General features: G+C 37.9%; 12 protein-coding genes and 2 pseudogenes across 21 annotated transcripts; 7 read left to right on the forward strand and 7 right to left on the reverse strand.

Moving 5' to 3' along the window:
* Positions 1–223: 223 nt before the first annotated feature.
* Positions 224–15,335, reverse strand: LOC137746469 (protein SEMI-ROLLED LEAF 2). 2 transcript variants are annotated; one of them, XM_088680073.1, is made up of 19 exons: positions 14,793–15,335; positions 14,213–14,287; positions 13,425–13,540; positions 12,077–12,191; positions 11,800–11,928; positions 11,485–11,532; positions 10,972–11,132; positions 10,670–10,866; positions 10,252–10,544; positions 10,021–10,170; positions 9,372–9,899; positions 9,128–9,274; positions 8,948–9,020; positions 8,379–8,503; positions 8,038–8,238; positions 7,824–7,961; positions 7,612–7,740; positions 7,252–7,482; positions 224–565 (listed from the first exon to the last, which is right to left on the reverse strand). In XM_088680073.1, the coding sequence occupies exons 1-19, from the start codon at positions 14,925–14,927 to the stop codon at positions 413–415; spliced, it is 3,144 nt and encodes a 1,047-aa protein (XP_088536199.1). In that variant the 5' UTR covers positions 14,928–15,335; the 3' UTR covers positions 224–412. The 2 variants fall into 2 exon arrangements, with proteins under 2 accessions (XP_088536199.1, XP_068342588.1); XM_068486487.2 differs by lacking the exon at positions 224–565 and adding an exon at positions 6,490–7,099.
* Positions 15,336–18,119: 2,784 nt separating this feature from the next.
* Positions 18,120–21,932, forward strand: LOC137746674 (cation/H(+) antiporter 28-like). Its single transcript, XM_068486675.2, has 4 exons — positions 18,120–18,452; positions 19,053–20,057; positions 20,288–20,878; positions 21,102–21,932. Exons 1-4 carry the CDS (start codon positions 18,261–18,263, stop codon positions 21,714–21,716), a joined length of 2,403 nt encoding a protein of 800 aa, XP_068342776.1. The 5' UTR covers positions 18,120–18,260; the 3' UTR covers positions 21,717–21,932.
* A 691-nt stretch (positions 21,933–22,623) lies between these two features.
* Positions 22,624–30,476, forward strand: LOC137747369 (uncharacterized). The gene is made up of 13 exons (XM_068487468.2): positions 22,624–22,961; positions 23,049–23,403; positions 24,328–24,505; positions 24,578–24,627; positions 25,265–25,357; positions 25,444–25,532; positions 25,758–25,836; positions 25,963–26,045; positions 26,489–26,567; positions 26,737–27,478; positions 28,842–28,913; positions 29,048–29,672; positions 29,951–30,476. The coding sequence occupies exons 1-13, from the start codon at positions 22,930–22,932 to the stop codon at positions 30,090–30,092; spliced, it is 2,619 nt and encodes an 872-aa protein (XP_068343569.1). The 5' UTR covers positions 22,624–22,929; the 3' UTR covers positions 30,093–30,476.
* A 401-nt stretch (positions 30,477–30,877) lies between these two features.
* LOC137747370 (protein TAB2 homolog, chloroplastic) lies at positions 30,878–33,848 on the reverse strand. The gene is made up of 5 exons (XM_068487469.2): positions 33,149–33,848; positions 32,561–32,630; positions 31,837–32,008; positions 31,566–31,709; positions 30,878–31,312 (listed from the first exon to the last, which is right to left on the reverse strand). Exons 1-5 carry the CDS (start codon positions 33,646–33,648, stop codon positions 31,053–31,055), a joined length of 1,146 nt encoding a protein of 381 aa, XP_068343570.1. The 5' UTR covers positions 33,649–33,848; the 3' UTR covers positions 30,878–31,052.
* Positions 33,849–34,031: 183 nt separating this feature from the next.
* On the forward strand, positions 34,032–39,484 carry LOC137748468 (uncharacterized). The gene is made up of 12 exons (XM_068488622.2): positions 34,032–34,306; positions 34,421–34,547; positions 35,670–35,797; positions 35,885–35,954; positions 36,068–36,170; positions 36,574–36,691; positions 36,870–36,951; positions 37,387–37,448; positions 38,009–38,081; positions 38,169–38,249; positions 38,737–38,817; positions 39,043–39,484. The coding sequence occupies exons 1-12, from the start codon at positions 34,032–34,034 to the stop codon at positions 39,205–39,207; spliced, it is 1,365 nt and encodes a 454-aa protein (XP_068344723.1). The 3' UTR covers positions 39,208–39,484.
* Positions 39,485–39,709: 225 nt separating this feature from the next.
* On the forward strand, positions 39,710–48,246 carry LOC137748614 (peptidyl-prolyl cis-trans isomerase FKBP42). 4 transcript variants are annotated; one of them, XM_068488782.2, is made up of 8 exons: positions 39,710–40,080; positions 40,227–40,329; positions 40,979–41,161; positions 41,492–41,581; positions 41,817–42,001; positions 42,128–42,250; positions 42,360–42,512; positions 43,149–43,686. In XM_068488782.2, the coding sequence occupies exons 2-8, from the start codon at positions 40,272–40,274 to the stop codon at positions 43,473–43,475; spliced, it is 1,119 nt and encodes a 372-aa protein (XP_068344883.1). In that variant the 5' UTR covers positions 39,710–40,080; positions 40,227–40,271; the 3' UTR covers positions 43,476–43,686. The 4 variants fall into 4 exon arrangements, with proteins under 4 accessions (XP_068344883.1, XP_088536216.1, XP_088536213.1 ...); XM_088680090.1 differs by having other exon boundaries at positions 39,769–40,080; positions 40,239–40,329; XM_088680087.1 differs by lacking the exon at positions 43,149–43,686 and adding an exon at positions 47,899–48,246 and having other exon boundaries at positions 39,942–40,080; positions 40,239–40,329.
* A 3,977-nt stretch (positions 48,247–52,223) lies between these two features.
* Positions 52,224–57,407, reverse strand: LOC137747045 (protein OBERON 4). The gene is made up of 2 exons (XM_068487046.2): positions 53,780–57,407; positions 52,224–53,020 (listed from the first exon to the last, which is right to left on the reverse strand). Exons 1-2 carry the CDS (start codon positions 56,988–56,990, stop codon positions 52,461–52,463), a joined length of 3,771 nt encoding a protein of 1,256 aa, XP_068343147.1. The 5' UTR covers positions 56,991–57,407; the 3' UTR covers positions 52,224–52,460.
* Positions 57,408–60,409: 3,002 nt separating this feature from the next.
* Positions 60,410–67,172, reverse strand: LOC137747572 (DNA topoisomerase 2). Its single transcript, XM_068487702.2, has 19 exons — positions 66,535–67,172; positions 65,856–66,148; positions 65,694–65,760; positions 65,332–65,602; positions 65,050–65,249; positions 64,750–64,959; positions 64,512–64,625; positions 64,305–64,415; positions 64,036–64,200; positions 63,601–63,942; positions 63,363–63,496; positions 62,915–63,269; positions 62,636–62,822; positions 62,498–62,547; positions 61,974–62,402; positions 61,725–61,887; positions 61,561–61,622; positions 61,344–61,452; positions 60,410–61,214 (listed from the first exon to the last, which is right to left on the reverse strand). Exons 1-19 carry the CDS (start codon positions 67,114–67,116, stop codon positions 60,655–60,657), a joined length of 4,404 nt encoding a protein of 1,467 aa, XP_068343803.1. The 5' UTR covers positions 67,117–67,172; the 3' UTR covers positions 60,410–60,654.
* Positions 67,173–69,777: 2,605 nt separating this feature from the next.
* On the forward strand, positions 69,778–74,026 carry LOC137748285 (Pentatricopeptide repeat (PPR) superfamily protein). Of its 3 annotated transcripts, none has more exons than XM_068488414.2 (4): positions 69,778–70,016; positions 70,310–72,915; positions 73,329–73,438; positions 73,660–74,026. In XM_068488414.2, the coding sequence occupies exon 2, from the start codon at positions 70,450–70,452 to the stop codon at positions 72,646–72,648; it is 2,199 nt and encodes a 732-aa protein (XP_068344515.1). In that variant the 5' UTR covers positions 69,778–70,016; positions 70,310–70,449; the 3' UTR covers positions 72,649–72,915; positions 73,329–73,438; positions 73,660–74,026. The 3 variants fall into 3 exon arrangements, 2 of the variants coding, with proteins under 2 accessions (XP_068344515.1, XP_088536235.1); XR_011070043.2 differs by having other exon boundaries at positions 69,798–70,016; positions 70,310–70,387; XM_088680109.1 differs by having other exon boundaries at positions 69,798–70,016; positions 70,310–72,908.
* A 1,283-nt stretch (positions 74,027–75,309) lies between these two features.
* LOC137748632 (cytochrome b5 domain-containing protein RLF) lies at positions 75,310–83,435 on the forward strand. 4 transcript variants are annotated; one of them, XM_088680123.1, is made up of 7 exons: positions 75,310–75,513; positions 76,910–76,988; positions 77,157–77,517; positions 77,944–78,078; positions 78,734–78,784; positions 79,322–79,446; positions 83,155–83,435. In XM_088680123.1, exons 2-6 carry the CDS (start codon positions 76,956–76,958, stop codon positions 79,435–79,437), a joined length of 696 nt encoding a protein of 231 aa, XP_088536249.1. In that variant the 5' UTR covers positions 75,310–75,513; positions 76,910–76,955; the 3' UTR covers positions 79,438–79,446; positions 83,155–83,435. The 4 variants fall into 4 exon arrangements, with proteins under 4 accessions (XP_088536249.1, XP_068344898.1, XP_088536250.1 ...); XM_088680124.1 differs by having other exon boundaries at positions 75,374–75,513; positions 83,152–83,435; XM_068488797.2 differs by lacking the exon at positions 83,155–83,435 and having other exon boundaries at positions 79,322–79,701.
* On the reverse strand, positions 79,968–82,377 carry LOC137748630 (protein TEEBE-like). The gene is made up of 3 exons (XM_068488796.2): positions 81,787–82,377; positions 80,958–81,455; positions 79,968–80,678 (listed from the first exon to the last, which is right to left on the reverse strand). The coding sequence occupies exons 1-3, from the start codon at positions 81,875–81,877 to the stop codon at positions 80,164–80,166; spliced, it is 1,104 nt and encodes a 367-aa protein (XP_068344897.1). The 5' UTR covers positions 81,878–82,377; the 3' UTR covers positions 79,968–80,163.
* A 3,465-nt stretch (positions 83,436–86,900) lies between the features above and the next one.
* On the reverse strand, positions 86,901–91,551 carry LOC137746565 (putative disease resistance protein RGA3; annotated as a pseudogene).
* Positions 91,552–96,633: 5,082 nt separating this feature from the next.
* Positions 96,634–100,464, reverse strand: LOC137748097 (disease resistance protein RGA2-like). The gene is made up of 2 exons (XM_068488186.2): positions 96,967–100,464; positions 96,634–96,880 (listed from the first exon to the last, which is right to left on the reverse strand). Exon 1 carries the CDS (start codon positions 100,418–100,420, stop codon positions 96,992–96,994), a length of 3,429 nt encoding a protein of 1,142 aa, XP_068344287.1. The 5' UTR covers positions 100,421–100,464; the 3' UTR covers positions 96,634–96,880; positions 96,967–96,991.
* Positions 100,465–107,354: 6,890 nt separating this feature from the next.
* On the forward strand, positions 107,355–109,230 carry LOC137748096 (LEAF RUST 10 DISEASE-RESISTANCE LOCUS RECEPTOR-LIKE PROTEIN KINASE-like 2.2; annotated as a pseudogene).
* The last annotated feature ends 3,609 nt before the right edge of the window (positions 109,231–112,839 follow it).

A 112,839-nucleotide genomic window follows, 5' to 3' on the forward strand; every position in this document is an offset into this window, starting at 1 on the left:
AATTTTATACACAAATTAACATGCTTTCACTTCACAATAATGGTATGAAAGCCAGTGTTTATGAAATGAAAGTTACCTATTGACACTTTTAAGGTTACATTAAATTTTCTCTGCACTTTTTTTTTTCACAAGTGAACAATTGAGACAAAAAAATGTGTGGGTGAGCAAACTCGTACTTTGCAATATCAAAACATGTAAAGGGAGGGAGAGCCCAAAGATGCATAAAATGAGCCTCCCTACTCAACAATTGATGAATAAATAAATGGAAGCAGTCAGTAAATATATGAACAGAAAACAAGGGTGAATCGGGAACAACACAAGGTTGTTGCACATACAACTGCCGCTCGCACCAACGCTGCTAACACTCGATTTCTTACGTGCTACAAGGGCTACCAAACTTTCTCTACACAGATCAACAGCCAGCAGCCTTTAAAAAGTTATCGTAGGGGCTTGATGTTGGCAGCTGAAAGTGTGGATAGTGCTGATACTCAGTTGCGCAAAGCATCGAAGAGCCAACAGATTGGTTGAGTGAAGTAGCACTTGATTCAAGGAATGGATTTCCACTCTGCAGTCCCAGATGGTTTACGGAAACTCAAAATACGCAAAAGACACAATGTGCATACAGTGCAATAATATCTAAGAGAAGAAATGTGAAAACAGATGGTAAATTAGTGGAAAAATTCAAATGTTAGGTGTATGATTGAAGGAAAGGAAATACTGTAGGAGCGCCCAAAGGAAGAAGAGAGGGAGTTTCATTTTCCTGCAGGTTGCAATCATTAGAAAATCTAATCGAACTTTCTTGTCTCTGTTGAGCAACTATAAACGTCGACAACTTCTGCTGCTTCCCCATTTGAAGGGCCTCACACTGGCTCCATTTCCATGTAAGGATGTTTGTTGCAACTGACACTGATAATCGTCCAACTTTTTGTGTTGTCTCCGAAACTTCGAAACCTACACACAAATCACTTTCTTAATTAGCACTATTTTCAACTTGATGTAATGTCTATTTATTTACGTATTTTCTATCCGATTTCTACAAAAGCCAAAAACCAGAAACAGTATGAGTGACCTCACTTGCCGAATCCAAAAGCTCGTCGATGCTTATTAAGCTTAGACTTTCCACGACAACTTTTGTGTCAGGGTCAGTTTGATTTTCAGATGCATTGGCTAAGACATCATCTCCAATTGTGAATAATGGGGGCTCAGCCTGCACAATTGAATCATTTTGTACGCTTACTCTTAATTGTTTGAACCTGACAAAAAAAGAGGAAGTTGTTCGAGTAAATTACCTTATCAGGTTCTCCACTCTTGCTCACCTCCCACCTCCTCCCGAACCGAAGACATAGGTTCGTGGGAGCAATATGAGCTTGAAACAATTTTAGGGAGGATTACTAAGTATGAGGAAAATCATGTGAAGAACCCGCATCATTGAAGCGGAAATTGAAAAGAGCTCATCAACCTATGAAGATGATCGCGACAAAAGAGAATGAGAAGTTCATGTCATCCGATGTGTACATTGACGCAATGGGCGATCAATTTAACCAAGATCATTGGTTGGGACTTCGTGAGGGATTCAAGATATTTCGCCGCATGCAATGAAAGTGGATGTGAACGGGAAGTGGGTGACTGTTTACTACTACAAGGAACTTGCCGTTGGGGTCACTCACTAGATTGTTGTATGGTTCTTTTGTGTTATAGATAATTTGGACTCTTTTGTGCGTCCTTCAAATTTTCTTATATTTCGAAATCTCATGTGTGGTTTGCCATAAGAAGGACCTTAGGTACCATCTGGTACACAGACGGGATGGAATAGACGGAACGGAACAGAGGTTCCATGCTATGTTTTGTGTAAGTCAGGCCAGAATGGAGTGAAGGATTAAATGACAATCGTACCCTTCATAGATTAGCCATTACCAGTTTCCACCTCTTCCTCTTCTTCCTCCACTTCCTCTCATAACTCTCGTCCTTTCACCGGCTTTCCCCGGTACCCTTCTATTCTTCCTAAAATTTCCTCTCTTTGGCTTTCTCAGGAACCCTTTATTCGATATGGGTTTTCTTCATTTTGATGTTTTTCTTCTTTGAATATAGAAATCAAATGCAAATAAAATTGCTTTTTGTTGGGTTTTTGTCACTTAGTTTTCCGAAAAATTTGAAGTGTGATCAAAGAAGCTTGATATCCCCGAAAAACAGGAGAACTCAATTTTTGAGTTTATTTGTAACATCCCACATCAACCAACGGAGAAGGGGTGATGTGCCTTATATGCACATGCCCACCTCCATGTAACACAAGGCTTTTTGGGAGCTCATTGGCTTCGGAGTAAATTGGAACTCCAAAGTTAAGCGAGTTTAGGCTGGAGCAATTCCAGGATGGGTGACCCACTGGGAAGTTGCTCATGAGTTCTCAGAAACAAAACCGTGAGGGCGTGGTCGGGACCCAAAGTGGACAATATCATGCTACGGTGGAGCCGGTCTGGAATGTGACATTATTAGTTGAGGCAAATTTCGATTTTTAATGAATATTTTATGCTAATTGTGCATAAATGGAGATATCTTTGGAATTTTGATTAGTTTTGTTTAATTTTTGAAGTGAAATTAATGAAAAAGATGAGGGGTATTGTTGTCCAAAAAAGTTATAATTTTGTGTTCCATGGGTTGGAACAAGTTGTTCCCCGGGGGGGGAGCGGCACAAAAAATTGAATAAAATCCGTTCCACGGGACAACGCGTCCCAAGAAAATTGGCACACCAAGCGTGAGACGAGTGGATCCTGTCCCATCTCGCGTACCAAATGGTATCTTAATGTTTCATTAGTCAATGTTATCTATGTAATTCGTCATTGGAAAATGAGCCATTTTCTCAATCATGTGTAAAACATGCACAAAGGATGCACATGTCTGCACATGCATTAGTTCAGCCGGAGGATTTCCTCCCACAACCTAGGTTGAAGAGATTTCTGGAGGTAAACATAAACAAACATAGCTGCTTACTCTAAATCTTTAGATAATTCCTTAATCCTCACATGAATATAACTACAATATGACTCAAGCACCTTTCCAGTTGAATAAAAAATTACATTCCTCTTGGAGCATGCCACACGGATTGCCTCCAAAACTGCAAAAACTTCAGCTTCAACAGCTCTAGCAACATGTGCTTTTGCTGCAGAAGCCCCCAACCACAATATTAACCGCTCACTCGAGGCCTGCTACGTACATTACACAAAATCAAAGCTTCAGCTCTGCTTTTTTTTTTTTTTTTTTTTTTTTTTTTTTTTTTTTTTGGTGGCTTCGGAGTCCTGATCGATATCATTCTGCAGAGCCAAAATCTAATTAAGATTAGCAAAGACATGAAACAAACGCGCCAGTTTGGAAGACAAATAAAAAATTGTAACTGCAATAATACAACAGAGTAAGAGAGTAATCCGGCACACTAAAAGTTTCACAGCGATTACAAAATGTATTAAAAGCAGTGTATGACAGATAATGTACTGTCTAATCCCCTTGTAAGGCATGCAGAAGCACTCTAGAATGAATGTATGCCCCCGAGTATGAACCAAAGAACGAAACACATCGAATAATCAGCATGCGACCACAGCACATTTAAATCGAAATCCTAAAAGCTTCTATCCTAAAAGAAGCAAATTGTCCTGAAACTGCAGATATACATACGGAAGTCCAAAGTGAAGACCGCTATTGTTCTCCAAAAACATCTTATTCATCTCCATCTCTTCAAACCAAAAGCCGGATCTTACTACTTACGACTAGAAAACCGAAAGAGCACACAAAGCAAACGAAGGGACTAACCAAGCAACAACTACGTTGTTTGTGTAGGCGGAATCTAGTTTCCCAATCATGGCTAGCACGCAGGAGTTATATAAAAAGAAAAGGAACAATCATACATTCAAAAAGAACACTATGTGATAGTGACCCAATTACGTTCATATCCCATTCCAAACAGCTTCTATCCTAAAAATTTCCCGTGCGCTGGAGAGGGAGGTGGAGAAAGTAATCCCAGGGTTGAGTTGCATAGTGGCCTTGGTGGCTTTTTTTTTTTTGTGAAAAATATATTTTGTTAGATTAGGTGTTAAATTAGCCACCGACGGGGTTCAAACTCACACCGTCATGCAAGAGCTCAATACCTTTCAACCACTGTGGTTACCACTTGCCTGCCTTTTCTTTGGATTAATGTACTTAAAAAGATAATGTTAGGAAAAACAAATTTTTAAACTAGATTTGTAAAAAAATAAAAGAAAGAAAGATAGATTTGTAAATCAAATAATGTTTTCCTAATTGAAAATAAATACGTTAATCAATACTTAATTAATAATCTAAAAATCAACAACTACATCATTTGATTTGTAAATTTGATTTAAAAACTAAGTCTACCTAGCATTACTAAAAAAGAATCAGAACACACTTTGTCCATCAAACTACACATGAAATGAAAATATTTGTATTTGTTTTGATAAAAAAAGAAGAAGACAATATTTGTATTTGTTAGTGCTTAGTCAATCATATTTAAGCTAATCATGTTCATGAAATGACAATATTTGTATTTGCACATAACTGAAATTCAACTTAAACATGCTCATGCCATGGATAAATATGTAAAATAAAAACACGCACTACTTTGCATTTGGATGTAAACCTTATATTTGTATTTGTTAGTGCTTAGTCTTTCATATTTAAGCTAATTATATTGGCTAAAAGTGTGATACTATGCGCATGTCAAATTGCCGTTGTTCGATAAAAGTTTTACGTACTTGGTTTTTGTTTCATGCTTTTGTTATTAATCATTAGTTAATTGGGTGGTAAATTAATGTTTGGTTTTGCTTTATGGTGGAGCCTACCATACCGGACATGTCCATTGAGATTAAAAGACACGGGCCAATGAAGCAAAGAGAAGGGAATATCTCTTATTCAAGGGTCGGCGCAGTAAAGAATTTTGGGCGAAGAAATACGGCAACAATCAAAAGAGAAGGGAATATCTCTTATTCAAGGGTCGGCGCAGTAAAGAATTTTGGGCGAATATCTCTTATTCAAAGGTCGGCGCAGTAAAGAATTTTGGGCGAAGAAATACGGCAACAATCAAAAGAGAAGGGAATATCTCTTATTCAAAGGTCGGCGCAGTAAAGAATTTTGGGCGAAGAAATACGGCAACAATCAAGAAAGAAAGAGAGAGAAAAAAGATAATGCTAGAGAGATTTAAATAACTTATTATCAATAGAAATAAACATGTTTATCAACGTTTAAGGAATAAATTAATCATTAATTTTCATGTCTCTTAGTTTTTAAAATTTTATCTATACATTTATAGCTCGTTTGAATATGCTTTTAAAATGACTTGTTGAGATTTAAGTGTTTGTTTGTATTATCTTTCATAAAGAAACAACAATACAAGAATACAAGATATATAGGGCAAGGTGTGATCAACACATTGATCACCCTTGAATCACTCCTACACGGCAACTCCATAAAACAGGGAGCAGAAAGGAGGTAAGGCAAAAAGTTTCTAACCACCCTCGAAGAATGGGAAAGAAGATAAAAGATCTAACTAGAAGTAAGGTGACAACTGCACCCATATCGTCTACCTAACCAATAGCTCCGGATACCCACTCTTGACTTTTATTAGACGATATGGAGTGACAGATGTTGCATATGACTGATGCTGCATATGACTGATGTTGCATCTGGAATACCCACTCTTGACTTTCAATACTCCCCCTCAAGTTGGGTCTAGAATGTTGATGGAACCGAGCTTAGATAGAAGACGCTTAAACTGATTTGGAGTTCATGGTTTGGTGAAAATGGCAGCTAACTGATCAGCACTTCTTGTGTGGAGAGTTTGAATCACTTGAGTTTGCACTTGAGCACGAACGTAGTGGCAATCAACCTCAATATGTTTTGTTCATTCGTGAAACACTAGATTGGAAGCTATGTGCATTGCAGCTTGATTATCACAGTACATTAACATAAATTGCTTTGTTTGAAACCCCAAATCACTCAACAGACCCTTAAGCCATATTAATTCACATGTTGTGGATGCCATCGATCTATACTCAGCTTCTACACTCAATCTTGCAATGACACTTTGCTTCTTACTCTTCCATGTTACCATATTTCCTCCCACAAACGTGCAATAACCTGAGGTAAACTTTCGATCTATTTGGTTTCTTGTCCAATCAGCTCACAGTAACTAATAACTTGAGTGTTATCATTCCTCTTCACGAGAATTCCTCTTCCAATCAATCCTTTGAGATATCGAAGTACTCTTTTAACAAGGTTGAAGTGTTCTATTGTAGGTGCATGCATGAATTGACTAGCTAAGCTCACTGCAGATGTAATATTTGGTCTTGTGATAGTTAAATAAATTAACTTACCAACAAGCCGTTAGTAGTAACCAATATTAGGTAGAGGTTTGCCTTCCAACCTGAGCTTGAGCTTGATGTCATTGTTATTTGAGAGAGGTATGTCGTGAGACTAGAAGAAGGATGATACCATATAAGAATTGTGCCCGATACTGAGCTTGTATTAATTCAACATTTATATAGAGCTTTACAAGATAGAGTTTGAGTGAAGAACAAACTCTTCAAAACAAACTAAAAGATAATTACAGAAAATACAAAAGCACAATATTATCATACAATCTGTTTTGAAATCAAAATATTAAAACAGTTATAGATTTGGATGGACTGATTCCATTGTTATCACTTGTGGTTGTTAGGGCGGGAACTGAGGTTTTCAAAGTTGATTTATCAAAATTAACCTCCCTAATCAACAATTGATGAATAAATGAATGGAGGCAGTCAGTAAATATATGAACAGAAAACAAGGCTGAATCGGGAACAACACAAAGTTGTTGCATTTACAACTGCCGCTCGCTCCAATGCTGCTAACACTCGATTTCTTACGTGCTACAAGGGCTACCAAACTTTCTCTAAACAGATCAACAGCCAGCAGCCTTTAAAAAGTTATCGTATGGGCTTGATGCCGGTAGCTGAAAGTGTGGATAGTGCTGATACTCAGTTACGCAAAGCATCGAAGAGCCATTGCCAACAGATTGGTTGAGTGAAATAGCACTGGATTCAAGGAATGGATTTCCACTCTGCAGTCCCAGATGGTTTTCGGAAACTCAGAATATGCTAAAAACACAATGTGCATACGGTGCAATAATATCTACGAGAAGAAATGTGAAAACAGATGGTAAATTAGTGGAAAATTTAGATGTCAGGTGTATGATTGGAGAAAAGGAAATACCGTAGGAGCGCCCAATGGAAGAAGAGAGGGAGTTTCCTTTTCCTGCTGGTTGCAATCACGAGTAGAAAATTTAATCAAACTTTCTTGTCTCTGTTGAGCAACTATAAACGTCGACAACTTCTGCTGCTTCCCCATTTGAAGGGCCTCACACTGGCCAGCCATTTCTATGTAAGGCATGTTTGTCGCAACTGACACTGATAATCGTCCAACTTGATGTGTTGTCTCCGAAACCTACACACAAATCACTTTCTTAATTAGCACTATTTTCAACTTGATGTAATGTCCATTTATTTACGTATTTTCTGTCCGATTTCTACAAGGGCCAAAAACCAGAAACAGTGTATGAGTGACCTCACTTACCGAATGTAAAAGCTCGTCAATGCTTATTAAGCTTAGACTTTCCACGGCAACTTTTGTGTCAGGGTCGGTTTGATTTTCAGCTGCATCGGCTAATACATCATCTCCAATTGTGAATAATGGGGGCTCAGCCTGCACAATAGAATCATTTTGCACGCTGACGCTTAATTGTTTGGACCTTACAAAAAAAAAGGAAGTTTGTTCGAGTAAATTACCTTATCAGGTTCTCCGTCATCTTGTACGCCAACTTGGTCGACTTCTGTTGGTGTTTCCATGCTCAACGGAGCTCCCAAAGGACATGCATCATCAGGCATAAAATCATTAAGCAACTGCTGTTTTATAATTGATGAATCCTGTAATAAAAACACTGAAATAATCAGTATCACAGAGATATAGTTCCAATAATCAAAATGTGATAGGAAAACATACCGCTGGTGAATTTCTAAGCGTCTGCACTATCATGGTAGCAAATGATTCCTTAGATTGGTTCTCAGATTTTTCTATGGCAGAAAGTGACCTTAAAGCATTCTCATCATCTTCTTTTGATCCATAAACTTTCCTTACTTGGTCAGGTCCAGAATTGACAGCTTGCAACTTGTGATCGTCAACCAGTCGTAGAAATGGATCAACCTGACAGCACGTCATCAAAGCATATGCGTAAGTATTTAGCTAGGTTAACTTCAAATACCTCAAGTCAAAGTAGAAATAAGTTAAAAGGTTCGCAAATAACATTCAGTGGAAATGTCGTCTGGAAACTCTGTTGCACGTACTGTTTCATTTGTAAGTGCTGCTTTAGCACAAGGAGCAAGAGCAACCACGTTGTAGGCTTTAGCTGAGAAGATGATCATCGATGTTGCCAAGGTAAAGAGGGATCTGCGTCTTGATGGCTGTAATCCTGCAATAATGAAATCCCCTAGTTAAAGATGGCATCAGAAAAATTACAACCCAAAATGGTTTACAGCCGTCAATTACATTTCAGTGCAACGAATATATTCAAAATAGAATCACAAACTAAAGTTGAAAATTTCATACTTAAAAAGGAAATTAGACCGAGATTTAAAAATTGCTACAGTTATAGGAAGCCTGCAACTAATTTCCAGCTTATTCATCTGTTAATGTACCAGTAATTGAGCTGCTTTTATGAACCTTAAACATGAAATAACTTCTACACAATTCCTAAATCTTATAGTTGTTGAGCAAGCAAATTTTATACAATCTCAATCTTGACATTTCTCCACGACATGAGCAATGCATTTATGTGGTTAAAACCTTAAAAGAAACTGTATGCTGCAGTGCAGTGAAAAATTATTATGTAAATAAATTGGACTCGATGGCTTACCTCCCCCAAGAGAAATGCTCCTTAAGGAAAAGGCTAGCTGAAAACTTCGGATTAGGGTCTCGTCGGATGTGTTCTACATGACATAGTGAATCCAAACAAAGGAAGTGAAAATTGGGGACAAACAAGAATGGAAGTAGTAGACCTTAACGATTAACGTGCAAGAAAAAATGGAAGTTGTACCTTGGTCCGAGCATAAAGCAGCACAAGGCTGTAGGTATTAGCTATTGCTTCATAGTTCTCAGGTGTATTTAAAGGAGAGATGGATTGTGCCCAGATTGATGAAAGCAGAAGGGTAATCTGGCGAGTGCTTAACCTAAGGGACATTGTCTGCAAAAATTAGTCAGAAGAAAAATGATCAAGCAATATTATGGTGTTCAAAGTATATAGTTGCTATATGACAGGGTAGCAGAACCACAAACCATACCGATTCTTTATCTGAAGTACTCGTAGTTTTTTGATCAGCAGAAGGTGTATTTGATGGATTCCTTCTAATACTGTAGGCTCGGCTATAAGTTGACTTCAACCGGTTCATCACAGAATGATTACTGACTGAAGCATCCTCATTACCTACAGGGTCACTTGTAGCTGATGGGTGCCTTCTTGAACTGAATTTGGACTTCAATCTGTTCAGCATGGACTCATTAGGAACTTTTGCTTCTTCCTGAATTACAACTTTGTCCTTCAGCTCCTGACCAATGTTTTCTTGTGAGTGTGATCCCTTGTTTAGTTTTTCAAAGAGGGCAGCTGAAGAAGAAAATACTGATACAGTTCTCGAGAGAGTCCTTCCAATATTATTTTTCTCTGTAGTAATGGGAGTAGCAGCACAGGGACGAGGGCAAACAGATGAGGGAACAAGCACGACAGAAAATATACGGTGTGCGCCCACCCTGGTTTCATGGTCTACACAGACCATAGCTACGAGTAACTGATGAAATAATGCCTCAGGAAATGTCTACAGAAATTCGGACATTCAAACCACAGAAAGAAAAGAAAAAAAGTCAGATGGAAACTTGGTAAGTTTGTGCACTAATGACTGTAGATCGAAGGAAGTGATATAGCTGATGCATTCTTGCCTTGTTTTGATATGTCAAATTAGGTATTGTTGCCACAATTTGACCAGTACGGTAAACAGTAGAAATCAAGGTTCTAGCCATAACAGCAATGTTAGTCATGTTTTCTAACATCACGGCCATCATATCAAGAACAGGACCTGCATCTCCTACCTGCACAATGTAAGAGCAATAAAACCTTGTGAGACTACTTGTTCCATCTTTAAAAAAAAATGTAAAGGATGTTACAGTCACCTTATGTATCAACTGCACAAGGCACTCGTCCACTGCTGCTTGAAATTTTCGGTTCCATTCAATTACTTCGGCCCCCAAATTTGAATCATCAAGTGAGCAATGTATACTTTTTCGCAGGTGTCTCATCATATCACTCAGAGCACCAATTATAGCAACTGATGATTGAACCTTTGCTTCTCGAGTAAGAGAGGTGGCAACATCAACAATGTCCAGCTGCATATTTGGGTTTTTAAGAACATTCTTGTGATCAAGATGCTTAATTAAGATGGACAATATGAAGTGCCTGTTCTGCCCTGCGAGAAAAAGGTTCACAGGTCATCAAAATATCAGTTGGACGATTGCAACTAATTTCAGCACAAAAGAAGAGTAGTCAAGTTCCCATAGACAAATTCTAAGCAATTTGAAGAAATTTAAATACCATAATTTTCAATTATTATCTGCATATCCATCAAGACAGACAGTGCGAGCCCGTGTTTAGGAGACCAGAGATCTCCATTATCAAAATAGCGGAACAAAGATTCTAATACACGCCGTACAGTTGTAGCTTCCTTGGCTAACTTGGCAATGTTGTGCAGGCAAACCCTTGACCAAAATATGGGGTTATTCATGTCGTCCCTGCAAACAAAAACAAGAAGAAATGTAGACACTAGCTATAACATAATGAAATAGCAAGAATGATACATAATGATAGTTACGCAATACTGTGCCAAGAAAAACTACCCTGCCACAAGGATTTCGCCTCTTTCACTCACTAACAGCCTCCAGGACGAAATCCTTGTCACAAGTTCTAGTGAAGGTGAAACTTCTTCGGAACTCCCAGTCTGGGTGTCTTCTGACTTTTTCTTTGGACCTCCATGATTTTCCAAGACTACTGAAACAACCTGATTTACAAAAGAAAAATAGAAGATTGTTGGAAGCTAATGATTTGCAGCTTAAAGAAGAACGAAATTGGACTATTCCATAATTTGCCATTAGAAGTTTATGAAGAAGCAAGGCATGAAACAAATACGGAAAGAACAAGAATTTGTAAACAATAGTTGATATCAAAAGGTGGTTTGTATGCGTTTTTTTCCTTTCTTCCAACAGCTACAAGTTGAAATGATACTTAATTAAAATCTGTCTGACTCTATGAACTTAAATGAGCAAATTTTTCTAGTTAGATAAAATAGCAATGGAAAGAAGTGTGAAAATAAATTATATAAGAATTAGACATATAGTACCAAATAAACTTACGCTATCAAATTCTGATGAAATATGAGAGAATTCACCCATGAACCAAACCTGCACACAAAACACACTTGTGAGAGTGCATATGAGAGAATTTGTCACTCTTACAAGATTATAATTCCCCAGAAGATCCAGTGCCGCTCTTTGTGAGTCACTAGTTACCCTTCTCACTGACATATAACAATTCTAATAAAGCTTTTGCGTGTAAGTAACAATGTGAAAATTATGAATATCAGACTACATTATACTAAATTGAATATCCTATGAGAAACAAGTATCAGTGCATGAAGTAATAAACAAAGTGAAATGGGGAAGAATTACCATTGATGAAAGAACTTGAAGCCCAGCAGAACGCAAGCGCTTATCCGTCCCATCCTCCCTCGTTTCTTGAGCTAAGAGACAAACTTTTGGAATCATGCCATCTAAGTTAAACATATACGTACCATCCTTCTGCAATATCAAAACAGCTACATGAGATTAAAAACATTCATAGGCGAAAAGCCTGCAGCTTCAAAAGAAAGTTATGCACAATCACCAAAAACAAAAACAAACAAACAACAATCTGAAAGAGAAAGAAGATCCCGACGAGTACTCCCACCTGATTATTTACAAACTCAAAAAGAGTTTGGCATCCTAAAAGACGTATTTCATCATGTCGTGTTTGATCAAGTAGAATCTGTACAATGCTAAGCACGCTACTTGCAAATAATGGCCTGCCATATATAAACATATCACAACTTGTACATGAAAACCAATAATTTCCGAACAACTACGCATGAGCTAAATATAACTGTAGAGGATAGTCTTGTAATTTCATTTCATTTTCATCAAGTCATTCAATATCTTAATGGTCAAGCATTCAAGGAAACTTTACCATATAACATAGATGAAAAAACTACTAGATATAAAGTCGTCCATGACCAAACCCAAGAAATTTACTTCAAATAGGTGGCATGATGAGTCTGACAACAAAATGAGCTAACAGATAATCATTGCCGTTTACAATTCTATAGAGAAAATCGAAAGAATCTCATTGATATATGCCTCCATCCAGCTTGTACAGAATCACTTCTTTGATACCATACTTAGATAATTCTAACCAGTTCTGATAGTGTTTGAGTTTGTCTGTGCTCGTGTTAGACCCACACCTTCTTAGCCGAGAATAAAATATGTGTACCTATATGCCAAGATATGACTGTATCTATGATCTATGCCACATGAGAAAACTAATGGGATGAATCTCAAATTTTGGCATCAACGAATACAATATCATTAAATACACAAATAAGGGTTAGCTTGAATTTCATAGCTAGGTGAAAAAGTCCAGTCAATTCACCTCATGCAAAATCTCAATCGACCCATAAAAAGTATTGTTTGTGTTGTGAACATAAAGTCCTACATTGGACATTCAGCGCCTTGCACTCTATAATCATGTGCCTGTAACATGATGCCAGAGCAGGATGTTCGCACATCCGTTTGGCCTGATTTGGCCACAGATGCTCCATGTCATCCAACATAATTAATCCGTGTGTTTGGCAAAGTCAGCACACATAGGAAGATGAGTTGAGAAAGTAAAAATCCACAGATGCTCGAACATTAACAATTTGGAGACAATACAAGTGAACCGAGCTTCAAAAAACTTGTGCCTTCCTTTTGCTAATGTGGATTGACTTGTTGAATTTCTAAAGTTCACTCAAGTAACCGTGGAAGGTGCATTTTTCCTTAGTATAGAAGTGCCCCATAATTTTCATAGGTTAAGACTCAAATATGCACGTTATTCTGAGGGGAAAATTCACAAATTTCGTGTTAAGTACGTTGTCATCAGTCTAGGACTCCAGCCAATGGATCTAGCCTTTCTCAATAATGTTTCGGAATCTGAAGACAGAAACATACTAAGCAACAACCTCGATAATGTACTCACATGTATTATGAACTAAAGAACTCACATTTGCTCCTTACAAGAGACCAACAACTTCCGGTAGATGCACATGACAACTTTCACAGAGTGAAAGTTTTCAGTCCTCAAATCCTTGTAACACCGTTGCTCCAGAGTAGTTGTGATCTGAATTATAAATTTTAGAACTTCTATCAACATGACAGAAAAATACACAAATGAAAAGTAAAATAAAATCTATAACTTTGAAAGGTCAAGAAAATGAATAAACATTATTTACTAACGGGTGAAAAAACAACGATAGACTGGAAGAAAATTAAAAGGTCCACCATTTAAATTTAATGAATCCCTTCTGTTTAGCATGTTTCAAATTTAAATGTCATTACTTTCCATAATTAAGTACATGCACATAATTAACTATCATTCTTCATCATCTTAGCCAAAACATAAGAGGTATTGTGTTTCAATTAATCTTAGATTTTGGCACTACACATATGCCTCTTACAAATTGATCTATCTCCAGATACATTACCAGTTCAATTTGGTGTAGTACTGAATACAAACCGCCCTTATAAACAACGGTCCCTCCTCCTGAAGAGTCCTCCAAACCAAAAGACTTCCACATCAGTAGAACTGTGACTAAATTCCACAATGACCTTCAACTTTTCTGTTCAACTAGTTAAACTATTATATCATTCTAAGAAAATCATACCCTCACCCAAATTGACTTAAGTCAGCAGCTTCATATACAAGGATACATCACAATTTTGACATTAAATTATCGCTTAAGTTCATGGCAACAATGTGAACCATATTTTACATAATGAGAAGAGGTTGCACCTTTGGAATACGGAGAGGAGTTTTTGAAGCATATTCACATAGTTTACTAATCTTGCGATCGTTTGGTTCTTCGTCCTGCCAAAATGGGAAAGAAATGATCCAATAACACAACTGAAGGAACAAACATAAAATAAAAACTTTGCATACAAACCAGTTGTGCTCAAACCCTGATTAAACAAAAAGGCCGAATACAAAATTGTGAGGAATTCATATTAAGGGAGGAAAAAGAAGGGGAAATGTAAACACCAAATTGTGAACAATTTTTGGATAACACTATGGTAACGTGATAAGAACCGTAAATTTAACAATGTAACTTACAGAAGACTTCACCATATTATCCGAGCTCATTATATAGTGAATAATAAAGAGAAAATTGCTCGTTTCTTGCAACACAAGTTACCATTTTTTTCACAAGATCCCCCAATAACCAAAACGCCTCACATTGCTTCTGTATACAATTTACACGGTTTTTTTTTTTTTTTTTTTCACTTTGCAGCATAAAATTAATCTTCAATTAGACATTCACAATAATTTTAAAAATACCCAACAAGAATAAAAATGTGAATAAAAGAGATCACACCGGAGAGCGAGGAAATATCTCGGCGAGCATCTGCTTGTATCGTTTGACGGGATGCCGTGATCTCGCACGCAATGCCGGACAGAAGAAACACAGGCTTTCACAAACAGGGAACACTTGCCTTGAAATCACACCCATCTTTTTTTTTCTTCAGCCAAGCTCCTCAATGTTTTCAAATCATCTACAACATATACGTATACATGTACCTTCCGTATGTATCTATGTATATGTATATGTAAACGTTGTGCAAACAAAATTTCAATTCGGAAGAAATGGGAATGCGTGTGTTTCTTTTCCTTTTTATTTTGTTTGTGTTTTTGGTTCTGAGAGGAAGTGGGAATCGGATTGTATAATTGGAAGAAGGTGACGGTGGTGGTGGTTGTAGGGTATGCCTCCGGGGAACAGACGGTGGAGATGGATCGAGGGAGAAGAACGGATCACCGAAGTTCACCACCGGAGGAGGAAATGTGTTGAGAAGGAAAGGAGAAGGGAAAGGAGAATAAATAAGTAAATAAATAAATTATAGTCACTCACTCTCTCTCGTTTGTCGTAAAAATAGTTTTGGGCGTTTTATATACGAAATAGTTATTACTACTTCTGCTATTTTTGGCACGCTCTCTTTCTATTGTGTTTGTTTTTTTTTTTTAGTAATGATATTCATACCATATTTTTGTATCACAGGTTTATACTATTTTAGGTGACATTTAATATGAACATCCATATCATTTGAATTAATCAAAATTTTAAATTTAGTTCATTATTTAATAAACTAATAATTAAAAAAAACTAGTTAATTAAGTAATGATTGTGGTATACGAGTAGTCATTCTCCTTCATTTATTTGGGTTTTGCAAATTTTTCAAATAATGTGGTTGTACACATCAGATACCACCTAAGGTAGTATAAAAATGTGGTACAAAATTATGGTATAAGTAGCATTACTCTTTCTTTTTCGCTTGTTCGTAAGGCAGACGTGAGTGCAATTACATTGATTTTTATGCATTGAGTTTGAATTTCTCATTAATTTAAACTTTTAAAGAAAAATATCATTTGAGAAAGAGACCAAAAAGAAAGAATTATGATGGAAGCTTCTGTTTTTATTATTATTTTTTTTTAAGGAGGACAATTAGTAGGAAATCACGGTTCACTTAATAATTTTGAGAAATTTTGTAATTTTGAATTATACTTTGGTTATGGCGGAACATGTAGCCTTGGATTGTGTGACCCACATTAGTGATATGGCGTGTCAACTACATACCTGTACTATTAGACAAATGCTTATGTGTTTCTAAATTGTGAATTTGAATCAAACATTTTGAACAAAATCAACTTAATTTAGAGTGATATGATAAATAAGTGAAACTCGTGTTTATATATAGAATAATGTTAGGTACATGCGTTCAAGCTAAATAAATATTTTTTTTATCCTATTAAGAGAAGTCGATCGTTTGGGTTATGGATTTCCTCATATAACTAATTAATAATATGAGGAGTAACTTAATTAATTCTCAGCACATGCTCAGTTTTTATATAGATTCATACTCTAAATACGTCCTCTAACGTGTGACGAATTTTAAAACTTAACACGTGAAAAAACACAAATCAAATAGTGTAGAGCACATGCGGTTTACCTGTACGAGGTTTTATATGGTTCTTTATTATGTACTCTATTGACGTTTTGAAGATTAATTGTATTAAGATTTATATAGGCTTTTGCGGAGATTTTATTTTTTATTTTTTTCATGTGATAGACATTTATAGATTTCATAGACTTTTATTGACTATTGTTAACTCCATGAAACCTACCGACTTTTTAATGATAGAGTTATTTTTAGAGTTTACGATTAGGAAATGGAGTGTCAGCTCGACGTCTCCAGACGTGAAGGCTCATCGATCTGTCACTCTTGAATAGAAGAAGCAAAATTTCATTAATTTAATTGTCAACAATCACATATCATTTACAAAAAGCTTTTGAACCAAAATGGTTTAATGAGATTTTCATAATATATAATTTTGATTTCTGAGATTGAAAATTAATAGAAGTGATCCCTGAAATTATCCACCATCCATTATTTTGGTTCTTCCACTAAAAAACTATGTTAAGTGGTTCATGAGCTTTTTAATGGAAGGATCAAAATGATGGATGATGGACAATCTCAGAGACCAAAGTTACGTGTTATGCAAATCTCAAGGACCAAAATTATGTGTTATGCAAATCTCAGGGACCAAAGTTATGTGTTATTCCCTCAACTTAACGGAGTTTTTTAATGACATGACCAAAATAATTGATGCTAGATAATCTCATGGACCATTTTGACTAAAAAGCCTTTACAAAATAGTATTGAAATAGATAGTCTCCCAAACATAACTCTTGTTTTGTCAGTTCTTCCTCCAATCAACTGTCTGTTGCGGAAAAACCCTAACCCTAAACCCTCTCTCTTCTTTCCGTGCCCGTCTATTGGAACTATTCTCCACCACTGCCTATATATACACGAGATCATGGAGTGTCTAGAGAAGGAAGAGATATGCTCCTCCACGGCCATAGACGACGTAGAGAATCAACCACGAGCGCGCATATATCTTGTCGAACTTCAGCATATATGGCGATACCACTTTTGAAGGGGCTTTGCCTGAAATTCCCAAGACTATACATTATGGCACATTACTAATTTTCATGTGTTGATATTGTGGCTCTATATTTTAGTTATAACGTCGTTGACAAGTAAGATAGGTGGATAAAATAGCACCACTCATTATTTAGCAAGTAGGGTCAAGATCATGGACGTAGCCATAAACATTGTTTAGTGGGGTTAACTTTAAATGACGAAATTAAAAATTGAAAATTCGATACAATGTTATCAACTTATTGTCCAACTACATGATTTTGCGTAATTGGTGTTCAAAACGCTAATGAAAAAAGTTACATGAATAGAAAAGGTGAGAAGGTAGGAAAAATATAGAACGTGAGAGGATAACTTATATTTTTAGTCGTTGAAGCAACTTTTCATGGCGAAAGGAGTTTTCTGGGGGCAACTGCCTTGAGTAGGCACATGCTGCCGCCGTCCATGGTCAAGATCCTACTACAAATATTTTTACAATGTTTTCAAGCCTTGGATCTAGTTGCATTGCATCTAATAGCCTGCCTACCATTGTTTTTTTTTTTTTTGGCTTTCAAATTTTTTATTTATGAAATAATACCTGCCTACCATTGTAAATGTCTCTCTCTCCTAGCCGTTCTCCTTCAATTTCTCCTCAAAGAAAGCAACAGGCAATCGATCAGAACCACTAACTCATCCCTGCCAAATGCCAAGCTACAGAGAGAGAGAGAGAGAGAGAGAGAGAGAGAGAGAATTAACTGTGCCATGGATGCTCATTTGCAAACTTCCAGCCCAACAAAACAAAAACAAAAAATTCTCTTGCAATTGCAAACAAATACTCAAAAGACTGAGAGAAAAAGCAAGAGAAAGAAAAAATGGGCAGCAAGAAGGAGTTTCATACTTCTCAGAAGATTTCAATTGTTGGACCATGTTCTCTCAAGTTAAAAGAGCTTTTTGGAAAAGTAGCAAAATATGCACTGGGTTTCTTCTTAATGTATGCTCTCTGCAACGTGTCCCACTTCCTGTTAAAGCCGTATTCTCAGCCTCGTATTACCTCCAACACCGTTGTAAGTCCCTCTCTCTCTCTCTTTCTCGACATGTATTCACCTTGTTTTTTATTTCGTTCTCGTTATTTTGTTTTGGTTTTCCTCTTCACTTTTCATTTCAAAAGTTGGCAGTCAATTTATTTCATAGCGGAAAATGTTATTCGCACTCTCAGTTTGTGATTATGCACTCCTACGAGTATTTTAGAATTTCACGTGCTTTTAATAAAAGCGTTTCTTGCAAAACGGCTTGTCTGCAGAAGCATTTTCAAAGGGCCCTTGTGAGTGCATTCGAGTGTGAATAGCAGATGGGATCAAGCGTTTTTTTGTTGTTGTAGTATTTGATTAAACGAAAACTTGCTTCCTTATTCTAGTAAGGCCTATTTCATAATCGTGTATGCCTTGTGGCGGCTCTCATGTTCTTTAATTGTTTGGAATCTAAATGCTGCATTAGAGAGTAGCAGTTTAATGTAGAGTTGATCTGAATGCAGAAAAGAAACTGTACCTTTCATTTTTAACACGAAAGTACCATCTTTCGCGACCTTGGATGGTGTTTTCTTTTAGGTGCTACTCACTTGCCACTGTTATTGTGATTAAATTATTGTTATCTCTTATGGTACGCAGATAGGACTGCTGATCGGAAACTTAGGGTTCATACGCGACCTAGTAACGGATTCAGGCAGTAAAACGTTGAATTTCATTGTTGATTTTGGCATGATCGGCTATATGTTTGTGTTAGGCATAGAAATGGATCCATATATACTCTTTAAAGAACCAACCAAGGATGCTAAAGTGGCCTATGGTGGTATGCTCTCCACATTCATCCTAGCCTGCGCTATAACACCATTTCTGCAGTTTACAGATGGCGGTTTCAAGGTTGATTTCACTCTCTCCCTCTCCACAGTCCTCTCTAGCACCGCCTCCCCTGTACTGACACGTCTCATAACGAGTCTCAAAATAGGCAAGTCAGACATAGGCCAGCTTGTCATTTCTGCAGGAATGCACGCTGATTTCATAGCCACTCTTCTCCTCTCAATTGGTTATGTCTTTTGGCCTATTGAATCTGGAGAGAGAGTTTTACAGACTTCAGAACGCGTCCGAACATCCGTTGAGATGGGTTCTGCATTGGTGATCCAGACACTTTTTGCAGCCTTTGTTTCACCAATCTTCATGAACTGGGTCAACAATGAAAACCCTGAAGGCAAACCCATGAAAGGTTCACACCTAGTGCTTGCTCTTGCTTTCATGGCCTTGGTCATTGCCTGCTCGCCGATTTATGGATACAATCCTGCCTTGAGTGCATTTATGGCAGGAACCTTTTTACCAAAGGGGGGGAGGGTATCGAAATGGGTGATCGGCAAGATCAACTACTTGTTATCTACCATTTACTATCCCATTTTTTTCTTCTGGATGGGTTATGAAGCTGTGTTAAAGGAATTTCAACCCGACCAGTTCGGGACATGGGCAAGGTTATTTGTACTTTTTGGTATAGCAACAGTTGGAAAAGTTGCTGGAACTGTCATATGTGGAAAGTTGTTGGGATTTCAGTGGCCAGAATCTATTGCACTCGGCCTTCTTCTCACTACCAAAGGCCATTTTCACATATACTTGGCCATTGCTGCAAAACAAGTTAGTTTCTGACCTCTCTATTTTATTTTTCTCAAATTTGCTTTCCTTTTCCTTCTCAATTTTCTGTGGTACTTTTACTCCTAAAGTTATCAATGGTACTGTTTAATTTAGCATCATGCTCTTTTTCCTCCTTATCAGAGAACTTACGAGTGGCTCGTCACCATCAAATTGGTCATATTATTTGAACCATGCTGATCTTGTTGCGTTTTGCTTTTCTGATATGTATGCAGGCTGGGACAACATCTACTTCAACCAGCACTGTGATGGTAATAGCTATATTTTTCACGGTTGTCCATGCACCATCAGTTGTGGCGCAAATCATCAAGCGTGCAAGGAAACGAGCACCTACTCATCGAATGTCGCTGCAATTGCTTGACCCTTCAAACGAACTTCGCATATTGCTATGCCTTCATGGGCCTCAAAATGTTCGTACTATGATTAACTTCATTGAGATATCTAGAGGGACAGCTGACCCTGGAATTGTGGTATATGTAACAGACGTGATAGAACTCACAGACGAAATAACAGCCTCACTGGTAAAAGAAGAAGGGGTGGACACCATGACTGTGACTCACACAGGAGTGAAAGAAATGAGAGCTCAAGTCACCGCTGCAGTTCAAGCATATGTAGGGGAGAGCGGAGATGGTATGGCACTCAAACGGTTGCTTGCACTCTCGACTATCAATGGCATGCCCCAGGATATTTGCATTCTGGCAGAGGACTCAATGGTAGCCCTCATCATCTTGCCATTTCACAAGGTTCAACGTGCAGATGGAACCTTGGATGGCGGAAATTCTGCTTTCAGATATGTGAACCGTAAGGTAATGTATATCAGACAGCTGAGTATTATTCGAACAGCTACAAATTCTAGAAGAAAATAGTCAAGAATTCAAGCACCATGATCATAATTGTGACGATGATCTTTCTCTAGACTCTAAAGGAGTTAATATCTGCTCAATTTTCCAAGTTCTTCATTTCTCTAGACTTATCTGTTTTAGCATACTTCTCATGGTATCAGTTAATGATAAACTATGGTTTTAACAGGTCCTCAAGAATGCTCCATGCTCCGTCGGGATTCTTGTAGACAGAGGTCTTGGACTGATTGAAAAACTACCAAGAACTTACGATCATTCTGTCAGTGTGGCGGTCATTTTCATTGGTGGAAAAGACGACAGAGAAGCACTTGCCTACGCAGGTCGTGTAGCAAGCCATGCAGGTGTAAAGCTCACAGTCATTAGATTCTTGGTAGATGCTAACTCAGAGGCGGCAGCCAGACCTGGACATTACACAGTCAGCCGTTCTGAGCAAGAAGAGGAAATGGGGCTTGACGATGAGTGTTTCGCAAGCTTCTACGAGAGACATGTCGCATGCGGACAAGTTGCGTACATGGAGAAGCATATGGCCAATTCTGCCGAGACATATTCTACCTTGAGGGCATTGGACGGGCAGTACGCGCTCATTATAGTGGGACGAGGGGAAAGGGTGAATTCGGTTCTGACATTCGGGATGAATGACTGGCAGCAATGTCCGGAGTTGGGACCAATCGGAGATGTCCTTTCGGGTTCTGATTTCTCGGTGAGAACCTCGGTTTTGATCATCCAAGAAAACAGTCTAAAAGGACAACTAGATGGGCTGGAAGATGACTTTTCGATCATGTAAATGTGTCAAACATAGCAAAAGATAGCTTAGAATTTTAGATACAAATTGTAGCAAGGAATTACCACAGATGGTTTGTGAAAATTGTAGTTTGTATAGAAATTTAGGAGGAGCTATGTGAGGTAGTGAAAACTGTAAATTAACAAAGGCATTTCTGTCTGAAGGCTGCTACGTTTCAGCTTTTTATTTTCTACAAGTAAATTATTTAGACAACGCAAACGCAACATTTGGGCCATGCAAGTTAGCTAGGGTGCAATCTTCCTTCCTGAGGCCATTTCCAAAATAGCTAAACATAACCTTGTCTAGAATTGTCGTCTTGCAGAAAATTTATTTTTTTTGAATGAGCAATGTCAAGCCATATTCATATATCATCATCAATTGCAATGGTTAAACATAGCCCTCTCAATATTTTATTAGTTTTAAATTTATTGGTTAATTTAATTAAACTACAATTGGATGTTTTCAAATATAACTACTGAATTTGAATTAATTATTGCAATTGAGGAGTTGGCCCCAAAAATGGGGCTAAGAGGTGGGCTACATTAGGGTTTGACAATTTACGTGCATGCGTACATGATTGCTTTTGATAATTTACGTGCATAACCTAAAATATATCGAAATACGTTTTAGATAGTTACGTGTATAAACTAAAAATTACCAAAATAAGCAACATACAACCTATAAAATCCTTTTGAGTACAAAAACAGAAATCATACATAAATTTTTCTTGATTCCACCCCAATTTCTATCAACTGAGTCTCTCCTAATTCAATCAAATTAAAGAAAAAAAAATCATTGTTCTTCCCTTCCTTTGCAAAAAAAAGGGAAAAACATATGAAAGCCCGAAAAGACAAGTCCACACGCACGAGGCCCTCCGCCCCAATTATTACCATATAAACCCAAAATTAAAAGTCCAACACACAACAAATCCACAAAGACAAAAAATCATAAGCCCTTCTCCCTCTCTCTCTCTCCTCTCTCTCTCTTCTCGCGCTCGCTCGACAATCTTCGTCCTCGACTCATCGTATTGCCCACACACAGTAACAGCTACCCACCTTAAATTTATAATTCCTAAATTTTATTTTATTTTTATAAAACAATTTTAATTTTAATTTTTCCAACTAAAAATTTTGGGTTGGAGGGAGAAGGAGGGAAGGGGGGCGATCCCTAAAACCCATCATTTTTTTCGAATCTAAATCCTCCTCCTCACCGCAATATGGCATTTCATGTCGCCTGCCCAATTACATGGTACAACTCTCTCTCTCTCTCTCTCTCTCTCTCTCTCTCTTTCTCTTTCTCTCTCTCACTGAAACTTCTCTCTTTGTTTTGGTGAAGCCGGCGGATCTGCGACTGTGCGCTTGGGTTTCCGCCAACCCTCGCCACCGGGAATGCCAAGGCCTCGTTCCTCGAAGACGTGCTGCGGCTTCACGACTTTCTCATCGATCCCTCCGGAATTAGGGCCCGCGACGATGGAAAAACGGTCCAGGTCGCCGTTCCGAAGGTCTTGCCGCCGCCTCCCCAGCCGGTTATGCCTTCCGTCGTTGGAGATGTTGCCGCCGCCCTTGTTGAGGATGAGTCCGCCGCCGCCGCCTCCTCGCAGGCCAAGCGGGCTGCTCTCCAGCGCAAGGCTGCTGCGGATATGGTCGCGGCTGAGGACTTTGCTCGGCGATTCGAATCTGGTTATTTGTCGGTGAGGTTTTTGAAATTGACTGCCTTTTTATTGTTCGAATTGTTTCAAGTGTTAAGTGTGGTGTGATTTGGAGCTAATTCTTGGGGCTCTTATTGTATTAGTGTTTGTATCTGAATGCGTGTTATGTGATAGAGTGAGTATTTAGTTGTAAACTGAATTGGAAATTGCTTAATGCCGATAAGTTTTCGGTTAATTCTGCTTGACACTGACATTTTGAGGTTGCTCCCGAGTTAAAGTTTCCGCTTTGCCATGTCTGGGAATAAGAGGATTTGAATGAATATGTAATAATTGGGAGTTTCTCTAAATTGTAGTTTCTGTTTATTATTGTATTTTTATATTCCTCTATATTTGCTAAGTTTAATGGCATTGATACGAAGATACGGATGTATTTTGATTCAAAGACAGTTTTGGAACAAAATCTGTTAGAAGAAAATAGGTGGATTCTTGAGGTTTTACAGGGCATTTAATGTTTGAAAAACAGTAGGACTGACCGATAAGAAATTAAGAGAGATAAAGCAAAAGCCTTTCAATAGGGGAATTTTTTTAGGAACAGATGGAAATAACTCTATGATTGCGCACAAAGGAGAGTTTGTCTTCTCGTGGCATAACCGTTACTGTTGTGTGAACAGACAAGACTTCATATTTAGCGGACCTAATAGAATGTTCCATTATAGTACTTTGAACAGCCCATGGCTTCGATAACGTGCACCATTTTTTATGTTTTCTCTTCTTGGGACATGTGATTTCCCATTATGACTTTGCATTTTTGCTGAACATCGAATATTATTGACATATGTTTGCAATTGTAATACATTTGGCGTTGTTTGGGGTGTTGAAATCTGCTTGTTATTTTTCCGTTTATATATTTTGGTTCTTCCTGTATTTGTTGCACTGGAAAATATCAGTTCCTTTTGCATTTGACAGGACACCTCAAGAGGCGTTGTGGGTGAAGAGCAGGCTCAGTCCAATGTGAATGTTATGTGCCGGATATGCTTTTGTGGTGAAAATGAAGGAAGTGAGAGAGCAAGAAGGATGCTTCCATGCAAAACCTGTGGCAAGAAGTACCACAGGAACTGCGTAAAAGTTTGGTCTCAACACAGAGGTGAGTCACTCTTCCCTTTTTCTCCCGGGGCTACAGATTTTGCATGTGAGAATTAATTGGACTTCTTTGTAGATCTATTTGACTGGAGTTCATGGACATGCCCCTTGTGCCGAATTTGTGAGGTAATGGGTGCAATATTCATACATTGACTTGTTTTTATTCATGCTTGAAAGTCCAAATCCTCCATTTCCTTCAAAAGAATTTAAATGGTCCCTATTTTTTGCTCTGCAATTTTTATTTTTTATGTTTTATGTTTTATGTTTCTGTTCTCTAATGCACTCCTGATCATGTTTTCTCTCTTTTTCATTCTTTTGGTCTGGTCGATCATGTTTTCTAGTATTCTGCTGTTATGTCTAAAATAGTTTGAAATTCTTTTGGATCTTGGCATTTCTTCTCTTATCTTGAATCTAGCAGAAATCATCAAGCGTGCAAGTATTAAATGACATATAGAACTTACATGTATTATATTTGTCTAGAAAAGGAGTCAAATTGAATTGTAAGATTGTATGGGAAACTTGATGTGAATCAAGAGAAATATAAGAATATTTTGCAGCTACAGGCTGTCTAATAGCTCATGGTAAAAAAATTAACTTGCAAAAGGATACCTGCACTTATTATTGACACCATATAACTTTTATAAGGACTAGGAATTGTCTATAGGGTTTTTGTCTGTATGATGGTAATGTAATGTGGTCATTAATGGTAGAAAGTTGTTCATACTAAGTGCCGTTGACTGTATCATTTTATTTCTTTCTTCAGGTATGCCGAAGAACAGGGGATCCAAACAAGCTTATGTTTTGCAAAAGGTGTGATGGCGCTTACCATTGTTACTGCCAACATCCTTCACACAAGGTAGGGTGTGTACTGATTAGTTCTGAGTTGTATGCTGGGCTACAAAATGTGGAAAATATGCTTACTTTTGTTTATTCATGTTGCAGAATGTTTCTCCTGGACCTTATGTGTGCCCGAAACATACACAGTGTCACAGCTGTGGGTCAAAAGTTCCGGGAAATGGCTTAAGTGTGAGGTATTTATTATGAATATTGTATACTGTGGGTTTATTTTCTTCTTTCAACGGAGGTGATAAGATGATTGTTATTTTACTTGTGCAATTTGAAACATTGTAGTATCATAAAAATTTTGTTAGGCACCATGTTAGAATTTGTTAGGCACCATGTTAGTATCATAAAAATTTTGTACTTTTACTTTAGCATGTACTGGTGGACTCACTCCTTTCTTGTTACATTGACAGATGGTTTCTGGGATACACTTGCTGTGATGCATGTGGAAGATTATTTGTGAAGGGGAACTATTGTCCTGTGTGCTTGAAGGTATTAATTTATTGCTTGATTTTTGTTATATATGATGATGCCTGCCTTATATAATCCTGATATTCATACTATCTAGTTGCGATATATGCACACAGATAAAGATGGGTTTGTGATCCTATTTTGTAGGTTTATAGAGATTCGGAATCAACACCAATGGTTTGCTGTGATATTTGCCAGCGCTGGGTGCACTGCCATTGTGATGGAATCAGGTTCATACTTTTATAGACCCATTATAGTTTTGCTGTATTATCCTGCGGCCTGCCTTTACTTTTTCTTGGTCCCAAAGGGAGTAGTTTTGTACCATGGAACTTTGGGCCCCAATGTTTTGTGATAAAACATCTCCCCAGTAGACCTAGTAATTTAGCAAAGACTAATGGAACACATCTAGAGGAAACACTTCTATTTCCACCACCAGGTTTTTACTCTCTCAAATGTGTTTAGTTAGCCTTTATGGTCTGGGCTGTTTGTCTAGCAGTTCAATAAGCCTCTCTCTCTCCATATATAGTGAATTCTTCGTCGTAAATCTTCCTCCCTTTTGTTGATGTATTCTAAATGATCCAACTGAATCTTTTACTTTATAATTGGTGAATTGTTATTTTCATTTCCATGTGGGATTGCTTATTTCATTTAAAGGGTTTCTTTACTTTTTCAGTGACGAGAGATATCAGCTGTATCAATTAGATGGAAATCTCCAGTACAAATGTGCTACATGTCGTGGTGAATGCTACCAGGTTTGCTCAAATAATTTGGAATTTCTTAATTTTCCTTTTACTTGATTTACTTCTTGATTTTCTTAATTTGGAATTTCTTGATCTGTGCTGGAGATTTCCCTTTTACTTGCATTTTGTTTATCTTAATTTTCAACTTTGATTTACTTCTTACTTGGAATTTCTTTTACAGGTCAAGAATAATGAGGATGCTGTGGTAGAGCTTTGGAGGAGAAAAGACAAAGCTGAGCAAGATTTAATTTTTAGCTTGAGGGCTGCTGCAGGATTGCCAACTCAAGAAGAAATATTTTCTATTTCACCCTATTCCGATGATGAAGAAAATGGCCCTCAATTATTAAAGAATGAGTATGGGCGTCCGTTAAAATTATCTCTCAAGGGGTTAGTTGATAAGTCACCGAAAAAGACCAAGGACAGTGGAAAAAAATCTTCAAATAAAGTGTCTGCTAAGAAAAAGGAATATCAGGAGTTCTTCGTTGGTAAAACTGAAGTGATTCAGAGGTTTGGAGGACACGATGATCCTCAGTCTTTCGGATCTAGCTTGGGCTATGACAAGAATGATGAGGTGCCACCGTACAAAAATGCAGAACTTGACTTATATTCTTCTCCAATAGCTGGAAGTATTAGCCACACCGAAGAGATTTGCTCTGTCAATGAGCCAGGTGTTTTGAAGCACAAGTTTGTTGATGAGGTGATGGCAAGTGATGAAGATAGAACATCCAAAGCCATTCGTGTCAAGAGTAAGTCTCATGCTCTGGATAGTGGAGAGGATACTGGAAAGCATGCTGGCAAGTCAAAGCCTGTTAAAGGGAAGAAGTTAGTGATAAATTTTGGTGCACGGAAGATAAATTTGACCAAGTCTCCAACATCTGATGCTTCAACGTGTCAAAGAGAACAAGATTTGGTGACTGCCATTGGTATGTCTTTTATATGACGTGGTACTTGGCTTATTCTATTTCTTGCTTTTAGCATTGTCATTAGAAAATACGTTAAAAATCAGTTTAGTTTATTGAAGAGGATGAGTATCTCACTTATATATGTTTAGATAAAATTCTTTGAAATTGTAAGTTTACATATAACTCAAACTTTTTTCGATATACACAGCATCATAGTATTGTGATACGTGATTCTAAGCTTACATTATGATACCATCATTGAACATTAGGTAATAACAGATTACTGCTTTTTGCTCTGACTCTAGCTTGAGTTCGAGAGGATTACCAATGAATGTTCTTACAACCACCTATAACCAGCATTCATCAAATCTGCCCATTGCTGCCCTCTTTACAATCTCTCATTCAGTGTCCAGAAAGGTCGTGTGGGTTGTCAATTTGGGGTTTTAAAGCCACAAATAGTGATGTAGGAGTGGAAGGTAGATCCATCTGCCTTGTGAATATCTTGGCGATGTGTCGCTGAGATGGTGGACATTTGGGGTGTAAACCTTGGTTTCCTTCATGGACACCTGAAAATCTGCGTACATTTATGCTGACATTGACAAAAATGTATGTCAGACATACAGGGTTTTTCTTTTCTGAAGTGTTTTAGCCGTTAAAAGGGACCAACAAACATTATTCTCTTCCGAACTGCAATATTATTTGAAATACCGCTTGAATTTTGAGGCCCAGAACCATCGTTTCTAGTTTTGAGGGCCAAAAACCAATAATAGAAGTAGCTGCTTTATGGTGGATGTAGCCAGGTAACTTTAATTAATAAATAGAAATAGGCAAGTAAAAACTTCCTGAATAATGAAGAAGAATCAAATGAGTTGATAAGCAAATCGGTAGTGATGATGTGATATTCTGTTACGTTTACATTGTTCTATGTGTAGTTACTTATATATCTAGTTACCAGTAAGGGGGAAGATCTAAGATAATGCTTTATCTTTATCTCTCTAAATATATGTATGTATGTAGGGCTGTAGGGCTTTTTAGCCAAAATGGTCCCTGAGATTTGCATAACTCCTCACTTTGGTCCCTGAGATTTGAAATCAATAGAATTAGTCCTTGAGTTTGTCCATTATTTATTAAATTGAGGGTATATTTGTCATTTTGATCCTTATTTAACATAATTTTGCACGGAATGATCAAAATGATTGATGATGGACAATCTTAGGGACCACTTCTATTGATTTCAAATCTCAGGGACCAAAGTGATGTGTTATGCAAATCTTAGGGACCATTTTGGCTAAAAAGCCTATATATATTTTGTGTGTGTGTGTGTGTGTGTGTTTATATTGTATGTATATGTAGATATATGACTTGTGTTTCTATTCATGGGCAGGCGGTGAAGATGCCAGCCAGCAGAGAGGAACTGTTATGGTGGATAGACATGATGGTTCTGCTAATGCTAAAGGTATAAGGATTGCAACCCATTAGAATGGTGGAAAAGTTTGATCTTTTTTCACTTGATTAATAATTCGGTCAAAACTTGATGTTTTTTTTTTATGTTGTGTAATTGAAATCTTTGTTATGTTCTATAATGTGCAGATAAAAGCGATTATTCTGGCCCACTGAAAGTTCCAAAGGTTTCTGGGAGAGAAGGAAATTTTATAAAGTTGGGAAAAGTTAGGTCAGGAGCTTCAGATCAGAACCCCAAATTTGAAAGAGGGGATAAGGCTGATGGATATGAAGCCATTCAACCTGAGCAGACACCTGTTGCTTTTGGAAAAGGCATTGAAGGAGGCATGACTGCAGCTGTGCCTGTAGGTGAAGTCCCGACTTTAAGAAATGACAGGGTGTATTCCCGGAAGCATTCACATAGCAGGTCTAACATACGTAATGAAACCAATGATGCTTATGCTCAAACACCCGTGTCACATTCTTCGTCAAAAGATACCAAACCAACTTCGCTGAAGTTTAAGCTCAAGAAACCTAATATTGAAAATCAGAGTTCTTATCTTGAGGAAGAAAAAAATTGTGTCAAGGGCCAGCGGTCAAAAAGAAAGAGACCGTCATCTTTTGGGGAGAAGACATCATTTGTTGAGAATGATTCCAAGCCACAATCAGTTCATAATGTAATGGATGAGATTGATGTTAATTGGATATTGAAGAAACTGGGCAGAGATGCAATCGGAAAGCGAGTTGAAGTTCAGCAGCTATCTGACAATTCCTGGTGAGTTTGTTGTTTCTGTATAGTGTATTACTCAGTCTCATAGGACCCTAAATAAGATAAAACAAAATATTACAGTCCATACTAACATATAAAAGGATGTCTTGAGTTGTAAACTTGTAATGCCAACAATTTAGCCATGAAGGGGTTGTCGTTCATGTTTTCTGTTAAATGATTATTTTCCATGAAGACGTGGTTGTCAGTATCAAGTGTTACTTTAAGAGAACTTTTGGTGTGTTCATTTGTGCTGATTTCTTTCCTTTTTCCCTTTTTTTGTACAGGCATAAGGGAGTGGTTAGCGAAGTTATCGAAGGCACGTCAACGTTATCTGTTACTCTAGATGACGGCAAAGTCAAATCCCTGGAACTGGGGAAGCAAGGGGTTCGATTTGTATCTCAAAAGCAGAAAGGGTCAAGAACATGAGGACGTACAACTTGTCGGTGGTGATGATCAATCTCATCTGGAGACTTCCTTCCACATTAATATGGAATGGAAATCACTTGCCTCTAAAAGGGCGGAAGAGATAACGTGTTGTAGTATATCCGGTGGCTTGTATGTGCAGGGCTGTTTAGTTTCGTCGTCCTTGAAGAATTAGTTCTGGTCAAGTAGGGTAAATTATGAGGAAAGCAGGTTTTCTTTCGTTCTTTTGTTTTTTTTTTTTGTTCTATAGACAGCTAAGCTACCTTATTCTCGAAATGTATTTGTATACTCCGACTTGAACTTTGATATTTCAGAATTCGCTGTAACAGACAGGATAGGAATGAAAGTTGTTTTCGTATCGGGTCAGATGCGTTTACCATCTTTGAAGTTGATGGAATTGAATACAGTGGTGAAGTGAATGCTTCCGGCGTTAGTTTGTTGGCTGAAATTTGTCCGTCAATTAGAAAGCATCCCGTCCTTGAGTCATTGTTCATGCAGATTGTGGTGCCTCATTGCTGACTACACCCGAGTGGGAGTCGATTTTGGTGGAACCTGGAAGAGTGGTGGTGACGATGGTAAAACTCTTTCGGAGGAGAGGCCATACAAGTTGTAAATGTCTAATTGGATAACTTTGGGTCTGTAATCCCGAACCCAGGATGACAGACCCGGTACTAGAACTCGGGCACCCCGAGCCCTAGTTTGCATGAGAGACCTTGAACCCTGCAACCAACTTTGCCGGATAGCGAGTTTAGTTTCCTCTTTAGGCCATTCATAAAACTCATTAACAGTTAAAAACCCTCGAAAAGAAACTCCGTTCCGAAGCAGTTTTTGCAATCACTTCAAACATGAAGTAAACTCCGTCCCGAAGCAGTTCTTGCAATCACTTCTCAAATATGAAGTAATATAACTGAGAAACTAATGTGTAGGAGTTATTTCTTTCGTAAACCTTTTCAACCGATAGAACTATACAGGTGGAGGTGGCAAGTCTAGTAGAAGCCAAAATCCGACACAATCATCCCCGTCCAAGTCCCCCTGGATTGCAAGGAAGTGCAAGCCTCCGCAATCCTTCTTTGCTGCTTCCCAAGCTTCAGCTTCACTTGTTGTTTCAGGAGTCTTATTGTAGGTGGCGTAAATATATCGGCCAGAGATTCCAACGGAAAGAAGCAAGCGAGCCCGTGACAAATCAACTTCAATCGAGCAAACTTCCAACCCATTCATCCAAGCTGCACCAGCATATAGCAAGATGCGATCAGGATCCCTTATAGACTTATAGTTAGATGAACATAACAAAACTTTACAAGATGCAATAGGAATTAGGAAGCTGTTTATATTTGTCAATTTACTCAGACCAACGGTTCTTATTTAACAATCTAATGACATAACATGTCACGCTATCTGTATGAAGGACATCTGCGTATGGATATATGCAAGTAAATATGCATAAGAAAAAAGAAGATGATAGTCGAGAGTAAACACCTGCTAGCGGTTTTGCACGTGAAGATGCAACTGCCAATCCTGGAATCAAAGTCTTCTCATCAATTTCAATCCCTAACAAATCCAAATCTAGACTTGCGCCAAACACGAGGTTCGTGTCTAAGGATGAGATTTCCTCTTGAACAGCTGAAACCAGGAATTAGAATTAGTAAGGGCACATGAAATGTTTAGAAGAAATACCGGATGAATAAGGCAGGTCAGAGAATGTGACTTGTTATATTTGTCGAAATGTCACCATTAGCAAGTCCTTTACCTGAAAAGGGCAACTGAACAAAGGCCCATTTCTCGCCAACAAGATTTTCCGGAAGTTCCATTGGGAAAGGGTTATCCAATGCGAGGAGCGGCTTAGATCCTTTCTGGAAACCAGGATGGCGTGTGTACACTGTCTCATAGCGTTCTTCCAGCCACAAAAGCAGCGATAGGCACTGAAAAAAGCAATGTTCTAAGAGAATAACCAGACAGAGAAAGCAGTTCTACCAGAAAAAAGAAAAGCTTCATTACTAACTGTTGATAGTGTTTCAAAGACGTGTAACTTCGGCATCTCTGTGGCAGTATCGCCATAATTCAATGGTACATATGCTAAAAAAAAAGGGAGAATGAATGAAATGCTCGTCTGAAAGAAATCTTAAAAAGCGACTACTTGGTTTGGTGAAAACATCTTGTTGTGCTGTTCCCTTAAGGGGAAATTAAAATCCATGTCAACAAGCGATGGAGAAAGGAAGTGAGACCATAGAAATGCTTCCTTAAGAGAGATGATCGAGAGTGTTTAGTGCAGGTAAATATTACCACTAGTCTAGTCTAACATCAACGTACTTCTGTAGCGGCCCTCTAAATTCTGCAGGCTATTAGCCTAACTTTCTTAAGTTACTTGATTAGTAAAAATGTCTTCGTAATCAGTTGTGGTTGAAAAAAAAAAAAGCTTCCTCAATCTGTATATGTTCCGAAAATTAGAGAATTGACAAGAAAAACATGCTTACCCGTTTACTGGGAATAGGCTTTATACCGAGCTCGTTACATGCTTTTGTGATAATTGTCTGCATCTGTGACCTACATAATCCAATTGAACAAAACCAATCATAAAAGTTGAACCATTACCAAATCCCAGCTGACATGCTTTCTCAAGCATGCACAATCCACAGAAGCACACATTATGCACAAAATAAACGGCTAAGTTCAGCTACTTTAACCCTCTAGTTTACTAATTGTTACATGAAAGAACAATGACTATATTTCCTCACTTTTTTTCGAAATATTTCGCGCCTGAGTGACAATGTGAGGGTAAATTGGAGTTTTACAAACGTAAAGCACCTCACATGTGCTCCAAACGTGCTGATTTCGTTAAAAAATTGGCAAAATTTAAGCCATTGTTACGGATTCGTAACAACTAGTAAGACAATAGTTGCGCCAACCCCATGAGCGCACCTCTCCCATTTGTTATTAACGTACTTGTCAATTTGTTCGACACATATGAATGACTAAACCTTGTTCAATTTAACTTGCAGAGATGATCTTTAAATGAAGATTAAGAAAATGAATGGTTCTGATTACGACCAGGAGAAATTTACCTGAAGTAGCGGATTTTATCCGGCAGAGGGACACCTAATTCGTCACTAATGGACACAATAGCATCCTTCAAAGTAATGCTGTTGATAACATTGTTTGGAAAATATTTCGTAAACTGCAGAGACAGCGATTCGTCACAAACCACCAGCTCCCACACCTTCTTCCCTCTGATATCCAAAATCGGCCTGGAGCAGAAGTCCAGCTCCCACTCCGAAATGCTCTCCGGGTCGGTTTCCGGGTCGAGGTAGCTCAGCTCCTTCGTTGGGTCGTCGTCCACTTCATCGAATTCCTCCTCCTCTGTTTCTTGTGTCGTGGAAAAAGAGCTTTCCGAGACGGAATTGGGACGGAAACAGCGGAGTATTGGCCGGGATTTTGAGGGATTGGTGGAGAGAGGAGATGTGATTTTGATGGGTTTTGCCCGGTAGACAAACTTGGAGATGGGTTTGTGGTATTGAAGGGTGGGGGTTCTGATTCTGGTGGTGTTGAAGCTGAAGCTCGCCATGGAAGTAGTGAGAGCAAGGAAGTGAACTGATAGGAGTATGCGGGAAGTAGAAAAGACGGTTAATGCGGTTATTTCTCCACCACATATATTTGAAGATGATTGTGGGCTCCCGGGTAGGGAGTTTGATGGCCCAAAAAGTATGAGTGGGCTTTTTTATTGGGCTACTTTTACCATGGCCATAATAATCCCACACGCCAAGCCCAATAGATAACGACCTTTCGTTTTCGACTGGACCTTTGTCGTTTCCCTCCCTCGACCAAGAAGTGCCTTATCAAGCTATCAGCCTCCCTCCCGAGAGTCCATGGAGCCAACAAACACAACCAGCAGGAGCCTCTGAGATTCTCTCCGAACGTGAGTTTAACAAATCCAGACCCATAAGAAAAATGAAGTTTCCAACTTCTTCTTCGTATTCGTATTCCTCTGTTACTCCTATTCATTCGGTTTTTCTTCGCACAAAAAACCGTGGCAAATTGTCGTTTAATCTATTTCAGGGCACTTCTTCTCCAACAACCACCGCATCCACCACTACTTCCACTTCCACTTCCTCCTCCTCCTCTCAAAACCATCAACTCCTCAGCGGTAGCATACCCGCCGCCGCCATGGTTTCTTCTCCCGCCACCCACCCCCACCACGCCCACTACCCTCCTCCTTTGTTTAGGTTCTCCCTCCCTCTCTCTCTTTTTACTTATCGATTGATTTGCAAATTGCATTGCTTCCCATGAGGTTTATGGTTTTTGTGGAATTGGGTTTTGTTGGTTTTGCAAATTTGCAGTGTTGCCCCGATGATGGAGTGGACTGACAATCACTACAGGACTTTGGCCCGGCTTATTTCGAAGAATGCCTGGCTCTACACTGAGATGCTTGCTGCTGAAACCATTGTTTACCAGAAGGATAATCTGGTAAACCATATTTATAAATACTCTTTCTGCTAGTGTTGCATTTTTGTAGCCTCAATTGAGACATTGGACTTCGTTTTGTATAACATTAGAAAGAATTGTCGAGTGTCACTTCGGAATCCAAAAGCTTCGAAATAATGTCAACGGAGAATATAATTCGGCAGAAATTGGTTTTCACAAGATATTTTGAATTGATGTAGTCATCCAATAGAATGGATAGTTGGATAAATATCTTCCATGCGTTTAGTTGACATTCTCTTACAAGAAGTGTTTAGTTGAATTAGATAACTTTATAAGGTGGGATCTCTGATTACCGATTTCAGTCAGTTGAATATTTTGAATTTCTAATGCTATAGTAAAAGGGTGTTCATGGACTTCATACAAGACACATGATCGTGCTACTACATTTAGAACACATTAGTGCCTCTAATTGAGATCTCTGTGTTCCCAGAGGATACTTGATGCTTTTTCTCTCCATATACACCCAAATGTAGACAAGGGAGCCGTTTGCCAAAACTTTCTGCACTCCCTATTAACTTTACCACACATCTGAGCCCAAAAGACGTCTCTAATGAGCCAAATTCTACCCCATTGAACCCCATGGGATTTCATATTGTATAAGACTAGAAAGAATTGTTAAGTGTCACTTTAGAACCTGGAAGCTTTGAAATAGTCTCAACCAAACAAGTAATTTGGTGGAAATTGTGAAGTTGATTTCACAAGATACCATTATGGTTGTTTTGAGTTGATGTAGTCATCCCATAAAAGGAATAGTTTGACAAATATCTTTCATGTGCTGAGTTGAAATTTCTTTAGAGGAAAGTGTATAGTTGAAATTGATAACTTCATGCGGTGGGGGTTTCTGATCATTTTTGCTAGAGCTTATAAACGATGCACATACTTTTTTTCTCTTTCCTTTCTAATCCATCTTTATGTTAGTTAATGTATTATTTCTCCTCATGGCAGACTGTAATGCAGATTAAAGTTCGGTTCTTTTATTTTTATTTTTGCCCCGTTATGTTTATGTTTTATTAAATTTTGGCATTAACAGTTTCATTTATTTCTTGATTTTTCTTGTGCATTTATGTTTGGATTTTGACAACTGATAGTGGGACTTTTTATCAGGACAGATTCTTGGAATATTCTCCAGAACAACATCCTATTGTTCTTCAAATTGGCGGGAATAATTTGGAAAACCTCGCCAAAGCGACTGAGCTTGCTAACCCTTACAAATATGATGAGATCAATTTTAAGTTTGTGCTCTTTATTTAAGCTTTTGTTCATTGAATTTATCTTTCAAGTTTTCTCTGACCCCTAATCTGACCCCTACGGTTTACCAGTTGTGGATGTCCGAGTCCAAAAGTAGCTGGGCATGGGTGCTTTGGTGTTCGTCTTATGCTTGATCCAAAGGTTTGATAACATTTCTCATTATATTTTTATTTGTAACTTTGCCACAAATATGTAAGATTTTTTTTTTCTTTATACTGTGCTCTGATAAAGATGTTTGGTCTTTACAAGGAAAGTTTGTTGCTGAGGCTATGTCAGTAATTGCTGCGCACACAGATGTACCTGTCAGCGTTAAGTGTCGAATTGGTGTTGATGATCATGACTCATATAACGAGCTCTGTAAGTTCCCATTTTCTGGTTCTGTTTATATAGTCAGCAAAGTCAATATCAATATAGTAAAAAAGAAAGACACTGGAAAATCCAGCGAATGATGAACTGAGGACACATGGTTTCTTGCATAATAAAAATAGTTATGCTTGAATTTTGTATTCTGTGTTTGACTATACTTTCAAAGTCCTTATTTATTGCTTTATGATTGTGTCGTTACACCGAAAACACAATGACATTCAAAATCTCTACAGCATTGGAAGCATAAATCTTGATCAGTTTGGTGATTTTGCATATTTTTCTTACCTTAAATTCCAAATGTCTATCTGAATTTGAAGGGAATATAGCCATGCCTTTTTTAGTTTCTATGGTTGCATCCTCACTTAATTGTGTTGCACCTGTCTCTCCTTTTCAGGTGATTTTATTTACAAGGTTTCTTCTCAATCTCCAACTAGCCATTTCATAATACATTCACGGAAGGCACTGCTTAATGGAATTAGCCCGGCTGAAAATCGAAGTATTCCGCCTCTTAAGTATGTATTCTGTTATTTCATATTTTGCGAACTTATATTAATTTAGTCACTTTACTGATATGTTTATCTCAGAACTGGTATTTTGAAATGCTTAGATTAAATTTGTAAATATTTGTAGATCACATTCACAACTAACATACTACCTCTTTATTATTGATCACATTTTACTTTATTGCAGATATGAGTACTTTTATGGCCTCTTGCGTGACTTTCCAGACTTGAGATTTACAATAAATGGGGGCATAAACACCGTTGAGGAGGTAAGCCTTGTCATAAGGACAGAACAATTATATTGTAATTCAGATGATATCCATTTTCTAGCTACATTTTTATTCAACTCGTTATTTTCTATAAAGTTTTGCGTCATCCATTGGGACAGTAGTTGTAACTTGGGGTATTGTGTCCCTGCTGTCATTTCCTTTTTGTTGAGAAGATTGTATTTTCTGAAACTTTCTTCATTGTAATTGGTCAATACAGCATATTTGCAAAATTTAACTGTTCTTATCTTGATGTTTCAACTTTGTGCATATATATATGAACTGGCTATCCTGGTTTCTAACATGATTTGGATATATGATGATAGTGATACAACAAAGCTGTTGAAAATTTCATTTTGTTGTCTTTTAGTTGATGCAAAACCTTTATGTTGACTCCCACTGACCTTTATTTCATGTTGTTTCCCCCTTGAATTTTAGGTCAATGCAGCAAGAAGGGCAGGAGCTCATGGTGTAATGGTTGGACGTGCTGCATATAATAAGTATGTAATGTCATAATTTGAATTTTCTTTTTCCTTTTGGTAAATTGCTGCAAGAACTTTCAAATTTGGTTATACATATTTCATGTCCCTATCTTATGACTGATATTTTTATTTCATTTTTGTGTCCGAGTCCACATGTAATTCTAGCTCTTCGAGTGAAACTAGAACTCTGTCAGTATAGTTTTTGTTTCCTATCAAAGAACCAAATGACATCCTTGCGGGAAAACAAGGGATTAAGTAGAAGATGCGAAACTTGAAAGAATGAAAATAGATTCGCTGATTTCTGTGAAATTTGAGCATGGAGTGTTTGGAGGTGGGAAGAAAGAAACCTCTTATGCTGAATGAAGACTTGAATGATCAAGACTTGAATGAAGACTAACTACTAGCTTTAATGACTCCACCATATTAAAATACCCCTAACATTTTGGGTTTTAAGACTCGTGTTAACATTAGTTTAGGTTCTTATTTTATTTAGATATAGAATTCTGATAGTCCTTTCTATTGCAATGTTAATTTGTGATTCCAAAGTTGATTGACAACCTTTGTACATTTTTCAATAGACCATGGCATACTCTGGGACATGTTGATACTGTAGTTTATGGAGCACCAAGCAGTGGTGTAACGCGGCGTCAGGTCTGCAAACTTGACTGTAAATAGGTGTATCTACTCCGTTTCCATTGAATTTTTACAGCCCATAATTATCTGTTCTTCCACCTTTAGATACTGGAGAAGTTTCAAGTGTATGGAGATACTGCTGTGGGAAGATATGGACGCAAACCAACCGTGCGAGATGTAGCAAGGGTTAGTACTACCAACTATGATCCTCATAATATTATGGTGCTATCTGAAAAGTTTTACTCGTACCCTTGTACAAGTCATAATAGAACAGATAGAATATGCCAACAGCCTCTTCACGCACACACGAAAATGTCGAATTGACACTATTATGTTATTATTTTCCACATTTTCCTTACTCCTAGATGATTTTTTTTATAAAGAAAATCAGGAAAGAAAAATTGGGCAGCTTTCAACTGATTGTCTTTTGATGTCAATTTAGCATTCAGTTCCATGGGTCTCTTCAGTCTTTTCACATTTCACATTACAAGCACCAAAAGGGCATTATGTATATTATGTAATTTGACACATGTTGCTTATCTGACTCAATCTGCTTTGTTTAAGGGCTATCTTTTTTTTTTTTTGGGTTGAATACACAGGGATTGCATCACCCTTTTTTCTCCTACCATAATAACTTTGGTGTAATTGCATCACTCTTTTTGTTCTACTGCAGCCTTTGCTGGGTCTTTTCCATTCGGAACCTGGGAATGGTCTGTGGAAACGCAAAGCTGATGCTGCTTTCCTGCATTGCACGGTATTATTTTATTATCCTTGTATACTTATTAGTTCCACTTTTAGGATTCAATACATTATCTAAATTCAGGGGAGGTTTCTGAAACACAGGACTTTGAAAGTTATAATCCATCCCCAATCAAAGCCTAATATTCATTCATTATTTTCCGATGGTTTTATTTACGTCCAAGGAATTATGTTGTTCCTGAGTTGCTTAAGTTTCTGATATGGTTCTTGAACCTTGCAGACTATGAAAGAGTTTTTTGATGAAACGCTTGTAGCACTTCCTGACTATGTTTTGGATAAACCTATTGGGGAGCCACCATCAGGCAGTGACGATCCTTTCGCGAACATACACAGTTTGCTACCTCCGGTGTATGAATCAAGGGAACTTGAACTGCAATATGCTTAGCCGGTGTCTATTCAAGATATATACTTCTGGCGGCGAAGCCCGTTGTCAAATTTTTGGAATGTAACATGATTGATCCCAGGACCCATGTAACGACATTCATCCTACATGTCAGTGTGTAGATAGTGAAAAACATATATCTTGTAAAGCAGTCGCTTTTGGATAGTGACTAGCAATTTGTGTTTTAAGTACTACATATCTTGCTTGTATACGAAGAACCTCGCTCTTAACTGGAGCAATTTGTTCACTGATTTCGTAAGAAAATACAATGACTTTCAGATGTCGATTGTTATTTGTGTTTGGTGATTGATAAAATGCTTGTTTTGTTTCTCGTTTCAATGTGGAACAGGCAATCGATTTTTCGATGATAAAAAACTGGAATACCCGTTATTTTTATGTTCTTCAATTGACTACGAACTTTGGAATTTAACCAATTGATCGGCTTCTAAATTTGCAAGGGTTGGGCCTTGCTTTGTAAAGAGGTTGTTTTCGATCACAAAATAGCAACCCTTTCGTGGCGTTAAGGCTCGCGCTCAAATATCTGCAACTAAAATTTCTTCCGTTGAAGTCTGTAATTTTTCGTCCCATTTTTGCTTTCATTACTTTACGCTGGTGGGAGACGAACGGAGTTAAACCTCTGTAAACTGAGAAGACAGGTGTCGCAAGGAGGGTGCAGACGGAGGGTGGGCAAAGGCTTTGTGGGCACACCAGATTCGAACTCGAAAGATCAATTAATTAATTAATTAATTACTTAATTAAGTTGAGGTCTCTCTAGAATCTTGCTCGATCGTTAAAAACCAAACACAATACAGATCCCCTCACTGTCCTCTTGTGGATCTCATCATACGCTTACAAGTTACTGCCTATAAACTCCAAGTAAGTCCCGCTTTTCCTTTTCTATTTCCCGTTTTCTGTTTGTTTCCCGAGAAAATTCTAAAGAAAACGAAACCCTTGCTAATTTTTGGTTTGGAATTCGAATGCAATTGCATCAAATTTTGCTTCTTTGATTTGGGTATTTGCAGAATTTTGAGAAGACCCATTGGATTGGATTATACAAGGTTGAAGTGATGGAGGATGTTCGGGATCAGGAGCAGGCTGTGGCTGAGCAGCAAAGTCAACCACTTGGTAATGTTTAGTCATACTTTTGGCCTTAATTTTCACTCAATCAAGTCTTTCAGCTACACTTGGTTTCTGTAAAAAAGCAAATACATGTCAAATCTAAGACTCTTAGTTGTTTTTTAGCTTCAAATATATGTCAAACTAACCCGATAAGCGGGTTTTCGAGCGATTGAGTTGGACTGAATGAATACATGGAGATGTTTTCTTATCCTTTTCTACTTACTTTTTTCAAGAAAAATTCTCCTATAGATCATTATCTAGGGGAAAACTTATTGTTTCATTTACTAATTGATAAGATTTTTTGAAATACTTTGTATATCGATTATCGAGAAGGAACACAAGAGTTTGACATTATGACTACCGCTTCCACTACACTGATCCATCATTCCTCCATGCTTTTATTTTGAGTAACTAAGAAATTCTGTGTTCCAAAACTCATGTAGTATAAGTGGGGATGGCAGCTATATAGTCCCTGTATAATGTGCAGGGGGAAGAAGAAGTTTGTCGTTCCCCCTCTGCTTATGAGTGAATTAGATTCCAAATAATCATATAGTATGGAGCACTGTAATTCCTATAGGGTGTTGCAATCCATGTGAGCCTTGGAAAAAGGCCATCGCAATATAGACTACTACTCATCCTTTCATCTTCTTTGTAGGTCAAGATGGTGAAAGTGAAATAGTAACCGAAGGTGCTACCTTTGTGCATGGGGAACCTTCTCAAGATGCTAATGGCCCCCCAAAAGTTGATTCTAAGGTGGAAATCCTTCACGAGAAAGTCACAAAGCAAATCATTAAGGAAGGTCATGGTCAAATACCTTCCAAGTATTCAACATGCTTCTGTAAGTGTCAAGTGGTTGCTTATTCTTGTACTTCTAAATATGGTAATCTTTGGACAGTGCCATGTACATTAGTTGAAAATCTAATAATTGTTATTTGTGCATGTAAAATTTTACTGTGGGAGTAAGACATGAATGAGATTGTGACTTGCAAACAGACACACACAACATCCACGTTCACAGAGTTGTGTGTGTGCATAGGAGGAGTAATTGTGCATGCATTAGAATTTAAAAAAGGATGCTTAAGAAGGCTAAGATACGTGTAGAGAGGTCTTGTAGCGAATTTTTACTCCGGTTTTTTCAATCACTGATTGATTGGCATATGTGTGATAGTGCACTACAGGGCATGGACTGAAAGCACGGGACACAAGTTCGAAGATACAAGGGATGAACAACGACCACTTGAAATGATTTTGGGAAAAGGTATTAGCCTTGCCGGGTAGTCTGTTACCGTTGATATACACAAAATATATGAAAACTGAGTCCTGGCGTGTTCCTTGTTCAGCCTGAAATTAGTTTTGTGATTTCTGTATTGCATTTATTCTCTGTAATTACTTGTCATTTCAGATGATTTGGGTCCATAAGCCTTTAAGCATTATGTAGTGGTATTAAATACAATGGACTTCTTATTAGTAGTATATTTTTGTTACTGCAACAGAGAAAAAAGAAATGACTGGCTTGGCTATTGGGGTGTCCAGCATGAAGTCTGGAGAGCGTGCCCTATTACATGTGGGCTGGGAGTTAGGGTATGGGAAAGAAGGGAGCTTTTCTTTTCCGAATGTACCACCATTGGCAGATATATCATATGAAGTTGAGCTTATTGGATTTGATGAAACCAAAGAAGTAAGTTGCTCACTTGCGCACAAATGTCTTTCCAAGTAGTTACCAATGGAAGTTTCAGAATCTCTTTTCAGGAACTTGCTTCAGTAATATAGTAACATGTATATCTGTGGGTTCTGCCTTTCATAGGGGAAAGCTCGTGGTGACATGACTGTGGAGGAAAGGATTGGAGCAGCAGATAGAAGAAAAATGGATGGAAATGCTTTATTTAAAGAGGAAAAACTGGAGGAGGCAATGCAACAGTATGAAATGGTGACGCACTCGTAATTCTTACGTACTTCATTTATGGCTGATGACCTTTTGAGTTGTAGAGTCTCTTTTCTATGTTTCCTTCTGACCAGATTCTGGTGGGTTTTCTCAGGCTATAGCATATATGGGTGACGACTTCATGTTCCAGTTGTTTGGGAAGTACAGGGACATGGCTTTGGCTGTTAAAAATCCATGCCACCTTAACATGGCAGCGTCTTTTATAAAGCTCAAGCGCTATGAAGATGCCATTGGACAGTGCAGTATTGTAAGTATAATGCTCTCACAAGAAAGTCATCTAATTTCATCTGTTCAGCGACTGTGCTATTCATCATTATATACTTAGAAAGTTGGGTTTGTAGGCTTATTTGGCATTCTGTGAATTTTGAATCTTCATTCACTCTAACCTGCCATTTTGGATTGCCATCGAAATGAAAATGCTTTTAGTGTGGACCAGTGAAAAATTTGTAGGCTCACTAGCACCATTCTTCAATCAATAATCGAATTTTGGGTCTCATGCGACTCTTATGATCTCTAGTATGTTACTTTCCATGTTTTATCCTGTTGTTCATACTATGTGGATGTTATAACTCAAAATTGGCAAATGCAACTAATGTCTTGTAGTTGATTTTTCTGCATCGTTTTGTATGGAGTCTGCTGATATTACCTTATCATGAATACACATAAATTGTCAATGAAACTAACGCCTATGATTGATTTTTCTGCATTGATTGGAGTGGGCAGATATTTACATTTTCATGAATACCCATAAATTGTCCATGCAACTAACGTCTATTAATTTATTTTTCTGCTTTGCTAGGAGTTGGCAGATATTTACCTTTTCATGAATACCCTTAAATTGTCATTGAAACTGTGTTAACTGTAATTGGATGCATACTTGTAGGTACTAGCCGAGGATGAAAACAACGTCAAGGCGCTATTTAGGCGAGGAAAAGCCAGAGCAGAGCTTGGGCAGACAGATGCTGCGCGGGAAGACTTTCTAAAGGCGCGCAAATTTGCACCTCAAGACAAAGCTATTGCAAGAGAGTTACGTCTGCTTGCTGAACACGACAAGGCTGTTTATCAGAAACAAAAAGAAATCTACAAGGGAATTTTTGGACCAACCCCAGAGCCAAAACCCAAACGGAATAATCGGTTGATCATCTTTTGGCACTGGCTATTGTCATTGTTCTATCGTCTCTTCAGGCGCGAAAGGCATAAGGCTGAGTAGCCAGAGATCTTAAGCTCTTAAATTGTATGACAAACGAGGAAATTCATGTACTGAACCTATTCTAGTAAACAGGGCTTATGAATTCTGACCCTAAGGTTTGTTCGTTTACGTTGTGGGACGGAGTTTAGATGCCAATGTTTTTAGTCAGGAGCGAAGATATATTGATCAAATTGAACTGTTCTAAACTATTAGACAAAAGTTTGTTTACTGACTTTCGGTTGTGTAATTTCCATCGCTGCTGTGATCTTTTAAAGGAAAAACTAATGAAAAGAGCTTGAAAACTTTGAGTTTTAACGATAAGGACAAAATAAAGGATAAAGTGAATAATACTATGATTGATTTTTTAATGTAAAAATATGATTTTTCGTTAAAGTGCACGGTACCGGAAGCTTTTCGTTAAAATTCTCATCTTTTAAATGGTGTGTATAATGCGTCAATTTGTTTCTTTGGAGTAATGATTCTTGTTTGTTTAGTGTAACTTTGGCTGGAGAATTTGGTTTCTTTAGTTACGAGTTTAGGGGTCTACATGGATGGGAGTGATTTATACGCAAGGATTTGGATTTTTAGTGGCCTATTTGTCGATTTCTTCTCTTCTTTTTCTAAACTTGTAAGAAACTGCTAATTTTCTCATGAACTTTAATTTTAGCTAATTGCACTCCTAAACTTTTATACTTGGCCAATTTCCCAACTAAACTTTAATTTTAGCCGATACTTCTCTTAATTTTTTATAATTAGTCAATTTTTTCCCTAAATTTTAATTTTATAATTGCAAAAATGTAATTTTATCTCTAATGTGGATAACATATTGTTTTTCTTCTTCTTCTCTTCCGTTAGTTTAGTCCGTACACTATTTGTTTGAACTTTAGGGCTTAGGGGGGACTTAAAGTTCAGTGGAGAAATTGGCTAATTATATAAGTTCATGGGGGTAATCAATTAAAACTAAAATTCATAGGGAAAATTGACCAATTATAAAACTTTAGGAGGCAATCCGCTAAAATTAGAGTTTAGGGGAAAATTGGTAGTTCCTTACAAGTTAGGTGAGAATGGATAGCTCCTTACAAGTTCAGTAAGGAAATCTGCCAATACCTCTAATAAAAACTATAAAACTAGTAGGGAGCGCTTGGAATTGAGGTTTCAAATATCCTCAATCCAAACGGACCCAATTACAATTTATGACTTCCCTTGTCCCGTGATTAAGGGTTTTAGCCTTAACTTGCCGAAAACAGTCTCAACTTATTTTGACAAAAAAAATTCATAGACTAATGGTATGTTTACTACAGTGGAATGGGAGTGGAAAAAAGGAAAATTGATTCTCTCTCAAGTGATTCCACGGTTTAATAGTCTAATAATTTTTTAGGAATAAAAATGTAGGCGGACACACTCATGAAAAATCATGAATTCCAAATTTCAACACCTAGGGGTATGTGATTTTGACTCCAAGAGAAAGCTGCGAGATGGAGATTCGCATTGCGTGAGATTATTATAAAATTTTGAAATTTATCCTAAATTTTTTATTTTAAGGCTTACTTTTAACTACTCTTTAAAATTCGATTTCAATGTCACTTTGCCCTCTAAAACTTAAAAGTCGTTACTTTGATCTTTGAAACTCAATTTCGAGTCGTCATTTTGCTCCTTGTAACTCGATTTTGATCCTACATTGCCCCTTGAAACTCAATTTCGATCCCATTTTACCTCCTGGAACTCAAAAGTTGCTACTTTACCCTTGAAACTCAATAGTCACTCCACTTTAGCTTGTTTCAATGTATTCCTCTAAGTAACGTATCGTTAAGTTTATTTATGTGGCATAATTAGGGCCCACTTATGGCTGACATGGCACAAATATAAAGGTCACGTATCCAATCAAATGGTGCCACATAGATTGAAACAAAAAAATATAAATTTTCAAACATTGTATAACATATTATAAAATAGGAAAAGTAAGAAAAATAGCAAAAATGATTCATGGGTTTCATCTCTCCGACCCCTCTCTCTCCCCTCTGTCTAATCATCGTCCATACACTCATCCCTTCTCCCAGCCACCTTATCATTAGTTTCATTAATTTCATTATTTCTTGTGTTCTTTATAAAGTCGGCTGGTGAAGAGAGAATGAGGTACAAAAAACCTACTCGTCTCCTTCCATACTGTTCTTCCTTTTTGTTTTTTCATAGAAAACGTATAATGGAATATGGTTTTCTTATATTCATCTCCAACTAGGTTTACACCTTTTATACAAGAATACAGTAAACAAGATCCTAAACAAAAGCCTAGACACAAGGATCGTCAAGGACTAAACAAGGAAAGTAAATAACAATAATATCAACAATATCAATTAATAATATTGACTAATCTGTGGAGATACTTTCCTTAACACTCCCCCTCAAGTTGGAGTGTATGTTAATGACACCCAACTTGCTAAGTAATACTTCAAACTGTGTTGAACTCAATGGCTTGGTGAATATATCAGCCGGTTGATCACTTGTCCTCACGTACGCCGTACGTATCATCCCTTCCTGAATCTTCTCTCGTACTAGGTGACAATCAATCTCTATATGCTTCGTTCGCTCATGGAAAACGGGATTGGAGGCAATGTGTAATGCTGCTTGATTGTCACAAAACAACTTGGCAGGTTGTGAATCACTCACTTTCAGATCTTTCAAAATATTCTTCAACCATATGATTTCACAACATGTGGTGGCCATGGAACTGTAAAATGTTCGTCTGGGAGTAAGACATGAATGAGCTTGTGACCTGCAAACAGACACGCGCAACATCCACGCTCACAGAGTTGTGTATGCGTATAGAACTAATTGTGCATGCGTATAGGCATGCCTAAGATGCATGTAGACAGGTCTTGTAGTGAATTTTTTTACTCTGGTTTTTTTCAGTCACTGAGTGATTGGCATATGTGTGATAGTGCACCACAGGGCATGGACTGAAAGCACGGGACACAAGTTTGAAGACACATGGGATGAACAACGACCGCTTGAAATGATTTTAGGAAAAGGTATTAGCCTTGCCGAGTAGTATGTTACTGTTGATATATACAAAATGTATGCAAACGAGTTCTGGCATGCTCCTTCTTCAGTCTGCAATTAGTTTTCTGATTTCTTTATTGCATTTGTTCTCTGTAATTACTTGTCATTTCAGATGCTTTGGGTTCAAAAGCATTAAAGCATTATGTAGCGGTATTAAATACAATGGACTTCTTATTAGTAGTATATTTTTGTTTACTGCGACAGAGGAAAAAGAAATGACTGGCTTGGCTATTGGGGTGTCCAGCATGAAGTCTGGAGAGCGTGCCCTATTACACGTAGGCTGGGAGTTAGGGTATGGGAAAGAAGGGGGCTTTTGTTTTCCGAATGTTCCACCATTGGCTGATATATCATATGAAGCTGAGCTTATTGGATTTGATGAAACCAGAGAAGTAAGTTACTCACTTGTTCTCAAATGTCTTCCCAAGTAGTCAACAATGGAAGTTTCAGATTCTCTTTTTCAGGGAGTTGCTTCAGTAATATAGTAACATATATATATCTGTGGGTTCTGCCTTTCATAGGGGAAAGCTCGTAGTGACATGACCTTGGAGGAAAGGATTGGAGCAGCAGATGGAAGAAAGATGCATGGAAATGCTTTATTTAAAGAGGAAAAACTGGAGGAGGCAATGCAACAGTATGAAATGGTTACGCACTTGTAATTCTTACATATTTTATTTATGGCTGATGAGCTTTTGAGTTGTACAGTCTCTCTTCTATATTTCCTTTCTGACAAGATTCTGGTGGGTTTTATCAGGCCATAGCATATATGGGTGACGACTTCATGTTCCAGTTGTTTGAGAAGTACCGGGACATGGCTTTGGCTGTTAAAAATCCATGCCACCTTAACATGGCAGCGTGTTTTATAAAGCTCAAGCGCTATGAAGAAGCCATTGGACAGTGCAGCATTGTAAGTATAATGCTATCACAAGAAAGTCATCTAATTTCATGTGTTCAGGCGATTGTGCTATTCATCATTAGATACTAGAAAGTTGGATTTGTAGGCTTATTTGGGAGCATAACTGCATCTGTAAGTTCGAATCTGCATTCACTCTAACCTGCCATTTTGGATTGCCATAGAAATGAAAATGCTCTTAGTATGGACCAGTGAAAATTTTGTAGGTTCACTACTCACTAGCACCATTCTTCGTTCAATAATCGAATTTTGGGTCCTATACGAATCTTATGATATCCTGTATGTTACTGTCCATGCTTCTTCCTTTTGTTCAAACTTCAAACTATATGGCTGTGATAACTTAAAATTGTCAATGCAACTGCATCTGTTGATTGATTTTTCTACATTGCTTGGAGTCGGCAGATATTTACTTTTTCATGAATACCCTTAAATTGTCAATGCAACTGTGTTAAACTGCTAGTGGATGAATGCTCACAGGTACTGGCAGAGGATGAAAACAACGTCAAAGCGCTATTTAGGCGAGGAAAAGCCAGAGCAGAGCTTAGGCAGACAAATGCTGCGCAGGAAGACTTTCTAAAGGCGCGCAAATTTGCACCTCAAGAAAAAGCTATTGCAAGAGAGTTACGTTTGCTTGCTGAACACGACAAGGCTGTTTACCAGAAACAAAAAGAACTCTACAAGGGAATTTTCGGACCAACCCCGGAACCTAAACCCAAACCCAAACGGGATAATCGGTTGATCATCTTTTGGCACTGGCTGTTGTCATTGTTCTATCATCTCTTCAGGCTCGAAAGGCGTAAAGCTGATTAGTCAAAGATCTTAAGCTCTTGAATTGTATGACAAATGAGGAAATTCATGTACTGAACCTGTTCTGGTAAACAGAGCTTATGATTCTGACCCTGAGGTTCACTCGTTTACGTTGTGGCAGGGGAGTTTAGATGCGAACATTTTTAGCCAGGAACGAAGATACATTGATCAAATTGAACTTGTCTGTGAGTTTCGGTTGTGAAATTTCGGTCGCCAACATAATCCTTAGATGGTGTGCAAATTGAGTCTATTTGTTACTTTGAAGTATTGCTTCTTGTTTATTTAGTGTATCTTTGGCAGGAGAACTTGGTTTCTTTAGTTACAAGTTTAGTGGTCTACATGGATGAGAGTGATTTTAAACACAAGGATTTGAAATTTGGCGCATGAAATTGAAATTTATGAAATCATAAAAATATTGGTTTAAGACTTCCCACTTCTCGATTCCTTTAAGTGTAGAAAATATCGTTTAAAAAAATAAAAAATTGGATTGAGGTTTGAATATTTCCTCAATCCAAATGGACCCCAATTTATGACTTCACTTGTCCCCATAGTTTAAGGGTTTTAGCCTTAAATTGTGGGGAAAGGGATGACAAAGGAATGTCTTGTATAATTTTCTTTAATTAATTGAAGAAACAAAATTTGAATTTGAGACTTCTTTCGACAAAAATATTTCGTAGACTGATGATATGTTTACCAAGTGGAATGGGGGTGGAAAAAGGGGAATTTGATTTCTCCGCTTATTCCACGGTTTAATAGTTTAATAATTTTTAGGAATGAAAATATAGGTGGAGTCCAATCAAGGTCAGTAATCATACTCGTGAAAAATCGTCAATTCCAGTACTTGGGGTATGAGATTTTTTTTTTTTTTTTGAACTAATGATATTATCTACACTAAGAAGAGAGGGTGAGTTTAGCCCCACAATAGGCTAGCAATAACGTAATTCAAATTTATAACTTAAAACATTTCACTTATAAGTAAAAAATAATACAATTATACTATAGTACTAAGTGACTTGGGATATGAGATTTCGAGTTCTAAGAGAAAGCTACAAGATGAGATCATTAAAGAACTCTGAAAAAGATAAAAAAAATAGGATTTTTCAAAGTGTTTGAACACGGACACCTTCGTCATATGTCCTTGTACAAATGAAATGATATTTTAAAAACTTTGCTCTATCTATATAATAATATATGGCATCTATGTTACCAAGTGGAATGGGGGTGGAAAAAGGGGAATTTGATTTCTCCGCTTATTCCGCGGTTTAATAGTTTAATAATTTTTAGGAACGAAAATGTAGGCGAAGTCCAATCAAAGTCAGTAATCAATACTCGTGAAAAATCGTCAATTCCAGTACCTGGGGTATGAGATTTTTTTTCTTTTTTGAACTAATAATATTATTTACACTGAGAAGATGGGGTGAACTTAGCCCCAGAATAGGCTAACAATAATGAAATTCAAATTCGTCTTTGACGAAAATCAAACTTAAAACATTTCCCTTATAAGTGAAAAAGAATACAATTATATCATAATATTAAGTGGTGACTTGGGATATGAGATTTCGACTCCAAGGGAAAGTTGTAAGATAAGATCATTAAAGAACTCCGAAAAAAGATAAAAAAATAGGACTTCTCAGAATGTTTGAACACAGACACCTTCGTCATATGTCCTTGTACAAATGAAATGATATTTTAAAAAACTTTGCTCTATCTATATAATAATATATGGCGTCTATGTTCCCCGATACATTAAAAAATCTCTCAAAAAATAAAGAGCCTCTCAGAGTACTTGCTTCCATTTGGATGCTGGCCTTCAGGCTAATTCCCTAACATCTGATAATTAGACTGAAATTCTGGAAACCATTTTTGTAATCATTATTATTTGCTACATAAACTAAAATAATAATAATAATCCAAAAAGTAAAAACAACATTTCTTCATTTTCTAATATGCAATTACAAGGATACAATCAGGGTTTGGTCTAAAATTTAGAATTTAGAATTTCACCCAAATCAGCAACAAACCCACTAAAAACACCAACTTTTACCCTCTCCATTTTTTACCAAGGATGGTTGGGGGCCATGGAAGTCCAAGCACAGTAGGCACAGACAATCCTCTGAGAAATATACACATAAACAGCAAATGACAAGCTCATCAGCATCAGATCCTTCCAATCACCCTTCTGCTTTGGGCTCAAATTCTCCTTCAAATTCTTCCCCAACTTGTCAAATCCCAGCAACATCATTGGCTGCTGCTTTTTTTCTTGCTTCTCTTGTTTCTCTGTTGGCTCATGGCCTCGGCAAGATACAAGAACTGGGCTGCTTCTGCTTCTGCTTTTGATCTGGGAAGATTGACTGCCAAATGAAGGGGCAGATGATGGGATTTGGAAAGTGAAGAGATTTTGGGTGATTAGGAAGGGTGGTTGGGAGGTGGAATTGAGCAAGATTGGTTTCTCCATTTGGATGGTTTGAGTGGGGAAGGGAGGGGAAGTCTGGTGTTTGACCATGGAAAAGAAAACCCAATCATCCCCTCATTGGCCAATGTATTTTAGGAAGAAAATATCTTTTGGTTTTTTGGTTTTTTCTCTCCAATACATTATACATGTGCGAAATATCTTTCATGGAAAATTTTGTACTTTTGTAATTATGAAATTGGGGATTTTCGCATTCTCTTTTTGTCATCGTAATTTTATCTTTATATTTTTTTTCAATATTTATAATTTAAATGTTAAATAAACAGATGTATGCGAGGTGAAAAAGAGAGTGCAAAAATCATTCGTAGGCCATATAACTCATGGGACCTACATGAAGTGATGAAAAAAAAAAAAAAACCTTTAGCCATTTAGAGAGAAAAACTAAGAAAGTCATCCTTGTCTTTGGGTTGTGGAGCCTTTGGCAATCCTTCTTAGTCTTTTCTCCACAAACACCCCCCCCCCCCCCCCCCCCCCCCAACTCTTCCTTTTACTTTTGATGTTGGGGGTGCAATTATTGCTGAAATAACCATTGTCTTTCGGCCAGACGCACAACAAAGACAAGGTTTTGACTCCAACTCAAAATGGTCATGCTGTTCTTTCAAATTTACCGACATAATAGGAAATAATGGAAGTTATAACTTAAAATGTAGCATTTAAGTATAAAATATATCCGGAATCTCTTCGTTACATTACCATCCATTATTCCATGTTTTAGAAAAGGAATGATTCTAAATTCAGAAAGGGTTAATTACACTAACACTTTTGAAGTTTATCATTTTTTACAAAATCTTTATAAATTTGAAACATTACATTAAACACCCTTGAAGTTTTCATTTGTTTAATAATGTTTCATTGTAATTTTTTTTAATTTGATTTATTTATTTATGAAGTTTTCATTTTCAGTTTTAAAATAATTACCTGCAAGAGTAATTTCGTCCATAAGGCGATGAATGTAAAATAAATAAAAATCTCAAAACGTGAATGTAATATTGTTAAAAAATAATAAAATGGAAAGAAACAAAATCCAAATTTCAAAGTTCAGCGTCCGTTGCGTTGACGTTTATGCTCTTCTTATCCCCTACGTCTCCACTAATCTCTCATTCCCTTTCACCACCTTTCTTTAATCTTTGGGGCCCACCTCCAACTGTGACCCCACAACCTAAAATCCAAAACTGAATCTTCACCCTCGAGATTATAACCCAACACAATCCACACCGTACAATGTCAAAATAGTCAATTAAAGTAATCAATGGCTCGGCGTCGAAAGCACAACGACGAGTCAAACCCTCCCTCCTTCCACTTCGTAGTTTAATACCAGCACAACCTCATCGCCAAACGACATGCCGTTTGTGGTTCCTAAGCCATGTAGTAAACAAAAAAATATAATTTTCGCACTCCCCTTTTTCTGCTAGTCATTGTACTGAATCAATCAAAAGAAAATCAATCAACGAGCAAAAGCGAAGGAAGAGTGTAGAAGGAGAAAACGAGAGTAAAAATCACTACCCTACAACGATACTTGGTTCCGTAAATCATAAATAGGAACACTGCTTCATACCAAAATAAAAGAGACGAGGCAATCTCTCTGTACAGATTCTGGTTAGTGGTTCATGAAACAAATACAACAGAAACTCTGAAGAACAAAACCTAATTGGAGCTATAAAAACACTACATTACAAGGTACAACATAAAACTATCAGCACGCCCAAGGTTACGGTTACCCGCCACATCGAAAACCCTATCGGAACTCCTCGTCGTCTGCCAATCACAAGGAATGGTTCCGCTTCGTCGCTTCCATCTTTAGCAAGAGATCCTTTATATCTGCTTCCATTCTCATCTTCATGGTGGAGTATTCACGATATGCTCGATCTAGAGCTTGTACTTCTTCGACTTTCTTGTTGCGCATTTCCTCTGCCTCGACCAAGCGCAGCTTTGTTATTCTGCTCCTATATTCCTCTTCAATTTTTTCATTCTTTGCCATCGCTATGCGTTTAAGTCCCTCGGCATCTCTTCTTGCGTCATCTGCTCGTGTTTGGAACATTTTCGCTTCAGCCTGCTTGATCCTCACAATGCTCTCCAGCTCATCGAAAAGAGGTTCTTTTTGGGCACTGGTGTGAAACTCCATCTCCAGTAGACGTTTATCATGCTGATCGTAGTTAAAGCTAGGATGAATGTTTGCTGCAGTCTCCAACTTAGAGGACTTCTCTGTATATACCGATTTCAGCCATGCGGGTTCCTGGCTTGGCCCAGCAATCCCATTGCTAACTTTACTATGATCCTTCGTCGATAAAACGGGTGTTTTCCCTAGCTTGGAACTGTCAGCGTCTGCAACAAAAAGTGAAAGGACTTACTAGCAATCTTACAGTTTCCATTTAACTAAACACAGGATTACTGCACGGAGCAAAAAGGCACAGCTTTGAGATTCAACAAAGCCATGAGTTTCTGCTTCGGCATTGTGTACTCGTGCTATATACTCGGTAATACTCGATACTATTCTTTCCCCTTAATATTCTCACATGAGCATAAAAAAGCAGTTCAGAGACTGGATACAGACGCTTTTAGGCCAGCCATCAAACTGAATCCCCCGAACCCAGAATAAAAAAACGAAGCTTCAAGCAGGCCAAACACATTAAGTAGCGTCAACATTTCAAAAGGTTTCCACACATGTCAAAACAAAGTACACAACTTAAAAAACTTTTATTAACAGCAATTCACAAGTATCCAAATCTCTATATGTAACATCGATATCTTGTAAACCATGGAGAAATGAAGTATCTGTAGATTTCACGAGGCAAAATATAACAAAGCCATTTTCCCGAAGAAAAATCCAACAGAAGCAAGGTAAGTCATCTTAGAAAAACTATGTAATTGACTGTTCTTTTATACCCTCAATAGCATGAAACACCCTATTTACTAAAAACAAATATATGGCAGATAGAAAATATATTGTATTGAATGTTCATTAGAAAAAAAAAAAAAAAGGTATGATTCTAAACAATGATATTATGACAATGCAGATTATAACCCCAAAAAGTATCGTAAGAATAAAACATTAAAATGTTTCGGATAAAACAAATAACTTACCCGCGAGAAAAGCCATGACATAACCGTAAACCTCCGGAAGGTCAGACTTGTTTACCAGTCTTGCCAGTGATTGATCAGCAATTTCATAAAGTCTTCTCCCTCTCATGTCCTTGCTGACACCAAAGATTCTCTTGACGTATTCAAGTTCCCTAGCAAGATTTTCCATTGTCCAATCCTTTGCGAAATTCTGAAAAACCTCCTTCACAAAGCCAAACATCTCAGAAGGATGATCGCAGGCCACACAATGAAACTGCATCTCGGTCGTCCCTTGGGATCCAGTAGCACTGCGTCCATTTCTAATATAAGATTCCCGCAATGCACAATCCGCATGGCACCAATGGAGACAAACATCACACCCAATCCAACTACATGTATTCGAGGCCATGTCAAACTTTGAGCACACAAGACACATACATGTACTGCAAAAACCACTCTTTTGCGAACAAACTTTGCAATCACATTCATCCACAGGCACAGAGCTCCGACAAGAAGGATTTCTGCATCTTGAGTTCAGAAAAATTTCAGCTAACTCAGAAGATGATGCACCATTCTCTGGCTGGAGATAATTCGGTAGAGCAGTCTTCAGAGCAACCAAGATTTCCAGTTGCGCACGATGAGCCTTTAGTAGCATCTCCATGGTTATATCAGACCTGCTCTGCAGTGCCTTCTGGAATGCAAATAGTTGCATGCGCTTATCCATATTTAACATCATATCGCGAATGGTCTCCTTCACACATGAAGCGGATTGTCCTGTCATCTCATGAAACTTTCTAGCCATTACATGTATGGGATCGGAGACAATCCTGGCAACGATTGTCTCCACAAAATCAGCTCCACCAATGAGAAACTGCTCTTGTTCCTTCTGACTGCTAGTCCTATATAAACTACCACTACTTTTCTCTCTCATTAGCCGTTTCCTGTCAAAACTATAGTTTGATCCCATTTCATGAGATCCAACGCTATTTGAAGGTGATCTAACATCCTCATGGTTCCTTGCCTGTCCTCCTGACAACTGCTTGTGGAAGCTCAGCTGCCTTTCCATTCCATTCGCCACTTTAGGGCTTCCTTCAGGATGTCTAAGATGTTGTTGCCCTTGGCCCAACTGACCATTTGGAATGCCTTGCGATGCTTGAGACTGTTGTTGTTGAGACCCGTTTCCATTCATCAAGATTCTTTGATACAAAGGGACTTCTTTACTCTTAGCATCATTCTGAGTGAGTGCTTGCCAAGGAACTTCTTTACCCTTAGCCTCACTCTGAGCGAGTGCCTGCCAATCAATTCCCTGGAAAAGGGGACGACTTTTAACCGACTGTTCAAAGTCCATCGAATTCTGGGTGGTTAGCGAACAGCTAGGGTTGTGATAAAACGACTGCGAGCCTGAAAAGGATACTGACTGAGTAAATCCATCAGAGTTAGTACGAAAAGTATTACTTAGAGACTGAACACTCATTGATTGATCAGGAGAACCGGGAGCTGCGCCACCAATGGGTAACAAAACGTTAGGCAAGCTAAGAGAAAGATCAAGAGGCTCAAGTGCCAGCTTCTCATCCTTCATACTAGCACCAGATTGATCAGCCTTCTCCTGTCTCCTAACCGGAGAGCTTGAAAACAACTCGAAACCCCTACTGCTGGGTCCTTCCATATCATTTTCCATACCAGTGAGCAGCTCTCTGGATTCTCTGCCAACCCACCGACCATCTTCAGCTGAATCCACCAGATCGGCTGGTGCCACGGCCACGCTTTTACCTTTATCCTTAAAATTCTGACTCAAACTCATACTCATATCCACCGTATTCAGCTTAACCACTTCATTATCCTCCTCATCCTCGGTTACCACCTTATCTGACTCTGTCATTTCGTCGTCATCATCCTCCGCCTTCACTTCAAGGTCTATTCCCTTATCTTGCTTTGGTTCCTTTTCCAATTCCTTCGGAATCTCCACGACCACTTCTTCATCACCTTCCCTGAAACTCCCTTTTCCCTCATCTTCACGAGCTTCCACATTCCCGCTTTGATCAATCATATCGATCTCGCTATTTGGTAAGTCATCATCTTTCTTCTCCTCCTCCTCATCTTGCCTTCCACACACACTCCCTTTATTTTCATCTTTCACCTCTTGTTTATCCGAGGACTCGCCTTTCTCCTCCCTAGCCTCTTGTTTATCCATAGTCTCAGCTTTCTCCTCAACGTTATCTGTATCTGTAACCAAAGACGCGCTTCGGATCTGTGCTTCTTCCGTTTCAGCTCCGCCTTCAAGGCCCAATTGGGGCTCACCTCCACCACCAGCTCCAGCTTCCGGGTCAAGCTCACCCTCCTCCATTTCACTACTACTCCTACTCCCCTTCTCAGCCTGAACCTCCTCTGTCTCCGTCTCCGTCTCCGTCTCCCTCTTCCTCACCTCAACACTCTTTGGCCGCTCCACCGGAACCTCCTCCGTCTCCGTCTCCGTCTCTCTCTTCCTCACCTCAACACTCTTTGGCTGCTCACCCTGAATCTCTTCAGCCTCCGCCTCCGTCTCCTTCTTCCTCACCTCAACACTCTTCGACTGCTCACTCCCCACCGAGTCCTTGGACCAAGTCGGAGACTTGGACTTCGACTCCGATTTCGACCCCTTCCCATCCCTAAACCTCCTCACCGGAGACCTAACCCTAGACTGCTCGCTCCCCGAATCCCTCGAATTCGACCACGTCGGCGACCTCACGTCCCTCAACCCCTTCCCTCCTCCTCTCTCCTCGAACTCCTTCCCGAACCTACGCCACGACAACGCTCCGCTCCCGCTGCCTTCGCGCCTGGACCTGTCCCTCTCCGATCGAAACCCTTTCGGAAACTCCGCCGGCGACCTCCTCGACGCGGAGAAGCTCTCGGACCGGTGCATCAAATTACGATCGTACCCTCCGCCATCTCTGTTGTACCGATCGGTCCCCTTCCTCCTATCGAAACCGTCGAACTCGTGCTCCGTCCTCTTCCGGACAGTTCTGGACCCGCCGCCGGAGCCGGCCGGTTCCCGATCGTCGTAGGAGCGAGCCGGCCCTTTCGAAGATGCGGAGGAGGACGAAGAAAGCAAACCCTTGCGCACAGTATCTGGCTTGTAGTAGAAGCTCCGGTGCGAAGAGGAGGAGGAGGTCCGGCCGGGGTTGGAGCTCGGGTTCGGGTTAGGATTCGGATCCTTACTGAAGGAATCGAGATCGTCGCTGGATCTCAACCTCTTCATTTCTCCCCCAAATTAAAAATTAAATCAGAAAAAAAAAAAAAAATTGAAGAGCTACCGGCTACGATGTTGTATGTGAGCTGAAGGGGTGAGGGCTTTTGCCCATAAGGGAAGTCGAATTGACGGGGATTTCGACGGAAGCTGTTTGGAAAGTGAGATGGGGTTGCAGAGAGAGGGGATAGCCGGCGAAGGAAGGAAGGTTTGGGAAGAGAGGGAGGGGTAAAATTGGAAGAGGGGAAAATGGGGGTGGGTGTTGGTGTGGATTTCAAACTGTGGTTTCGTTGAGTCAACGCAGCTTTAACTACTGATGAGGAGAGAGAAAGAGAGACAGGAGAGAGAGAGTTGGATACGCAAAGTGCGTGGAAACGCATTGAAGACTGAAGAATGTGTCGCTTGACTCCCTTCATTGGCAGCGTCAGATTTTTCAATGCTTCGTGACCAGAGTGAAATAGTACATTAAGCGTTATAATATAATTTAATGAAAAATTTTGTCTAACATTTTGACAATTTGTGTACTAAAGGGTGTGCACACGGGCATGTTAGGAGGTTTGATGGATTAGAAGATTAACATTCGATGCGTAAAACTTTTATGGCATCAAATTATCCTTCTACCATTAGAATTTCAAAAAAAATCAACGCTATGAAACTGTAGGTTATTATAGAAGTAGGTTCGATTTCATTTGGTTCAATTTTTTGTCAAAATTGAAACCGAACCAAAACTTCGGTTCAATTTTTTTTGTTTTTTCAGTTCAATTTGGTTTTGTTCAGTTCGGTTTCAGCTTTTATTTTATTTTATAAAACTTTATCATTTTTAATATGAAATTTAGAATAAAGGCTTGTGTTGGTAGACTAATAATAAGAAAATGAAGAAAGTGGGAAGGTAGTTGTACATATACAAGATCATATAAATCAATTATATTCTATCAACAACCTCAATTACAAAGAAAAATTATCATCGTATCCATTCAAAAAGCAAATAAATAGAGAAGTTCTTCCAAGTTCCAAAGTCTTCCAAAACTTTCTTCCATAACCAATGAAATATCCTCCCTAATTTTTTTTGAACCCAAAATATCCTCCCTAATTGAACCAAGTATGCTCCTTGAAAAAGCCCTAGGCTTAGTTTCAAACTTAGCAACAAAGTTTCACAAAAAAAATCATGGGCATACATTCATAAAGTGTACATGAATTTGGTTCGGTTTGGTTTCCAAACCTCCAAAATTAAAACCAAACCAATAAGATTCAGTTTGATTTTATTTTGGTTTTCGGTTCGTGTATTTGGTCTGGTTTTTTTCAGTTTTCGGTTTTTCGAACCCATCCCTAGGTTATTACATTCGTTATTTCTCAAAATTCATTTTAATAAAAGAACAATAATATCTAAAATCAATAAAATTATAATAACAATAAAAAGAGTCAATTGTCACATACGTAGTATGTGGTAAGAGGCTAATTTTCTCAAAATGAACGAGACATTCATTAAAAAGAAAAAAAATCATTCGATTTGAAGAGTATTTAATTATTTATATGAATTTAATCATTTATATGAATCAAACAAATTAACTCTTCTTAAAGAAAAACTTCGATAAGTCATATTAATCATAGAATCCAATAATACAAAATATAGAGAATAGAGAAACTCATTTTTTGAGAAAGTCGTTGAACTATCATATCAAAGTTTTTCTCCTCTTTATTGATTGAAGTACGGGTGTATTTTTTTCCAAAATTAAACTTTTATTTTGGCTAATAATAAAAAGAAGTCGGTAAGATTTAGATGGTTAGGTGAGGTTATGAGGGGAATTAGAGAAGGTGGGAGAGCTTGAACTTGAGTGAGGAGAGCCACAAGTGAAATTCTACAAGTGACTTGTTCAAGATTTAGAGATCCGAATGAAAATTTGAAGTGCCAATAACAATTTTTTATATATATAGATCTACATAAAATCAAAACAATAGCCATTTCTTTCAAGCAATGAAAATTTTGGAATTGCTTCATTGATTTGAGTCTTGCAGTTGGAGTGTTGGAAATTACAGAATTTATAGGAATAATACCGGTAATGTTTCGTTAAAATTTTCTTAAATAAATTTCACAACAATATAATAATTTTGAATGACATAGTGAGTAGTACTTATTTCTTTAAATTTAAAACATTTGTTTAGGTGGAGGATAGTCAACATGCAAAATAGTTTCTAACGTTATTGTGTAGCAGATGAAAACGATTTTAGCCAAATTTTAATTGACACAGATTGGTGATGTTACTTTTTCTATACACGTTTTTATGCGGTTCATTCTATAATGTATTTTAAATTATCTAAATCGTTTATCTTTTAGGTCTTTGCTTCAAATATCATGTCTACCAAAAAACACTCAAATATGAAACTATATAACTATTGAATTAAGGGTTTAGGGTTTCTTAGTAGAATTATATTCGTCAATTTTTTTCACTACAAATGAATGTTTTAATGGTTTTAAATTTGTCTCCTTTTTTGCAAGGACGATCTATGAATGATGTTCTAAAAGAATTACGATTTGGATAGTTAAAATCTATTATTTAGTGAGCTCAAAAAAATGTGTTAAAAATTGTGTAAAAAAAAAAAATGGTAACACGAATCAACTCCAATTTTAATATATTAATCTTGCATGCAATGCCACTAAACAAAACACAGAGAGCCGTTCTTTTAAGCAACAAAATTGTTTGGTTGATTAGAGTAAAGCTCTTTGTCCATTGCTTGCTCCAATGTCCTACAAGAAACAAAGAACGAAAAGCCGAATGAGCGTGGGACACAGACAGAGAGTGAGTCAATGCCCCGTACAACTCATCAAAACCAAACCATTCGATCCCTTTTTCTTTTTTTCCTTTTGGCCATATTCCAGGATTGTGATTCCTTAATTTTGTTAAAAGCAAAATGGTACGTCACCGTGGTAATATCTCAAAAAATGTGTAATTATATGCGTGTTATTGATTGTATGCGTTATTAATTCAAGATATTGCCGTAAGATGTTAATTAGTCCGCAAAACCAATGCAGAGGACACTATCACCCAATATTGGTAAATCCTCAGAAACCACGCATCAATTTGTGCAAACACTAGACAACATCTAAAACTCAATCGTCCGTAAAGTGTCGCAGATAACCTCAGGTGTACTCATTTTTGTTTCTGACCAATGTCTCCCGAGTATATACACCGTTTGTTTATCACTCATCAAGTCACGCAACAAGGATATGGAGATGTGACCTGATGAGTGTACCACCCGCTTATAAGGAAGATTCTCTCCATAATTTGAGTACAAATGAGTTGGGAAATTAAGCAAGAGTAGAGTATGACTACTAAAACAATCATATGGTCATCAACAGTTACGAGAAAATGACTACTTTAGATTACTTGTTGATTCAAGCAACAAAAAAGAAAAGCAAAAGCGTAAACCACAACTTTTTTCTAGTCAAATTTTGCTTTACTTTCTGAACAAGACAAGTTCTCAAGAACATCTCTAACAAGTTTTCGGAAAATGAGTTGCATTTCACAGATCAAACTTAAAGCTAAAATCTTCAACTTCGGCTTATCAGCACGATAATAAAATCCTCAAATCTCAGTTAAACGTTTAATCCGAAAGATGCAGCAAATGCATCCAACTTAAATGAGCTAGAATTCCCATAGCAAAGACAGTAACTGCTAATCTAATCATCGTCAATGTCTTCAACTGCATCAAAGTCGGAATCTTCACTAGCCAGCTCACTCTCGGAATCACTCAACACATACCTTGTCTGCCTGCGATTCACCCTCTGAGGTCTAGCTCTTGCTACAACAGGAGCTTCACTTCTTTCTTCAGTGGAAGGAGTGTCCACCTTGTCATCGCTTTCAATCATCTCATCTGCCAAACCAACTCTGCCCATCACAGAACCGCTTTTCTTGTTGAATGGCGATGCCCTCATCTTCCTCACTTTCGGCTCAGGTGAAGCCCTGGAACTCTCAGCAGCAGGCTTCAACATGTCAGTTAAAAGCTTCTGGCCTGATGAAGTTTGAGGCTGCTGCTTGCTAGCTGCTGCGCCTCTCTTCTTTGCTGCTGCTGGGGGTTTTGATGCTGCCGCCCTTGGCTTTCCAGCAGCTTTTTTCCCTCCCCTCTTTGGGGCATCTGCTATTTCTTCTTCAAAATCATCGTCACTGTCTAGTTGCATGACCACCTTTTTGTTAGCTTCTTTCTTCTGGACTGGTTCTTGTGGCACTTCAGTATCCTTGCCTGTCACAGTAAAACTAAGTTAATCCACAACCTACTGACGAAACACATTAGTTATGCTGATTTCCTCGGACTCAAAGGTGGAAAAGGGATTTCTCTAGATAAGTATAAGTAGTGAAAGTTTATCATTACCTGCCGAATTTTCAGGAGACGAATCAAGGTTATAGGCAGCAAGTCTTTCTTTCAGCTCAAGCACTTCATCATCATCGTCATCACTCAGAACAACAGAGGATTTCACTTGCTGCATAACAAACATAAAAACATAAGTTCCAGCTTCGTGTGTACTGCGGATATGTTCCATAAGAAAGTTCAAACAAAGAACTTAAAATATAAAAACAGCAGCGCAGACCTTCTTGGCTGCAGGAGCTTTCTTTGGACCTTCTCTCCTTTTCGCTATCTCAGGAGCTTTCTCTGACGAGCAAGCAGATAATATTATGAGTAATGTAATTCGAAATGATGAAATAATATCAGTGGGCTATCTTAAAAGAAAGCATTTAACTAATCGAGTGCTACCTATTTCCATCACAGAACTGGAAGCCTCTGCATTGTTGGCCTTCTTAGTATTTTTCCGTGGTTTAGGTGCTTGTTTAGTACCCTTAGAAGCAGGTACATTTTTCACTTGGGTTCTTGCTTTCTTTTTTGTCTCCTCTGCTAAAGCCTCACTTTTCTCCAGCTCCTGGTATGAAAGATAATATATCAGACAGAGGTCGGCAGAAAATTGAAGAAAGAATTTGTGAAATAGAATCAAATTTTAGTACATACATCGAGTTCCATTTCAAGAGCATCAAGATCCTTCAACCACAGTGACCTTGGTGTTGATTTCCTCAACTCATCAACCTCTGCATTGGCCTTATCCCTATCAGCCAATAAGGCCTGAACCCTCTCAATGGTCAAGGTCCCAATTGCCATGGATATTAGATACTCATAGTCACTTATCCGTGCTCCCTTTTCAGTGGCAGCCTCAGAGTTCTCTTCTGTATCTTCTGTATTTTCAGCTGCCCCTGCAACTTCTGGCTCTAGGGCTTTGGTTTTCTTCGGAAAAGGAGTGAAACCTTTCTGTTGGAGCTCAAGGAATAGATCAGCTCTCTTTCTATTGCTCACAATGATCTCTCCATTTACGACACCAAGGATAAACCTAACCTTGTTCTCCAATTTTAACAGTTCCAACTCAAGGTTTTCCAATAGCACTTTCTGCATGCATAATAGAAAACCAGTTAACACTTAACAGTCGTAAGTCGGGCCAACAATATAAACACCTGTATATTGATGGCCACAGATGAACTCACCTTTCTTTTCTCATAGAATTCAAGCCTTAGGTGAAAAAAGTCCTCAAGAACTGCAGAAAGAAAAAACAACAAACAGAACGTCTGGTTATATAAATTGTACAAGCAGAAAGGAATAAGAACGTGATGAAAAACTCATACTTTGTTCTGGAGTGTCAAATTTCTTTATCACGCCTTTTCGATCAAACAGGTGCATGTTACTCGTGCTTATGCTGGTGGTCAGTTTAAATTTCTTCAGCAAACCCTCTTGCTTGGCCGCCATCAGTTTCTCCTCACGCAAGTGGACTATGATATCTACAGTACTGTGATCACTGTGCTGTGTGAAACCCTGCAGCATGCATAACTTCAATTAGGATCTAAACCATCTGGAACACATTTTAATCAAATACTGCAACTGTCAAGAAATTTAGGTGACTTTACCTCAATGAATGGATCCTTGGCTTTATCATTTCCTTCAGAGATAGACTCGAGGAATTCCTTATAATCTTGAGTCCACCTACGGATTGGCAGCTCTGAAATCCTGAGTGACGTCTCATTGACTTCCTCTATGATCCCACAGGCAGTGTAGCTCACACCAGACTCCTTGACAGTTTTCTCAATAGTTCCAGTAAATCCTCTGTACCAGGGATCCATTGGCACCATTGCATCACCATCAAGCAAACGCCTCACATTTGCAACAATGTCTCTCGGGTTATAATTAGGAATGTAAGAGCTCCACCCTGTCCCAATTCCTTCACTACCATTAACAAGCACCGTTGGAATAATTGGCACATACCTATACCACACAAACCATTGTTCAGCAATATTCATTCACCATTTGTTAATCTAAAAGCAATGTTCTCATTCTACAGGGAAAAGTTAAAAATACCAAGTTGGCTCAATAGATTGCCCATCTTCATTCAAGTAGTCAAGAAGTCTGTCATCATCCTTTGAGAAAAGGAACCTTGTAATAGGAGAAAGTCGAGTATATATATAACGAGCACTTGCATGGTCTTTGCCTCCCTAAAGTAGCAAAATACAAGTGTAAATAGAAGATGTCGGAAAAAATTACACAACATGAAGAGCTTACATACTCTTAAATATTTGGCATGCATGGTTAATCTCACCAAGTTACGAGTACCAAATTGACCATTTGGTTGAAGAAGATTGATATTATTGCTCCCCACAAAATCCTGTGCCATCCCAATGATAGTACTTGCAAGACTCTGCTCACCATGGTGGTAGGCAGAATGCTCAGACACATAACCAGAAAACTGGGCAACTTTTGCTTCCTTCACAAAGTTCCTCTTAAAGGAGCTAAAGAGAATCTTCCTTTGACCTGGCTTCAAGCCATCAACCATTGACGGAATGGACCTTTGCAGGTCCGCCATGGAAAACTGTATAAGTTCCTTGTGAACAAAGTCACTGTACTTAATAAGCTTCTCCTTCTGATCAAGATGTACTCCAGGCTGAAAATACAGAAAGTTCAACCGTCTCAATAAAAATGATCTGGAATTAGAATCATTTCAAAAATACAAATGCAAATTGCCAAAACTTCCCACCTCAAACTGCCGAAGCCAGTTCTTCCTCTCTTCTATTTTCTTCTTACTGAAAGCAAGCTCAATTGCCTCCCCATCACGCTCATCTATCCAAATAAAATCTTTCTTGTGCTGATGAAGATTTTGAAAATAGTCCCTTCCTTCTTTAGACGTGCTTGTTCCCAACCCCTAAATGGACATGAGTGTAAGTAGAAGAATAAGAATACACTTCAGAAACCTGGTACAATTGCAGTGACCTAGTATGTCTTTACTTACATAAAGTGAAAACAAACCTTATAATATTTTATGGACCAGCCACTTGCATTGCCCCTCAAACTTTCCTTCCATGCCTCATACTCAGGCATGGAGTAAAATGCAAGGGTATTCCCATTTTTGTGCGTTGCCTGTGCAGAAGTAATACAAGTTATAGTAGTCTTTCAAAAACAACGTATCACTTATACTGAAGTTGCTAAGAAACTAGCTAAGTCAAATAAACCAACCTTGACAATCGGAGTTATAAACTCAACCAAAAAAGATGGAATTTTAAGCAGCGATGGCCAGAAGGAATGAATGAAGTTGATAAGGAGTCCCTTGATGTGGGAACCATCATGGTCCTATACAACCAGAGAAATTAACGTTCTGTTAATGATCAGAAAGAAAAAAGATAAACTTTTACGGTTGCACAGAGAAATCCAAACAAGAATAAAACCAAAAGAAAAGAAGTTTAAGGCATTCAACCTGATCAGTCATAATCATCAGACTGCCATATCTTAAAGACTTAAGACTGGTATACTCTTTATCTTGCTGTAGTCCCAGAATCCTCTTGATATTCTTAATTTCCTCGTTATCCCTGACCTGAGTGGTACTAGCTTCTCTTACATTGAGCAGTTTACCTCTCAACGGAAAAACACCGTAATGATCTCTACCCACAACAGCAAGACCAGCCATCTGTTTAGGACAAGTTATGTTAATCTATTGCATAAAGGAAGCCAAACAAATCAAGTAATTGTACCACTATTGTAAAACATAAAAACTTACGGCAAGAGCCTTAGCTGAATCTCCTTCTGTCAATATCAAAGTACACTTCTCAGAATTCTTTCCTCCAGCATGGTTAGCATCCTCAAGCTTGTTGATATTATGAACCCTCTCTGTTTTAGTTCCATCAGTTTTCTTCAGGTCTTTGTTCTGTTTAAAATTTGCCCAAGAGAGAAGACTATCCACAATTCCAGATTTTGCAACTGCAAATTAATCAGCATACAAGAATCAAGATTAAGTGTCGGGGTCTAGTATAGTTGAACAATTTGAAATATCGTTGCATACCTTTATTTAAGAAGGCTGGTGTAAGTTCACATTTAGATCCAAAACTATTTGGGCGAATCGTGAGAGTTTCCTTTGTTTGGGAATCAAATGCAGGGTTGTCAATAAGAGCATTGACAAAGACCCATAGATAATTCTTCACATTATGGGCTTTGAGGTTGGCATTCTTGTTCTTCTTATTTACAACATTCATCACATGGTTCGTGATCTGATCTGTTACATAATTTACATGAGTTCCGCCCTTGATTGTTGCAATTCCATTCGCAAAGCTGACCTGGTAAAAATAGAATTGAAAACTTGAGACTCACAATTCTGAAGTGTACAGAACATGGTAATTCCACTGATTCAAATAGTTTTGTTCAAACCTGTTGAAACTGGCCGTCGCTGAGACTCACGCAAATCTCCCACCTATCATTGACTTTCTCTGTCATCCTGTCAAATGAGCAGATACAGTTAGCAAATCCCCACTACGAAGAGAAAAAAAGGAAGAACGAATCAGGACAAAAAGTGCAATTCATAACAAAAACCTTAGAAGGGGAGTATCTCTAGATTTTCCAGCAGATTGTAAGTAGAGGTCAACGTAATCAAGAAATGACTTTACAGGGACCCTCGTTCCGTTCAGCTCAACCTTCACTGTCTTTCCAAGGCATCCAGCCAAGTCAATTACTCTCTTTTGCATCAACGCCACCACATCTTCTTCCAGATGGGTCATATTAAACTTCGACAGGTCAGGCTTATACGTAACCCTGGTCCAGTTCTCACTCGCTTTGCACTTTGTGATGACTGGCGTAGTTTTGTTCCCCATGTTGTTGGTGAACACCTGATATCAGCAAGGATCAGATTATTCAACTGACATAATAAGTGAACACAATATCACTGCCAAATGCTTCAGTCGGAATTCGGAAATTCATTTCAAACCCATAGAAACTTAATTACAATAATCCCCAATAAATCATAGGTTATAAAACGAAATCACATCAAACGAACAATCACAAGTAGAAGACCAAATCCTAATTCCGCAATTCTGCCAAACACTCAAACCCTAAAATACCCATCAAGCATCACAGAAATTTGAAAATCCATAATTCTATACACACCAAACCCTAAAATAGAAGATCGAATCCTAATTCCTACATTCCACAAAACACTAACACCCTAAAATACATATCAAACGTCACGGAAATTAGTGAATCCACAATTTTATACCTGCTTATACTTCTTCTGTCGCATACCGTCTGCCGTCTCGATGATGAATTCGGTGGAGAAGATGTTCGTGAGCTTGGCGCCGTAGCCGTTGCGTCCACCGGTGGTCTTCTTCACCGTATCGTCGTAATTACTACTGGTCAGGAGGTGTCCGAAGATCAACTCCGGGACGTAGACCCTCTCCTCCTGATGAATCTCGACGGGAACTCCAGCGCCATTGTTGTAGACGCTTATGCGGTTCTGCTCGACGTCAATGGTGACTTTGACGGAGTCCATGGATGGATCTCGCTGTTTGTTATCGGCGGCATTGACGAGGATCTCGTCGAAGATCTTGTACAGTCCGGGAACGTAGGTGATGGAACGGTTGACCATCTCGCCGTTTTGGTAGACCCATAGGTTCGAGGTGTGCTTCTCGATCGACCCGATGTAGGTATCTGGTCGGAGCAAGATGTGCTCCAGCTGGCTCTTCTTCTGGTACATTTCTTCGATCGTCTTGCCCTTTCCGCCGCCGCCATCGGTCGGGGCTGGGTGGTCGATGTTGGCGTTGTTGCTGGTTTGGAGCGGGCGTTTCTTCTCGATCGCCATGGTTGGTGGCGTTTGGAGGAGGCGGAAGATTCTCTAGAGTGAGGAAATGAGTGGGGGGGAGAGATGAATTAGGTATTTATAGGGGGGGATGCAACGGTCGTTTAGGGATTTGAATTCGAATTTCAAATGGAAGGTTTTGGGCGCGGTGTTTGAAATTTTGGAATGGGGCAAATCGGACGGCTGGATTTTGAGTTTGGGGAATCACGGTGGATGATGAAGGAGAAGGGGAATCTAGGTCGACTGAAACGGTGCGTGGGGTTCGCATGGCGGATTGTTTAGTTTATGGAAACTTTTTTAACCGGGATAATTGTAATTTCTCGACAATAAAATATCACATGACCTAAAAATTTCAATAACGTGTGTTATTAGGAGGTGCTGTAAAAGAAACTGTGTATGGTGGGATAGCCCGAAATCTAATACCTACTAAGAGTTTAACTCAACTACATAAAAGATTCGTTTTATTTCTTTCATTTTCATTTCAATCTCAACATCGTAGTTCTGATCACATCTCACAACACGAGTGATAAACAAAATGTCACTTCATCTTTCACATATATCACAATATTTTCCAATCAACTAGATATGTAATCACATTTGTTTCATGATTCAAACCCATTTTCTTCAACCACCTCTTTCCTCTCTCTCTTGAGTTCTAGTTTTCTGAAGAATATTTTCTACTCTAGTTTATTGGAGAGGGAGGAAGTGTTGGAAATTTTGAGTAGATATTTTATTGTCCTATAATAGTCACTACCAAAAGGTTCTCTCACTTTATAAGGCCTTGTCGATTTTAGAAAATGATTGCAATTATAGACTACGAAGAATAAAATTGAACTCAACCTTGGGTTTGGGCTTTGGGTTGTACTAATTAATTGATAATTAATATATATTTACGGTTCTATTAATTATCAAACGATGGGCCTTGGGATCTAGTAATTATTTAATTAATTAAAAAAAAATTTATCCACAAACTCATCTTTTTAGATAAAGTCTGAAGCAATGATAGAACGTCAAAGAGTAAAGCACCTCTCTGAGAAGATGTCTCCTAATAGATGCATCTCATACTCATACATGTTGCAAACATGCATAAATCAATTATATACGTCCATCAGCATGGCATTTAGATCACAGAAAAATCAAATCTTCTTCTGCACTACAAAACCTTCTTATTGAGAGAACCACAAAAAAAATTGCCAAAAGTCTAGTTTTTCGATGCTGAAATCTTGACTTGGATCGTTAACTTCTGGTGAAGTAGACGTCTATAGAACTACAAATACAGAGTAGGGATGAAATTTCTATTTCAATGACATTATGATATGCAAGCCACGATTTTCAGTTTGTCTGTTTAATATTATTTCATTTTATTCATTGTCTGTTAAATTATTTATTTGCATTTATTATTTATTAGCATATATAAATTTATCATTGATTGTTGATATTTATCTAACAGGGAATGCCTATAATAGTTACCAACTAAGTATGAATATTTAACCATTATGAAATCATTGGCCTCCAGTTTCATGTGATAAGGTAGGGCTTGTTTAAAACCATTTTTAAAATGATTGAAAATGTCTTTAAAGCAATAAAGTGCTTTTAATAATTTACCGAACTCTCTCTCCTTAGTGTAAAACTATATCGTTGTACTAAAAAAAATATTTACTTGCATTTTTTTCGGTAAATTGTAGCAATGGTCTCTTAACTAAAAATCAATTACCATTGGTCCCCCAACTCATCAAAATGTGTAGCTATGGTCCTTTTCATCAACTTCGTCAAAATGAGTTATGTTGGAAGGACCATTGCTACAATTGGGATCCCTCAATTTATCAAAATGTGTAGTTATGATCACTTTTGTAAAACTTCGTCAAAATTTGGTCAAAATGAGTTGTGTAGGAAGAACCATTGCTACAATTGAGTTAGGGTTGAGGGATTATTGCTTCAATTGAGTTATAGTTGAGGGACAATTTCTCTTGTTAAATTAAAGTTAAGGGACCAATGGTACTAGATTTTTAGTTGAGAGGCCATAGCTGCACGTTTTGATGAGTTGATGGACCAATGGTAATAAATTTTTAGTTGAGAGACCATTACTCCAATTGAGTTTAAGTTAAATGATCATTTCTATAATTTACTCTTCTTTTTTTTCACCCAAAAAGGATTTCAAACATTTTAAAAACGAATAGGTAGTATCCCAAACACTCTTATTTATAAAAGTAAAAAACTAGAAATAAATACATAAAGCCGAAACTTTGTAAAATTACACATGGAGCTAGAACAACCTATTTATAATAATACAAACCCAAAAAAAAAAAAAATTTATTTAGAATTTGCATATTTTTCAACATCTAAGTAGATAAATTATTATTACTTAGTACTACAGTCTAGTAGTATTCATCTTTACTCGTAAGTGAGAGGTCTTAGATTTGATTCTTGCCAAAGACGAATTTGAATTACATTATTACTAACCCATTGTGAAACTTAACCTACCTCTTCCCTTTAATGTATATAATATCACTTGTTAAAAAAAAAAAAAAAATATAGAATGTTGGGTTTGAAACTTCCTTCCCACAATATCACTTGTGTCAAGGGAAACATTGATATCATTCAAAATCGAATTAAATATTATACTAAATTTATTTATTTATATTAAATATTTTATTTTCAAAGCTCAATTTCGAATCAACCATAATTTTAGGCTCAACCTTCAGCCCAAGTTTCTCTTCGGTCCCCCGCCCGCATCTCCCTTATCTCCCTCTTCCTTCCGCACTCTCCCAGACTCCCTCACCAACCTCTCCCTCCGCGGCTCCATCTCCCCCTCCTCCACGTCCACCTCGTCCACCTCGCCGTCACCCTCGCGAGCTTCCTCTCGCTGTCTCGACAGCCCACCTCGACTCCTGGAACCAATTAAAGTAAGCAACTAAGCATTCCCTGATTGTAATTTCATTACAATTGAATTGGGTTCAATCTGTTTTTCATATATGCCAATTTGTTTAGTTAATCGCGAGTTAAAGAGCAATTTTCGTAGTATCTACTTCAAGCAAGTAAACTAGCTTTGTTTTGATCATTAAAGCATGATTGTGTTGAGCATCGACATGTTCAGTAGACATTTGGCCGTAATTTTGAATCTTTCTTTTTCTCATTTGTCTATTGAATTCCTTTCACATTTTTATGGTTTTCCTTTTTTATTGTTTGATCCTTCAAGCTTCGGGAAATTTCAGCTCAAATGGTTCTCAGCTTCACCGAACCTCTGGAAAATGCCCATGACCACTTTGCTTCTCAGGTTTATCGAATCTCTGGTTTTCTGGTGGTTTTCTTAAAATTTTGAGTTACCCATTTGGAGTAATGTATAAAATACCAAATATTTTGACCCCTCTGACAAGAAATTTGCAATCTTTGTTAAAACCCCACTGTTTTGCAATTTTGTCAGCTGGGTATTTTAAGGATGTTAGTGATAGAGTGTTGAATGATAGGGGGTCAGAGTCAGAAAATGAGTGGGAGAAAATTCTTAAGCCCTTTGACCTCAATGAACTTAGGAAGTCACTTGTTCAAATCACTCCAATTCAACTTTGTAAGTTGCTTCAACTTCCACTCGATGTGCCCTCGTCGATGGAGATATTTGAGTTGGTTGGCGCCCAGAAGGGGTATTGCCATTCTTTTGATGTGTACTATGTGTTAATTGATAAGCTCGGGGCAGCCGGAGAATTTAAAATTATAGATAGGTTGTTGATGCAGATTAAAGAGAAGGGTTTTAATTTTAGTGAGTCCCTTTTCATTATGATTATGAAGTATTATGGGAGGGCTGGTTTGCCCGGACAAGCGACCAGGCTGCTTTTAGACATGAGAGGTGTTTATTCATGTGAACCGACTTTTAGATCGTATAATGTTGTATTGGATATACTTGTGGCTGGGAATTGCCCTAAGGTTGCTCCCAATGTCTTCTATGACATGTTGAGTAGGGGTATCTCTCCCAATGTTTACACGTTTGGAGTGGTTCTGAAAGCACTTTGTATGGTTAATGAGGTGGATTCCGCTTGCTCGCTTCTAAAAGACATGACGAAGCATGGTTGTGTGCCAAATTCAGTGGTTTACCAGACTCTTATACATGCACTCTCCAAGAATAATCAAGTGAATGATGCATTGAGACTTTTGGAGGAAATGTTTTTGATGGGTTGTACACCTGATGTTCAGACTTTCAATGATATTATCCATGGTCTTTGCAAGGTCAATCGGATTCATGAGGCAGCAAGATTGGTTGATCGGATGCTTCTCCGGGGGTTTACTCCTGATGATGTGACTTATGGAGTTTTAATGCATGGATTATGCAGAACAGGGCAAGTTGATGAAGCAAAGGCATTGTTGAACAAAGTGCCTTCCCCAAATATTGTGCTTTTCAATACCTTGATTAATGGTTATGTTATGAGTGGACGGTTTGATGAAGCCAAAGCTGTTCTATATGATGGTATGTTAGGTAATGGCTGCAACCCTGATGTATATACATTTAACATACTGATTCATGGGCTCTGCAAGAAGGGCTGTTTGAGTTCTGCTCGTGAATTGGTCAGTGAGATGGAAATTAAGGGCTGTAAGCCTAATGTAATAACTTACACTATAATGATCGATGGGTTCTGCAAGGAGGGCCAACTGGAGGAAGCTGGTGATGTTTTAAATGAGATGTCATACAAGGGACTAAGTCTGAATACCATGGGATACAATCTTCTAATTTCTGCTCTATGCAAGGATGGGAAAGTCCAGGAAGCTTTAAAATTGTTTTGTGAAATCTCAAGCAAAGGATGTAAGCCAGACATATTTACGTTTAATTCTTTAATATTTGGACTGTGCAAGGTTGATCAAATGGAAGAGGCATTGGGATTGTACCGTGATATGTTACTGGAGGGTGTTGTTGCCAACACTGTTACTTACAACACGTTAATTAATGCTTTCTTGACAAGAGGTGCGATACAAGAAGCACTTAAGCTTGTAAATGAAATGGTATTTAGAGGATGCCCTCTCGACAAAATAACCTATAATGGGCTAATTAAGGCACTCTGCAAGGCTGGAGCTGTTGACAAGGCAAGGGGATTGTTTGAAGAAATGATGATGAAGGGACTTCATCATGATAGTTTCTCCTGTAATATTTTGATTAATGGTATGTGTAAAAGTGGCAAAGTATATGATGCACTTGAGTTTCTACGAGAGATGATTCATCGGGGTTTGATGCCAGACATAGTCACTTATAATAGCCTCATAAATGGTCTATGCAAGATGGGACACATTTGGGAAGCTTTGAATCTCTTTGATAGATTACAAGCTGAAGGGATGTGTCCTGATGTTATTACTTATAACACTCTGATCAGTTGGCACTGCAAACAGGGAATGATTGATGATGCTTGTTTACTTCTACATAGAGGCGTGAATAATGGGTTGATACCAAATCATTGGACTTGGTATATACTGGTCAGCAACTTGTCTAAAGAAAGGGGAGAGGTGAATCAGAGCTTTATTGGTATTGATCGGGAGGAATCTTATTTTAGTTTCTTCTAGTCTAATTCTTTTCAAATACTAGAATCCCTATGGTATTGCTTGGATGTATTCCTTCCGAAAGCATTTATGGTCATGGTGATTGGAGGTGGATGTGGAGGTACTTATGGTTTTATGCCAGAAAAAATGCTATTCCAGATATTGATTTGAGATCTTTTGCACCATGTTCGGGTTGGTGCTTGTGCCAAAAGCTGGCTGGCTGTCTCAGATCACCCTCGTCAGAGTTTTCTGCTGGTTGAGGCAGAACAAATTCACCTTACAACGTGAGAGGTAATCCTGGCCAACCTTACAGGATATACAATATGCTTGCACTAACTAGAATAAATGCCTCATAGTTTCTTCGTGGTGATTCTGGTGAAAGAGACATCATGTGCATACTTGTGGTTTTTTTTTTTTTATATTCTGCTAGGCTGTATGTGTGAAAAGGAGATAGCGTTGAACGCAAAGGTATAAAAGGAATTTTTAGCAATTATAGTGATAACGGTAATAATGTTTGTTTGAGACCCCTCAAGTCAACAATCGTCAATTTCTGTACACTACATAGGAATAGGATTGCCCATGAGAGTTGGTACTAATTATTCATATCATGACGACCAATCATGTGGACATCGTGGAGTGTTTTTGAAACGAGACAGTTTTTTTTCGTGTTAGCTTATCAGCTTAAGGAAGTCATTATATTGCAGGTTTATGCTTACAAGGAGTGGGCAAGGGATCAAGGTAACGATTGTTCTTGGAAGCATGGAGGACCAACACTGAAACAAAGTCTTAGTCTAGGCATCTCTAACAAATAAAGGTTTGCTAGCGTTCTCCTTAGACGTTTTCAGCTTCCTTCGGTCTAGACGATCACTATGTGCATTATCTTTCATGAGGAATCATCATTTGTAATCCATAGCCCAAGGATTCTTTGGTACTGGAGGGTTCCTGATTTATTTATTTTGCAATGTCTGTATGATCTTGGCTGGCAAGTGCTGGTTGCTGATAAATTTTGTTTTGCACTTGTATGTTTTGTTACAGGAATCTTAAATGTGTATATCGAAGATGTAACGCTCTTCTGTAATACGAGACAAGGGATATTAAAGCGTTGACGGATGCTTGATAACTTCACCGTAAGGACTTGCGGCGTCGTATGTTCGTCACTTGATAGTTGGTAATGTGAGGAAAGGAATGCTTGGAATCTTGACCAAAAATGATAATTTGATCTCTGTGTCACCTGTCATTGTGTCAATACTACTGTTAAGAGCCGATCGATGGCATGTCAAATGCGATGTTTCAATCATGATACAAAACCAAAACCTACCTTGTAATTGTAGTTCTTGTACCATGTACAAAAGGAACTCATCCTAAATGCAAAAACCGATTGAGAAGTGATTTTCACACTCCATATATTTTTTTCGTATCAACTCAAGGGAAAGAGAAGACAAGTGTGAAAGTCTTTGCAAAGTTTGGTGTAACATCCCACATCGTTCAGGGGAGTGGATCCTCTAAACCTTATATGCATATTCCCATTTCTACCTAGCACGAGGCCTTTTGGGAGCTCACTGGCTTCGGGTTCCATCGGAATTCCGAAGTTAAGCGAGTAACGCGTAAGAGCAATTCCATAATGGGTGACCTACTGGGAAGTTCTCATGTGAGTTTCCAGAAACAAAACCGTGAAGGTGTGGTAGGGGTCCAAAGCGGACAATATCATGTTACGGTGGAGTCGAGCCCAGGATGTGTCATTTGGTCTTGTGGTTGTTCTTTGTAACTAGAGATTTTTAAGAGTGACTTGAACACTACTATGTGATGTTATTATTTCGTTCGTCGCATGATATGTTTATGCATGCTATATTCTAGGAGCATGCGTCCTCCTCTCTCTCTCTCTCTCTCTCTCTCTCCACACACACACACACACACACGAAGCTTGAGGTATCCCACATCCCATAAGGTAGGACTAATCCTCGATTGGGTCTGGAAAGACATTTCAGCCTACTCTTGACCACAATCAAATGACACACATTTACCTATTTTATAACAAAAGAGTTTGCAAAACCACATAACTACAATTCATGCATACCAACAAGTGCAGCAAACTCTTATTTTAGTGATATTTCTCTTCCAACATTCAAGATATCAAGTTCAAATCCCCTTCCACTCCACGGTGATAAAAGGGATACTCAGTTGACATGCTAAGATCTACTCTAACCCTTGGAGTAAAACTTAAATTTTAGATTCTAAATCCGTCCAAACTTGCTCCAACCCTTGGGCTAAAAGTGAGTTTTAACCCAAAACTCAATTTTGAGGCAAATTTTGACCAGGACTCTCCACTAGATTAATGGGATGGCCCACATATGAGAGTGAATGCGCCCAACAGAGTCCAGACGCGCGAGCTTCACTTGCCCAACACTGCATGCACAAAGAGCTTACTAGATCCCACGCACGTGAGTGTGTCGCCCAATGATTAATTGGACTGTTGGTTGTTTCAACAGTCTAGATTCAAAATTATTTAATTTTTAGTTTTATATTTATAAATTTATTGAATACAACGATTGTGATCTAATATGATCAAATCTAACTGTAAAAAAAAAAAAAAAAAATTAATCTAACGACACAAAATTAAATCCAATGGTTAAAATAATTAAATAAATTTTGACCATAGGTTAGGTGCAATTCTCAACTTCCCTCACCGGACCGAGAGGCTCCACTAGTTGTCTTTTGTTTTTTTTTTTTTTTTTTTCAAATAAAAGGCATTAGATTAGCTTATTCTTCAAGCCGACAATAACGGAACTTGAATCAATCGACTCCAATTCTGCTGTCTCGAGGATCGCATACTGAAGACAGAGAGAGGGAGGGTGAAAGGGAATCTACATCAACCTGAATACACACTTGCGAGTACGTTTTTCTTTCCCATTTCTCATCTACTTGGATTATTCTTCGCTTTCTGTTTGGTTGCCGAGAAAGTTCAAGGAAACCACATAGAAAATTGAAATTTCGACAATAACAGGCAAAAACAATTGGAAGTCAGCGACTTGAGGTTCTGTGATATAACTTTTTATTGTCATTGATTAGTTGGTTACCAGATTAGATCATTAGAGATTCATCTCTACATAACAAATTCATGGTTGAATTGGTATTTGGGTATTTTCTGAATTTGGTTATTATGATTACCATTTTTCCCGAATACAAGTTTTAGTTTAACTGCTGTGTTTTAGCTGGGAAAGATTGATAATTGCTTAATTGTGGTGTGTGTATATAGATTAACCATTTGCTTGATAACTAAGAATAATGGGAAAGGAGATGTTATATTAAAGTTTGGTATTGTGTAATTTAACCGAATTCAGTTTCGCTGAATCGAAGAATTTTAGTTAGACTAGGGCGTTGTGGTATTTTTGGTCAGCTGGAGCAGTGGAGGTTTTGTTCATTTTGTTTTCTTTTTTCCCAAGTCCCGGGTTATGAATGATGTTATTCAATTGCTGCCTTTCTAAAACTATTAGAGGGGGGGGGGGTGCTTTGTATGCCAATTGCTTTCTTCAATTGGATTTGAACGTATAAGAACTTGGATTCAAGGTTATGATTATTGGGTAATAAGCTATTTGCTTGAAATCAATTTGGATACTGGAATGAAGTTGTGGTAGAGTTAATGCTTGGAATCACATTGGCTTTTGGAAATTTTGGAGTCAAAGTTAAGCACACAAAGTTGTTCCGTTTTCAATTAAATTGAAATTTCGACGATTTTAAGCTTAGTGGATTACTTTTACTCCTTAGCTTATATGAATCGTGGATTTTTGTCTGAATGATTATGATTTGTGAGTTTCTTAGCGTGATGACATACAAGTTTGGGCCTCATACCCATCTCACTTCGTAAACACTAACAGAGATGTCATATATTTTTCTTGTTCCTTTAGTTGGACATGACATTTTTTGGTACTCACCAATTAATATATCTATAAAGTAAAACATATTTACTGAGAATTTAGTTTTATCTTTTTCCTCTTCAGTCTTTAGGAGGTGGGAGGGGGAGCTTGACCTGTTTGGCTGAGTTTTCAAAAATATTTTAAACATAGTTATCAAAAGCAGTAGTAAACAGTGTTAATCTGTTGTGTATTCAAGATTTGTAATTGATAGGGTGTAATCAAGAGTCCTAATTGTCCCTGTTTCATGTATTTTGTCTTATTGGATGGTTATCATTTAAGTTTCGCTATCAGGGTATGGTACTATAGTATTTTAGAAAAGCCATCTCATGATCTTTTTGGTATTAAAATGTGATGTTTATATTATCTTTTGACAGGAAAGATTGCTTGAAATAGTTTTTGGGAACTTCATTCGGCTTAGAAATGGAGAATGATAACGATTTCACTTTTTGTCAGGTAAGCATTATATGTACATTTTGCTATCAAGAAAGTTATACCCTTGAAATATGCATTGCTTCAATGCATTATCTGCAGTGGTTTGTGTTTCGGGGATATGATTGATTGGCGCTGGGTTTTTGTATGTCATAATTCTATATTGGTGTAAGGTCTGTGGTATATGTTCAGGTTGGTCCACCAGGCAACCAGGATGGTTATGAGACAAAGAAGCTCACTTCAGATATAGAAAACATTACCCTAAAGGATGGATTGTCAAATGGCAATAGTAGTAATGAGAATAGAGGTGTTCTGTGGCAAGGTGGATTACCAGGAGGAGCCGCTTCCAAAAAACAGGAAACAGTTGGTTCTTTGTCTGTCAGCATCATTGATGCATCATCCATGAAAAAGAAATCTGAAGTTCCAAAGCAACTAAAATCAGGTGATGCTGGAAAGTCAGTGAAGCCTGCAACTCGTGCTAAAGTTCCTTTTGAGAAGGGGTATAGCCAAATGGATTGGCTCAAACTTACTCGAACACATCCTGACCTTGCAGGTACTTAGTGTCAAGTGCTTCGGCTGAAATTGCTTCTCATGTGTCATAAATTTTCTTCTTCCTGCCAATACTTTTCTTGACTTTTTTTTTCTTGTCATTTGTGTTCTGGTAGCTATGATGCATACATAATCCTAAAGGCAATTATCAAAAGATATAAAGAAAATACTTTCAAACTTTGCCCAATGAAATAGAAGGTTGGATTGGAAGGGCTTGGATTTTAGCTTTACAAGTTTACTGAGGTTCCTAATTCAATCTTGTTGGAGAACATGTTTAGGAATATTATGTACTCGTAGCAAGCCTATTCGTTGTGAATTTTTAATGCATGTTATTATAAGTTCAGGAAACAACTTGTGATATCTTGGGTATTTTTAAGTGCAGTAGTGATTATATCAGTGTTAGCTTCTCAAGATACAAATTGTTTCTCAGGTTTAAAGGGACAATCAAATAAGAGGCTTATTTCACTGAATGAAGTTAAACAGCACCAAAAAGGAGATTCAATGTGGACTGTTCTAAAAGGCCGTGTGTACAATTTGTCTCCATACATGAGATTTCACCCCGGAGGTATGTACATATTTTAGTCTGTTCAAGTTCAAATGTTAGCTGGAGTGAGCAGTGTCATCCCAAGTGTGTATTGCTGACACCTTTCTCCATAAACCCCAAAATTTTAAAGTATTTATATCAGTAGGCATGTTTTATTGGGTTTTTGTAAGTCTTCTTATTGAAGTTTGAAGTTTTATTGCTCCACTATGCCAACCTAGCCGACAAAATAAATTTAATAGGATGGGACATCTACCGTCTATGAGAAGTGCTATACCAGAAATCTGCCCAACTTTTGTTTCTTCTATATTTCTAATGAAGATTAGCTATATAAGGGATGTGGACTATTGATTTAAGTTGACTTGGTGGATGTGTGACAACTCTGAGCCCATCAATGACATAGGAAGAGTAATAAGGTAGAAAGGTAAAGCGTTTGCTTATAGGGCAATCTGATGTTAACAATATTATCTCTATATAAGCCTTTGCAAATGCATTACCACCAATATTATTAAAATCTTCATATTGCAATTGGTATAATTCTGTCACCAAAAAACTGCTTAGTGATGAGATCTATAACTACGATCCATAAATGGTTGACTTGCGAGAGTTTGTGTATGTATTATTTGGTCAGAACTGCATGACATAGTATTCCTGTTTCTGATGATTTCTTTTTCTTTAGGTGTTGATATTCTAAAGAAGGCTGTGGGAAAAGATTGCACATCTTTGTTCAGTATCCTTTTCTATACTTCATTGGTTATGTGTTGTTGAGTTTTATTGTTCTTAAGCCTGACGTCTCCATGAAAACAAGAGAATAGATTTGCTACCACCATATTGTGTGTTGTTGGATGAGTTTTTATTTTTGGGATCCGCATAGCGGGTAGATTAAATCACACTCTTCCAACGGTACAGAGTGGGTGGTGAGCAAATGTATTCTCTGCAAGCAGAACTGCCCGTAAAACTTGTTATTTTTAGTGGGTAGATTTTTTTTCTTTTTCTTGTTCACCAAAGTCCCTAGCATTTCCAAAACTTGAATAGGATTGTCGGATTCTCTTGGTTCCTGATTCGTCTCATTCCAAGGAATGAGTTTAGGATCCCTGAAGTCCGATGCGGCGAAATAACGCAACCAAAAAGGTTCTCCTAAGCCAGACCCAATCTTCAGCAAATCTAACAATGCTTGCAAATCAGCAATTTGTGTGGGATCATCTTCATGTTATTTTAGCTTCTTATAAAGTGCTGTTAACTATTGCTCCTTACTACATTGCTTTAGATAAATACCATGCTTGGGTGAATGCTGAATTTTTACTCGAGAAATGTCTCGTTGGTACTTTAGACGATGGTGAAGGGCAACGTTCCAATCATTCGGAATCTTCGGCCCCCTCATGATACCGGCAGGTTGGTACATCAATTTATTTTCCTATTACCACTCTGGACAATTTTATATTTCATTTTCGAGGACACACCTTCTCACACATTGCGCCATGTTGTCAAATTGAGATGTTGTATATTATTGTTTCATAAGCATTAGAGATGTTCTTACATTCTATGGAACTTTATTGCATGTTCAATGAAATAATCAAAAGTGTAATTCATGTTAATTCATACACCTTGATTTTGAATGCTTAATGGTGCATATTACTGATTCCGTTATTTCCTTGTGATCGAACTGGAAAGTTTCGATATGTTTTTGTTTTCGTATTCGTAAGTGCTTAACGGTTTAGCTGCTGTAATTAGCAAGGGCAAGGGGTTCTTAACAAGCTTTGCAATATGATTATCACATCATTAAACATCCTAATTTAGCATAAGCTACCAAAGAAAAATTAAGATCCTTCACATATAAAGCCCTTTTAAAGTTGCATTAATGTCCAGAACACTTGAAGTACCGTTTTGAAGAAAAAAAACTCTAGATCCGGTAGTTATAGAATTCGACCATAACCGGTTAATCGGTGATGGATTTTAATTTTATTCCTGAAAAGTTTCATAACTCTGGTAAAAAGTATAGCGTAACAATACCAAACTAGCCCTAATACTTCTATAACGGTAACACAACTGGCCATTGGTCTCTATAATGATGTTGTAGTTTTGTGGTGATATAACTAAAAAAACTAGCATTTAAGCAACAGGGGAAACCTTAACTTCATCTAGGATAGGGCCACAAAGAGCTCCGTAGTCCTTGGTGTGGTAGAAAGAGCTGAAGAACGTGATTCTCGTCCTGATTGAAACCGCTTTGAACCTGAAACTGGCCGTCTTGAACCCGCCTTTTCCTTTGGAGGTGAAGGGAACTTTGAGCGTTTCCTTGCCGGCGAATGCTTCAACCATCATTGATCCATGGCAGCCGTTTCTTGCATCACCGACAGTGAAGGAAAGGCTGTAGAGCTTGTTGGGAACAGTTCTAAGAACCTGGGCTATGGCACTTTCTCTCCCTGCAACAAGCTCAACTGCGCCCTTTCCGAATGGAACATTGAAGTGTTTTGCGTCGATGAACTTTACGGCCTTGAGGGACTCGATGATCCAGCCGGGGAGCGGGGATGTCGCATCTAGTTGTTTTGGAGGGAGGAGTACACCATGGGAAGAGTTGAATAACCTGTGGGGAGCCTCTTCAAAGCCAGGGTTTCTGACCAAATTATCTGCAATGTCAAACATTCAATGATTTTGTAGACTGAACACTGAAATGGTTACCAATCGAACTATTGAACTGAGCTGAGCACAGTTGGGTGCTTAAAACGTAAAATCAAAGCGATTAACAAATCCGACACTAAAAACCTTAAGTCTAACCTTTAAGTGATGATTCTATACCCTAAAACAATCAACCATGTCGACAAATGAGATCAAACCGAAAACTCCAGTGGTGCACAGAGAAAGACCACAAAAACTAGCAGAAACATAGTTATCAATATACAATTTACCTCTAGAGGGGTACACGGGGAAAAGCTCCTTGATAGCAACTGCATCCAAGAGTGGACCACAAGCAGGATCCTCTTGAATCCCAGGATTGTGAAAGGTCACTTTAACAGTTTCAGAAGTTGCTCTGAATCCCCAAGCGTAAGTGTCGCCGCCATTGCTGCTGTACAAGGTTTGCAGAGGAAGGTCCCCTGCCTGGGGGGGAACTGACACCCTCAAAACCTCCTCTTGGGCACAAGTCCTTGATGCCCCAAATGTTAGGGCATACAGAGACCCTAGCTTGACCTTAATGGTCTGGGAGATTGAGGCATCATTGCCAAGCCTCACAGCATGGACACCATGAGCTACATCAAAGTACATTCCGCCGGGTTGCGGCCCCGCGGAGATGTACTCCACCAGGCCATCGATTTCCCATTTGGGCAGTGAATTTTTGCCTATGATAACTGTTTTCTTGAGGTCTGTTGGTTTTGGCGGTTCTTCAAAGTTGCCATTGGCCAAGAGTCCTGATTTAAACATGCAGATCACAGAGATGGTAAATAATTGATCAGGAAAAAATTCAAAAAATATTTGGGGGTTACGACAGTACTTAGTACTATCACCGTCTGACGGTCATATATGACCCTTGGATGTCATTACAGTATACCTGACCGTAGCGTAAGACGGTGATAGTACTAAATACTTGTAAGTATTACAACCAATTCTTGAAAATACAGTTTTAAGCAAACAAGATCAGTTCATTGAGAAAATGCTAAAAGTAGTATAAACTTAAGTAAAGACAGAGTTCAGTAAAACAGATGAGAGAGAGAGAGAGAGAGAGAGAGAGAGAGAGTTTACCATCCAAAGGCAAAGCTGCAGAAGCAGGATTAGTGAGCAGCAATGCGGATGCAAGCAAAAGTGAGAGCAACCCAGTAGCCACTTTCACCATTAGAATGGTAACAGATGAGAGAGAGAGAGAGAGAGAGAGAGAGAGAGAGAGAGAGAGAGAGGTGTTTGTGTTTGTTGTGGGAGAGAGAGGGAGGAGGGTTCAGATTTATACAAGTGCGGAGGATAAGATGGGGAAATGGGAAAGAAGGAAAGTTATTGCAGAAATCGCGTTAAGAGGGAGGTGGCACCTGGCAACCTGCCTCCAAACCTCCTTTAAATTCAAAGAACCCTCTTCTGAGTCTTCTTCTCCCTCTGATGGGTTTGTGTCTGGTTGTCCTCGACTTCTGGATTCCTGGATTCCGCAAACCGCCCCTCTCTCCGTAATTCATGCTAGTACTATTCTTGTAATTTTCATCGAAGTTCCAAAACAAGAGGGAAAACGTACAAAGTTGTGTTGACTACCAAGCGCGTAAAACTGCAAATCAAGGTTTAGTTAAGTTGACTAGAATATTGTGTTTTTGCAACTATATTCAAGTTCGAATTCTACTATAGGTCATTGACAATCCACATCTTCAGAGAAACGCTGCTACATGTAGACTGGAGGTTACCTTGGCCTCCATGTAATCGGCTTACAAAGATTTTAAATTTTCATGTTACTGTACTAGAAAATGGTTAGCAAATGTGTTATTAACTACCACCCCCTTCTTCAGATTCGTTAAGCTAGATTTGCACGATAAAGTTTCAACGTCTACGTCATCACACTTCTATTTATGTCTAACTCTAATACCTAAGTTATTAATATAAAGCAGATAGTTGTTTGGGGATATTCACATTATCAATGTGTGTTTTAGTTTTATTAACATGAACAATAAGGTCAAGCTTGCCGAGTCTGAAAGGTTTTTTTTTTGTAGAGTCTCTTTCAGTTTAGGTTTTGAATCTTTTTGGTAATGGTAGTTTACTTGCTTAGTAAAACGCTAATACGCTATCAATGAAGGACTTTTGCCAAAGATACGGATGAAGCAGATCCATTAGTGTCAGATAAGAACAACATGATCTTGATACCAAAAACTAGTTTAACGTTCCTCGTGTAAAAGCCAATACATGCAGTGTGCATAATATGAACCTTCCTAAAGTGTTAGCTTATTATTTTATATGATGTCTTGTATCAAAATTAAGTAATTTTGCGACAAAATAATTGAAATTTTGGGTTTTGAGTTTAGGTTATATTGATAAATATTAAACAAATCAAATTAAATAAGCATTAAGCTAATATAAATCAAATTAAGTCCACTCAAAGTTGATTGATTGATATCCAACATATGATCTGTGGATTAGTAGGGTCATGGATGTCTTTTTGATATACGGATTATACCTCGGGGATCGCGGCGTTGCGGTGGATGGTTGTGTGTGATTCTGCCCTTGGACGGTCTGACAAAAATGGCTTAGCAAAGATATGTCGGATTCTGTTTCTAAATTCATTATTTATTTGGTTTTGTAATACTTAGTATAACAGTCTAGTAATATTTATGTTCATTTATAAGCGAGAAATCTTAGAAATTGTCATTTTTTACATTGTTGGAGAAGAGTGTTTCCTTACACCACAATGTAAGTTTAAATCCTATCTATTCTCTAATCTAACATCTAATTTAACAAATTTATCTTTTGACAAAAAAAATCATAATAATAATTTAAATTCGATTTCTATTAAAAGCAATTACTAATATTATATGTTAAAAAAAAAAAAAAAGTCTGCTAAGTTAAACTCTTTTCTAGACGTGTGGGATCATCAGTCAATTTATAATGTAGGAATTTGGCCTTTTTCATTTAGGAACCGACAACCTAACCTCAGTGAGAAAGAGATGTGTAAAAAATACAAATAAATTAAAGAAACAAAAATTAAAACAAGAATAGAACCTTTAAATATCTAAATATTTACAACAGAAATATATATAATGTAAAACATGCGAAGATATTAATTACAAAATTACAAAGAATAATCCATACACTAATAAGAGAAGATTACGCTACTACGTCTCGACGTTAAGAGCTCCTCTATTATTGTAATAACCAAAAACTTAGTTGTGCACATAATTTTTTTTCATTTTAATTGTAAACAATGAAGTGCACAATTGAATTTTTTAAAATACGAGTAACAATTTTCCTTTATTTTTTACTTTATTTATACTACTTGCATTTTTCATTTAAATTATAAGAAAAACTAACGAAAAGTAAAAAAAAAAAAAAAAAAACTTTAGTTTTAATGAAAAATGACAAATAAAACTATAGTGAATAGCACCAGAAAAATGTAAAAATGTGATTTTTCGTTAAAAATAAACAATACCAGAAATGTTTCGTTAAAACTTCCTACATTATAACATTAACAACAAAAAGATGGAAAAAAAAGTTAGCTGTATGAATTTTTTGGGACCTACTGCTACATCATAGCATTATGGATTACAGTGGAAGGAATAGTGGATCACTGAATTTGCCTTGATGACCTAATGGACCTATCAATGGTTCAATATTAGTTATTGTTTGTTAGGACTTGGGAATTATGTGATGCCACTTTTTTTTGGATGAGAGAAATTTATATCGACTTTTTGACACACTTAGACCGGAGTCGAGGTATGCTAGCTAACATCCAAAGGTGACGTAGCCAAAAGGAAAGTGATGTATAAAATATGGATAAATTTAAACCGAAGCTAGAATTTATTTAAACTAACAGAGGGTTTAAATATACGAAAACATTCCACGCGACGTCATGAACCCGTACACATCGACCATGCGCCGCCACAAAACGGCATGTGCCCTCACGTGCCGTTAGCTTGCAGTCACATGCGCAGCAACGCGCAAGTCACGAGCCTGCATCCGTTGACATATTCCAGGGGAATATTTCGTTAACTTTAACAAACGTACTTAATGATGTCAGTAATGACGTGAGAATTATGTTAACTTTAACATAATATTCTCCTTCTTCCCTAGCTCTTCGATCACCGTTGTTGCCATCGGCCGCCGTTTGGTTAGCCAAAATCTAGAAAAATTTGGCCAAACTCGTGGTAAGGAGAGGAGCACGATGGTGGTGGTTTGAAGTTGGAAGTTGGACTTGTGAGGTTTGATAATGGTTCTTTGTTGTTGTAGAGAGAAAAGAGGTACGGTGAGAGAGAGGAGAAGAAGAAGAGAGAGAGAGAGAGAGAGAGAGAGTTTGTGATTGTACAAGAGAGAGAGTTTCTGATTGGGTGATAGAAAATAGGGAGAAAGGTGGTTGGTTGGTGCGGTAAGTGAGGGACCGGTTTGAAAATGGGAAATGGTCCAAATTTTGTATAATTTAAAGGTACACAAAAATCAAGCTCACCCTATCAAAACAGTGTCTCAAACTCTAAATAATTCGCACACACGTGTATAATTTTACCCATTATTAACTTACTTGAACTAAACATAACTTTTTCATTACAAATTTGGTTCGGGTCTAACTCGTGCTCATGCGTTCATAAAAACGAGTACTATTTAATTACGATAATAGGAAAAATAATTTAAAAGCTGAACAACAACGTACACATCGGATTCTACTTTGCCAACAAGGGCATAATCGTCAATTTATATACTCGAGAAGGAAATTACATGGAAAATTAGGGACAGATCGTTACACTTTCAATCCAATAATAATATTATGGAAAAAAATTGGGAAAATTTGAAATATGTCCAATTTTATAGACTACCTTTTGAAATAGGTCTAATTTTTAGTGACTTTTGATTTTTGAAATATATCCAATTTTTAGTTACTTTGGACCTATTTCAAAAAACCCCAAAAAAATTTGCTTACGACATTGTATTATTAGGTTGAAAAACCATAATAACGGTAAACTCATTTCACGTAAGTCATTCTTCTTTTAAAGGCCTATCCTATTGTTTTTGTTTTGTTGTAAAGTGTCTTTTTGGAAGTAAGAAACAATGAAACATAGTTTTTTCTAAAGAAAACAATGAACAAACAAACTAGTGGCCATTTTTATTCCTAACGTTGGAATGACGTCTAAGTTCGAACACCCCTTTCTCCTCCCATAAAAAGAGAAAAAAAGAGAGAGAAAAAGGGTAACAACCAAATGAAGGAGGTTAATAATTGTAACCTAGTTCGCATGCGCTGCATAAATTAATAAGTGAATGTATACACACCAAAATTCAGTGAGGCCTTAATGGTAACAACCTATAGCCGTTACATTTAATTCAGTGAGGTTTGGTGGCAAGTCACGGTTATCCACTAATTCTGAGTTCGGAGAGGTTATGAAAAATTTCATCTTGTTTGTAATCACAGTCAAGTAGACTCATTAGCTCGGAGTATCAAGTTATCGAATCTGAGACCTCCCACATTTTTTGGTTTATTAAAGAATCGCAATCATCGTCCTTACCATTGGACCACTTGTTGTGGATGCTAAGTTACATTTAATTCACACGTGTATATTGGGAGAGTTGTTTCAATTTCCTTCATGGAACCTGGAAGGCTCAGTTATCTTCTCCATGAATCCGTTATGTACAGTTAGGTGTTAACAGTTAATGTTCTATTCAAAAGCAACAAATGCTCTTCAAACAATTAACCTACTGCCATGCTTGTGGAAAACGATACACGTAGGCCATAAATTCTTTAACCTTCCCTTTCGTAGCTAAGCAAATGTGGTTTAGGCCATCTAACATGGTTTGCAGGACCGTCTTCTTGCACTTGAGTTTTTTAAATTAGAAGTGTATGACATAAATCGCCTTATACAGAGAAGAAGGTATCAAAAACATAGGGCAACAAAAACATGTAAACATGTTTGTATAATGTACATGTGTGTATTTTCTCTTTAAAATAAAAGTCACCAGGAAATGACTGAAAATTAAAACTTGAGTATTACTGAGGAGAGGTACCTTGTATCACTTACTATAAGAGTGGGTTCAGTTCTATTCGATTCGATTTTTTATCGAAACTAAAAACCAAACTGAAATTACTGTTCGATTCGGCTTGGATTTGGTTCATTTTAAGATTGTAATCTTCAAAGCCTAACAGATAAAGTCATATTTCACCCTATAATTTATACAACTTTTTTTTCTTTTGATAAAACCTCGGCGGTACGAGGGAAATTTTATTGATGATGAAAAATAATGTACACCTAGTCAGGGGGAACATAAACCTTACCCCTCATACAATAAAAATAAAAAAAGAAGAGAAAAATTACATGAAAAAGAAGGGAGGACTTAAACCTTACCCTTCTTGAAATGAAACAAAGAAGATATATACAAGGAAAAGAGCAAAGTTAAAAGGTAAAAGAAGTGCAGGCTGCAACCATTTGATACACATACACCACCACGCTGTTGTGCGAGCGTAAACAATTGTAGAGATGAAGCATAAAGTTTCAACGAGGAACGAATCTTGAGCCACCGACATAGAAAGGGCGCTTCGGTTAACTGAATGAATGGTTCTGGTTTGAGATGTTGTGCTAGGATAGCACCAAACCACGCGGAACCAAATCAAGCTAACCCACAGGAAATTTTATCAAATGAAAATGCAAGAACAAAATATAAAAGACACAAAGATTTTAACGAGGTTCCTCCACAGTCAGTGTAACTGGAGTACGTCCTCGGAGCAGTAGGAGCTCACCCAATAATCCACTATCAACCAAATGGGAGTTTACAAAGTGTTGGCAATCTCACAACCCAAAAACCCAATACACCCAATAACTCTCACACACCAAAGAAACAAATAGAGAAAGAAATATAATGAATAATTTCTTCTCTATACATATAGCTCAAAGCTATTACAACAACAACTACTTTGGTGGATGATTACTAACCAAAGAGAGGAGCTCTTTTCAAATGGGGAATGCGGCACCCCTTCTTCTCTGCTTCTGCAATCAGAAAATACTCTCTGCAAAAAAGAACTCTTTCTTCTCTCTTTCTTTTTGCCAAAACCGAAACACACAGCTCTCTTTCTTCTCTCCCTCTTTTTTCACAACCGAACACAATGAGCTCTCTCATATTTCTTTTTCAAAAGGCACGGATGTTGGAAGAGAACAAAAATGCTTTTCAAAAGCAACCAAACTTTTCCCTTTTTTCCTCCCCAAAACAAGGAAAGGTGTTTCCACCTTCTTTTGTTTAATCTAAAGTATGGCCACTTGGCCACTTATTCAACATGAGAGACAAACATAGTTTGGCTATTAATTTGGATTTATTGAAATGTAAAATGGAAATCAGAAGAAGTTAGAAAAGGTACCAGAACACCAGCTGACTCCAGTCTGTCATCGAGTCATTAAATGTAAATATTTGGGATGTGGGCAATCTTAGACCAGTCCTCACCTCTTTCTTTCTCGCATCTTTGCCTTAATACGCTGGAGCAGTTGTAAATCCGCAGTGTCTCTAAAGAGGTGAGGCGACACATCCCTTCTGGCAGTGATGCTAAATTACGGCAATATCCAATGACTAGTTCGGAAAGGGATGTGAGGTTACCTATTCCTTCCGGCAACTTTATCAAACGATCACATGCAGAAATACGGAGGGTACGAAGGCTCCTTAGGGATTTCCACTGCAAGAAACTCTCATCCTCCTTCCACAGATCCAGCTCATTGCAGTTCGCTATCTCTAGACAATCAAGTGTGGTGAGATGTTGGACGCTCGGAGACGGGGACAAAGGTATACACTCAGTCTACGACATCGGGACAAACTCAATTTCTTGAGAGAAGTGAGATTGCGCAGCCATCTCTCTGGAACACATTCTATATCCTCAATGTCTGTAATTTCCAAACTTATTAATTTGGAAAGAGGAGAAGAGGAGGAAGCGGAGACATGCGGGCCAGATGCTCCAGAGACTAAAGGAGAGAAAATAGAGAAGAGGGAACAACATGTACAAGCAGATGATGTTGTTTCTGCTGGTGCCAAAATGTCTTCATCACCGATCATCATCGTCTCTTCTAATGGCTTCAAGCTGGTATTACTCAAGGACAGCTCGTCTTCAAGATGTGGATAGAGTGGCATGGAAGTTAGGTTAGGACAATCCCAGACATATAATAGAGAAAGACAGGGAAATGAAAGCGATGACTGCTGTATATGCTGATGCTCATACTCTGTCGTTGGGGAGCCAATTAGAGCACTCTGCTTCCACCATCCCTTGAGATTAGGACAATTCCATAGGTAAATTTTCTTTAAGGAGGGGAAGAATGGAATTCGCGACGCTGACGATGAAGCATCTGAAATGTACTCCAAAGCATTAAGACTATCAAGTCTAAGAACCTTAAGACGAGGTAAATGATCAAACGACGGGAGATACTGACATGTTTTGCATTCCTCTAAAGTGAGATTAACAATATTTGTGAGAGAAGAAAGCCAACCTGCAAACTTCACACCGTCAAAAAAATACACCGATAACTCTTTCAAATTTGAATGAGGTTGCAGTGCTTCCAATAATATTTCACCATTTTCAGCCTCATTGACATCACCTGTAATATTTACTTTCCACCTCAAAGACAACGAAGTAAGACTCTGTTTTTCCTTCATATTTGCAGAGATTGCTTCTGACACCATATCTTTCCCGTTCCACAAATTTTCAATGCTCATACTTCCCGTCAAGTTGTTAAGCCTGTTCAACACGCCAAGCCCAGCACCGCCCCCTGTAATGCAACTGTCTTCACTCAAAACAAATCTATCCAATGTCCGAAGACAAGTCAATTCTCTCAATCCATCCGGCATATGATTCAATCTGATACACCCATTTACCATGAGATGCCTTAAATTGAACCATTTATTAATGTCTCTTGGTAGTTCCACAAGCATATCACAATATGACAGATTTAGGGTTTGCAGATTCTAAAGTCTAACTATCCACTTTGGGAGCCTCTCAATGGGATTTCTTCTAAGATCGAGATATCTTAAATGTCTCAATTTACGTACGGAATTTGGTAATGCTCTGATACCCAATGCATGCAGACTCAACATGCGCAATGACTTGAAATTTGAAGCAATTGCATTGCAAAATGACTTAATAGACCCATCATCATGAAAAAAGAGCCGATATTCATCAACATATAAAAATGTCCTCAACTTATGTGCCCTTAGCAAAGATGTAGGAATTTTTTCAATTAACCACATACCAATTGAATAATCAAAAGACACATGACGAAGTTTTTCAGAAAAATTATCCTCCTTTTCAACTACTATGGTGATTTCCATCCCAGACACTGATTTTGCAAGGTCGTGCATGAGGTCGTGCATTTTACAACTACTTATCATACCAAACTCATCATATGTTACCTCTTGGAAAAAAGATCTCCATGCCAATTCCAAAAAATATTCATAACCAACATCTTCCAAACTCTTGCTTTGATCTAAAGACTTAACAAACCCTTGTGCCACCCAGAGGTTAACCAATGTCTTTATATCAATCTCATAATCTTTGGGGAACAAGCTACAATATGCAAAACAATGTTTCAAATGTGATGGGAGGATATCATAGCTTAGCTTAAGTGTTGGTAAGATATCAATTGCTTCCTGATTTACTTTTGAAAGGTCGTTATTCTTGAAAGCCAACCATTCATTTTCCTGATTCTTAGAGTAGAGCATTCGCCCTGTCGTCCTTATAGCAAGTGGGATGCCCTTACATTTTCCAACAATCTCTTCCCCAATTTCCTTAATACTTGGATTTTCTGACTCTTGTTCTGTTTTGAAGGCCATTTGCTTAAATAAAGACCAAGATTCTTTTTTTTCCAAGCCCCCCAGGATATATTGTTTATTTGTGTCTGAGATATTTGCAACAACTTTACTACGAGTAGTTATCAATATTCTACTACCTCTTGCACCACCCATCAACAAGCTTTTCAAACTAAGCCATTTTTCCCTATTTTCATTCCATACATCATCTAACACAAGGAGGTATCTCTTTCCATCTATTAGTTTTCGGAGGTCATTTTGCAATTGATCCAACTCAAGGTTTCCCTGTGTCCTACTAGTTGCGGACTCAATGATTTTTTTAACAAGCACAGTCAACTCAAATTTATCAGAGACGCATATCCATATTTTCAACTCAAAATGCTTTTTGACTGTCTCGTCGTTGAAAACAAGTTGGGCTAGTGCAGTTTTTCCCAAACCTCCAATCCCAACTAAGGAAATGATTGACACATTCTCTTCAGGAATAGGATCTAACAGAAGTCCTACAATTTCCCTTTTCTCTTTATCCCTCCCTATGATTTCTTCCTTACGGACAAAAGAGTGAGTTTCCCTCTCTCTAGTTAGAACTCGTGCCTCTTGGAGACGCTCATCTAAGTGAAACCCTCTGTCGGTCTCAATCACATTAAGTGTCTCCCTAATTTCTTTAATCTTATGACCGATCTTTAGCCGAAAAACAAGTTGGTTTGAGCTTGAGAAAAAGAGGCGTACCTGCTTTGAAATTTTATTTCCAATTACCATTTGCCTCCACCGAGCTTCAGTGTAGAATTCATCTAGCAAGTCATCAACATCATAAACTGCATCTTCTAGGCTTTTCAGCCACTCTGTGACTTCATGATTTGCCTTCTTTTCTTCTGCATCAAGAAGAACATTTTTGATTTTGGTAACTGTCTTCTCAAGCTTTTTGAGCTCATCTTTGACACCGTAAAGCAATCCGAACTCTTCACGAGCAAGTTTCTGCAAGCTTCCAATGATTCCTTCGGCAATGTTGAATAGGACCCCTTCCGCCATCGTCTTGATTGAGGATAAGATTAAAGCAAAGCTGAAAGTATAGAGTTGATTGTAGGAAGTAAGAATTTGGTGATCTAAGATGGATCCTCGCTGCTAATATTTATATAGCGTTGCACCCATATCTCTACTAACTAATACTTAAGCAAAGTATATGATTCTAACTTGTTAATGATGCGATTCTTAGATGAACAAGATTGAAAATCAAAAGGTAAATAAACAAAACAAGAAAGCTTTATTCTTAACTTGCTTCGTTTGTTAGCTTGATCCCAATGCTACAACCATTCTCCCCACCTTAGAACCTTGGTTGATAACTTGGCATCGAATGTGAAAATTAAGTAATCGTAGACTGAGAATTCATTGATCCCGAGCAAAGCAAGGTATGCCTCTATAACTCGAATAGATACATATCTTTTTTTTTTTAATTTTTAAATTTTATTTATACAAGCAATGTTATATTTTGAACTAATCTAAACATGTAGTGAGTGAGTTTAAACCTCGGGTGCATGGGGGGGGGGATTATAGTCAATGTGGCTACGACAGTGTCTTGAGAATGATTCAAACTTAAAACATATGAAAAAGGATCATAAAATGTGTATCCAACTAAAAAAGAATGAGATTTCTTTTGTGCATGCACACATTACAAGATGTTTCCCGTAACTGCTGAAGTAAAGAATAAACCACAACAAAAGCTAAACTCTCTGCTTCAATTCATTGCTTCGATGAAAAATTTGTTTGGACCATAAAAAAAAAAAAAATGGCCAGCTATGAGGCCAAGTCTATTTTTGTTTACCCAAAATCGCCCGATTCCAGACTACCAACTTCGAGGCCCAATCTAATATCTTATCCAAGGGCTCGGACAGGGTTTTAAATTAGTAAGTTTTGATTAGTACGCTGTAATGTATGCCACGTGCATAGTCGGTGTGAAAATATTAAAAAATTGATCCGGCTTGTCGTTAGATTGCCATGTTACTTACTCCATAATACAAACCCATCAGGGGCCGGATAATTTGACCTCAGCCCATCTCCTATATCTCATGCAATGCAATGATCCAAATATAATAGCAACCCTGCCAATTAATTATATGGCCTCATATGTATATACATATATATAAAAGCGCTCAATCGCTAACTAGTTAGTAATTTAATACGGTACTATCCACATCTTTTTAGATTGACATTGTATCACATGCAAGCGCTCCTATAAGAGTTTTGTTTAAAAAAGCGGTCAAGTGCCTGTCACACTAGCATCAAGTGATCTAACAACAGATGTAGCATTGCTATCTTTGAGCCTTTGTACAATAAGTTAACATACATGATGAGTAACTTGTAGCAATGCTCCCTTAACTTTAACTCAATTAGAGCAATGGTCCCTAACTAAAAATCCATTACCATTGGTCTCTCAACTCATCAAAACATGCAAATATGGTCCCTTAACTAAAAATTCATTACCATTGCTACAATTTACTCCATACATGATTTAGCTTGTGTTGGTTGTTTCTTGCCACTAGAAATGTGTATTGGGCCAGAAATGGTTTGGACCTAACCACGCATATGGGCTCATACTTAGTCCAGCCCACTAGGTTATGAGTTTGCAGGTCCAGTTTCTCTTTTTGGATAACATTTTATATCTTTTTTTCACATTTTTTTTTGTCATAAAGCGAAGAAAAAAAATTAAAAAAAAAAATTGAAGTTGACTATTTTTTTTTTTAACAAACAATATGCTCTGCACTAAGGGGGATGAGGTACCTCACAATGGACTAGCAATAATATGGTTCAAATTCGCTTTTGGCGAGAACCCAACATGACCTCTCACTTACAAGCGAAGAATTGAGTAGTTTTGTATTGTAGAAATATGACTCCTTGTAATTATGTCTGAAAAATATTACAATATATATAGGGTTATATTAATCTATACTGACGTAGGAATCCTATACTAATTACAATTGGAAATTACATTCCTATAATACATGCTACAATCACAGAGAAGATTTCAGATTAATCAATCAATGATAATCTAACATTCCCCGCCCCACCCTGTCGCCGCTCAAGGAGCGGATGGGACAAGTTTGGAAAAAAAAAGTCCATGACGAGGCTAATGAAGGGCTTTAGTGAGAAGATCGGCTGGTTATCAGTAGAGGGAATATAACCAACACCATGACTACCAATAGCCACTTTTTCACGAACACAGTAATCGAGTTCAATGTGACGCCTGCTTGAATGATGAACCAAATTAGCAGCAAAATATGTAGCACTCAAATTATCACAATGCAATAAAATATGAGTACTCAATCAAACCCTAAGCTCACCAAGAAGAAAGCAAACCCAAGTGGTCTCAACATATGCATGAGCAAGGGAGTGATATTCAAACTTAGCACAGGAGCAGGAAACAGAATGCCGGATTACAATAAACACTATCAAACTTCATAAGTAAATCATGAACATATTTACGTTGGTGAACTTGTAGGCTAGTGGAGTCATGAGTAACCTGTAAGCCCCAAAAAGTAATTGAAAGAACCTAAATCCTTAATGTCAAACTGTTTAACAATGAGATCAATAAACTATCTAATAAGATCAAGGTAGCTACCAGTGACAACAATATCATCCACATAAAGAAGCACAAATATGTTGTGAGTTAGGCACCGACATATAAAAAGAGAGGATTCAGTAGTACTTTGAGTAAATCCAAGAGTTAAGAGGAAAGAACATAATCGGTTAAACCAAGCACAAGGAGCCTGCTTGAGATGATAGAGAGATTTATGAAGTCGATAAACATAGTGGGGGCGTGCAGGGTCAACAAAGCTAGGGGATGAGCCATGTAAACATCTTCCTGAAGAAACTCATAAGAAATGCATTTTTGACATCTAAGTAACGTAAACGTCAATCCCAAAAACAACGAAACTGAGAACAGTGCGAATAGTGGTAGGTTTAATGACAAGGCTAATAACCTTGGCATAGTCAACATTTGGCCGTTGACGAAAGTCCTTCGTCACATGACGAGCTTAATACCTTTCAATAGAGCCATCTAAAAGTCTCGGCATAATCAATGTTTGGCCGCTGACGAAAATCCTTCGCCACATGACGAGCTTGATACCTTTCAACAGAGCCATCTACATTACGCTTGATACGAAAAACCCATTTGCAACCAACGATATTCAGACGTGGATGAGAAGGCACAAGAGACCATGTTTGATTACACAAGAGAGCATTAATTTCCTCCGTCATGGCTAGACAACAATGTGGATGTTTAGATGCCTGTGAAAAACATGTAGGTTCGTCAGTTTCAAGAGAAGGTAAAAAAGCATGCAAAAAAGGATACCACACAATACCATCATTTTGGTTTTTGGTTTGAATAATCCTGTCACGAAGCTGCGTGACCATAGGATGGGTGGATGTTATAGACGAGGGAACTGTTGGAGGATGGGGCACAGGCCCAGAAGTTGCTAGTGAAGGAATGGGCACGGGCCCAATGATGGTTGGTGAAAAAGTAGCTGCGTGACCATAGGATGGGTGGATGTTATAGACGAGGGAACTGTTGGAGGATGGGGCACAGGCCCAGAAGTTGCTAGTGAAGGAATGGGCACGGGCCCAATGATGGTTGGTGAAAAAGTAGGCGCGGGCTCAATGACATACATTAAGAAAAGAGGGTTACGCTACTACGTTTCGACATTAAGAGCTCCTCTATTATTGTAACTCTAAAAATCTAGTTGTGCACATAATTTTTTCATTTTAATTAGAAACAATGAAGTGCACAATTGAATTTTTAAAATACGAGTGACAATTTTCTTTTATTTTTTACTTTATTGATTTATTTACTTTTAGTACTACTTGCATTTTCCATATAAATTATAACATTAAGAACAAAAAGATGGGGAAAAAAAAAGTAGCTGTGTGAATTTTTTGGGACCTACTGCTACATCACAGCATTATGGATTATACTGGAAGGACTGGTGGATCGCTGAATTTGCCTTGATGACCTAATGGACCTATCAATGGTTCAATATTAGTTATTGTTTGTTAGGACTTAATGGTAACAACCTATAGCCGTTACATTTAATTCAGTGAGTTTTGGTGGCAAGCCACGGTTATCCACCAATTTTGAATCTGAAGAGGTAATGAAAATTTTCAACTTATCCATAATCACAGTCAAGTAGACTCATTAGCTCTAAGTATTTATTTATCAAATATGAGACCTCCCATATTTTTTTGTTTATTAGAGAACCACAATCCTTGTCCTTACTACTGGACCACTTGTTGTGGTTGCTAAGTTACATTTAATTCACACGTGTATATCGGGAGAGGTGTTTGAATTTCCTTCCTGGAACCTGGAAGGCTCAGTTATCTTCCCCTTGAATCTGTTATGCACAGTTAGGTGTTGACGGTTAATGTTCTATTCAAAAGAAACATATGCTCTTCAAACAATTAACCTACTGTATGCTTGTGGAAAACGATGCACGTACGCCATAAATTCTTTAACCTTCCCTTTTGTAGCTAAGCACGTGGTTTAGGCCATTTAACATTGTTTGTACGACCGTCTTCTTGCATTTGAGTTTTTTAAATTGTTTGTGCGACCGTCTTCGAGTTTTTAAAATTAGAATACTGTATAACATAAATCACCTTGTACAGAGAGAAGGTATTAGAAACATAGGGCAACAAAAACATGTAAACACGTTTGCTTAATGTACATGTGTGCACTCTTTAAAATAAAAGTCACCAGGAAATAACTGAAAATTAAAACTTGAGTATTACTAAGGAGAGGTTTCTTGTATCACTTAGTATCAAAGTGGGTTCAGTTCTATTCGGTTTTATTTTTTACCGGAACTAAAAACCAAACTAAAATAACTGTTCGATTCGGCTCGGATTTTTTCAATTTTTTTGTTCATTTCAGTTTATTTTCAATTTGGTCTATTCGGTTTGGCTTGGATTTGGTTCATTTTAAGATTGTAATCTTTAAAGCATAACAGATAAAGTCATATTTCACCCTATAATTTATACAACTTTTTTTTCTTTTGATAAAACCTCGGCGGTACGAGGGAAATTTTATTGATAATGAAAAATAATGTACACCTAGTCAGGGGGAGACATAAACCTTACCCCTCATACAATAAAAATAAAAAAAGAAGAGAAAAATTACATGAAAAAGAAGGGAGGACATAAACCTTACCCCTCTTGAAATGAAACAAAGAAGATATATACAAGGAAAAGAGCAAAGTTAAAAGGTAAAAGAAGTGCAGGCTGCAACCATTTGATACACATACACCACCACGCTGTTGTGCGAGCGTAAACAATTGTAGAGATGAAGCATAAAGTTTCAACGAGGAACGAATCTTGAGCCACCGACATAGAAAGGGCGCTTCGGTTAACTGAATGAATGGTTCTGGTTTGACAGACAAACATAGTTTGGATATTAATTTGGATTTATTGAAATGTAAAATGGAAATCAGAAGAAGTTAGAAAAGATACCAGAACATTAGCTGACTCCCGTCTGTCACCAGATGTCAGAGAAGTTAATATTTGGGATGTGAGCAATCTTAGACCAGTCCTCACCTCTTTCTTTCTCGCATCTTTGCCTTAATACGCTGGAGCAGTTGTAAATCCGCAGTGTCTCTAAAGAGGTGAGGCGACACATCCCTTCTGGCAGTGATGCTAAATTACGGCAATGTCCAATGACTAGTTCGGAAAGGGATATGAGGTTACCTATTCCTTGCGGCAACTTTATCAAACGATCACATTCAGAAATACGGAGGGTACGAAGGCTCCTTAGGGATTTCCACTGCAAGAAACTCTCATCATCCTTCCACAAATCCAGCTCGTTGCAGCAATTTATCTCTAGACAATCAAGTGTGGTGAGATGTTGGATGCTCGGAGACGGGGACAAAGGTATACACCTCAGTCTACGACATCGGTACAAACTCAAATTCTTGAGAGAAGTGAGATTGCACAGCCATCTCTCTGGAACACATTCTATATCCTCAATGTCTATAATTTCCAAACTTATTAATTTGGAAAGAGGAGAAGAGGAGGAAGGGGAGACATGCGGGCCAGATGCTCCAGAGACTAAAGGAGAGAAAATAGAGAAGAGGGAACAACATGTACAAGCAGATGATGTTGTTTCTGCTGGTGCCAAAATGTCTTCATCACCGATCATCATCGTCTCTTCTAATGGCTTCAAGCTGGTATTAACCAAGGACAGCTCGTCTTCAAGATGTGGATAGAGTGGCATGGAAGTTAGGTTAGGACAATCCCGGACATGTAATAGAGAAAGACAGGGAAATGAAAGCGATGACTGCTGTATATGTTGATGCTCATACTCTGTCGTTGAGGAGCCAATTAGAGCACTCTGCTTCCACCATCCCTTTAGATTAGGACAACTCCATAGGTAAATTTCCTTTAAGGAGGGGAAGAATGGAATTCGCGACGCTGACGATGAAGCATCTGAAATGTTCTCCAAAGCATTAAGCCCATCAAGTCTAAGAACCTTAAGACGAGGTAAATGATCAAACGACGGGAGATACTGACATGTTTTGCATTCCTTCAAACTGAGATTAACAATATTTGTGAGAGAAGAAAGCCAACCTGCAAACTTCACACCGTCAAAAAAATACACCGATAACTCTTTCAAATTTGAATGAGGTTGCAGTGCTTCCAATAACATTTCACCATTTTCAGCCTCATTGACATCACTTGTAATATTTTCCTTCCACCCCAAAGACAACGAAGTAAGACTCTGTTTTTCCTTCATATTTGCAGAGATTGCTTCTGACACCATATTTTTCCCATTCCACAAATTTTCAATGCTCATACTTCCCATCAAGTTGTTAAGCCTGTTCAACACGCCAAGCCCAGCACCGCCCCCTGTAATGCAACTGTCTTCACTCAAAACAAATCTATCCAATGTCCGAAGACAAGTCAATTCTCTCAATCCATCCGGCATATGATTCAATCTGATACACCCATCTACCATGAGATGCCTTAAATTGAACAATTTATTAATGTCTCTTGGCAGTTCCACAAGCATATCACAATATGACAGATTTAGGGTTTGCAGATTCTGAAGTCTAACTATCCACTTTGGGAGCCTCTCAATGGGATTTCTTCTAAGATCGAGATATCTTAAATGTCTCAATTTACGTATGGAATTTGGTAATGCTCTGATACCCAATGCATACAGAATCAATATGCGCAATGACTTGAAATTTGAAGCAATTGCATTGCAAAATGACTTAATAGACCCATCATCATGAAAAAAGAGCCAATATTCGTCAACATATACAAATGTCCTCAACTTATGTGCCCTTAGCAAAGATGTAGGAATTTTTTCAATTAACAACTGACCAATTGAATAATCAAAAGACACATGACGAAGTTTTTCAGAAAAATTATCCTCCTTTTCAACTACTATGGTGATTTCCATCCCAGACACTGATTTTGCAAGGTCATGCATGAGGTCGTGCATTTTACAACTACTTATCATACCAAACACATCATATGTTACCTCTTGGAAAAAAGATCTCCATGCCAATTCCAAAAAATATTCATAACCAACATCTTCCAAACTCTTGCTTTGACCTAAAGACTTAACAAACCCTTGTGCCACCCAGAGGTTAACCAATGTCTTTATATCAATCTCATAATCTTTGGGGAACAAGCTACAATATGCAAAACAATGTTTCAAATGTGATGGGAGGATATCATAGCTTAGCTTAAGTGTTGGTAAAATATCAATTGCTTCCTGATTTACTTTTGAAAGGTCGTTATTCTTGAAAGCCAACCATTCATTTTCCTGATTCTTAGAGTAGAGCATTCGCCCTGTCGTCCTTATAGCAAGTGGGATGCCCTTACATTTTCCAACAATCTCTTCCCCAATTTCCTTAATACTTGGATTTTCTGACTCTTGTTCTGTTTTGAAGGCCATTTGCTTAAATAAAGACCAAGATTCTTTTTTTTCCAAGCCCCCCAGGATATATTGTTTATTTGTGTCTGAGATATTTGCAACAACTTTACTACGAGTAGTTATCAATATTCTACTACCTCTTGCACCACCCATCAACAAGCTTTTCAAACTAAGCCATTTTTCCCTATTTTCATTCCATACATCATCTAACACAAGGAGGTATTTCTTTCCATCTATTAGTTTTCGGAGGTCATTTTGCAATTGATCCAACTCAAGGTTTCCCTGTGTCGTACTAGTTACGGACTCAATGATTTTTTTAACAAGCACATTCAACTCAAATTTATCAGAGACGCATATCCATATTTTCAACTCAAAATGTTTTTTGACTGTCTCGTCGTTGAAAACAAGTTGGGCTAGTGCAGTTTTTCCCAAACCTCCAATCCCAACTAAGGAAATGATTGACACATTCTCTTCAGGAATAGGATGTAACAGAAGTCCTACAATTTCCCTTTTCTCTTTATCCCTCCCTATGATTTCTTCCTTACGGACAAAAGAGTGAGTTTCCCTCTCTCTAGTTAGAACTCGTGCCTCTTGGAGACGCTCATCTAAGTGAAACCCTCTGTCGGTCTCAATCACATTAAGTGTCTCCCTAATTTCTTTTATCTTATGACCGATCTTTAGCCGAAAAACAATTTGGTTTGAGCTTGAGAAAAAGAGGCGTACCTGCTTTGAAATTTTATTTCCAATTACCATTTGCCTCCACCGAGCTTCAGTGTAGAATTCATCTAGCAAGTCATCAACATCGTAAACTGCATCTTCTAGGCTTTTCAGCCACTCTGTGACTTCATGGTTTGCCTTCTTTTCTTCTGCATCAAGAAGAACATTTTTGATTTTGGTAACTGTCTTCTCAAGCTTTTTGAGCTCATCTTTGACACCGTAAAGCAATCCGAACTCTTCACGAGCAAGTTTCTGCAAGCTTCCAATGATTCCTTCGGCAATGTTGAATAGGACCCCTTCCGCCATCGTCTTGATTGAGGATAAGATTAAAGCAAAGCTGAAAGTATAGAGTTGATTGTAGGAAGTAAGAATTTGGTGATCTAAGATGGATCCTCGCTGCTAATATTTATATAGCGTTGCATCCATATCTCTACTAACTAATACTTAAGCAAAGTATATGATTCTAACTTGTTAATGATGCGATTCTTAGATGAACAAGATTGAAAATCAAAAGGTAAATAAACAAAACAAGAAAGCTTTATTCTTAACTTGCTTCGTTTGTTAGCTTGATCCCAATGCTACAACCATTCTCCCCACCTTAGAACCTTGGTTGATAACTTGGCATCGAATGTGAAAATTAAGTAATCGTAGACTGAGAATTCATTGATCCCGAGCAAAGCAAGGTATGTCTCTATAACTCGAATAGATACATATCTTTTTTTTTAATTTTTTAATTTTATTTATACAAGCAATTTTATACTTTAAACTAATCTAAACATGTAGTGAGTGAGTTTAAACCTCGGGTGCATGAGGGAGGGGGGGAGCACATCCATTATAGTCAATGTGGCTACGCCAGCGTCTTGAGAATAGTTCAAATTTAAAGCATATGAAAAAAGATCATAGAATGTGTATACAATTAAAAAAGAATGAGATTTCTTTTGTGCATGCACACATTACAAGATGTTTCCCGTAACCGCTGAAGTAAAGAATAAACCATAACAAAAGCTAAACTCTCTTGCTTCAATTCATTGCTTCGATGAAAAATTTGTTTGGACCATAAAAAAAAAGGCCAGCTATGAGGCCGAGTCTATTTTTGTTTACCCAAAATCGCCCGATTCCAGACTACCAACTTCGAGGCCCAATCTAATATCTTATCCAAGGGCTCGGACAGGGTTTTAAATTAGTAAGTTTTGATTAGTACGCTGTAATGTGTGCCACGTGCATAGTCGGTGTGAAAATATTAAAAAATTGATCCGGCTTGTCGTTAGATTGCCATGTTACTTACTCCATAATACAAACCCATCAGGGCCCGGATAATTTGACCTCAGCCCATCTCCTATATCACATGCAATGCAATGATCCAAATATAATAGCAACCCTGCCATTAATTATATGGGCCAATATGTATATACATATATATATATATAAGCACTCAAACGCTAACACGAGTTAGTAATTTAATACAGTACTATCCACGCTTTTAGATTAGCTTTATATCACATGCAAGAAAACAAAGGGTATAAGAGTGTTGTTTAAAAAAGTGGTCATGTGCCTATCACACGGGCATCAAGTGACCTAACAACTGACGTAGCGTTGCTGTCTTTTAGCCTCTGTACAATAAGTTAACATTCATGACTTAACTAGTGTTTGTTGTTTCTTGCCATTAGAAATGCGTATTGGGGCCAGATATGGTTTGGACCTAACCACGCCTATTAACTAGATTAATGGGCTGATACTTAGTTCAGCCCACTAGATTATGAGTTTGCAGATCCAGTTTCTCTTTTTGGATAACATTTTCTATCTTTTTTTTTCACATTTTTTTTTTGTCATAAAGAGAAAGAAAAAAAAAAGAAAAATGTTTTTTTAATTGAAAATTGACTTCTTTTTTTTTTTTTTTTAACAAACAATATTCTTTGCACTAAGGAGGAAGAGGTAGGCTAAGGGTTAGTTTGATATTGATGTGCTTTGAAAAAAAAAATTGTTTCTGCTGTGTTGTAAGAATAAGTGGTTGTACAATAAAGAAGTAAAGTGTTTGGTAACGATAATTGTAAAAGTGCTTTTAATAATAATAATAATAATAATAAACAGTGTTATAGTATTTGGTAAATATATAAAATAGTTGTGATTGTGTAAAATGACAAAAAAAAAAAAAAAAAAAAAAAAACCATAACTTATGGGCTTTTCTTCCTTTCTTTTTCTTTCCTTCTTTTTCTTTCTACCAAAAAGTTCATGATTGTTTCCTTTTTCCTTTCTTCTTTGTTTCCCTTTCTTTCTAGCTTTTTCATTATTCTTTCTTTATATTTCGTTATGCCAAAATGTTTCTAGCTTTTCTTCCATTTTTCATCAATGATCCCTCCTGAAATTTCAAAGTCCTCACCCACCTTCGTCCCTTTCACATTTCTCTTTCAATTCTGGCGATCTGGAACCTTCGTCCTCACTCTTATTTCTATTTCCTGCATTTCGATTTCCAGGGCATTACATGTTTTGGAAGGTGCGGTGGTGGATAAATGGGTGGGATCTAGGTTATCATCTAGCAGGGAATGGGTTAGGATCATGGTCTGCGAGGTGGCGATGGGTGTATTTGGTGGCGATTAGGAGAGAGATGGGGTGGCAAATCTAGGGAGTAAGAAGAGATAGAGGGGATAGGTGGTGAATCTAGGTAGTACGGCGCCGGAGAACGACTGGAGAAAGGGGATGAAGTCTAGAATTGGGATGAAGGAGAAAGAGAAGAAAGGGTAAGGTTGCCATTTCGAAAAATTCATGTAATGGCACTGTTCACCCGTGTATTGTGATAAAAAAGCTGGTTTTCCAAAGCTGGGTTTTGCTGCTTTGCCTTTTTAGTTTTTTTTTTCACCCAAAACTATGAAAAAAAAAGCTAATTGTGAAAGTTTACCAAACACAAAAAAACAGGGTGCTTTTTTTCATACCTGCTTTTTTAAAAAGTTAAGCGGTACCAAACTGGTGTTAAGTCTCATAATGGGCTAGCAATAATATGATTAAAATTTTCATTAGTAGAGAATCGAACATGACCTCTCACTTACAAGCGAAGAATTGACTAGTTTTGTATTGTAGCAAGAAATATAACTCCTTGTATTGATGTGTGAAAAATATTACAATATATATAGGGTTATACTAGTCTGTTTTGATATATGAATCCTACACTAATTACAATTGGAAATTACATTCCTATAATACATGCTACAATCATGGAGAGGATTTCAGATGAATCAATGATAATCTAACATTCCCTGCCCCCGTACAAATTAGAGGAGCGGATGGGACAATTTTGGAAAAAAGAAGTCCATGACGAGGCTGATGAAAGGCTTTAGTGAGAAGATCGGCCGGTTATCAGCAAATGGAATATAAGCAACATGATGACTACTAATAGCCACTTTTTCACAGACAAAGTAATCGAGTTCAACATGACGTCTGCTTGCATGATGGACCGAATTAGCAGCAAAATAGGTAGCACTCAAATTATCACAACGCAATAAAATATGAGTACTCAATCGAACCCCAAGCTTACCAAGAAGAAAGCAAACCCAAGTGGTCTCAACACATGCATGAGTAAAGGAGTGATATTCAAACTCAGCACAGAAGCAGGAAACAATATGACGGCTTACAAGAAACCTTATCAAACTTCGTAAGTAAATCATGAACATATTTACGTTGGTGAACATGTAGACTAGTGGAGTCATGAGTAACATGTAAGCCCAAAAAGTAACTGAGATAACCTAAATCCTTAATGTCAAACTGTTTACCAATGAGATCAACAAACTGTCTAACAAATTGTTTACCAATGAGATCAACAAACTGTCTAATAAGATCGAGGTAGGTACTAGTGACAACAATATCATCCATATAAAGAAGCAAAAATATGTTGTGAGTTAGGCGCTCACATATAAAAAGATAGGACTCAGTAGTACTTTGAGTAAATCCAAGAATTAGGGGGAAAGAACATAATCGGTTAAACTAAGCACAAGGAGCCTGTTTAAGATGATAGAGAGATATATGAAGTCGATACACATGGTGAGGGTGTGCGGGGTCAACAAAGCGAAAGGCTGAGCCATGTAAACATCTTCCTGAAGAAACTCATAAGAAATGCATTTTTGACATCTAATTGACATAAAGGTCAATCTCGAAAACAGAAAGACTGAGAACAGTGCGAATAGTGGTAGGCTTAATGACAAGGCTAAAAGCATCGGCATAGTCAATATTTGGTTGGCGATGAAAGTCCTTTGCCACATGACGTGCTTGATACCTTTTAACATAGCCATCTAAAAGTCTCGGCATAGTCAATGTTTGGCCGCTGACAAAAGTCCTTCGTCATATGACGAGCTTGATACCTTTCAACTGAGCCATCTAAATTACGCTTGATATGAAAAACCCATTTGCAACCAATGATATTCTGACGTGGATGAAAAGGCACATGAGACCATGTTTGATTACGCAAGAGAGCATTCATTTGCTCTGTCATGGCTAGGTGGAAGTGTGGATGTTTAGAGGCTTGTGAAAAACATGTAGGTTCATCAATTTCAAGAGAAGGTAAAAAAGCATGCGAAAGAGGATACCGCACAGTGCCATCAATGTGGTTTTTGGTTTAAATGATCCTGTCACGAAGCTGCATAACCATAGGATTAGTGGATGCTGTAGACAAAGGAATTGCTATAGGATTAGACACGAGCCCAGAAGCTACTAGTGAAGGAATGGGCACATGCTAGTGATAGTTGGCAAATAAGTGGGTGTAGGCCTAATGGCATCAAAGGAAGGGATGGGCACGGGCCTATTATGACCTATCATGTAATTGGATTGGGGCTTGAGCTAAGCCGAATGACATATAAAATGGGCTTGGGCCCTAAGCGAAGCAAAGTTCCAAAAGCGGGGCGAGGGCCCTGATGAGATCTAAAGCCCAGAATCACGTAGGCTTTGAGAGGCAAGCAATGATGGATTTTGGGGTCAAGAGGCAGGCCCCATGAGGTGGATGGGCCATAAGGGGATGATAGGTCTAAGGCAGACCTAGAGAAGGCAGGTGAAGGCCTGTGCAGTAGGATGGCTCGCACCGGAGATTCGTACACTCAAGGGACTATTATAAGGGCACTATGCTGAATTGGTGGTGTGTTGGCCAAGTGACAAGGATGGCAGAATGAGTTTGTGCAATATTTGAGTGAGATGGCCTAGGTGATGGGAAGTTCCGTATAATTCAAGGATGGCTTGAATTGTAGACTTGTACATTCAAGGGACTAGTATAGGGGCACTAGGCTGAATTGGTGGTATGTTGGCCAGGTGACAAGGATGGCATAATGAGTTTGTGCAACATTTGAGTGAGATGGCCTATGTGATGGGAAGTTCCGTATAATTCAAGGATGGCAATACCTGCAAAGTACTATAAGGAAAAGATCGTTAAAAATAAGAAAGTATCATTCACATATCCTTGTTAATTTTGTTGCCATTGATTTTTTTCAATTCATTCGATCAAAGGCCAAAAATTGAGAAGGGTGTGTGAAAAGTAAAAATGGATGTGTGGATAGGACTACTCTAAAAATAACATGACGAGATACATAGACATGACTAGTGGAGGGATTAAGACAACGGTAAACTTTATGATGCTGGCTATATCCTAAAAAGACACATGTTTTAGAATGACTTTCTAACTTATGAGCAAAATAAGGTTCAAGGTGAGCAAAACAAAGACAACCAAACACACGAAGATGAGAATAAGTTGGAGGATGACCAAAAAGAACGGTTTCAACCCATAAGGTGTGAGATAAAAAAAGGTATTGCGAAGATTAAAATTGGAAGAACCAAATGAAAGAGGGATGCTACAGGTATAAGAAATGTGCATAGTATCACCATTACTCAAATAGACGTTAGAAGGACCTGCATAAGGTTGCATGTGAGAAACCAAAGACGATTGACTCATCATATAATTGGTAGCACCTGTGTCAGAATACCAAACTGGTTCTAGTTTCTATGAAAATTGAGGTTCGGCGAAGGGCGGGGCCGAAGTAGGCCTACTAGAGCGATGCGGGCAAGTCTGATGAGTGTGTTGAGAGGTGTCGCAGTTGGAACGCCAAAGCTGGTCCAACAATAGAAGGAGACGAGTTAGGCCGTAAGCGGTGTTGTGCAGGCTACTGGAGCAGGGAGGTGTAATAGATTGGACCTGCACTTGGGACGGACAGCTGAATGTTGTTGACTGGACCCACGCATTGAGAAAGCTGGGGTGGTATGTTGTGGGCTGGGGCCGCACCAAAGAATTGGTGCGGCTTATGGCTGCCGTGTTGCCATAGTCTTGGCAATTTTGAAGCGGCTTATGGCTGCCGTGTTGCCGTAGTCTTGGCAATTGCCCAGAAGAGATGCAATTAGGAGGAAAACAAAAACTTGAAGGAAGTAATGGACAAAAGATTAAACTAATAGCGTAATTGGAAAACGCAGGAAGTTAGGTTTGTTATTTATTTATTATGTTTTGCGTGTGTGAGTGATGCAGAGACGACAAAAGGCTAGGATACAAGTGGGTAAACAAAAGAGATCAAAGGGTGGACGACAGGAAACCGAAAAATGGTGGAGACAAATAACTGGTTTGTGATTTTTTATTTATTTTTTCTCTGTGTTGGCTGTATTGGACGACAAGAGAGAGAGAAAACCCTAAAGATCAAGGGCAAAATTTATGACGAATAATATTATGTGGAAAATGATTATAGGAAGTGTTATTGGCATTTCAAAAATTTTCATAAGTGTATTTTTTTTTTCTCAATATAGTAAGTTTGGAATGTAAAATGAGATTTTTGGAGTGTAGAATGAGATTTTTGGAGTGCTAATAACAATTCCAAATGACTATTTGTATTGATGTTTGAAGAATATTAATCTCAATTACAATTGAAATTTATAATACTGTTACAATCATGGAGAGGATTCCGGATTAACTAATGATATCTACAATTAATTAATTATAGTCACATGTAGTTCTCATATCCTAGTGAATAGGATGTTGGGTTTCTATTCATTCGTCTCGTCTCCTTCCTCTTAATAATAGTAAACTTAAAAAATAATAATTATTATACTCGTTTTGACAAGTTATGGTCCAAATCATGTATAATGCACTGGCAACTTCCCTCCTATTTCCTCGAAGAAATTAAGCAAATCATATATGTATATGTGTGTGTGTGTGTGTGTGTGTGTGTGTATGTTTGTATTAAGCCCTACTTTCTTCGTTCTTCAAAAAAACTTTGGCAAGACAGAAACCATGTCGGGTGCATTTCAAAATAGTGAATCTAATGACTTCCAAGAAATTCAGAACCAATTCAATTCCTCAATGCAATGGGCAGTGGCCTTATCTGCTGGTAAGTAGCCACTGTAGCATCTCCAGAAGCTGCAGGCAACAAATGTTTAGGAAAATATGATGCTTCTGCTTGCTAGTTTCTACTTGCTGCAAACATGGTCTCAAATGTTAATGAAAAATTCGTGTTTCGGGTCAACCTGCTTAACACGAAATTGGTATTAACACGTCTATGTAAATCTTGTAATTTGTCAAACACGTAAGGAGCTATTTATATGATTGCAGGTGAAATGACAATTTTAACCCTTTTATTTAGGGAAGTGTTATTGGCACTCCAAAAATCTCATTCTACACTCCTCACAAGTGTATTTTTCTTTCCTAATTTAAAAAGTTTGGAGTGTAGAATGAAATTTTTGAAGTGCTAATAACAATTTCCTTTATTTAACTTAGACATTATATTTATGTGTATTTGTATTTGTATTTATGAACATTATATGAACAAATTGTGTTATTATCTTGTAACACGTTTGATAATCACATCGTGTTCAGGATCGTAAACAAAGACTTAATGATCGGGTCATGAGCACAACTGGATTATTTGTATGACTTATTTTACAGTCTATCATCACTGCTATAATTTTTTTTGTAAGTTTGTTTTTAATTAGATTTGTTTTCAGTTTCTAGTGTGGTGGTGACCATTGCAATTGTAGCCATCGTATATGCCATCATTGATTGCTTGAAAAAGACAGGAAGCGCTATCCGGCATATGCCCGGATAGCAAACAGTTACAGTAGTATCGACAAGTCTTTGAATCCAAATCATTCATCCGACGATGTAGCAATCGACTTAACACCCGAATTGCAGCAAGTTCGAAGCTCACAAGTTGAGTTTCCGACGGTCAAGGGGTTTCTTAGCAACATGTCAAGGTGCTTACAAACACTGGGGATAAGATAGTCGAAGATCAATTCATGGCGAAAGTTGGCACCTTGGGAAGAACTTACCACATGAATTTGGTAAAACTATACGGCTTCTGCTTTGACCACGAAATGCGAGCACTTGTCTATGAGTACATGGAGAATGGATCACTTGACAAGTTCTTGTTTAGTGAGCATAGAGAAATAGGTTTGGAGAAGCTGCACAATATCACAGTCCAAACAGCAAAAGGGTTGGCTTATCTGCATGAGGAGTGTGAATCATTCATTATGATATTAAGCCCCGGAATGTACTTCTCGATAAGAATTTGAATCCAAAGGTCGCAGATTTTGAACTTGCCAAGCTTTGCAACAGGGGAAGCAGTCAAATGTTGTTAACCAAGGGAAGAGGGACACCCGGATATGCAGCACCAGAGATGTGAAAGCCTTATCCGGTTACTCACAAGTGCCATGTTTACAGTTTTGGCATGCTTCTCTTTGAGGTTGTTGGAAGGAGGAGAAATTTTGATGAGGATGTAAATGAGTCACGCGAATGGCTTCCGAGGTGGATCTGGAACATGTTTGACAACAATGAATTAGAAGAGGTGCTGTCGTTTTGTGGGATTGAAGAACAAGACAAAGAAAAAGCAGAGAGGATGATAATGGTAGCTCTGCTGTGCATTCAGCACGCACCGGAAGCAAGACCTCTCATGAGCAATGAAGTGCAGATGTTGGAGGGACATAAGGAAATTGCTTCACCGCCTTCTCCTTTCCAGCATTTGCAGTCGCCGCAAGGAAATTTAACACAACATAGTGGAACAGATGAAGACTCGAGTTCTTCTGCATCAGCCACAAAGACTTCTGCACAATGCAAGCACCCTTGTAACACTGCTGTGCAGAACAAATGTGAAAATGAGCTAGCTACTTTTTAACAGGTAAAGAGATTGATGGTTGCGTGTGTAAGACAAAAGAATAAATATATTGTTGGTTTTGACACTTTCATGAAATTATTTCATTTACTGTTGTAGAATGTAATGCATTTATTCTATAACATGTATGCTCATTGTTCTGGTTTTTGTAAAAGAAAAGGTTGCGATAAAAGTTAAAGAAACTTCACGGTGGTATTTCAATTCATATTTCCTTATTAGCAGTCGAGAAATTTTTTAAATGAAGACCCCGTAGAAGATTAGTGAAAAAAACAACGTCGTATATATATGTATATGCACCAGCATCATGAACCTTGACAAATCATAATCACCATTTTCGTAGAACTAGTTAAGATTGAATATCGATATAACTATATTACTATTAGAGCAAGTTGAATGCAGCATTAGATCCACCTATTTCGTTTGGATAGGATGAGTTGCTAGCTGACATGATTGGAACAAATAGTCTCCAGTTCCGCAGCAGGTGGATCTTCTTCAACTTCTTCCAAGGACACGTAACCAAGATGTGTGGCAGCCCCTCGCAGAAATGTCCGATAATCCTGCCCCCAATAGGATTTATATCTGCTGAGCTGCAGTCATACTCTGCAGGAAAAAGAAAAGAGTAGTTAAATATGAACTAGCAGGAGGATCAAGATTAATTATTAAGACAAGACAATTATTTAAATGGAATTGTCGTAAAATTCCAGTAACGATTATACCCATAAAACATACATACATGGACACATAAGGAGAAGGAAGGGAATTCAAAAGACAATTTTTGTACCAGTTCATATTTGGTTACCCGAAGCTCATGTAGAGGCACCTACGGCAGGATCCGTCATCTTGGCAGGAATTCCTTTAAAATTGGGAACCTACGGGTTTTTAAGATTTTCAATACCCATGTTTCCCGAAGCGACACTTTGTTCCACTCCTTTCATTTATTGTCCCGTTAGTAAATGAAGCAATGAGAGCAGTGCGGAAACAAAAACAATGACTTCCGAGGTGGATCTGGAACATGTTTGACACCAATGAATTAGGAGAGGCACTATGTTTTGTGCATTTAGCATTCACCTGATGCAAGACCTCTTATGAGCAATGCAGTGCAGATGTCAGATGTTGGAGGGAAATAAGGAAATTGCTCCATCGCCTTTTCCTTTCGATCATTTTCAGTCGCCATAACAAAATTTAACACAGCATAGTGGAATGAAACAACAGATGAAGACTAGAGTTCTTATACATCAAGCACAAACACGAAATTTAGATTAATCTAAACTGCAAGGTATGTCTCTGTAACTCGAACAGGGAAAGATATTTTCTTTTTTATACTAGCGATATTCTACTTTAAATTTATTGAGTTTTAACGAAATGTTCTCGGTATAGTTTACTTTTAACGAAAAACCATATTTTTACCTGGAATTGGATCCCCAAAAATTGAGCTTCCTGAGCAAAAAATTTGGGCCATTAAAATTTGATCCAACAACTGCAAATAGAGAGCTCTTCTAAAAGTTATAATAATTCTAGCCGCTGAATCAAATTTCAACAACCCGGATTCATTGATTAGTGGTCTCAGTTTTTTGGGATCCATAGGGGATCCGGTTCCTTTTTACACTTCTCTGGTACTATTCATTACACATTTATTTGTTATTTTTCATTAAAACAAAGTTTTTTTGGACTTTTCGTTAGTTTTCCTTAATCTAAACTGCGGTAAGTGAGTTTTAAAGTCGCGTGCATAGAGGGAAACACATATGTTCTAGTCAATGTGGCTACGCCTGCGTTTGCAAATAAGGAACAGCTGCATATGGGAAAGGACCGTAGAATGTGTATACAACAAAAAGAAAGAATAAGATTCCTTTTGTCATGCACATATTAAACGATTTTTCTCATAATTGTTGGAGTAAAGAATAAACCATAACAAAAGCTAAACTCTTTTGCTTCAATTCATTAGTTCGATGTAAGATTTGTTTGAACCACAATAAAAGTAAGGACTGGTATGGGGGCCTAAGTCAAATTTTATTTACCCAAAATCGTACGATTCCGGCCCATCCACTTCGAAGCCCAATCTAGGATCTTATTAAAGGGCTCGGACAACCCTTACATTACTCCAACCCATCCGAGAGCTCGGACTCGGTTCTTTCCGAAGCATGTTTGCCATACAAAAATCAAGTTTGGGAATATCTCGCCTCCTTGTATGCCAAATGAACACGTCATTCAACAAGATGATGTCATTGCGATAATCTTGCGAAACGCCATAAGACACAACTAAAGGCCACCAACTAGAAATTACAATCATTGTCAGCGCTAAATGTTCGAACTACCCATGCGCCATCTCAATGATAAGATTGATGTTCCTCCTTTTCCACTACCTATAAATACTTCCAAAGACCTTCAAGCTCAGAACGTTTGTTAAATTCAATCTCCACGTCTATACAAAACCTTGAGTGATTCTTCAATCAACCCAACTGCATTTCAGCACAAACCCAATTTCACTTCAGCAAAATCTTTAGCTTTTTAGCTATAATCTCAAAGCCTGACTTTGAAGCAAACACTTTAATTCAATATTGTAGCCTGGAATCAGTTGTAAACTTGTAAGTGAGCCCATTTTAGGGCATAAAAACCTTAGATAGCTTCATTAGATAATCAAAACTTATTTATCTTGGCAACCGATAATTTTGGTGTCAAACACGTGATTTATGACATTTAAAGCTAAAATTTCTTACTACGTGAGGGGAGACAAATATTATTAGACTATAGCATCAACTCATTTTGATGTAAGTTGGGGTTTCTCTTGGTATTACTATATGGCAGTCTAAAATAGACTCATCAAGTTTCACGAAAAAAATACCAAATAAATAAGATTGGTGTTAATTCCACCCCCATTATCTTACATCTTTGCCCACTTTAAAATATAAATGTCATTGACAAATATCTCCTCTTATACAATGACCTTTAAGGACTTAAAATAACTACTAATATTTTGCCACGTCAACTTTAGTTGAAATAGCATAAAACAAAAAGAAAATTAAAAAACCACACCACTGTATAAACCCAACCAGCCCACACCTGCACGCCTCCCTCACGGCGGCGTCGATGCCATCTCCTCCCTCTTCAAATCTTCTCTTTACCCTTTCTCTCATGATGATGTGCAACCTTAATCTAAATCCTGTGAGTGACGAGAGTTCCATCTTTGAAGGTCAATCTACTTCTTTTCGCTCTCTCGAATAGATCCGACATATTCCCCTTATACTAAGCTTGTAAATTTTGATTTGAACTCTCTTTTCGGTTCCTCTTTCTCTCTGAAATTTCTTCTGAACAGAACCCCCAATCCAACAAGAAGAGTAAGGGAGTGAGCGAGCAAATATAAAAAATATTGAGTCTGCGTTTTTTTTTGGGTCAAACTAAATTACTAATTAAAAAAGACAAATACATGAAAAGGGCAATCCAAAAGGCAACCCACTACTCCAAAGTCCGATATTCAATCTTTAATTGGCAGTGTCACTTGGTTTTTTATGACATATATGTACACATATACAAAAAATAAAATTTAAAGAAATTTAAAAGGGTATAATTGGAATAATGGTGGGTGGGAAGAGAGTGATGTTATTATTATTTTAATTG

Source organism: Pyrus communis, chromosome 2 (genome assembly GCF_041283825.1).
Source record: "Pyrus communis isolate YQ-2024b chromosome 2, ASM4128382v1, whole genome shotgun sequence".
Taxonomy (NCBI): domain Eukaryota; kingdom Viridiplantae; phylum Streptophyta; class Magnoliopsida; order Rosales; family Rosaceae; genus Pyrus; species Pyrus communis.

Bases quoted from the DNA above. Each gene is read 5' to 3' on its own strand.
- LOC137746469 (XM_068486487.2), bottom strand. From the start codon at position 14,927: ATGGGTGTGATTTCAAGGCAAGTGTTCCCTGTTTGTGAAAGCCTGTGT. The intron at 10,867-10,971 runs GTAGTTTTTCTT...TTTTGTTTGCAG, and splicing joins GGCGAAATCCTTGTGGCAGG to GGACGACATGAATAACCCCA. The intron at 9,021-9,127 runs GTACAACTTCCA...TATGTCATGTAG, and splicing joins TGCTTTATGCTCGGACCAAG to AACACATCCGACGAGACCCT.
- LOC137746674 (XM_068486675.2), top strand. From the start codon at position 18,261: ATGGGCAGCAAGAAGGAGTTTCATACTTCTCAGAAGATTTCAATTGTT. The intron at 18,453-19,052 runs GTAAGTCCCTCT...TATGGTACGCAG, and splicing joins GTATTACCTCCAACACCGTT to ATAGGACTGCTGATCGGAAA. The intron at 20,058-20,287 runs GTTAGTTTCTGA...ATATGTATGCAG, and splicing joins TGGCCATTGCTGCAAAACAA to GCTGGGACAACATCTACTTC.
- LOC137747369 (XM_068487468.2), top strand. From the start codon at position 22,930: ATGGCATTTCATGTCGCCTGCCCAATTACATG. The intron at 25,533-25,757 runs GTATTTATTATG...TTACATTGACAG, and splicing joins GGAAATGGCTTAAGTGTGAG to ATGGTTTCTGGGATACACTT. The intron at 27,479-28,841 runs GTATGTCTTTTA...ATTCATGGGCAG, and splicing joins AGATTTGGTGACTGCCATTG to GCGGTGAAGATGCCAGCCAG.
- LOC137747370 (XM_068487469.2), bottom strand. From the start codon at position 33,648: ATGGCGAGCTTCAGCTTCAACACCACCAGAATCAGAACCCCCACCCTT. The intron at 32,009-32,560 runs GTAAGCATGTTT...TGCTTTTTTCAG, and splicing joins AGCCTATTCCCAGTAAACGG to TGCCTATCGCTGCTTTTGTG. The intron at 31,710-31,836 runs GTAAAGGACTTG...TCCTGGTTTCAG, and splicing joins TGTTCAGTTGCCCTTTTCAG to CTGTTCAAGAGGAAATCTCA.
- LOC137748468 (XM_068488622.2), top strand. From the start codon at position 34,032: ATGAAGTTTCCAACTTCTTCTTCGTATTCGTATTCCTCTGTTACTCCT. The intron at 36,171-36,573 runs GTAAGTTCCCAT...TCTCCTTTTCAG, and splicing joins TGACTCATATAACGAGCTCT to GTGATTTTATTTACAAGGTT. The intron at 37,449-38,008 runs GTATGTAATGTC...ATTTTTCAATAG, and splicing joins GGACGTGCTGCATATAATAA to ACCATGGCATACTCTGGGAC.
- LOC137748614 (XM_088680087.1), top strand. From the start codon at position 40,272: ATGGAGGATGTTCGGGATCAGGAGCAGGCTGTGGCTGAGCAGCAAAGT. The intron at 40,330-40,978 runs GTAATGTTTAGT...TCTTCTTTGTAG, and splicing joins GCAGCAAAGTCAACCACTTG to GTCAAGATGGTGAAAGTGAA. The intron at 42,251-42,359 runs GTGACGCACTCG...GGGTTTTCTCAG, and splicing joins CAATGCAACAGTATGAAATG to GCTATAGCATATATGGGTGA.
- LOC137747045 (XM_068487046.2), bottom strand. From the start codon at position 56,990: ATGAAGAGGTTGAGATCCAGCGACGATCTCGATTCCTTCAGTAAGGAT. The intron at 53,021-53,779 runs GTAAGTTATTTG...TTTTTGTTGCAG, and splicing joins TGTCATGGCTTTTCTCGCGG to ACGCTGACAGTTCCAAGCTA.
- LOC137747572 (XM_068487702.2), bottom strand. From the start codon at position 67,116: ATGGCGATCGAGAAGAAACGCCCGCTCCAAACCAGCAACAACGCCAAC. The intron at 65,761-65,855 runs GTTTTTGTTATG...CTCATTTGACAG, and splicing joins AGAGATACTCCCCTTCTAAG to GATGACAGAGAAAGTCAATG. The intron at 61,888-61,973 runs GTATGTACTAAA...CTTTCATACCAG, and splicing joins CTCTTGAAATGGAACTCGAT to GAGCTGGAGAAAAGTGAGGC.
- LOC137748285 (XM_068488414.2), top strand. From the start codon at position 70,450: ATGTATAAAATACCAAATATTTTGACCCCTCTGACAAGAAATTTGCAA.
- LOC137748632 (XM_088680123.1), top strand. From the start codon at position 76,956: ATGGAGAATGATAACGATTTCACTTTTTGTCAG. The intron at 76,989-77,156 runs GTAAGCATTATA...GTATATGTTCAG, and splicing joins ACGATTTCACTTTTTGTCAG to GTTGGTCCACCAGGCAACCA. The intron at 78,785-79,321 runs GTATCCTTTTCT...ACATTGCTTTAG, and splicing joins AGATTGCACATCTTTGTTCA to ATAAATACCATGCTTGGGTG.
- LOC137748630 (XM_068488796.2), bottom strand. From the start codon at position 81,877: ATGGTGAAAGTGGCTACTGGGTTGCTCTCACTTTTGCTTGCATCCGCA. The intron at 81,456-81,786 runs GTAAACTCTCTC...TGTTTAAATCAG, and splicing joins TGCAGCTTTGCCTTTGGATG to GACTCTTGGCCAATGGCAAC. The intron at 80,679-80,957 runs GTAAATTGTATA...TTGACATTGCAG, and splicing joins CCCCGTGTACCCCTCTAGAG to ATAATTTGGTCAGAAACCCT.
- LOC137748097 (XM_068488186.2), bottom strand. From the start codon at position 100,420: ATGGCGGAAGGGGTCCTATTCAACATTGCCGAAGGAATCATTGGAAGC.